The 144,179-nt window shown below is 33.9% G+C and overlaps 4 protein-coding genes, 1 long non-coding RNA gene and 1 other non-coding gene across 6 annotated transcripts; 2 read left to right on the top strand and 4 right to left on the bottom strand.

Annotated features, from left to right (window-relative positions):
- Nucleotides 1-8,550: 8,550 nt before the first annotated feature.
- Nucleotides 8,551-12,828, bottom strand: LOC115723061 (uncharacterized). The gene is made up of 3 exons (XR_009684334.1): nucleotides 12,432-12,828; nucleotides 12,213-12,259; nucleotides 8,551-12,004 (listed from the first exon to the last, which is right to left on the bottom strand). It is a non-coding gene; the product is annotated as an uncharacterized LOC115723061 (long non-coding RNA).
- Nucleotides 12,829-28,730: 15,902 nt separating this feature from the next.
- Nucleotides 28,731-28,837, top strand: LOC133031594 (small nucleolar RNA R71). The gene has a single exon (XR_009684698.1). It is a non-coding gene; the product is annotated as a small nucleolar RNA R71 (small nucleolar RNA).
- A 20,365-nt stretch (nucleotides 28,838-49,202) lies between these two features.
- On the bottom strand, nucleotides 49,203-50,237 carry LOC133031352 (uncharacterized). The gene has a single exon (XM_061104837.1). It carries the CDS (start codon nucleotides 50,133-50,135, stop codon nucleotides 49,203-49,205), a length of 933 nt encoding a protein of 310 aa, XP_060960820.1. The 5' UTR covers nucleotides 50,136-50,237.
- A 26,681-nt stretch (nucleotides 50,238-76,918) lies between these two features.
- Nucleotides 76,919-85,131, bottom strand: LOC115722772 (PHD finger protein At1g33420). The gene is made up of 6 exons (XM_030652081.2): nucleotides 84,763-85,131; nucleotides 83,332-83,739; nucleotides 80,096-80,222; nucleotides 79,201-79,416; nucleotides 78,239-78,856; nucleotides 76,919-78,035 (listed from the first exon to the last, which is right to left on the bottom strand). The coding sequence occupies exons 2-6, from the start codon at nucleotides 83,651-83,653 to the stop codon at nucleotides 77,198-77,200; spliced, it is 2,121 nt and encodes a 706-aa protein (XP_030507941.2). The 5' UTR covers nucleotides 83,654-83,739; nucleotides 84,763-85,131; the 3' UTR covers nucleotides 76,919-77,197.
- Nucleotides 85,132-112,180: 27,049 nt separating this feature from the next.
- LOC115723821 (uncharacterized) lies at nucleotides 112,181-115,408 on the top strand. Its single transcript, XM_030653290.2, has 3 exons — nucleotides 112,181-112,189; nucleotides 113,571-114,431; nucleotides 114,512-115,408. Exons 1-3 carry the CDS (start codon nucleotides 112,181-112,183, stop codon nucleotides 114,998-115,000), a joined length of 1,359 nt encoding a protein of 452 aa, XP_030509150.2. The 3' UTR covers nucleotides 115,001-115,408.
- A 1,197-nt stretch (nucleotides 115,409-116,605) lies between these two features.
- Nucleotides 116,606-117,418, bottom strand: LOC133031351 (uncharacterized). Its single transcript, XM_061104836.1, has one exon. The coding sequence runs from the start codon at nucleotides 117,416-117,418 to the stop codon at nucleotides 116,606-116,608; it is 813 nt and encodes a 270-aa protein (XP_060960819.1).
- Nucleotides 117,419-144,179: the final 26,761 nt, after the last annotated feature.

The raw sequence follows: 144,179 nt of genomic DNA, 5'->3' as shown, positions 1-144,179 counted from the left end.
GAGTACGATAGGGATGGCTCCATACGAACTGTTATACGGTAGGAAATGTAGATCTCCCATCCACTGGGATAAGACAGGGGAGAGAAAGTACTTAGGTCCGGAGTCAGTGCAGCGGACCAATGACGCAATAGAGAAGATAAAAGCTAGAATGCTTGCCTCACAGAGTAGACAAAAGTTATGCAGATCCGAAACGCAGAGATGTTGAGTTCCAAGTAGGGGACCATGTGTTTTTATGGGTATCTCCAATGAAGGGGATCAAACGTTTCGGGAAAAGAGGCAAGTTATGCCCTAGATTTACAGGACCTTTCGAGATTCTCGAGAAGATAGGTCAAGTGGCATACCGATTAGCGTTGCCTCCAGCTTTATCAGCAGTTCACAACGTATTCCATGTCTCGATGTTGAGAAAATACGTTTCGAGATCCTTCTCATATACTCGGTTATGAGAGCCTAGAGCTGACAGGATATGACTTACGAAGAACAGCCAGTGCAGATCCTGGAAAGAAAGGATAAAGTCCTTCGGAATAAGACCATAGCATTGGTCAAAGTTCTCTGGAGAAACAGCAAGGTGGAGGAAAACACCTGAGAACTAGAATCAGATATGAGAGCTCAATATCCAGAGTTATTCAGGTTAGATTTCGGGGACGAAATCCTTTTAAGGGGGGGATAGCTGTAAAGACCGCTTAGTTTAATTTAGAAATTAGCAGTTAATCATGTTTAATTATGTAATTATTTATAGCTATTTAAATAATTATTATACTGTTATTTTTGAATTCAGAGATGCATTTTTATGTCATTTAGCAGTTTTTATAATTTTGCATTTCCGGTGCCCGGTAACATGGAACTCGGTGTTTGGCTCACTAAAATCACAACTTAGTATGTTAGTAGTTTGGGATGGTTTATTAGACATTGGGAATGTCGGGAATGGCCGGGAATTTAGAATTTCCTAAAAATACCCCTTTAGTGTTATTTATGTGATTTTAGTGTGAAGAGGCAAAATGGTCATTTTGCCCCATTGTTAGTTTGTCTCTTTGTGACTTATTAATTGGATTTTATATGTTTAATAATGCTTTATGTTGGCTGAAATAAGTGGGTTAGGTGGCATTTCTCTCATTTTTCAAAACTTAGAAAAAATTGAAAATTTTCAAAAGGAAAACTCTCTCTTTTCCTCTATCTTTTTCGGCCATTTGAGGCAGCAAAAAAGTGGATTTTTGCTTGTGATTTTGGTGATTTTCAGCAAGTCTAGTGTGATCCTTGAAGAGGTATTTCTTGTCTAGTTTTTCTTCCTTTGTTTTCTTGAAATTTTGATGAAAAGATGAGTAATGCATGGATGATTTTTGATGATGTTGCTGCTGCTAGTTGTTGTTGTTGTTTCTATGTCTAAAATGTTGAATTAAATATGTTTAGTTAGGTTGAAATGCATGCTAGTTGTTCTTGCTTTAGTTGGTTAGTTTTCTTGTTAAAAAGCTATGGTTTTCAAGTGAAAATTGAGGTTTTGGTGGCTGTAGTGTTTGCATGAATTAGGGTTAGTTTTCTGCAGTGTTTTTATGCTTGTTTATGTAGTTCTAAGCTAGTTTTGAGGCTTGTAAGTGAGCTTTAGCCAAGTTTGAGTTTGAACTCAAAGCTTGGAGCTCACATGGTGATTTTCGTTTTTGTGCTTTCTGGGCTGTGTTGATGCTTTAGAATTGTTATTTGGGTCCTATAGAACAGGTCTGGAAGGTTTGAGGTTGTTTGGGTGTGATTTGGTTGAGTTATGAAATTTTGAAAATCTGCCTGCGAGGAACCAGAATTCCGGTTGTGCATCCGGAATTCCGGATGGGGTTCTAAAAATTCCCAGAATCGGAATTCCGGTTGGGCAACCGGTCTACCGGTTGGGGAAAATTCAGGAACCCTAGTTTTCCTCGATTTTATATTTTTTGGGGGTATTGCCATGCTTTTTATCGATAGGGAAACTTTTAGTTCCTAGTTTAAGTCCCCGGGAAGTGATTTAGCGTATCACTTATAGTGTTGTGATTTTTATGGTTTAGGAGCACATCCGCCGCACGAGATAGTTCCGGTCGGGTTGGACGCACACAGATTCAGAATCCAGGTAAGATTAGTATAACAATATGCATATGTAGATTAAATGTTTAGCGTGCATGTAAGAAGCCTGTTAGATTACATTAGATATGCATGTTGGCTTCGAACCATCCAACTGTGTTACGTCGGTACAGGCTGGAGTATGACCACGTAGGAGTATGGCCAGGTTCGGACTCATTAGTGACAACCGTATCACGTCGGTACGAGGCCGGAGTATGACAAGCAATGGCGGGTATGACCGGTTTGACTGGGGCCGATACTTAGGTTGGTGGTTAGTACTATTTGACGTATCACGTCGGTACGGCGAGAGTATGACCCGGCGGCGGAGTATGACCGGCTCGACCGATTAGTGATCTTGTAACACGTCGGTACGGTAGAGTATGACCACGGAGTATGTGGCTCGACCGATTGAGGCTGTTACTTGTCAATAGTACGCGTCCCACATGAACGTTCGAGAACTCGATGCAGTGTTGGACATGGCAGTTAGGGGGACTCAGTATCGTGTTGGACACGGCAGTTATGGTTATGGTCAGGGGTATGGGCGTCTGATCATGACCGGGATTTATGTATGAGTATTATTATGCTTTTCTTACTGAGTCTGTCGACTCACAGTGCTATGTTTATGTGTAGGTAAGGGCAAGGCTAGAGCTGATGGACGGGTGAGCAGGCCTATGAAGATTGTACATGTCGGGGCGGTTAGGCCTGGAGCGTACGATCATCGGGACAGCGAGGCTATTTTTGTAATTAGTCGCTAGGCGACAAGTATTTTGTATAATCAGTAAACTTTTATAAATTGTTTTGTAATCGGGATCCCGAGTCTTTTGTATAAATATTTTACAAGTTTAATTAAGAAGCAAAAATTTTAATTAATCACGTTTTCCATAAACCTCGTTGATTAGCAACGAGCTGCATAGCATGTTTAAAAATCACGTAATACGCTTATGCTAGTTAGGGTGTTACAGGTGAGGTGAGAATAATGAGTTAGACAATGAAAACACTCACCCAATTACCACTCAACCAAAATTACACTCCTCACATCCCCTTCATGACACAACAAACAAATATCTTAGAATAATAAGATGCTCAAAGGGTATATGGAGGAAATATTCGTATTTGGCTAGGCTTACATGTGGTAAAAAAAATAAAAGGATCAATTATGCTCAAAAAGGGTGACTAGGGATAAAATAATATCATGATTGGCTCAAAAGGCTCAAACGGTCCAAAAATAACCTAAATCATGTCTTTGGTTAAGCGTTGTCTAGGATTTTGCCTCAAGAGAGAATCAAACAAATTTTAAAACTTGTGAGATCACAAAATTATATATTTACACAAACTTTCACCAAATCACTCACAATTAAATAATCAAGGCATTTGTGCTCAAAATTGGACATATCTCAATCAAAATAAAACTAACACAAGAATTAATCACAAGCTCAAACAATATTTATATTTTTTTCAACAAGCTATGCACAATATCAATTAGGTATTAGAATGTGAAAAATCACCAAACCAAAGCACATATGCCTCAATTTTTTTTCAAACAAGAAAAATAAAATAAAAAGAAAAAATTTAGTTTCCCAAAACATGTTTAAGCACAGAATTCTTAAATATGTGTGAGCAAGTTTAAAAATAAATAAAGAAGAGTTAAAGAAGAACTCCCCTAGTCAACGATGTGCAAACTTGCTAGTGTCAACCTCCATAACTGTGCTCAATTCCACTTGACTTTATGCTTGCACCTACAAGAGAGAAGAAGAAAACAAAGAGAGAAAAAAACTACAATGCGATTGTCAAAGCCATTTAACATTGCATGTTTATTGAATTTAAAATAAAATAAAGATAAAGTTTAGAGAGCTTGGGTTGCCTCCCAAGAAGCGCTTAATTTAAAGTCATCAGCTTGACCTTTTGAGAAGCACTCATCAAAGAGCAGCTTCCGCCCATAGAGAGTGGCATATGCCCTCACAAATGGGTCTTTATCGTGGATGTCCTAAAGCTTAGCGAGATATGCAATTGAATAGCCCAAATGCTCAACTTGACTTAATTTCGATAAATACACATGATGGATGCCAAGGTACCATGCAAATTGTGGAGGAGATGGTGGTGGCCAAAAAGGATCTTCATAAACATAATATTCCATTACCATGAGCTCTTTGACTTGAGGAATGCAAAAATGCTCTTACTAAATTTTTTCAAAAACTGGGTAGTTTTGTTGTGAAAATGATACAGAATTATGAGCAACAATAAATGTTGACAAACTTAGAATGCTTGCTTCCTCATCTTTTTCTTCACTACTTTGGATTGAAGTGGGCTCTTGTAATTGCTGAAAATATTCCCCAAGTATCTCCAACTCATCACCACTCCTCAAAATGACATTTTCACTTTCTTCTTCCTCCCTTGAATTTTTCATATCACTACCCAAAGTTTCATAGGATTTATCACACAACTCATCGACCAAAAGCTCAATTTAGTTCTCCAATTTTCTCAAGGATGAAGCTTGGCTTTGAATTAAGGCATCATTTTCAGCCATGAACTCCATCATCAACACTTCAAGTGAGCTTGGTTGAACCATTTGATGAGGCTCTTCTTCTATGTTGAACTCTTGGATGGATTGGAAGTGTAATGGTGGTAGTGAATATGCCTTGATGTTTCAATCAACTTTTGCATGCTATTTATGTCCATAATACTTACCAAGAATGATTCAATCAATAAAGTGTGCAAATGCTTCCCACCAACACCTTCAATTTCTATAACAACTACCCTCGATCTTCAAGTTTAAAAAGTTTGCTTCCATAAGTTGACCTAGTGCACCCCTCTCCACTAATGTAGCTTAGCTTTACATCCTAGATCAAAAGGACTTTACTAGGCTTGTAATGTGAGGCTTAGGTTCGTGTTTGGTAAAAAAGGACATTTCTTAGGGTCATGACCCAATCACCTCAATTTATCAATAACTTTTCTTTTTCTCTCAAACTCTCATCCAAAATTTCATTCTCAACCCACAATGATTACTCCATCCAGCTCCAACTCTCTTGCTATATGTAAAATATATATTTTCAAACCAACTAGATAAAGAGAGAAAACACAACAATATTTTTCTTTGATTAGGGATGGTACACCCCAAACTTAGAGTTAAACTTGCCTTTTTCTTTCTCTATTTTATTTACTACTATTGTTATGCATATATGTATATATATATATATATTTTATTTTTCTAATTTTTTTTCTGTTTTTTTATAGTATATATATAGCAAAAGATGGACTCTTATCTTATGTAAATCAAAACTCTCACCACCTCGAACTCACGTCCCATCATCATCTCCAATGTAAACTTGTTTCACCACATTTTGCAAAGTTTTATCCTCACTTTCCTAACCCCATTAATGTTTGATTTGTCCTTGATAACTTAAGCAATTAGGTTTGGGTTGTGACGGATAAAATTTATGTGTGTGTGTGTGGGTATATTAACTTTGATGGGTGTTAAGAAAAATAGGCTATTAGCTCAAATAATGTGACTACTGATAAGTAAATATTCTTGGGTTAGCTTGAAAGGTTCAATCATCCAAAAATAGCCTAGATCATTTCTAAGTTGTAAAACTAGCTAGGATTTTGCCTCAAGGGGTACACCAACCAATTCTAGAAGCTTAAACTGTCTCAAAGTGTTATTCATTCTATAAATCCAAAGCATAGTGGGATAGCACAAGTACACATCTATTTGAAAGAATTGCTCCTAGATTAGCATTTGGACAAAATAACACTTGACATTTTCAACACACAAAAATCAAGACATATACAAATGGTGGGAAATGGATAATAATTTTTTTTTGTCATCGAGCAGTATGCTAAACCAAGTTGAAATGAACTCACTATCCTTCTCAGTTACAAGCTAACACAAAACAAAACAAACACGACAACATAACATGACTAACACGAATCTAACTACACAATGTTACTACACACACAACTAGGGACAACAATAAAAGTAAACTAATTTGAAAAATCGAGTTTTTGCAAATGTCAATAATATATATGAAAATATAAAACTGTATACGCCTACAAAAGCAGAATGTAATTCTATTACTGCAGAAACCCGTTTTGCAGTGTCAAAACAAAACAGACAGAATATAAAAATAATTGCAGAAAGTTAAATAACTTGACACAAGAGATTTGTACGTGGTATCCGTGTTCTCCCAAACACTCCTAGTCCACGGGGCCACACCCAGAGAATGAAATCAATTAATAAAGTATCATTAATTACAAAGACAATTGACTTAAACAAGTTTTGACTCCCTCTAAATTATTGCCACAATCTTTTGTAATGCACTTTATGAATCTGACTTCTGAAACACCTTCAAGCCCGAACTCCCTTTGTCTTTGAAGCGTGAGTGCTTACTTCCTCCTGAAGTAAGGCTTCAACAAGTCTTCTCACGAAGACCACTCTCTTGTTCAGTCAAGTCGTTCTAACAAACTCTAGGATAGAGTAAGAACTGATATAAGAAAAAACTAGAACCTAGATGAACTACTAGGTTCTCACATAACAAAGAAACTCTCCTCACAAATAAAAAAAATGCAAAAAATGAATAATGGAAGAGCTGATTTGAATGGCTGCCCCCTAGGTCCTATTTATAGAACATAGAAACCCTAGAGATAGCCAAAAGATCGAATCTACAGCTGTACAAAACTTTCCTAAGATAAACACGATCTGCAGCATCAGAATCGGGATCTGACGCAGCAAATCAGACCAGAAAAGGAAACTTGCCATAATCAGGTCCGATCTTCTAATAAGTCTTGATTTCTGCCATAAACAGTTTATATATTCTGATTGTATCAAGACACAATCGAATTTCAATACGAAAAAGACAATAATCAAAGTTTCCTTAAAAAACCAACTTTCCATAAGAGAATTGCTTCTCTTACAAGAAAAGATCAGCTATAAAATGCATCTTTCCTAACATAGAAAAGAGCAATAAAAACCAAATATACAAGGTAAGACAATCGGGTATGCATGCAAATCAATCTTACCATAAAAGAAAAAATATTTTGCCATCTAACTTGCCAAAAAAGGACTTTACAATCTCCCCCTTTGGCACTTTAGATGAACAAAATATTTTTTAACAAATAAGTACTTGAAAATTAAAGTTAGCAAGAGCAAATAACAACTCCCCCTGAGTAACACAATCGAAAACCAAAAATAACGAAATAACATGCTAACTTTTAATCCAAAAAGATCACAAGTACCAAACACAACTCCCCCTGGAAAAAGGGTCCAGAGTTGAAACAATCAAGCAGTTAAAAACAAATCATTACTCCCCATTTTTTGTTATCTAAGGACCAAAGACAAAAAGACATGAAAATATTGAAATATGTCCAACAAAAACATAAAAAAGAAAGAAGACTTATGCCCCATATAGCTTGATCAAAGAGGACAACTGGTTGGACATCTCTTGTTGAACCTCCTCCATGACAACAAGTCGATTGTTCACCAGTTGAACCTCATTCTTGACTTCCTGGACATCTGCAAGAGCAGAACTCGAATTTGCACCAGCAGCAGCAGCACAAGCTTTAGTACGCTTTGGAAAAGCAACATCAAAATATTCTGAGGGTTGGAAAATGGTTCCAGTCAGGGGAGGCTCAAGTGTTTCATGACATTGAGCCACATTTTTCTGAGAGGACAAAAATTTATAGATTAAATTAGGAACCACAAGCTTAAAAGTTCGCTTTTTACCTCTCTGAAATGAAACAATCTGGTCTAAGATTGAAGAAGCCAGATCAATAGATGCCCTCGAGGTGATTCAAAAAAGAAAGGATGCCAAATCTTGAGACACCACGGATTTTTTGGAATTTGGGAGCCAATTGCTAAGAGCAAACCTCATGAGTGATGCATAAGCATATGTGAGATTTGTAAATCAAAGACTCTCCCAAGATTTCCATTCAACCTGTGCACCAGTAAGTTTAGTGAGCATCAAATGGCAATCCATAAACATGATAGCATTAGGCACACCTTCGGGTAATTGCAAAGCCACCGCAATATCCTTGACGCGTAAAAGACAACCAATGTCCCCTAACATAGACTTTACCAAAGAACTCAGAATTCTCATCAAGCATGTCATTAGTCAAATTGGCATAAAATTCTTTGACAATATTTTCAATATACCCTTCAAAACCAGTGAGAGTATTTTTTCCATTGGTGGTATCGAACAAACTTAACAATACCAATTCCTTTCACTTTCAAACTTTCGGGTAGCATAAATATTCCAATCACGCTCATTATCACGAAAGTAAAATCGAGAATTGATAGCTTGATATGGAGAGATATTACTAGGAGAAGAATCCTTCATAGGCTGCTTGCCTTTGGCAACAGCAGATGCCTTGGTTGCTGAAGATGCACGAGGAGGTACTGGAGCAAATTTGGGCAAACTCGGGTTCAAGTTAAGTGTCCTCACTGTCACAGGAGGCTCTGATGTCTTCAGGGAGATCTTTATCAGAGGAGACCTCCATTGGTTCTTCTTCTTCAAAACTCAAAGAAACCAAAGGGGGATTCATCTTAAGCTTCTTGGCTGGAGCAGCTGGTTTGTCATGGCTTCGTTTTGTGCGAAGTTCCTTCTCGATAGATGCTTGTTGGGCACGAGTGTGAGTGGAAGGACCTGTAGGAGTTGATGCAGCAACTCCCTTCCCTGTTGCAGCAGGAGGCGATACAATAGTAGGTGGAGGAGATTTCTTCGAAGATGAAGACGATGAAGTCCAACATTCGTAGGGTCGCACAGATTTTCGAACCACTTGTTTAGGAATTCTTTTTGGCTTGGGCTTCACGGGCTGAGATTCATGCTGAGGAAGCGATGAATCTCCTGGGTTCGAAGTAGTTGCAGCAGCAGGCAGCAAGATTGGAGCAGCAGGAGGAGCATTCGAGGGGGCTTGTTCGGATTCCACCATTGTCCTTGGATGCCCTAGGTTCTTAGTCTTAGCCATGGATTTCTGAAAGAGGAATGAAAAACAAAGAGAAAGAATACAAGGAAATAGGAATCGGGTGGGTGGTGAGAAAAATAACACATAGAAATCGGTTTAAATAAACATGGGAGAGTTGAGCAAAAAGGAAACCAATTTCAAAATTTTGAGTAACCACCAGCCCACGAACACAAAAAGGAAACCGCCCACACTTTTTCAAAATTATTTTTTAACAAAACATAAAAGGAAACAAAAATTACAAAGATATTTTCCAAAAATAGCCAATCTAAGAAAATTCTTCAAGATTAAAGACGAAATACAATTGATATGATATCAAACTATTAAAGGAAACAAATCAAAAGAAACCAATTTTGAATAAATGTTGAAACTTTCCAAACAAAGCACAAAATTTTCTTAGCCCATGATTCAAGTCACCAACGCCTCCCTCTCTTATTTATTTTTTGAAAAACCAAAAAAATAATACAAAATAAAATTAAATATGTACAATAGATATAAGGTATTCTAAAGCAAGCAATTTAATCAAAATTCATCACAAATGACAAATATACATGTTATGCTTACAAAAGATAATAACTAATTAGTATCTCAAGAACAAGCCATACTTAGTAGATGTTGAGGAAAAAGATATGCATGTTACTAAAAAATTTGAACTATGATTTTAATTTATTTTAGTAGAGAAGACTTACAAACTTGTACACACTTGTCAGACATAAGTGTGTGCAGTGAAAATAGGATCATTGTCCTTGGCAAGATTTTTTATTTTCACGTTTTTCAATTTGATCCCACAACTGGATGCTATCACACCATACTGAAGGTAGCCCTTTTCTATGGTAGTGCATCCTCATCATAGTTGCTAATTACAATGTTCCAGCTTACTCAAAAGATGGCTTTCACACCTTAGTATGGGTAGCTCTATTCCAGCAAGGGGCCTAACAAGAACTGAAACAAAATACGCTCAAATCTGTATAAGAACATTATGTAATCCCAGACACATATAAGAAGTAACATGAAACTTTTTACTCAACCGCAAAAAGTATGATAAGAATGAGATCCTAACTAATTATAATCCAAAAGCATAAACATGACTTGTCAAATTAGAATGAAAGACGATTAGATGTAAGTAAAGAATAACTTAACAATATTGTACAAACAGAAAAATAAGAGAGATTAGACAATGCAAACTCCCAAAGATTTTCTGAGGGAGTCAAAGAGACTTGATTCTAGGGCCTTGGTGAAAACATCAGCTAAATATACTCTAAATTGTTATCAATCTAAGTTCCACAACATTTTGAATCACATCTTTCAAATATTGTGCAATTTCCTTCTCCCCATCTACAACATAAAAATATAGAAAATATCATTATCATTAAAATATTTAACATTATAGTTAGAAATATAAAATTAAATTACTTTCATCTCCAAACAACCAATCTCTTATACACAAAAGGGCTTGAACTGTATCAGGTTTAAGTGTACTTCGAAACTGGTCAAGCACTCTTCCACCAATACTGAATGCAGATTCTGAGGCCATTGTCGAGATAGGAATGCTCAAAATATCACGAGCCATCGCTGCAAGTTCTGAAGAACGATATTGATGTGTTTTCCAATAGCTCAAGATATCAAGCTCCTCATTCCTATCAATTCTTTCATCTTCTAAATAAAGTTGCACCTGTGTCTTTTGGACAAAATTTGAACGATTTCCATTTGGAAGACTATCAAACTCCTATAGAATAAAATAAATATACAAGTTATATATATAAAAAATAATAAAATAGCAGTAAATATAAAATAATACACACAAATAAAAATACAAACAATTTATTAGACCTGAAAAAATTTATTGTCAATCTCCTAGCATATGTCTCTCTTTTCTTTATTTCATTCATCTTGTTCTTGGCAGCCATTGAAGGGTTTGGGTCAATCTTACCCTTGTAATCATCATAAAGAGACAATAATTTTTCATATAAAGCTTTAAATTCCTTAGAATCTTCCCCATATGCCTCGATAGAGCGAAATTCTACAACTTCCAACTTGTATCGAGGATCTAAGATAGCTGCTATAGTCAAAATGGGACTAAAATCTGACCAATACTTTTGAAACTTAACCCATATTTTACTTGCCATACGCCTTAGATAGTCATCTTCACCTTCCAAAGTCTTTTTTAAAGTTATGTAGCAATTAATTATGTTTGTAAAGTACAAATTGGCTATTGGATACTTCGAGCCAAAAATAACAAGAGTTGCATCATAAAAAACTTTCAAAAACTTCCAAACTTTCTCAACTCTTTCCCATTCATCCTTAGATGGAAAATGTTTATAGTTTGAATCACTCAAAGCTAAATGTTGAAAGGCACGACGATAAACTAAAGAACTATCCAACATAAGGTAGGTAAAGTTCCACCTAGTAACAACATCTTGACACAATCCCCTTTTGCAAACACCACCCGTAAATACAAGCTTAACACATTCCAAAAACTTTTGCTTCCTTAGTTGTGATCCCTTAACATACTTAACACTATCACGAATCTTTTCTATTGATACATCAATATCCTTTAATCCATCTTGCACTACTAGATTAAGTATGTGAGCACAACACCTCAAATGAAAAAAGTCACCATTACATGGAAGTAAACATTTCAAATTCATCTAAGTTTGTAATGCATCAACAGAGACATCATTTGAAGATGAATTGTCTAAAGTAACTGAAAAAAAAATTTCCCCTCAATTCCCCATTCACTCAATAAGGAAAGAAATTTCTTAGACAATGCGATACAAGTGTGTGGAGGTGGCATAGAGCAAAAATTTAAACTTCTTTTTTATCAGGACCCTCAGGAAGCCTCTCAAAAAAGTTCCAAACTTTGGACTTCAATGCCTTCTTCTTCTCTTTCATAGTGGCATCAATAGCAGCTTTTGCAAGTTCTATATCTTCTTTATCTTTAATCTCAATGAGACCTTCATCTTCTTTAGTCTTCATCCTATACATGCAAATGTTACATAAATTTTATTATTTATCCCAACAAAAAACTCCTTCCAGCATAAACATAATTACAATCATTATATATATTATATAATAAAATACAAAATAGAAAGAACATAACTCATACTAAAAACTTAATATAATAGACACAAGATAACACTAATAGAAAACAGAATATACATATATAAAAAAATGAAGAAACAAACCTGAAAGTGAGAATGAGTAGTCGAATAGCAAGATTCAGTATATAAATCTGAGAAAAAAAATAACATGAAAAGAAAAGATCCATTGCCTCCATTAGTTTGTTCTTCACTTATTATTTATCCCAATACATAAGTTTTATAATAAATTATATATACTTTTTTGAAAATCTATGAACCAAAGAAATAAGTTTCATATTATATCTCAATATCTCATGCACTTACCTGTCGATTTAGCCCAAGAAGAAGTCAGATTTGGGAGACTAATTGAGACTTGAGAGAGGAAGAACTAGTATTGTTTAGTTTGTGGTTGCTAGGGTTTGGAAGAGAAGAGACAACATTATTATATATATACTTAGGGTTAATATTTTACTTGGGCTGTATAAATCAACAAAAGGGCCTTATATGATTAATCTAAAGCCCAAATACAATCATTTTCTCTTATTCTAAAACTGAAACGTGTGTGAGATACCATTTGTAATATTAAATATTATAATACTATTAGTATTAAATAGTATATATTTGTTTAATTATTTTAAATATATTTTTTAAAATATAAAAAAACGTGTCAAATTCGTGTTAAGTGAGTCGTGTCGTGTTTGACCCATTTTTTTCGTACCAGTCGTGTCGACCCGTTTTCAACCCGCACCTATTTTTCTCGATCCTAACCAGTAAAAAGTCGTGTCGTGTTCGTGTCGTGTATCCGTGTCGAAACCCATTTTGCCACCGCTACTTTCACCAAGAATTTTCTTTTTGAAAGTGTATCACGTAGTTCCACCACCCCATCGGGGTATACTTTCACCACCAAGAAAGATCCATCACACCTTGAATCAAGTAGTCCATGAGTAACCTTCTTTAAAGAGTTGGAAAAAATCACTTGTTGCCCAACTTCAAACATTTGAGACCAAATTTTTCTACTAAGCTTATTTTTCTTTCTCTTCTTTTTGGGTGGTTTTTTAGGGTCAAATGATGCTTTGTCTTTGCTTTATCGTGGCTCGTGATCCTTAGCAATTTCTTTAAGGAGAATCTTCTTTCTCACCTTCATACTATTTTTGAATTTGGACTCCTCAACCATGTTAGGATCCAAATCTCCAATTGTTAAGCATTAACCTATTGCATTCAGAACATGAATAGGATGAAAGACCATGAATGTGGCTTTCTCATCTTGAGCTCTCATGGTAAGCTCTCCTTTTTCAACATCTACCAAATTCCTCCTCGTAGCGAGAAATTGACCTCCCTAAAATAATTGGATATTCCTTATCTTCCTCATAGTCAAGAATAATGAAATCAGCTGGAAAAATGAACTTATCAACTTGTACCAAAACATCTTCAATTTTTCCATCTGGATGGGCCATAGAATGATTCGCTAATTGTAAAGTGACGGTGGTTGTCCTTGCTTCTCCAATTCCCAACTTCTTAAAAATAGACATGGGCATGAGATTAATACTAGCTCCCAAATCACAAATAGCTCTTCTAACATCTCGACCCCCAATAGAAATTAGAAATGTAAAGCTGCCCAGATCTTTCAATTTAGGTGGAATTTTATTCTTCAACATAGCACTACAGCCCTCTATCAAAGCAACAGTTTCAAACTTGCCAAGCCTCCTATTCTTTGTCAAAAATATCCTTCAAAAACTTTACAGAGGTTGGCATTTGCTCAAAAGCTTCCAATAATTGTATGTTGATGTGGAGCTGCCTTAGAACATTAAGAAATCTCCAGAATTGACCATTGTCTTACTACTTCTTGAATCGTTGAGGAAATGGTGGAGGTGGCTTTTGCAAAGGCTTTTCTGCAGCAGAATGCTGATCGGATGTTGTAACTACTAGGGGAATTTCAGCAACTAAAATTGCTGGTTTTTTTCGTTCCCTCTCTTTTTGGATTGAAGAGAGATCCTTGCTGCCCTTTGTTACTGCCACATTTGACTCCAAAATTTTTTTACTTCTCAAGGTTACCGCTTTGCAATGCTCTTTGCCATCTCTTCTTGGGTTTTCGGTGTCACTAGGCTAGGTGCCTTGTGGTCTATTCTTCAAATCATTAGCCAATTTCCCCAATTGAATTTCAAGATTCCGAAGAGAGGTTACTTGGCTCTGAATCACAACATCATTCTTAGGCATATAGTCTCTCATTAAGCTCTCCAAGGAACTTGTTTGAGAGCTTTGAGGTTAGTGTGGTTTTTGAGGTCTGGGTGGTTGAGAAAATCCCAGTGGAAATCGTTTTCCTTGTGCTTGTGCTCCACTTGAACTTGCTCCTTGACCTCCCCATAAAAAATTCAGATGATGCTTCCATGCTGGATTGTAGGAGTTTGAGTACGGATTGTTGTTGCGATTAAAATTTTGGTTACCCACATAGCAAACCAAAGCTAGATTTGAAGGGCAATTCTCGAAAGTGTGCCCATCACAACAATACACACAAGAAATTTTTTGCCCTTTGAATGGCAGCAGCTGGTTGTACACTTCCTCCCATATTCATGTTCTTTAAAATGTTGGTCATCGAGGCCATTTGAGCGGTTAGAGTGGTCAAAGCATCTACTTCAAGAACACCCGCTACTTTTCGGCTTGTAGGAGCTCTATTGATTGACCATTGATAGTTGTTGCTAGCTATCCTTTCCAAAATCTCAAAAGCTTCATTGTAAGACTTGGAAAGAATGGCTCCATTGGTTGAAGTCTCCAACACCATCTGAGAGGTTGCATTAAGATCATTATAAAATGTCTCAAGTTGGATACAATGAGGAATCCCATGGTGTGCACACTTCTTCAACAACTCCTTGAATTTTTCCCATTCTTCACTAGTGGTCTCATCTTCCAATTGTTGAAAAGACATGGTCTCACTTCAAAAATTTTCATTTCTTGTTGGAGGAAAATACTTTCTCAAGAATTTTTCAGTCAAATCGTTCCAAGTTGTCACTGAATCAGGATCAAGGGTATTGAGCCATGCTCTAGCTCGATCCTTCAAGGAAAATGGGAACAACTTCAACCTTAAATCCTCTTCACTTACTCCTTGTAGCTTGAAAGCGTCACTCACCTTCAAAAATGAGCAAATATGGAGGTGAGGATCTTCCGTTGGCAACCCACTAAATTGACCAACTGTTTGGAACATTTGAAACATGACGGGCTTGAGCTCAAAATGAGGTGCTTGGATTTTAGGTCTCACAATACCCGGATTAAGCTCGTTGAACATAGGGGTTGCATACTCTCTTATTGCTTGGGCTCTATCATCGGCTAAGGCAATAAGATTGGCCCCATTATGAGCACCCCCAACTTCAAACCCGTCGACCATATTGCAGCGTTCCTTTGTCTGAAAGTGCGTTCAATTTCAGGATCAATGTTGGGTTTTGTGCCCTAAATAAAACCCATTACAATCTGATTTGTTATCAATTTAAGAGATTTGAAGTGGTTTATGTTAACATGTATTTTTTAGGTTTATGGTTTAATATATATATTTAATATATGCACAAAATCAGTTAAGTCCAGAACATATATTTATTCACAATTACAGTATTGTCAACATAGTGGAATGTGATTGTGATTATATGATTCAAAAGACTAAGTCCCTGTTTCATCAGTGTTTTGGATTTACAGTGATGTGATGTCGCCCAATTAGTTACACTGCGGTCGCGGTAGTAAACGGGCTATATGTCGTATCCACAGGGAGGAAAAATACACTCAAAAGGACAGTTAGTAATTTTACGAGAATAAAATAAGAACCTTGAATGTGATGTGAGAATATTGAGAAAATGATTTTCAAAAATTAAACAAGTAATAAAAATGAGAAGTGATCAGAAAATGATTATGGAAGACACAAGCTTTGTACATGCAATTATATTTTCCTAATAAAATTGATTCCTTAACCTCAACTATAATTCTACACCATTAATTATAGTTGGAAAATGTGTAAAATTAAGCCCACTAGAAAAATATGTTCTCTAATTAAATTAATACTACTTCTAAAAATACTATCATATCATATAATTTAAATCGACAAAATACCACCGGCAGAATGCAGTAAAAATCATATAATATAATAAACACCCTAATAATTAATAGCCTAACTTACATAAGAAAAGCATGACTGAACTTATATAAAAGGTACTATTAAATTTAAAGTGCAATTTAGAAGAAGAGAAATTTAATATAATAAATATGGAAATGAAGAACAAAGAGAATCAATATATTAGAAAAATAAAAATTACATGAACTTACACTTGAGTCTTGCCAAAGAAATTAGCCTAGAAAAGGCATTGTCTTTACACCAAAATTAATAAAGTAAAATAAAGAAGAAGGAAAGAAAAAGATAAAATTTTGGTATAATAACACTACTAAAATCTGATGCCTTTTTCACTACATTTGATTCTCTATTTATAGAGAAACTAAGACCCCAAATCTGGTACAATTAGTGGGCAAATAAGTGGAGAAAATGGCTTCAAATTCGTAGTGAAGTGGAGCACATGAGCGTCAACTGGTAGTTATGATGGAGTAATTGATCTGTTATGGGTAAAGTCATGTGTGCAAGATAATAAATTCAGCTTAATGACATGGCTCTTGGACGTGGCAATATATAAAGCATGGCTGAAAGATGCTACTCTCACTTGGACTTGGAACTTCCCATATTAAAAGGAATGAAATGAAGGTGGCCTTGGCTCACAACGTGGGGGTGGTTTAGTGATTGGAGAGATAACTTTGACTTGGCTCTTGTTGGAGAGAATGATCCATATTTTTCTTTTTGGTCGAATATAACACGAAGCCCAATTTCTTGATTGAATAAGATTAGGCTGAGATGTTCACTCCAAATGGGCTCAATTTGTTGTACTCATTTTTATGACCGCCTTTTGCATTTCTATCACAAATTTGCACAAATCTTAAAATTAATAGAAAATTAGATTAAGTTAAATATTTTCAAGTTAGATAATTGTTTTATATTTAAACTCGTGAAAATAAATAATTTAACTCTAATTATTCACACAATTAAAAGTTTAAAATATACAAATTTGAGCATTAATCATGATGTGATAATCAGCCATGAAGTATACTTACACTTGGAGTAAGTGTTATGTTCTTTCCAGGACCTTGGTAAAGTATACTAGTTTCGAATGTATGGAGTATACATTGCACTGGACCGATATTGAACTTAGTCAAGATATTATAAACTTACCGTTGTATCTTTCCAAGTCAATATCACTAGTTGATCTTAGATTAAAAGAATCTAAATCCTGATATGCTTAGGCTCAATCTCAGGAGTGCTATTCATGTTCTTTGATTTATTAGTTAAGCCTACTTTTGGGTCAGGGTGATACGTATATTTTGGGAACATGATAGTATGACTGAGTGGGAGCGTTGAACATAAATATGGAATCTATAGCTTCTACTGGTGTATAGAAGTCAAGTGATGATTCCCTTCGAGCTTAGATAAATAGAAGTAAATGGATGAGCTCTTGTTTCAGTGACTATATCTTAGATCACTAAAACATAATTTACAGGTAGCTAAGTGTTTTAAGGGGCCAAATAAATTGAGGGGTGAAAACGGTAAATTTATCCCATCTCGATGTAAATCATCTATATAGAGGATCTTTGATCACATTAAAATTATAACGATGGTTAAATGGGATAGCATATCTATATCGTGGAACATATAGAATGCTCTATATAAGTCTGAGAGTGCAATTCTAAGTTCTAAGAGTGGATTCAACAAGGAATTAATAAGTTAGGGAATTTACTTGGTAAATTCGGTTCGACTTATTGGAAGCTCAGCAATATAGATCCATGGTTCCCATTCTAGTTGAGATCATACTGTTTGTAAGACTCAATAATTGATTTATGATTAATCAATTATAATTCTAAAGTTAGACTATGTCTAATTTGTGAATTTTTCACTAAACAGGGGTGAAATTGTAAAGAAAAGAGATTCTAGGTTTATTTACTAATTAAGAGACTCTATATGTCTAATTAATAATAATATTAAATGACAATATTATTTAATAATCTATTTTAGTTATTAAATAATTAGTTTTGGCATTTAAATGGTTAGAATTGGAAAATTGGCATTTTTGGGAAAATAGAAATAAAATTATGGAAAGGCAAAATCCAAGTGAGGCCCAATAACACCCATGGCCGGCCACTTGTTGTATGTGCATTTTTCAATTATTGTTTTCATTTTCTTAATGCCAAATTAATTACTAACCTAAACCTAGCAGTTATCTATAAATGGAAAGTGATGGCTCACACCAAATAAGGCAGTTAAGCAATTACTCAGTTGTACAGGAAACTGCCTCTTTCATTAAGTTGAGCTTTTCCTTTTCCCTATATATAGCCTCCCATCTCCTTCTTCTTGAATAAGAGAGATACAATTTCGAAATTCCTAGTGAAAGAGTAGTGCCCACACACAGCAAACAGTACCTCAATCATAGTCTAAAAGATTGTGAAGGATCAAATCCAAGAGAAGGACATTCGGGCTCAGATCTTGATTATACTCTGCAACAGAAAGGATTCAAGGGTTAGAGATCTGAGTGGAAGGAGACATATTCCATTTGCAACCAATGTAAGGTTTTCTTAACTTTATATGTGTTTTCTTTTTATCGTTTTAGAAGTTCACATTTAGGTTGTTAATCAACATACTTGTGAGTAGATCTAAGATCCTGGTAAAATAATTCCAACAATCAATAGGAGCAAGTTCAAAGTCTTCTTCTTGCTCGTTCATGCACTAGATTACACCTAAAATAGAAAAAAAAAATACGGCCTGACAAAGTGAGGTTAGAACCTCAAACCAGAAAATAAATTGCAAAATACTTAATAATACACAATTTTTAGTTTCAATCCCCAGCAACGACGCCAAAAACTTGTTGTGAAAATTATGTATACGCAATCAAACAAGTAATAAAGTGATAAGTAAGATCGTATCCACATGGATCGCAAACAAAATATAATGTAAATCCAACAAATTACAACTTAAAGCAAAAATAAAAATATGAGAATGGTTGAGCAATGATTCTAAATTAAAATGACTGTAATTATTTCAGTATTTTTGTAAATTTCCCAAATAATACCCTAAAAATAGAAGCCCAAATTATTTCCAATCCTTGCCCACTAGGTATTGTTTCCTCCTTCCACAACAACCAGCTGGCGTACTTTTAGTGGCTGGTACATAATTGATGATGTGGATAAGTTAAATTCATTTTTTTAAACTTCTTCCGTGTCACTGACCAAACTGCCTAGAATGCTATAGCATTATGGCAGCATTTCCTTCCAGTTTTCAACTTTTGTTCCAACTTTTCCTTTGCATCATTTTCTTTTTCGTAGCAAGTTGATTCTTCTTTTTCACAACAAACAAGCAACATTTAATTAAAAAACACAACTAAAATATCAATTTTTATATGACTTAAAAGTTAGCTTACTAAATAAAAAATAAAAATAAAACTAATTAAAATTAAGCAAACAAACATACTTTCACTACTCTTCTCACAATAATTTCAGTTTAAAGCATAAAAAATAACTCTATACCATAGAGTTACAATTGCCTTGGTATGTCTAGTTCATGTTCAAATGAAAATTTTGACCCATTTTCACTAAGACGGTCCTGAAAACTGAAACTCTAGTTGAGGATGTCAACTTGGGCGCTAGATGAAACCCTAGGTGCGCAGGTTAACTATCGGGGTTCATGTTCATGTAATTGTAGCTCTTGGGGTTTGAATTTGATTTCTCCATGTATTAATGGTATAGAATAATGAAAGATAGTGAGTTGGAAACGAGTTATTAAAGTCCAAACTTTCATCCTAGAGTTCTTAAAGTCAACTTGGGCATAGGGCTAGGGACCACTCCCATGCCGACTTACTATGGTTGGGGACTACTCAACTCCGAGATGTCATCTTTCTTGCCACATCTCAAACATTGATGTCCCTGCCATCAAGGCTACTTTTAGTGTAAATATTTCCCCCCAAGTCAACTTTACCCTTGTGTGAGGTTGACTTAATGAAGTGAACTGAGCCAGTTTCTTTCAAAACTACCAAGTGGGCATCAATTTTGACAATCTTGGACAATTTTTTTTGTTCAAGCATTCTCACTGATAGTAGGAGTTTGAATCCCCATTCACTATTGAAAAGTAGAATTCAAAATTCTAAGTATAAAAGGAGAAGAGAAAAGATAATCTTCTTTTCTTATCATTTACCTTTTTCTTTTCAACTTAAAATTTAGATGACTCCTCGAGTGATTTCCTTTGATTTGAGATACTGTGACATCATGCTAACATTTGAATGTCGACATTTACTCTAATCATTGGTTGTTGTCTTATCATTGACTCCCTTCTCACACTATGTGTTTATGTGAATATAGGTGTAGTCTTTGTCTTCTCTTAGGTTTCAGCCTCGAAGTTCTTTAGCATTCCCTCAGCTGGGTTTCAGTGAAGGTGGTCTTATTCATCTCCTTAATTTGATAGTAAAGCATAGGAGGCCTTCATCATCTCCTCAGCTTTACAATGGAGGAGGCCTTCATCATCCCCTTGGCTTTGTAGTAGAGGAGGTCTTCATCATCTCCACGACTTTGCAGTGGAGGAGGCCTTCATCATCCCATAGGTTTTGCAGCGTATGAGGCTTTCATCATCTCCTCGACTTTGCAATAGAGAAGGCTTTCATCATCTCCTCAGCTTTACAATAGAGGAGGTATTCTTGGCAACTATTGACAATGTGTTATAGCATTAGCTGGTCATTCTTTGGTCAATTGAGGATGTGACCAACTCTCACATTAATATACCAAAGATGGGAGTGATTTCTACCCCATCTCTGATGCACCTTAGAGTGTTGTAAGTGCAGTCTCCATTTTTTCCTTGGTCTTTAACCTTAGAGGTCTTCATCGTCCCTTCTATTGTATTCACAATGGACGAGGCCTTCTTCATCCCCTTAGATGTCTTGACAGCGAAGGGTGTCTTCCACTTCCACTTAAAGTTTGTTATCATAGTTGAGGAGGTCTTCCACTTCCCCTTGGTTGTTAGCATAGTCAATGAGGTCTTTCACTTCCCCTCGGCTATTAGCTCAGTTGAGGAGGTCTTCTTAGCAAATGTCAATGATGCAGCGTTGTAACATTTGCATGATACTCTTTGGTTTCCAAGCAGATGGTTCATACCAGCTATTGTCGAGAACTTCACAGTTAGGTGGTAGATAAGTAAGATGGCTCAGAGGTCGCTAGGTGTTGACCTTCCAAGGAGACATGGTTTCGATCACTATGAAGGTAGTCATTGTGATGTTTTTCCACGTGGTAGTTTCGAATGTGAGTGGTAATTTGATTTTACCACATGGAGTGATGTTGGCTCACCTAAAACCATACATGAGCTACTCGCATGGCTTTGGCTCACCTAACTGGTATGTTATTAACATCCTAAATATGAATTTCTAAAACGATATGAAATAAACACATATAAAGTATCAGGAACCTTACAGTGGTTGCAGCGGAATATAATGTCTCCTTCCACTCAGATCTCTAACCCTTGTATCCTTATTGTAGGCAAGTGGTATCACCAAGATAAGAGTCGAATATCCTTCTCTTTGGATTCTTCACAACCTTACACACTATGATTGAGTACCACTTGATGTGTGTGGGCACTCACTCTTTCACTATAGGCTTCATTTTTGAAGAGAGGAAGAGAGAGAGAGAGGTTTTGACTAGGTATAGGAAGAGAGGCTCAAAAATTTTACTGAAGGAATGAGATGCATCATCTTTTCCCTTTAGCCATCACTACCTATTTACAGGAAACCACTTAAGGTTAGGTTAGATTTAATTAGCATTAAAATAATAGAAAAATAAAGTGGCAAATTCCTTGTGAAGTGGTCGGCCATGGATTGTGGGGCCCACTTTGCAATTTTGCCATTTTTCTCATTTTTCATCTTATTTTCTCAAAAATGTCATTTTTCCATTTTAACCACTTAAATGCCAATTCTAATCATTTAATAACTAAAAATTAATTATTAAATAATATTGTCATTTAATATATTTATTAATTAGACTTATCAAAGTCTCTTAATTAACAAACAAACCCTAGAATCTCTTTTCTTCATAATTAAGCCCTTGCTTAGTGAAAATTCATGAACTAGACAGAGTCTAATTCAAGAATTATAATTAAGCAGATCAAGAATTTACCAAGTAAATTCACTGACTTATTAATACCTCGTTGCATCCACCATAGAACTAGGAATTGCACTCTCAGTTATATAGAACGCTCTATATGTTCCACGATATAGATACGCTATTAGTTATCCATTGTTATAATCCTAATAATCAATGATCCTCTATAGATGATTTATATTGTATAGGGATTAATTTACCGTTACACCCTTCAATGTATTTAATCCTTAAAATACTTAGCCACCTATAAATGATATTTTAGTGAACTAACATAATCACTGAAATGAGTACTCAACCATTTATCTCTGTTTATCCAAACTCGAAGGAGATCACCATTTCACTTCTATGTCCTGATAGAAGCTATAGATTCCATATCTATGACTAGCGCTCCCACACAATTACACTACCATGTTCCCAAAATGTACGTATCACCCTGACCAAAAAGTAGGCTTAACTAACAAATCAAAGAACATGTATAATACTCTTGAGATCGAAAAGAATTAATATCAAAATAATATTTAAAGGTCAACAATTCTAAAAAATTACACAAGTATCCAAACAAAATGTTAGTAACAAGCCAATAAGAATTATACTAAGTTACCTTAAATAAATCTAGAATTGTGAGTGTGTGCACCAAACTTGAACCTTCTTACCGCAAACCATAACACATAAATACTTTTGAAAAATATACCAAGTAAAAGTCTCAACTCCATTTGCCTCACAGGTATTGAAAATATTTATTCATGGCTAAGGATTTCACTCATGGAGTTGGAAATTGAAAAGTGAGCACTCGAAAAGGATAGATTAATTTAGGACAAACATTTGAATAAATATTGAAACGAAGATAGATTATGAATTATTTGGACAAACCACCATAAGAGTACCACAAACCAGCTTTTCGGGATTTTTAAACAAAAATAGACAATCTTTTACATTTATTCTAGGAGCCAAAACAAATAAAAAAATGAAATACTACAAACTTTTTTTTTCTTTTCTATTTTTTTTTTCAAACAAGAGGCAACATGTTAGACAAATGGATAGAAATGTTGCTCTTGCAATTTTTTTTTCTTTTTTTTTTTTTTTTTGCACATAAAGAAAATAATTACAAAAAGGCTCCTTAATAAGATTTGTCTATAAAAATTATCCCTTAAAGCAACATCCAATCAAACCCTAGTACCATGTCCAAAATAATTATAATCATTTTTAAGAATCAATAAAAATTCAAAAGCTATTTTCTCAAATCTCGCCACTCACAAAAACATAAACACTTAAACTTGGTAACTTTTCTAAGAAAATATGTGCTAACAACCATCTTTCCACAAAGTTTGGCATGTGCAATTTGTAACTCTAGAAAAATTCTAAGTAACAAAGATAGCAAAAATTGGCTTGAAAATAACATTTTACAAGAATAAATGAGTAATTTTTAAAAATTCTGACCATGAAAATATTAATATGACAAAAATTAAGAAACATGCTTGAATATGCTCACCACCCCCAACTAAAATAAGACAGTGTCCTCAATGTCTAAAGATATAAAAATTAAAAGAATAGGGAAAGAGAACACCTGGAGAGCAAGCAACCATGGATAGCAGCGATATTGATCCTCTAAAAACATAAAAACTGAAAGAAAAAAAAAATGATAACAAATAAAAAAATAAGATGACAAAGATAAAAGGAAAAAGAGAACAAACCTGTGTACAAGATCAGGAAAGCACTACTCAAGGCTGGTAAATCGGAGCCACGAGGATATCCTCGACAGGCTGGGGCACCCTCTCTATGTAGTGTTTCAGTCTTTGGCTATTCACTTTGAATTTTCTCCCATCGGTTGGGTCTTCGACCTCAACAACACCGTGGGGGAAAACAGTTTTTACAACATACGGCCCAGTCCACCGGGATCTCAGTTTCCCAGGGTGGATATGCAGGCGAGTGTCATAAAGATGCACTCGCTGATTTGGCTCAAATTTTTTCCTCAGGATCTGCTTGTCATGAGCCGCTTTTAATTTAGCCTTGTAGATCCTAGAGTTATCATAAGCATCATTCTGTAGCTCCTCAATTTCTGACAATTGAAGCTTACGATTAAGGCCCGCCGCTTTGAGATCAGAATTTAGGCTTTTTACAGCCCAGTATGCTTTATGTTCCAGTTCAACAGGGAGATGGTAGGCCTTGCCATAGACTAGTCTGTAAGGAGACATGCCTAGCTGAGTTTTGTAAGCAGTGCGGTAGGCCCAGAGAGCATCGAGAATTCGGGAGGACCAATCTTTGCGGTCAGGGTTAACCGTCTTTTCTAAAATTTGCTTAACTTCATGATTAGCTAGCTCAGCTTGGCCATTTGTCTGTGGGTGATAAGGCAATGCAACCTTGTGAAGTACACCATACTTTTGCATCAAATGCTCAAAAGAGTGGTTGCAGAAATGGGTGCCTTGATCACTGATGATAGCTCGTGGTGTGCCAAAACGAGATAACACATTTTCTTTTAAGAATTTCACAACAGTTGTGTTATCTGCATTTCGACATGGCACGGCTTCAACCCACTTGGAGACATAGTCTATGGCGAGGAGAATGTAAAGGTAACCAGAAGAAGGTGGGAACGGTCCCATAAAATCAATTCCCCAACAGTCGAATATTTCTATTACGAGCATTGGGTTCAATGGCATCATGTGTCGTCGGGATAGCGCACCTAGTTTCTGGCACTTTTCACAAGATCGACAGAAATTGTTAGTGTCTTTGAACAAAGTGGGCCAGTATAGACCACACTGTAAGATTTTTGCAGCAGTCTTTTTCATAGAAAAATGACCACCACATGCTTCGTTGTGGCAAAAGTTCAAGATACTAAAAATTTCATCATCTGGAATGCAACGTCTCATAATTTGGTCGGGGCAGTACTTGAAAAGATATGGATCATCCCAGTAAAAGTTACGGACCTCGACCAAAAATTTACGTTTATCCTGTGCATTCCAGGAAGCAGGAAGCTCACCAATCACTAAGTAATTAACAATATGAGCGTACCATGGTAACTTAGTGATGGTGTAGAGATGTTCATCAGGGAAGTCATCTCGGATAGCAGGGCCATCAGCGGAATCAGAAAACTCTAGACGAGATAGGTGGTCCGCTACCACATTTTCAACTCCTTTCTTATCCTTGATGGTCAAGTCAAATTCCTGTAACAGAAGGATCCACCTAATTAAGCGTGCCTTAGCATCCTTTTTGGGAAGGAGGTACTTAAGAGCAGAGTGGTCGGTGAAGACCGTGATAGGGGAACCGATCAGGTAGGAACGAAACTTGTCAAGTGCGAATACTACGGCAAGCAACTCTTTCTCAGTAGTAGAATAGTTCATTTGAGCACTATTAAGATTTCTACTTGCATAGTATACGACGAAGGGCTTCCCTTCCCTTCGTTGACCAAGGACGGCCCCTATAGCGTAATTGCTAGCATCACACATGATCTCGAATGGCAAGTTCCAATCAGGTGGTTGAATGATAGGGGCAGAAGTGAGTTTGGTGACAAGTGTTTGGAAGGATTCCTCACACTCGGGTGTCCAGTTAAACACCACGTCTTTTGCCAAGAGGTTCGACAAAGGTCGAGCTATCGTCGAAAAATTCTGGATGAACCTCCTATAGAATCCAGCATGCCCAAGAAAGGATCGAACATCCTTAACAGTCTTGGGGGCGGGCAGCTTTGATATGAGTTCAATCTTGGATTGATCAACCTCAATTCCTCGTTGTGAAACAATATGCCCCAAGACTATGCCAGATGGCACCATGAAATGACACTTCTCCCAGTTGAGTACCAAGCCTTTCTCTTTGCATCGTTTAAGCACAGCTTCCAAATTGAGAAGGCTTGATTCAAATGAATCACCAAAGACTGTCAAATCATCCATATATACTTCCATACAATTCTCGATCATATCACTAAAGATACTCATCATGCAGCGCTGGAAGGTGGCTGGGGCATTACACAGGCCAAATGGCATACGCCGAAAGGCATAGGTACCAAAAGGACAAGTGAATGTGGTCTTTTCCTGATCTTCTAAAGCAATTTTGATTTGGTAGTACCCTGAATAACCATCGAGAAAGCTGTAGAAAGGATGACCTGCCACACGTTCCAAGATTTGATCGATGAATGGAAGTGGGAAATGGTCTTTACAGGTGGCGGCATTTAATTTTCTATAATCAATGCACATGCGCCAACCTGTTGTGACCTTGGTAGGGATGAGTTCTCCCTTATCATTTGGTACCACTGTTACTCCCGATTTCTTGCGAACAACCTGAGTTGGGCTAACCCACTTATTGTCGGCAACAGGATAAAGTATCCCGTAATCCAGAAGCTTCAAGATTTCTGTCTTTACCACTTCCTTCATTGGTGGGTTTAATCTCCTTTGAGGATCACGTCGTGGTATGGCCCCGTCTTCCAATTTAATGTGATGGGAGCAAATCAAGGGACTAATCCCTTTAATGTCAGCTAACGTCCAACCAATTGCTCCTCTTTGCTCTGTGAGCACGTTGATAAGTTGTTGCTCTTGAGTTGCATTAAGGGTGGAGGATATGATGACAGGGAAAGTGTTGTTTGCTCCCAAGAAGACATGCTTAAGTTCCTTAGGAAGTTGAGCCAAGTTTGGTTGAGGAGCTTGTACAGTGGATGGTTTTGGTGTTTCCCTATCTTGAGGAAGTCCCTCGAAGATTGGATTCCAAAACATGGTTCTTTTGGTCGGTAATTGATTGATGACTTCAGGGTTGATTTCAGTATTACCCGACTCAGAAATCTCAGAAATTTCAAAGACGTCATTGAGATGAGTGGAAGTGTATTGTGCTTCTACCTCTTCTGAAATAAGTGTATCGATCAGAAATGATTGGAAACACTCATCGTTATCAGGTGGTTGTTTACCAATGTTGAAAACATTCACCTCTAGAGTCATGTTCCCAAAAGAGATTTTCATGAGACCATTCCTACAATTGATGAGTGCATTTGCTGTTGCGAGGAATGGTCGTCCGAGAATGATGGGAATTTTGGACTCTAAGTTGACTTCAGATTGAGTGTCCAAGATGAGAAAATCCACAGGGTAATAGAATTTATCAATTTGAATCAAGACATCTTCAACTATTCCCCGAGGTTTCTTAACTGATCGATCGGCTAATTGTAGCACCACAGATGTGGGCTTAAGTTCTCCTAGGCCTAGTTGCAAGTATATGGAATAAGGCATGAGATTTACACTTGCACCTAAGTCCAGGAGGGCTTGGCCAAATTCCTGTTCCCCTATTTGACATGAAATGGTGGGACAACCAGGATCTTTGTATTTAAGCGGTGTCTTGCAGTCGATCACCGCACTAGCTTGTTCTGCCAAGAATGCAGTTTTCTTGACATGGTGCTTCCTTTTGATAGTGCATAGATCCTTGATAACTTTGGCATAAGCCGGTACTTGCTTGATTACATGAAGTAATGGCAAATTAACCTTAACTTGTGTCAAAAAGTCAAGGATTTCACTATGACTTTCCAGTACCTTCCCAGTGGATTTCAAAGCCTGAGGAAAGGGCACCTTTACTGGAAGGTTCTGTGGCACATCAGCATCTGGAGCGGGCATTGGTACACTAGTGGTCTTAGGTAATGGTGATACCGTACTTTGACCACTTCGGGTAGTAATAGCATTAACCCCTTTGAGATTAGACTCTGAAGGAGCGGAGGTTTGTGCCATATGTTGCCCTTTGGGAGTGATTAGAGGCTGAGCGGGAAGCTTACCACGCTCTTGAATGACTGAAGAATCATTTAACTTTGTTATTTGAATCTTTATGTCCTTCAATTCCTCTATCACCTGAGTGAAATAAGTCCTGAACTCTAGTTGGGATTCTGCGAGAATTTTCATGGAACTCTCAAGAGAATTCTTTTGTTGATCAGGCCTCCATTGGCTCCCAGATGCTTGATTTTGACTTGTATCCTTCCAACTGAAATTGGGATGGTTACGCCAACCAGGATTGTATGTGTTGGAGTAGGCATTATAAGGCTTCTTGTAATCCCCTAAGGCATTACACTGTTCCTCATCTCCTCCCCTTAACATACTAAGACTAGGGCACTCTTGTGGTTGATGATCAGTCCCTCCACAAATGAAGCATGGTTCTTGCTTTTCAACTTTTGCAGCCATCTGGAGTGCTTTACCTTCTTGAGTTTTGAAAGTCTCAAATTGTTTTTTCAGAGCTTCAAGTTGAGCTTTCACACTGTCCTCCTCCTTCAATTGGTAGACTCCAGCTGTTTGTGGCTTGTCCGTAGGACTGGGCGCACTCCATGTGTATGATTTTTCAGAAATTTCTTCAAGATATTCCAAAGCTTCTTCGGGATCTTTCTGTAGGAAGTCGCCATTGCACATCATTTGTACGAATTGTCTTTTGTCGGCTGTGAGACCGTCGCAGAAATAGCTGACAAGACGCCAACTTTCGTATCCATGATGTGGGCACTGGCCCATCAAATCTTTAAACCTCTCCCAGACCTGATGAAACGTTTCATGGTCCTTTTGGGTGAAGGTAGAGATTTGCCTCTTAAGGCTGCTAGTCTTATGGGGTGGGAAAAATTTAGAGAAAAATGCTTTTGTCATTTCGTCCCAAGTCCCAATAGACCTTGGCCTTAAGGAATACAACCAGCTTTTGGCTTTATCCTTGAGTGAGAAAGGAAAGAACTTCAATCTCACCAAGTTAATGATGTCAGCTTGGTTGTTGAATGTGGCCACCACCTCTTCGAAGGCCTGAATATGCACATATGGACTCTCATTTTCCATACCATGAAAGGTTGGTAAAAGTTGAATCATGCCAGGTTTGAAATCGAAGTTGGGCATATTCATGGGATACATTATGCATGAAGGTGTGGCCGTACGCGTAGGATGTAGATAATCCTGTAGCGTTCTTGGTTGGATTTCCTGTTGTTGAGCCATCATTGGAAGTGCAGGAAGTATGGGTGATGGTGGTGAATGAGAACGAGTGGAAGAAGACGATTTAGGAGAGTTTTCTAAAATTTCAATTTGTTGTTTTACAAATCTCCCTAATTTGTCTCTATTTCGTGACATTCACTTTTTTTTTTTTTTGAGTGTGTGTATTTTCACTTGTTAAATAATGTAAATTACAACTATGTAATAATGCAAGGGTATTCACACAAGATATTCCCAGGCCGATTGGGAAGGTTGCCAAGGTACCGCTTCGTCCCACACTTTTACTAGAACTCCCCGGGGTTGCTAGAAAGTGTAGAGGGTACTCTATCACAAACCTTTAAAGCCAATCTTTCTTAGACAGAATGATCTCAGTTTGTACCACTTTTACCATTACACAATTGGGTTTACAATAAAAAGTTTATGAAAATATTTTATGCACAATTTTTTTTTTTTTAGCCTAAAGGATAAAAGTCTACAACTAACCTAAAATAAATAAAAAAATGGCTAATCCTAAAAAAAGTACACAAAATAAAATAATGTTAAGAAAAAAAAAACTAACACCCTAATATAGTAGCAAAATAATAAATACAACTAACAAATAAACTAAACAAAAAAGGACTTGCTTTTTTTTTTTTTTACTAAAAGAGTAAAGAATAATAATAATAATATATAATGATTTTTTTTTGAATCTATATATAACTTAAAAAAAAATTCTAAATTATATTATACTAACTAAAAAGTTTTTTTTTTCGATGTAAACAAATAAAGAGAGACAAAAAAAAATAAATAAATAAAACTACTATACTAACCTCTTGTAGCGCAGAAACCTCCCCGGCAACGGCGCCAAAAATTGATGTCGCCCAATTAGTTACACTGCGGTCGCGGTAGTAAACGGGCTATATGTCGTATCCACAGGGAGGAAAAATACACTCAAAAGGACAGTTAGTAATTTTACGAGAATAAAATAAGAACCTTGAATGTGATGTGAGAATATTGAGAAAATGATTTTCAAAAATTAAACAAGTAATAAAAATGAGAAGTGATCAGAAAATGATTATGGAAGACACAAGCTTTGTACATGCAATTATATTTTCATAATAAAATTGATTCCTTAACCTCAACTATAATTCTACACCATTAATTATAGTTGGAAAATGTGTATAATTAAGCCCACTAGAAAAATATGTTCTCTAATTAAATTAATACTACTTCTAAAAATACTATCATATCATATAATTTAAATCGACAAAATACCACCGGCAGAATGCAGTAAAAATCATATAATATAATAAACACCCTAATAATTAATAGCCTAACTTACATAAGAAAAGCATGACTGAACTTATATAAAAGGTACTATTAAATTTAAAGTGCAATTTAGAAGAAGAGAAATTTAATATAATAAATATGGAAATGAAGAACAAAGAGAATCAATATATTAGAAAAATAAAAATTACATGAACTTACACTTGAGTCTTGCCAAAGAAATTAGCCTAGAAAAGGCATTGTCTTTACACCAAAATTAATAAAGTAAAATAAAGAAGAAGGAAAGAAAAAGATAAAATTTTGGTATAATAACACTACTAAAATCTGATGCCTTTTTCACTACATTTGATTCTCTATTTATAGAGAAACTAAGACCCCAAATCTGGTACAATTAGTGGGCAAATAAGTGGAGAAAATGGCTTCAAATTCGTAGTGAAGTGGAGCACATGAGCGTCAACTGGTAGTTATGATGGAGTAATTGATCTGTTATGGGTAAAGTCATGTGTGCAAGATAATAAATTCAGCTTAATGACATGGCTCTTGGACGTGGCAATATATAAAGCATGGCTGAAAGATGCTACTCTCACTTGGACTTGGAACTTCCCATATTAAAAGGAATGAAATGAAGGTGGCCTTGGCTCACAACGTGAGGTGGTTTAGTGATTGGAGAGATAACTTTGACTTGCCTCTTGTTGGAGAGAATGATCCATATTTTTCTTTTTGGTCGAATATAACACGAAGCCCAATTTCTTGATTGAATAAGATTAGGCTGAGATGTTGACTCCAAATGGGCTCAATTTGTTGTACTCATTTTTATGACCGCCTTTTGCATTTCTATCACAAATTTGCACAAATCTTAAAATTAATAGAAAATTAGATTAAGTTAAATATTTTCAAGTTAGATAATTGTTTTATATTTAAACTCGTGAAAATAAATAATTTAACTCTAATTATTCACACAATTAAAAGTTTAAAATATACAAATTTGAGCATTAATCATGATGTGATAATCAGCCATGAAGTATACTTACACTTGGAGTAAGTGTTATGTTCTTTCCAGGACCTTGGTAAAGTATACTAGTTTCGAATGTATGGAGTATACATTGGACTGGACCGATATTGAACTTAGTCAAGATATTATAAACTTACCGTTGTATCTTTCCAAGTCAATATCACTAGTTGATCTTAGATTAAAAGAATCTAAATCCTGATATGCTTAGGCTCAATCTCAGGAGTGCTATTCATGTTCTTTGATTTATTAGTTAAGCCTACTTTTGGGTCAGGGTGATACGTATATTTTGGGAACATGATAGTATGACTGAGTGGGAGCGTTGAACATAAATATGGAATCTATAGCTTCTACTGGTGTATAGAAGTCAAGTGATGATTCCCTTCGAGCTTAGATAAATAGAAGTAAATGGATGAGCTCTTGTTTCAGTGACTATATCTTAGATCACTAAAACATCATTTACAGGTAGCTAAGTGTTTTAAGGGGCCAAATAAATTGAGGGGTGAAAACGGTAAATTTATCCCATCTCGATGTAAATCATCTATATAGAGGATCTTTGATCACATTAAAATTATAACGATGGTTAAATGGGATAGCATATCTATATCGTGGAACATATAGAATGCTCTATATAAGTCTGAGAGTGCAATTCTAAGTTCTAAGAGTGGATTCAACAAGGAATTAATAAGTTAGGGAATTTACTTGGTAAATTCGGTTCGACTTATTGGAAGCTCAGCAATATAGATCCATGGTTCCCATTCTAGTTGAGATCATACTGTTTGTAAGACTCAATAATTGATTTATGATTAATCAATTATAATTCTAAAGTTAGACTATGTCTAATTTGTGAATTTTTCACTAAACAGGGGTGAAATTGTAAAGAAAAGAGATTCTAGGTTTATTTACTAATTAAGAGACTCTATATGTCTAATTAATAATTATATTAAATGACAATATTATTTAATAATCTATTTTAGTTATTAAATAATTAGTTTTGGCATTTAAATGGTTAGAATTGGAAAATTGGCATTTTTGGGAAAATAGAAATAAAATTATGGAAACTGCAAAATCCAAGTGAGGCCCAATAACACCCATGGCCGGCCACTTGTTGTATGTGCATTTTTCAATTATTGTTTTCATTTTTTTAATGCCAAATTAATTACTAACCTAAACCTAGCAGTTATCTATAAATGGAAAGTGATGGCTCACACCAAATAAGGCAGTTAAGCAATTACTCAGTTGTACAGGAAACTGCCTCTTTCATTAAGTTGAGCTTTTCCTTTTCCCTATATATAGCCTCCCATCTCCTTCTTCTTGAATAAGAGAGATACAATTTCGAAATTCCTAGTGAAAGAGTAGTGCCCACACACAGCAAACAGTACCTCAATCATAGTCTAAAAGATTGTGAAGGATCAAATCCAAGAGAAGGACATTCGGGCTCAGATCTTGATTATACTCTGCAACAGAAAGGATTCAAGGGTTAGAGATCTGAGTGGAAGGAGACATATTATTCCGCTGCAACCAATGTAAGGTTTTCTTAACTTTATATGTGTTTTCTTTTTATCGTTTTAGAAGTTCACATTTAGGTTGTTAATCAACATACTTGTGAGTAGATCTAAGATCCTGGTAAAATAATTCCAACAATCAATAGGAGCAAGTTCAAAGTCTTCTTCTTGCTCGTTCATGCACTAGATTACACCTAAAATAGAAAAAAAAAATACAGCACAACAAAGTGAGGTTAGAACCTCAAACCAGAAAATAAATTGCAAAATACTTAATAATACACAATTTTTAGTTTCAATCCCCAGCAACGACGCCAAAAACTTGTTGTGAAAATTATGTATACGCAATCAAACAAGTAATAAAGTGATAAGTAAGATCGTATCCACATGGATCGCAAACAAAATATGATGTAAAGCCAACAAATTACAACTTAAAGCAAAAATAAAAATATGAGAATGGTTGAGCAATGATTCTAAATTAAAATGACTGTAATTATTTCAGTATTTTTGTAAATTTCCCAAATAATACCCTAAAAATAGAAGCCCAAATTATTTCCAATCTTGGCCCACTAGGTATTGTTTCCTCCTTCCACAACAACCAGCTGGCGTACTTTGAGTGGCTGGTACATAATTGATGATGTGGATAAGTTAAATTCATTTTTTTAAACTTCTTCCGTGTCACTGACCAAACTGCCTAGAATGCTATAGCATTCTGGCAGCATTTCCTTCCAGTTTTCAACTTGTTCCAACTTTTCCTTTGCATCATTTTCTTTTTCGTAGCAAGTTGATTCTTCTTTTTCACAACAAACAAGCAACATTTAATTAAAAAACACAACTAAAATATTAATTTTTATATGACTTAAAAGTTAGCTTACTAAATAAAAAATAAAAATAAAACTAATTAAAATTAAGCAAACAAACATACTTTCACTACTCTTCTCACAATAATTTCAGTTTAAAGCATAAAAAATAACTCTATACCATAGAGTTACAATTGCCTTGGTATGTCTAGTTCATGTTCAAATGAAAATTTTGACCCATTTTCACTAAGACGGTCCTGAAAACTGAAACTCTAGTTGAGGATGTCAACTTGGGCGCTAGATGAAACCCTAGGTGCGCAGGTTAACTATCGGGGTTCATGTTCATGCAATTGTAGCTCTTGGGGTCTGAATTTGAATGTATTAATGGTATAGAATAATGAAAGATAGTGAGTTGGAAACGAGTTATTAAAGTCCAAACTTTCATCCTAGAGTTCTTAAAGTCAACTTGGGCATATGGCTAGGGACCACTCCCATGCCGACTTCCTATGGTTGGGGACTACTCAACTCCGAGATGTCATCTTTCTTGCCACATCTCAAACATTGATGTCCCTGCCATCAAGGCTACTTTTAGTGTAAATATTTCCCCCCAAGTCAACTTTACCCTTGTGGGAGGTTGACTTAATGAAGTGAACTGAGCTTGTTTCTTTCAAAACTACCAAGTGGGCATCAATTTTGACAATCTTGGACAATTTTTTTTTGTTCAAGCATTCTCACTGATAGTAGGAGTTTGAATTCCCGTTCACTATTGAAAAGTAGAATTCAAAATTCTAAGTATAAAAGGAGAAGAGAAAAGATAATCTTCTTTTCTTATCATTTACCTTTTTCTTTTCAACTTAAAATTTAGATGACTCCTCGAGTGATTTCCTTTGATTTGAGATACTGTGACATCATGCTAACATTTGAATGTCAACATTTACTCTAATCATTGGTTGTTGTCTTATCATTGACTCCCTTCTCACACTATGTGTTTATGTGAATATAGGTGTAGTCTTTGTCTTCTCTTAGGTTTCAGCCTCGAAGTTCTTTAGCATTCCCTCAGCTGGGTTTCAGTGAAGGTGGTCTTATTCATCTCCTTAATTTGATAGTAAAGCATAGGAGGCCTTCATCATCTCCTCAGCTTTACAATGGAGGAGGCCTTCATCATCCCCTTGGCTTTGTAGTAGAGGAGGTCTTCATCATCTCCACGACTTTGCAGTGGAGGAGGCCTTCATCATCCCATAGGCTTTGCAGCGTAGGAGGCTTTCATCATCTCCTCGACTTTGCAATAGAGAAGGCTTTCATCATCTCCTCAGCTTTACAATAGAGGAGGTATTCTTGGCAACTATTGACAATGTGTTATAGCATTAGGTTGTCATTCTTTGGTCAATTGAGGATGTGACCAACTCTCACATTAATATACCAAAGATGGGAGTGATTTCTACCCCATCTCTGATGCACCTTAGAGTGTTGTAAGTGCAGTCTCCATTTTTTCCTTGGTCTTTAACCTTAGAGGTCTTCATCGTCCCTTCTATTGTATTCACAATGGACGAGGCCTTCTTCATCCCCTTAGATGTCTTGACAGCGAAGGGTGTCTTCCACTTCCACTTAGCTGTTATCATAGTTGAGGAGGTCTTCCACTTCCCCTTGGTTGTTAGCATAGTCAATGAGGTCTTTCACTTCCCCTCGGCTATTAGCTCAGTCGAGGAGGTCTTCTTAGCAAATGTCAATGATCTGTTGTAACATTTGCATGATACTCTTTGGTTTCCAAGCAGATGGTTCATACCAGCTATTGTCGAGAACTTCACAGTTAGGTGGTAGATAAGTAAGATGGCTCAGAGGTCGCTAGGTGTTGACCTTCCAAGGAGACATGGTTTCGATCACTATGAAGGTAGTCATTGTGATGTTTTTCCACGTGGTAGTTTCGAATGTGAGTGGTAATTTGATTTTACCACATGGAGTGATGTTGGCTCACCTAAAACCATACATGAGCTACTCGCATGGCTTTGGCTCACCTAACTGGTATGTTATTAACATCCTAAATATGAATTTCTAAAACGATATGAAATAAACACATATAAAGTATCAGGAACCTTACAGTGGTTGCAGCGGAATATAATGTCTCCTTCCACTCAGATCTCTAACCCTTGTATCCTTATTGTAGCTGAGTATCACCAAGATAAGAGTCTGAATATCCTTCTCTTGAAACTGGATTCTTCACAACCTTACACACTATGATTGAGTACCACTTGATGTGTGTGGGCACTCACTCTTTCACTATAGGCTTCATTTTTGAAGAGAGGAAGAGAGAGAGAGAGGTTTTGACTAGGTATAGGAAGAGAGGCTCAAAAATTTTACTGAAGGAATGAGATGCATCATCTTTTCCCTTTAGCCATCACTACCTATTTACAGGAAACCACTTAAGGTTAGGTTAGATTTAATTAGCATTAAAATAATAGAAAAATAAAGTGGCAAAACCCTTGTGAAGTGGTCGGCCATGGATTGTGGGGCCCACTTTGCAATTTTGCCATTTTTCTCATTTTTCATCTTATTTTCTCAAAAATGTCATTTTTCCATTTTAACCACTTAAATGCCAATTCTAATCATTTAATAACTAAAAATTAATTATTAAATAATATTGTCATTTAATATATTTATTAATTAGACTTATCAAAGTCTCTTAATTAACAAACAAACCCTAGAATCTCTTTTCTTCATAATTAAGCCCTTGCTTAGTGAAAATTCATAAACTAGACATAGTCTAATTCAAGAATTATAATTAAGCAGATCAAGAATTTACCAAGTAAATTCACTGACTTATTAATACCTCGTTGCATCCACCATAGAACTAGGAATTGCACTCTCAGTTATATAGAACGCTCTATATGTTCCACGATATAGATACGCTATTAGTTATCCATTGTTATAATCCTAATAATCAATGATCCTCTATAGATGATTTATATTGTATAGGGATTAATTTACCGTTACACCCTTCAATGTATTTAATCCTTAAAATACTTAGCCACCTATAAATGATATTTCAGTGAACTAACATAATCACTGAAATGAGTACTCAACCATTTATCTCTGTTTATCCAAACTCGAAGGAGATCACCATTTCACTTCTATGTCCTGATAGAAGCTATAGATTCCATATCTATGACTAGCGCTCCCACACAATTACACTACCATGTTCCCAAAATGTACGTATCACCCTGACCAAAAAGTAGGCTTAACTAACAAATCAAAGAACATGTATAATACTCTTGAGATCGAACCTAACCATGACAGGATTAAGATCATTTGATCTAGGATCAACTAGGTGATATTGAATTAAATAGATATTACGGTAAATTTATCATATCTGATTCAAGTTCAATATCGGTCCCTTCCGATGCATACTCCATACATCCAACCCAAGCCTTACTTTAACCAATGCCCTGGAAAAGACATAGCACTTATCCATTGTGTTATTAATCACACAATCTTACTTACTTTCCACTGTGCTGACGACACAATAAACAAGAACATAAATGTGATAAAGGTTTGGATGAATTTATAAAACAAATAAACATATAAATGATAACATGAACCAAATGACACATTAAATATGTGATGAAAATAATTTTGTCTCTTTATTGATATTAAATGATAGAGATTACATTGAAATAGAGTTTTATTTAGGGCATAAAGCCCAACAAACTCCCACTTGCACTAATATAAAACAATCAGTACATTTCAGTTAATCCTAGATTCTGACGGTTCTTTTCAAATGCAGTTCCTGCCAAAACTTTGGTGAATGGATTAGCTAGGTTGTCCTCTGTGTCCACTTTCTCCATCAGTACATCCCCTCTTGCCACATACTCTCTGATGATATGGTATTTCCTTTATATGTGTTTGCTTCTCTTGTGGCTTCGAGGCTCTTTATTGTGGGCTATGGCTCCAGTGTTTTCACAAAGCAAAACCAGTGGTTTTTCCATTCCAAGAACAACACCAAGTCTTGTGAAGAACTTTCTAAGCCAGACAAAATCTTTAGTAGCCTCTGCAGCAGCTATGTATTCTGCCTCCATGGTAGAGTCTGAAATTGCGGTTTGCTTAGCACTTTTCCAAACCACTGCTCCACCCCCAAGAGTAAACACCATCCCAGATGTAAATTTCCTGTCATCAAGACATGCCTAGAAATCTAAATTGGTATAGCCTACGGGATTTAAAGCACCACCCTTGTAGACTAACACGAATTTCCTTGTACTTTTCAAGTACTTCAAGATATGCTTAGCACATTCCAATGTTCCTGTCTTGGATTCGTCTGATACCTGCTCACAATTCCTGCTGCATAACAGATGTCAGGTCTAGTGCATAACATTTCATACATTAGACTCCCAACTACTGAAGCATAAGGAACCCTTCTCATGTCCTCCATCTCTTGAGGATCAGTGGGACACTGTTCCTTAGATAGACGGACACTAAATCTAGAAGGCATGTGTGCCCCTTTGGTGTTTGTCATTGAGAATCTCTCTAAAACCTTATCTATGTAAATTTTTTGAGAGAGAGCAAGGGATCTGTTCTTTCGGTTTCTGATAATCTGAATACCAAGAACATAGGCAGCTTCACCCAAATCTTTCATTTTGAATTGAGTGTCAAGCCATTCCTTGATGTCAGTAATTTTCTTGATATTGTTGCCAATAATCAAAATGTCATCAACATAAAGGACCAGGAAGACTATCACTTGGTTCTCCTTGAGTTGGTAAACACAATGTTCATCTTCATTTTGAAGAAAGTCGTAGGTCTTGATGATTTCATCAAACCTTTTGTTCCAGGAGCGAGAAGCTTGCTTAAGTCCATAAATGAACCTACTGAGTTTGCAAACTTTCTTTTCTTGCCCTGGAAGAACATAGCCTTCTAGTTGCTCCATATAGATGGTCTCTTCAAGAATTCCGTTAAGGAAAGTTGCCTTGACATCCATTTGCCAGATTTCATAATCGAAAGCGGCTGCTATGGAGAGAAGAATTTGGATGGATTTGAGCATGGCAACCGGACTAAAAGTTTCCTCATAGTCCACGCCTTCTCTTTGGGTGTAACCCTTGGCGACCAGTCTAGCTTTAAAAGTTTTGACTTCGCCTCCAGCTCCTCTTTTCTTCTTGTAGACCCACTTACATCCGACTGGACGATAGTCATCGGGTGCGTCTACATATTCCCGGACTTTGTTCTTTTTCATGGAATCCATTTCTAAATCCATGTCGCCTGACCATTGTTTCTATTCGGGACTTGCCATTGCCTGCTTATAGGTTAATGGGTCGTCATCAATACCGTCACCAACAACCATATTGATTTCACCATCCAAGCCATAACGAGATGGTATAGTAGAAACCCTTCCACTACGACAAGGACCGGTGACCTTCTGAACAGGAACTTTAGTGGTAGCTCTCTCAATTGTAACATCAGGTGTTGTTTCAACTGAGGTAGTCGGATTATCCTCAACTTGAATAGAAGAGGATGGAACATCAGAAGGTGTTATACCTGAAAGCATTTCTTCTAACACAACTTTACTTTTCGGCTAGAAGTCTTTAATATAGTCATCTTTAAGGAAGGTAGCATTTGTAGAGACAAACACTTTGTTATCCTTGTAACTATAAAATAGTCCACCCCTAGTCTCTTTAGAATTTCCGACAAACATGCAAACTTCAGTTCGCGATTCCAATTTGCCTTCTTTCTTTCTTAAGGCATGAGCAGGGCACCCCCAAATCATATAATGGTGTAAACTAGGTGTACGACCATTCCATAGTTCGACGGGTGTCTTAGGAACTGCTTTAGATGGAACAACATTTAGAATGTCGTTTGCCATCTGTATAGCATATCCCCAGAAGGACGTAGACAGAGTTGAATAACTCAGCATAGACCTAACCATTTCTAAAAGAGTGTGATTTCTTCTCTCTGCTACTCCATTTTGCTGTGGAGTGCTAGGGGCAGTATATTGAGATTCAATTCCAATTTAAATTAAATGATCTTTGAACTGCATATCCATATACTCTCCACCCCTATCAGTTTGCAAGATCTTTAATGTCTTACCTAATTGGTTTAGAGCCAAAGCCTGAAACTCCTGAAACTTTTCAAACGTTTCAAATTTCTTTTGCATTAGGTAAATGAAACTATATCTAGAGAAATCTTCAATAAAAGTGACGAAATACTCAACCACCTGAGGCTTTGACATTCAGTGGTCCACAAACATCTGAATGTACTAAACCAAGGGGTTGTTTGGCACGCTCTCCCTTTTCAGAGAAAGAACGTTTTGTCATCTTTCCTTCTAGGCAAGATTCACATACATGCAATTCACCCAAGACGACATTTTTCAATGGACCGTCTTTGGTTAACCTATGGAGTCTATCATAGCCTATGTGACCTAAACGTAAATTCCATAGATAAGTTTGATCATCATTATCAATCTCTTTTCTTTTAAGGTTTCTAGGTTTAGCAATATTGAAAAGTTCATTGTTAAGTGCGATTCGTATATCCGGTCTTAAAATATAAAGCCATTGTTCCATGTGAGCAACACATAATTGAAATCCATTACGAGAAATTGAGCAAACAGAACTCGAAAAATTCAATTTATAAAATTGTGTCTGTAAACATGAAACACTAATCAAGTTTCTACTAAAATTAGGAATAAACAAAACATTGTCTAAAACTAAAAATTTCTTCTGAAACTTGAGGCGGGCTCTTCCTTTGGCTTGGACCGATACTAACTCGCCATTTTCAACTTTGAGCTTCAACTCCTCTGGGTTAAGATAATCCCAAGTTTCAAGCAGTTGCAATGAAGAACAAACATAGTTAGTAGATCCAGAAGGATTTGTCATTCTTTAAAACACATGATTCAAAAATAAAAGCATTACCTTCATTCGAATTGTTTAGAAGTCTGGGACATCGTTCTTCCTGATGTCCCTTCTCATTACAATTTGAACATTGAAGAGTACTACTATCAATTGTACTTGAAGAAGCAGCATTTTTAGAAGCTTCATTTTTAATTCTTTTTCTCTGACAAAAGTTTGCAAAACTGGGGGGCGGCACTGCAATCAAAATCCGTTCATGAGCTCGCAATTCTGCTTCTAGCTTATCCATGTTGGAAGAGTTAAAATTGTTGTTCATATAAGATACAACAAATCCATTGTACTCTGGAGGAAGACTATTAAGTATGAATTGAACCCACTGTTCTTTTGATAATTCAATTCCAAGCAAGTTTGCTTTTTGGAACTTCAGATTCATCATCAATAGGTGTGAGTTAATGCAACTACCAGGGTGCATTTTCACACTATAGAGTTCATTTGCAAAGGCATTGACTAGGAGTGGTCCGGGTGTGGGTTATTCATTTTGGCACTACAAATATCAATAAACAGAAGTCAATCATTTGGTTCAACAAATTCATACAAAAATTCAGAAAATAACAAGTATAACAAATATGTTTATAAAAATACCAAAAAAGAAACATATTTTTATTTTCCAAGGTTTTCAACAAACTGATACAGTGTCTCGTTTAGGTGAGAGTCAAAGCATCATCCATTGAATAGAGTAGTCAACTCATCTAAAATGATAAACATTCTAGCAACCTTTTATTCGATCGAAAAGAGAATCCGACGTTGTCCCGTTTAGGCGAGAGTCAAGGTCATTCCTATTTCATGAGCCCCCACCATTGTTTCATACTTTTGTAAGTCTTACTAATAGTCGCCACCATTAGGGTGATCCATACTAAAAATAAAATACTTACAAATAATACTTATCTTTCGAGTTTCTACGGCGTTAAATTGCTAATGAACGTTCCTCCATTAGGGAGGATTACTCACTAAAACAAGAACTATGTAGAACCAACAATGGAGATCGAACGTCTCTTGATTAAAGCTCATTATTTAAAAGAAAATGTATTTTTATTTAATCATTTATTTTATTTATATTTTAATAATAAAAATTATAAATTAAAGTTGGTCCGAAAAAAAATTGAAAAAATATTTCCAACTTTAATTAAATTTTTAATATTTAATTTTCAAAAATTATATATTACTATATAAAATTCTAAATTAAATAAATAAATTAAAATATAATAAAATAAGATTTAAAAATTATCTAACTTAAGTTGTTCTAAAATAACTAAATTTTCAACTTAAATTATTTTCAAACAAAAAAAAATAATTAAATAACAAATTAAGTTGTAACCACCTAATTTGAAAAATATTCCATTTTAAGTTGATCCAAAATTAACAAACTTTCAACTTAAAAAAATATTCCAAGAATCTTTCAATAACTAATTCCTAGAATTCCTTAACTTAATTTTGAATTTCAAAAATATTCAAATTCAAGTTTATAAAAAAAATTAGTTATAAATAACTAATTTACAACTTAAATATGAATATTTAATGAAATATTAAAGTTAAGCTTCAGAAGAATCTAATTAGTTAAATTCTATATTTAATTAAATACAAGAAAAATACATATAGTTTATCTTGAATTAATTTCATTAAACTAAGTGTGTTTTTCTTAAATTAATTTCAAAATATTCAAATGAAAAATTAATTTCATATATTTCGAAAATAATTATGTTGCTAATCAATTTTATTAGGTTAAACTAATTTAATTAACCTAGTACAGTCATTCAAATCAGGCAAATGGGCCTTCATAGTGGGGTTGTTCATGTGAGGGAGAGTTGGGTTCAGTATGTCGTACCCACTTCTTAGGCCCCCTAACTTTCACACAAGGCCCAAAAGAGAGGAATTTAACCTTAAAATGAACAACTGTTATTAATTGAATAGGCCCAAATACTAATTGGATCATGGTACGACATTTTATTTAGCAACCTAGTCCATTTGAATTACAAAAATTAAATGGGCTACCTATATGCATCTAAGCCCAAAGCAAACATATAGGCTCACATGTAACACCCCGATTTCCCGAGATGTCACATAGGATAGTCCGTATAAAACAATTTAATAAGATAAAAACAAACAAATACTTCTTTATTGAAAAATATTCAAGCATGAGATCTCATTGTTTAAAACAAAATTCTTTTAGTACTGTAAACTTAAATAAGAACTAGTTAAGTCAAAATAATAGTTCCAAAATGTTTAGCAGTTAAAAAAAAACATTAAAAGCAAAATACTGTGCCAGCCCCCTAACATGCGGTCCACGCCTCGAGCTCTTCATTCTCACTGCTTAGCCTTACCCTTACCTGCACACAGAGTACCCGTGAGCTAACGCCCAGTAAGAAGAGCTATGTAGGACATAACCCTCCTAACTAGTTACTTGACATAATTTGCTCTTTAACATTAATCAACAGTAATTCACATTCCATAAATATATCCACAACGCATGTTGTTCTCACATGCACCAATCATGTCTCATATCGCACATTATACTCACATACGATAATCAACTATACACTCATGTTGATCAGACATGAGGTAAACTGCCCTGCCTTGTGTTATTCTCACACTTGGCATCCAACAGGGTAATTAATTACCATAAGTTGTACTCACCCATGATAATGTTATAACCTGCAAGTGTTATGCTCACACAAGCAGCAAGACCCTAATATTATTCTCATGCTAATGATGCTCAAAAAAATATAAGGAAATCACAACACTATCAAATTAAATAACAACCAACCCAAGTTGTATGCATAACATACACTCTGTGTACAGATGTCCACTCTTCTTACCTCAGTTGCTAAGACCACACTTGCTACCTCGAGCACCTCAACGAATTTCCTTGTTGAGAACAAGATCCTAGACATTCATTAACACAACAATACACTCAAAATACATTCAAGTATGAATTTCTAAACTCATACAGAAACTTACGTAAAAATACGTAACACATAGGTCCATTTCACTTGCATGACACACCATACATAAGCATTTATTATTTTGATTCACCCAAACATATTGCATGGACTCAAACAAACATTCTTAACTTAAAACATGAATTCATACAACACATTTTTACGTAAAATTTACTAAAATACTATTTATTCTTATTAAAGTCCAAATAAATAGTTAATTAATCACCAATAATTATAATAAATACCTACAGCAACCAATAAATAATAAAACCTATTCCATTTGATATCATAGGCAGTAAATGGTATTACAAAAATACATTTTACTATTTTAACAACACTTATCTATTTTTCATAATTAACTTAAGCATTAATTAAGTAAATTCATGAAAAATACCAAACTTGATTAAAATCCGAATCTAACTCTTCTAATACACTTTATAATCTGTAATAGGTCATAAATAATTTTCTTTGAATTTTCTAAGCAACCTAAGTATTTTTCATAATTAAAATAAGAAATAAAATCAATAATTCATGAAAAATACATAATCGCCTAAAAATTCAATCTACCAATTTTATAACCGTTTATATATCATAGTCCATCATATAAAATAAATCTAGATTTTTCTGAGCAACCTAAGTATTTTTCATAATTAATTTGATAAATAACACAAATAATTCATGAAAAATACAAAATTAACCGAAATTCGAATCTACCAATTTTGCAATAGTTTATATCTCATAACTAATCATATAAAATATATTTAGATTTTTTTGAGTAATCTAAGTATTTTTCATATTTAATTTAACAAACAAACCAAATAATTCATAATAAATCAAATAATTGCAAGAAAATTATCAAACTTCATAGTAGGCCTAAGAACACCTAGCACAAGTCAAGAACTGAAAGAAAATCGAAAAATAACCTCCAGAAACCCCTGAACGGAGTGTCGCCGGAGTTCTCGTCGGTTTCGTCGCCGGTAAAGTGTAACTTTGTCTCCGACTGCTCTTGAAGCGTCCTTTCGATTGGGGAAGCTCTCCACAATGCTCAGGACCTCAAAACGATCAAGAAAAGTGGTCCAAGAAGGCAGATCGGGGTTGTCTTCTTCGTTGGCGGTGCACCGTCTTTAATGGAGTCCAAAATTTTGGATTTTCGTTTTGGACGTTAAAGCTCCGTTTTCTTACGTCAAAAACAATCCTTAGGGTCCCATGCACTCAAATATAACCTCCCTTGACCCAAGAACAAGCTTAAACACGTTCGAATTCGAGTCCGTAACTAAGCCGCACCTTTGAAGCTTCAAAAATGGCGAATCTGAAAACGACGACTTTCGCCCCTTATACCACGTTAAAAAGCTTCCTTAGGTCGTATACAAGTGATCCCAAACCCCCACGTTCACCCAGGTTTCACTCCGCTTGAAGAAACGAAAATTTTTGGTATCGTATACGCCGTATACGTGCTCTCTCTCTCTCTCTCTCGTTGGTTCTCTGTTTTGGGTGTACGAAAATAGAGTTTAAAACCTAATTTCTATCGTGTTTAAACCCAAGCAAAATATCGCATTGAACCGAAGTGGAGCGATTCCCATTCCACAAAATTTGGCATTCGGTTCGTTCCGTTCGTGTATATATCGTAACAGTTAATAATAATAATCATAATAATAATAATAATAATAATAATAATAATAATAATAATAATAATAATAATAATATGTTAATAATAATAATAATAATAATAATAATAATAATAATAATAATAATAATAATAATATACCCATATAACAATATCCAGACATATGTATCTATTAGGCATTATGCACATGCCAATAAAATCAAATATTATATCATCATAAAAATAATCCCATACATATTTAAATATGTAAAATAAAAAAAATACTCTCAGCTAAATAAAATTACAGAAATACCCTTTCGGAGTTACCGGATATTACAATTATCCCCCTCTAAAAGAAAATTTCGTCCCGAAATTTTACTCAAATAATTCTGGATATTGTTCTCGCATATCAGACTCTAGCTCCCATGTAGCTTCCTCAACCACGCTGTTCCTCCATAGGACTTTCACCAAGGCAATTGTCTTATTCCTCAAAATTCTATCTTTTTGATCAAGAATCTTTACCGGACGTTCATTGTAGGACAAATCTTCCTGCAAACCCAGTGTTTCATAGCTCAAAACATGTGATGGGTCTGACACATATTTCCGGAGTTGAGATACATGAAATACATTGTGCACCCCAGATAATGATGGCGGTAAAGCTATTCTATAAGCTACACTGCCCACTCTATCCAATATCTGAAATGGACCAACATATCTGGGACTTAGTTTCCCTCTCTTGCCAAATCTCTTCACCGAGAGTCCTTTTCGTGGTGTCACTCGAAGAAACACATGATCACCCACTTCGAACTCAATGTCCCTCCGCTTCAGGTCTGCGTAAGATTTCTATCTGCTCTGAGCTGTGATCATTCTAGCCCTGATCTTCTGAATAGCTTCGTTGGTGTGCTGAACTGCATCTGGCCCTAGGAGTTTGTTCTCTCCCAACTCATCCCAATGCAGTGGAGACCTGCATTTTCTTCCATACAACATCTCATAGGGTGCTACCCCGATAGTAGACTGATAGCTGTTGTTGTAAGAAAATTCAATCAAAGGCAGGTATTTGCTCCATGATCCTTGGAAATCTATCACACATGCCCTCAACATATCTTCCAAGATCTGATTTGTTCTCTCAGTCTGACCATCTGTCTCTGGATGATATGCAGTACTGAACTTCAATCGAGTTCCCATTGCTCTCTGTAAGCTTTCCCAAAAAGACGAAGTGAACCGAGCATCTCGATCACAAACAATAGAATACGGTGCCCCATGTAATCTCACAATCTCATTCACATAAAGTTCAGCAAAATGGTCCATGGAGTAAGTCATGCGTCTTGGTAGAAAATGGGCGATTTTGTATACCTATCGACGACTACCCAAATGGCGTCATGCTGCTTTGTAGTCTTAGGTAACCCAGTCACAAAATCCATGGAAATCTCTTCCCACTTCCATTCAGGGAGCTTCAGTGGTTGTAACAATCCCGCTGGTCTTTGATGCTCTGCTTTAACTTGTTGACATGTTAAGCATTTGGCCACAAATTCAACTACATCCTTTTTCATACCAGGCCACCAATACAATGCTTTTAGGTCATGGTACATTTTAGTGGTCCCGGGATGAACTGAATAAGGTGTAGTATGAGCTTCTACCAATATCCCCTTCTTGAGCTCATCATTATCGGGCACACAAATTCGTCCCTTGAACCGAATTAATCCCGTGTCTGATATTTCATAATCTTTGGCGTTACTATTCAAAATTTCTTGCTTTAGTTCACTGAGCTTTTGATCTGTCGTCTGCCCCTCCTTAATTCTTTCTAACAAAGTGGATTGAAGTGTGACCTTTGCAAGTTGCCCTGTAATAAACTCTATACCAGCTCGTTCCATGTCTTCCACTAATTCCCTTGATACTCCTTGTAAAGTGGAAACTAGTCCGGGACCTCTACGGCTGAGTGCATCCGCTACCACATTGGCTTTACCGGGATGGTACATTATCTCGCAGTCGTAGTCTTTGACTAGCTCCAACCATCTCCTCTGCCTCATGTTTAACTCTCTCTGGGTGAAAAAGTACTTTAAACTCTTATGATCGGTGTAGATTTCACATTTCACTCCATAGAGATAATGACGCCAGATTTTTAGTGCAAAAACCACTGCGGCTAACTCTAGGTCATGTGTCGGGTATCTCTGTTCGTATTCTTTTAATTGCCTTGAAGCGTAAGCAATTACCTTCCCTTCTTGCATTAGAACACAACCCAACCCTTGTTTAGATGCATCACAATATACCGCAAATTGTCCCTCTTCTGTTGGTAAACTGAGGATTGGTGCTGAGATAAGTCTATTCTTCAACTCTTGGAAGCTTTGCTCACACTTGTCTGACCAGGAAAATTTTAGATTCTTCCTAGTTAATTCTGTTAAGGGTGTGGCTATCTTTGAGAACCCCTCAACAAACCTTCTATAATAGCCTGCTAAACCCAAAAAGCTTCGAACCTCTGAGGCGGTCTTTGGTCTAGGCCATTCTTTCACTGCAGCAACCTTGGCAGGATCTACTTTTATTCCCCCGTTAGTGACAATGTGGCCCAAAAATGCAACCTCGGACAACCAGAACTCACATTTTTTGTACTTGGCATACAATTGATGTTCTCTCAGTCGCTGCAAGGTCAAGCGTAAGTGCTCCTCATGTTCCTCCTCTGTCTTAGAATAAATCAGTATATCATCTATGAATACAATGACAAACTGATCCAGATATTCCTTGAAGACTCGGTTCATGAGGTCCATAAAAGCTGCTGGGGCATTTGTAAGTCCAAATGACATCACCATGAACTCATAATGCCCGTATCTCGTTCTGAAGGCTGTCTTCGGTATATCTTCATTTTTGATTCTTAGCTGATGATACCCTGAACGAAGATCAATCTTAGAAAATACCTTTTTCCCTTGAAGCTGGTCAAACAAGTCGTCAATCCTCGGTAATGGGTACCGATTCTTTATAGTCACCTTGTTCAGTTCTCGGTAATCTATGCACATTCTCATAGTACCGTCTTTCTTTTTAACAAATAGAACTGGTGCGCCCCACGGAGAGTAGCTAGGTCTGATAAACCCTAACTTAAGCAATTCTTCCAACTGTATTTTGAGTTCTTTCAATTCAGATGGTGCCATCCTATATGGTGCACGGGAAACTGGTGCTGTTCCGGGCACTAATTCTATCACAAATTCGATTTCTCTGTGTGGTGGTAACCCGGGTAACTCCTCTGGAAATACATCAAGAAACTCAGCAACTACCCGTGTTTCCTCCGGCTTTCTTTCAATTTTCTTGGTGTCATCAACCACATTAACTAGATACCCTAAGCACCCACGCTGCAATAGTTGCCCAGCCTTCATTGCCGAAATAATAGGGGTGCGAGGTTTCTTTCCTACCCCTCTGAACTCGAAAGTCTCTCCATCTTCTGGTGTGAAAACAACTTTCTTTTGCTTGCAGTCAATTGATGCTCCATATTTGGTAAGAAAATCCATGCCCAAGATTACATCAAAATCAAATAAATCTAATACAATCAGGTCTACAAATAATTCTCTACCATCTATCCTGACAGGTATACCCCTAAGCCAACTTCTAGAGATTACAACCTCCCCAGATGGTAACATGGTCCCAAACCCCACAGTAAATAATTCACTCGGTGCATTTATATGATTTACAATTGTGCTAGCAATAAAGGAATGAGTTGCACCAGAATCAAACAAAACTTTACAAGTGGTGTTGGCCATAGGAATCTGACCTGATACAACCGAAGGACTGGCCTCGCCACGCTTGAGTGATGGCAAAAACTCTGGCTGGAACATACTTGTCATCTTTCTTGGGTTCTGCTCTGTTCCCAGTCTGTCCCCGCAGTGGGAAATTGCGTTTGATGTGTCCTTCTTTTCCACATTTGTAGCATGCTTTTGCGTGACACTCGCCGAGATGACGTTTCGTACATTTAGGGCATTCTGGAATGTTTCGCCCACTGCTGCCATTAAATCATTGGTCGTTATCACTTTTGTACCTCTTGTCTTGACTTGGCTGCCCGGACTGGTCCTGTCCTCGTTTCTTGTGGTCATTAGAATTGGCTCCACCTTTCTTCGATTCTCTCCTGGCAGCATTTTCCTTCCAAATTTTGTTTTCACTCCGCTCAGCCGTAAGAGCCATTTCGACAACTTGAGCATAACTGAATTGACCCCTTGACACAATTTCCACATCTCGAGCAACCATTGGTTTCAGGCCTTCCACAAATCGATGTGCTCGCACTCTATCAGTAGGCACCAGATCTGGAGCAAATTTCGCCAATCTATCAAATTTTTGTGCATACTCAGTCACAGTAAGACTCCCTTGGACTAACCCAGTAAATTCATCGACCTTTGCTGCTAGAACTGCTGAGTTATAATACTTCTCATTAAAGACCCTTTTGAAATCGTCCCAGTTCATGGTATCTACATCCTTTGTTTGTTCCACCACCTCCCACCAGATACGAGCATCTTTCCTCAGCATGTAAGATGCACACTTCACTCGGTCATTCCCATCCACCCTTAGCATCTGCAAAATGCTTTCTATGCGACTTATCCACTCCTCAGCCACTACCGGGTCTATGCCTCCCTCAAACTCAGGTGGGTGTTGTTTTCGAAATCTCTCTGCTAACAACTCATGTCTAGCCTCTGTAGCAGGATATACCACTGCAGCTGGTGAGTCTCTATTTTCTGCATCTTGCCTTATTTGGACTGGCGGCTCCGGTTGACGTCTCAGCTGACGAAGTTCTTCATCCTGCCTATGAATGATTCCTTCCAGTGCGGCAATGCGCTCTTCCCATCCCTGTGGTGCTTGAGGTGGTTCATTGATCCCTCCATCATCTCGGCTTTGGCCTTGGCCTCGACCTCGACCTCGACCTCGACCCACTCTAACTGACCTTCTAGGAGGCATTTCTAAACTCCTGAACCACACAAACCAATACACATCAAGATCATTTTGATCATCAATTTTACATGAAAATAATGTTACCCTCTCGCATGCAGAAATTTAAGGCAACTTAATTATAAGTAATAACCACTTACAAGATGCTGAGTCGAGCTCGTCTCATGGCGGTGAACTTTACATGTTAGGGCTAACCACATTCTTTAGGACCGTATTGCTCTGATACCATATTGTAACACCCCGATTTCCCAAGATGTCACATAGGATAGTCCGTATAAAACAATTTAATAAGATAAAAACAAACAAATACTTCTTTATTGAAAAATATTCAAGCATGAGATCTCATTGTTTAAAACAAAATTCTTTTAGTACTGTAAACTTAAATAAGAACTAGTTAAGTCAAAATAATAGTTCCAAAATGTTTAGCAGTTAAAAAAAACATTAAAAGCAAAATACTGTGCCAGCCCCCTAACATGCGGTCCACGCCTCGAGCTCTTCATTCTCACTGCTTAGCCTTACCCTTACCTGCACACAGAGTACCCGTGAGCTAACGCCCAGTAAGAAGAGCTATGTAGGACATAACCCTCCTAACTAGTTACTTGACATAATTTGCTCTTTAACATTAATCAACAGTAATTCACATTCCATAAATATATCCACAACGCATGTTGTTCTCACATGCACCAATCATGTCTCATATCGCACATTATACTCACATACGATAATCAACTATACACTCATGTTGATCAGACATGAGGTAAACTGCCCTGCCTTGTGTTATTCTCACACTTGGCATCCAACAGGGTAATTAATTACCATAAGTTGTACTCACCCATGATAATGTTATAACCTGCAAGTGTTATGCTCACACAAGCAGCAAGACACTAATATTATTCTCATGCTAATGATGCTCAAAAAAATATAAGGAAATCACAACACTATCAAATTAAATAACAACCAACCCAAGTTGTATGCATAACATACACTCTGTGTACAGATGTCCACTCTTCTTACCTCAGTTGCTAAGACCACACTTGCTACCTCGAGCACCTCAACGAATTTCCTTGTTGAGAACAAGATCCTAGACATTCATTAACACAACAATACACTCAAAATACATTCAAGTATGAATCTCTAAACTCATACAGAAACTTACGTAAAAATACGTAACACATAGGTCCATTTCACTTGCATGACACACCATACATAAGCATTTATTATTTTGATTCACCCAAACATATTGCATGGACTCAAACAAACATTCTTAACGTAAAACATGAATTCATACAACATATTTTTACGTAAAATTTACTAAAATACTATTTATTCTTATTAAAGTCCAAATAAATAGTTAATTAATCACCAATAATTATAATAAATACCTACAGCAACCAATAAATAATAAAACCTAATCCATTTTATATCATAGGCAGTAAATGGTATTACAAAAATACATTTTACTATTTTAACAACACTTATCTATTTTTCATAATTAACTTAAGCATTAATTAAGTAAATTCATGAAAAATACCAAAATTGATTAAAACCCAAATCTAACTCTTCTAATACACTTTAAAATCTGTAATAGGTCATAAATAATTTTCTTTGAATTTTCTAAGCAACCTAGGTATTTTTCATAATTAAAATAAGAAATAACATCAATAATTCATGAAAAATACATAATCGCCTGAAAATTCAATCTACCAATTTTATAACCGTTTATATATCATAGTCCATCATATAAAATAAATCTAGATTTTTCTGAGCAACCTAAGTATTTTTCATAATTAATTTAATAAATAACACAAATAATTCATGAAAAATACAAAATTAACCGAAATTTGAATCTACCAATTTTGCAATAGTTTATATCTCATAACTAATCATATAAAATATATTTAGATTTTTCTGAGTAATCTAAATATTTTTCATATTTAATTTAACAAACAAACCAAATAATTCATAATAAATCAAATAATTGCAAGAAAATTATCAAACTTCATAGTAGGCCTAAGAACACCTAGCACAAGTCAAGAACTGAAAGAAAATCGAAAAATAACCTCCAGAAACCACTGAACGGAGTGTCGCTGGAGTTCTCGTCGGCTTCGTCGCCGGTAAAGTGTAACTTTGTCTCCGACTGCTCTTGAAGCGCCCTTTCGATTGGGGAAGCTCTCCACAATTCTCAGGACCTCAAAACGATCAAGAAAAGTGGTCCGAGAAGGAAGATCGGGGTTGTCTTCTTCGTTGGCGGTGTACCGTCTTTAATGGAGTCCAAAATTTTGGATTTTCGTTTTGGACGTTAAAGCTCCGTTTTCTTACGTCAAAAACAATCCTTAGGGTCCCATGCACTCAAATATAACCTCCCTTGACCCAAGAACAAGCTTAAACACGTTCGAATCCGAGTCCGTAACTAAGCCGCACCTTTGAAGCTTCAAAAATGGCGAATCTGAAAACGACGACTTTCGCCCCTTATACCACGTTAAAAAGCTTCCTTAGGTCGTATACAAGTGATCCCAAACCCCCACCTTCACCCAGGTTTAACTCCGCTTGAAGAAACGAAAATTTTCGGTATCGTATACGCCGTATACGTGCTCTCTCTCTCTCTCGTTGGTTCTCTGTTTTGGGTGTACGAAAATAGAGTTTAAAACCTAATTTCTATCGTGTTTAAACCCAAGCAAAATATCGCATTGAACCGAAGTGGAGCGATTCCCATTCCACAAAATTTGGCATTCGGTTCGTTCCGTTCGTGTATATATCGTAACAGTTAATAATAATAATCATAATAATAATAATAATAATAATAATAATAATAATAATAATAATAATAATAATAATAATAATAATAATAATAATAATAATAATAATAATAATAATAATAATATTATGTTAATAATAATAATAATAATAATAATAATAATAATAATAATAATAATAATATACCCATATAACAATATCCAGACATATGTATCTATTAGGCATTATGCACATGCCAATAAAATCAAATATTATATCATCATAAAAATAATCCCATACATATTTAAATATGTAAAATAAAAAAAAATACTCTCAGCTAAATAAAATTACAAAAATACCCTTTCGGAGTTAGCGGATATTACATCACACAGGCACACAGATTTAGATGAATCCTATCATGTTACTAGGTTATACACAGATAAAAGAAGAATGTAAAATTTACCTGTTACAAATTATTTGTTTGACCTATTGACAATTGAACCATGGGTTAAAATCAGATTATTGGATCTGTCAATAAGTTAATCATGGCAATTTAGATCAAACAATAATATGTTTTATAAAACTTGTTTTGATAATCAATCAATATAAAACACATAAACATGAAACAAGTTGGATAGTTGGGTATAGATTTATTTAATTTTAAATTAATTAATTATTTAATAATTTCAAAAATAAAATAAATAATTAAATTATTTTTTTTCAGAATATAAATAAATAAAATTTAAAATTAAACCTATAAATTTGAAAAATTAGGTTTCAACTAACCTAAGTATCTTTTTAAAAAAAATGCTAACAACTTTTGAAATTTCATGTTATTTTTAAAAAATAAAATATTCAATAAAATAAAATGATAATTTAATATCATTTTTCTGATTTTACAATTTAATTCAAATAAAAAAAATAGCAAAATTTAAAAGTTAGCAAAATATTCTATTTCAATTTAAAATTTCATGATTAAAATAATCTTATTTTAAAATTCAAATAAGGTCAATTAATTAAAAAAAAAAGTAAATATCTGACCTTAAATTTAAAAATAAGATAAAATAATCAAATTTTAAAAAATAAGATAATTAATTAAGCCAAAAAATTAGATTTTTACCTATTTTCAAGCTTCAAATTTCACTAATATCTTATATTAATTTAAAAAATACTAATGAATTTAATTCTGATAATTAGATTTGAAATATGAAAATAAAAAATTAAATACAAAATTACACAAAAAATTCGAAATTAATTCCATGAAAAAGCAAGAAAAAAAGAAGAAAATTGAAAAAATTGTAAATGGTACGTATGGTATGCACTGCATACCATCCGCGCGCGCAACCCAGGGTGCACAGGCGAGAAACCTCGGCCACTGAGGCTGCCAGCAGCCTCGTCCACGCGCAGCCAGGATTTCAGATAAATTCCGAGGCTTAAGACCGAGAAATCTCAAACAGCTTCGTGTCTGAGGCGCGCGTGACCGAGTTATCACTCGGATCCGCGCGCATATGGGGTGACACCACCCCTACCTTTTTTTCAAAACTTCAAAAAATCATAACTAATTCAAATTAAATCGAAATCAAGTTCTGAAAAAAAGTGAATTGCTTAATTTTTCCCAAACTATCCGAAAATAAATAATTCCAAAACGAAAATTCAAATATTTTTCATAAAATTTTGCAAACATCAATCATGTTAGAAAATTAATAATATACCCAAGATCTATTTGTATATAACATAGAACACAATAGTAATATATAATAATTAGGTATGTGTACCTGATTGATCCATAGCAATTATCTCTGTTTGATCCACAGCAGTTACTCCAATTTGATAGTGCAATACTATCAACTAAGTCTTCCTCCCTAGATCTCTAAATCAGAAGCAGTTTATTTATCTGATTATCAAAAGGTATACAATTGTGATGAGACAATATGTATTTATAGAGTTAGGGAGGGGACTTAGCTACAAAACCCTAGTTGGGCTGGGCCTGCTCATCAAAGGCTTCAGTCAACTAGAAAAGCCCACACTTCTGCTTCACCTAGACTTTATACACAGATGCTAAGCCCATTAACAATTGATCACCAACAACATGGGCTAACACAGCAAAGAACTATCCAATCAACCCAAGTTTTGATAAAACCAATAAAAGTTAATGTAAGCCCAAATAAAAAGTCTAACATTCTCCCACTTGGGCTACATTAATTTTAATACATATATATTATATATCAAAATAATTTTGTTTGAAAACGACTCATGGGTTGAACAACAGGAAAACATTTGTGGCCACTTTAAAAAATGATAGTTCTCTGATAGCATCTCAACATACCGGTCCAATTTAACCTTTGATAATGAACTATGACAGTCATATTGTTTTTAAATCAACAAAAGACATTCATAATCACAAATACCAAAGTATTAAATCGACATGGTCAATAAGTCTAGTAGTGTGGTAAGGAATTATGTTCAACATGTGATCAATTCAAAATAACATAATATTCTTATCAGTCCTCAATTTCACTGATACCGTGATGCTTAATAAATAAGCCAGTGAAATTAACCATACACTACTTAATAAATAAGTAAGTGTCACTAAACATGCTTAAAAATTAAGCCAACAAAATATCATTGTCATTAAGCAAATATACTTAAAATACAATGATCACAACAAGATATGAACTACATGCTTTCAATTCAATTATTCTCGAGAATATAACAAAGCCTAACTGAAAGCATAAACATCCAATAATCAAAAAAGTATTGGCCCACAAAGTAGTTCATAACATCAACAAGTAAATTACATATAAATGTAATCTCAAAAGATAAAGCAAGAAACTCCCACTAATCCAAAGGAGCAAAAGATTATAAAATGTCCATATCAAAAACATGTTTATCAAACAATATGACACTTAATCCTTTGGTTAGAGGATCTGCAAACAACAACTTGGTCTTTCAATATTCTATCACAATGTCTCCTTTCTTAACCAAGTCTTTAATAGTGAGATACTTTATTTCCTTATATTTGGAAGCACTACTAATCTCATTATTCTTTGAAAAGAAAACAACAATATTATTATCACAATAGATTAGTATAGGAGAGGAAATAGGATCAACTAGTCGTATCTCTAAACTCAAATTCTTTAACCATAAAGCTTGCAAAGATGCCTCATAACATACGACAAACTCAACATATATAGTAGATGATGTGATTAAAGTCTATTTAACGCTTTTTCAAGAAATAGCAGCACCAACAAAAGTGAATATATAGCCAGAAGTTGACTTTAAATCATCTACACAACCACCAAATTTAAATGTGAATAACTAACAACTTGAAAATTGTGGACATGCTTATACACAAGCATAAAACTCTTCGTTCTTTGCAAATATCTCAAAACTTTCTTGGCTGCAACCCAACGATCATGGCCAGGATCAGATAAATATCTCCCAAGAACATCGACCATGAAAGCAATGCCAGGTCTAGTGCAAACCTAAGCATACATCAAACTCCCTACTACATTTGCATATGGGATATTCTTCATTGCTTCTCTTTTTAAGTCGTTCTTGGGACAATTTTTCTTAGTAAATTTGTCCCTTTCCAGAATAAGAACGAATCAGCTTTACACAAATCCATGTTGAACCTTTTGAGCACACGATTAATGTAAGCTTCTTGAAGAACTTTTCGATTTCTATCACGATGGATCTCAATCCCCAAAACATAAGATCCCTCTCCAAGATCTTTCATATCAAAATTGGTAGACAGAAAACTTTTGGTCTCATTTAGTAATGACAAATCACTGCTGGCAAGTAAAATACCATCTACATAAAGAACAAGAAAAAATATGATGACTCCCACTGATCTTCATATAAATACACTAGTCAAACTTGTTCTCGATGAAACCCAACAGTGTCACAACCTTATCAAACTTCAAGTACCACTGGTGAGATGCCTGTTTGAGACCATAAATGGATCATTTCAATTTGCAAACCAAATTGCCATTTCCATTTTCCTCGAAGCCTTCAGGTTGAGACATAAAAAAAAATTGCTCACTCAATTCTCTATTCAGATCGAACAACAGTTTTAACAATCATTTGATGTAACTCTGAATCAAAATACGCAACTAAGGCCATAATAATTCTGAATGAATCTTTACTGGAAACAGGTGAGAAAGTTTCAGTGTAATCAATACCTTCTCTTTGAGTAAAGCCTTTAGCCACTAAAAGCGCTTTAAACCTTTCAATTTGTCCCCTTTTTATCCCTTTTAGCCTTTAAAATCCACTTACAACCTATTGGTTTGAAACCATCAGGTAATAGAGCTAACTTCCACATATACATTATGTTTGTCCATGAACTTAATCTCATCATCCATAGCTTCTATCCATTTTGAAGAATGTGGACAATTGGGTGCTTCACTATAAGTAAGAGGTTCCACAAAATGACCAAGATCACATTCACCTTCTCCAAGGTAAATAAATTTATCATCACACCTTATTGACATCTTTTGTCTTTGAGATCTCCATATAGGAGGTACTTCTGGAATAACCTCTATTTGTTGACCACCATTTTGAATGACATATTCCACAATTAGAATTTCTTCAATAACAGGATCTTCATTAACAACAAAACCTTCTTCAATAATAGGTTCCTCATCAATAATAGGACCCTTGTCATCTTAGATATTAGGAGCAATATATTCATCAGCAATGGGAGTGTTATCAACTAGAGTAAGAATAAGACTGCTATTATTATCATCTCTTGAAAAAGACATAGGAATAAAATTTCTTTTAGATGACTCTCCCATTTCAAGAGATGGTGAAGTAATATTTTCAGCAACATCAAATTCCAGAAATTTAGCAGTCTGAGATTCAACAATTCGTGTACCACGAGTAGGACAGTAAAAGCGATATCCTTTTGAGCGCATTGGATAACCAATGAAATAACAACAATTTGTTCTCGAATCTAACTTTTCAAATTAGGATCATAAATCCGTACTTCAGCTAGAAAACCCCATACATGAAGATGATTTAGACTAGGCTTCCTCTCAATCCACAACTCAAAAGGATTTTGGAAACAGATTTACTAGGAACACGATTTAAAATATAAGTTGCAGTCATGAGTGCTTCACCCCATAAAAACTCTAGAAGATTTGTTCTACATATCATGTTTCTGATCATATCCATGAGAGTGCGATTTCTCCTTTCAGCAACGCCATTTTTCTCAGTGAACCTGACTTCGTGTATTGAGAAACTACACAATTTTCTGGAAAATATTCAGCAAAAGGCCTCATGTGTTGTTTAGATTCTATATAACAACCAGAATATTCTCCTCCGCGATTAAAATGAAAAAATTTTATGACTCTTCCCAATAATTTCTCAAGAACATTTCGAAAGATTTTGACTTTATCAAAAGCGTTGGATTGTCTTTAATCAGGTAGGTGAGGCCATAAGAAGAGAAAAAAAAAACATCGATAAAAGTTATAAAATAGTTGTTTCTGCACAACGTGGTGAAATAAGGTCCACTGATGTCAGTGTGGATAATTTCCAATAAAGATTGACTGCGGTTTGCAGTCTTCTTTCTTGTTTTAGTCAATTTTCCACGAGTACAATCAACACAAGTATCCCAACCAGAAACATCAACAGGAGGAAGAATTTTAGCTAGAAGTAATCGATCAACTCTTTCTTTAGAAATATGACCCGATCTATCGTGCCATAATAATAAGGATGTTATCTTAATATAAGATTTCTTACCCACAATATTCACAACATTGAAAAAGGAAGCTAAGGAAGTCAATGATAATTTGAAAAGAATATCAGAGTAAAAACAGTTTGTATAATGTCAACACTATAATTGGCAAAACGAAAAGAAAATCATTGTTTAACTAAAAGCGGAAGCGAAACTAAATTACTTTAAAAGTAGGAATCAAGAAAGTACTGTTCAAAACAATCTGAACACTAAACTGTAATTCAAGAATAAGTGTGCCAATATAGATAACATCAACTCCAACATAAGTACTACTTTAAGCTTTGACTCTCTCTCACTTATCTTCTGAGATCCCTTAGCCCCTGGTTGTGGTTGCTTCTTTTCATATTTTCTTTTTCCTTTGTTGGGCTTGAGTTGAGAAACAAAGTGAGAAGACTCATTCTTCTCATTTTGTTAGCTTGCTTTTCTTAACTATGTACTGAGAAATAAGGTTACTAACACTCCATATTTTACTATAAGTGTTTAGGTTGTCTTGGTATAGCTATAAGAAGTAGGAAGTTCATGAAGAACTTGAAGAATGGTGTAAAAGTCAGGAAGAGGAATATTATAATCTTTCAACTTGTACTGAACATTAATAATTTTTAAAATAAAACCTCGCACTCCTTTGATTTATCATACTGAATGGTTGTCATTGCATTCATAAGATGTCCAACTACAGCGATTTCACTAGTGTGAAATAGTTTTTCTTTGCTTTGAAATATTCATTAGCATTTGTGGTGTTTGGCAAACCACCAAAAGATGTTCAGGAATCAAACGTTTCATAGCAATGAGAGTAAGATGATTTGAATTTTTCCATTGTGCATGAAGAATTTTTGGGCAACAATTCTAATATAAGTAAGATCAGCAGATTTTTCTTCTCGAAGGCATAAGTCCAAATCTATTATGCCTAAAGTAATTTTCACATCTTATTTCCATATCTTAAAGTTGGAAGCATTTAAAATATGGATGGAAGTATTATTGTTGTTCACAGAAAAGGAGACTGAAAAATTCAAAAAAATTAAAACTTGATTAAGCAATATGAGCAATGCATTAGAAAATATTGTAGAGTCAACTGGTCATTATAAACTCCCCTTTGGGGTGAGAATATAACACACACATGATCTACCTTCATGAAGTTAACAACAAAGAAAAAATACATATCATTTAAGCATTTATTACCTTTGGGCAAATAAATTTCTTAAAAAATATGTATTAATTCAAGCAAAAAATAATAATAAATTTATATATTTAAATTATTACCTTTGGGCAAATAATTAAAATATATACATTTAATATTAACTCACTTCATGGAATGTGAACTAATATATGTAAATACTACCTTTGGACAAGTAATTACACATATAGTCAACTAAAAGATATAATATTTTCTTCAACATGTGAAATTTGGTGATAAAACAATCATTGAAAATTAATAATTTTCAACTAAATTTCCAAAAGAGATATATTAATTGCTTTTATTATATTGATAATCAAAAAATAAAGTGTCCACCATAACACATTATTTTTGTATCAAACAATCAAGTTTTATAGCTTTAGAACAACAAATAATGGAAATATGTTAAAGAAAGAATATTGGTGGAGATTACATAGTCAAGATAAATCAAATAAGAGAGTCACTATATCTTATGGAACGAAAAGAAACCCAAAAAAAATTCTATGATTTACGGATTTTGAAAAATCATCAAAAATTATTTTTAATAATTTTTTAACTGCATAATTATCATTAAAATAATAATAATTATTAAAAGGCGTCAAAAAATTAATTAAAAATCACCAAAAAATCAGAAATCAAATTCTAATAATGCTGAAAAAAAAAAAAAGAATCGTCGAAAACGGAGTCACGAAACTACCTCACTCTCTCTCACTCTCCGGCAGCCGCAAGTGGGCTTCGTCCCAGCAGGTTGTCTTCAACCTCCAGCAACTTCCATGGCTGAAAAAATGGGTTTTGTGCGACCCGGTTCAGACCCGGTCGGGACCGAATTCCGGCCAAAAAAGTGACGAAATGGACGGGAAAAATAGGGATTTTGATTGGTTTACAATTTCTAATAGATCTATGGTATTAATTTCATGCAACAACACATAAACTTAAGTAGATCTAAATTAAAACTAATCCAAAAACTAAAGAAGCAAAGTAACCCGAAAATTTGATCCAATTCGGAAATTAAACTTTTAGAAACATTTTAAATCAACGATTGATGAGATATGCACAATTAATTTCAGATTATAATCAATATAATTAAAAAACACAAAATTAATTTCATAAAGAAAATATATAAACCCTAAAAGTTTAATCTTAAAATTCTCCTAAATCACTCAATAATTTTATGCAAATAATATATCAAAAGAAAGAGAATTTAATGAGGAATAAAACCCCTAAACTTTTAAGATTGAAAAACAAAAAATTCAACATAAAATAATAACGAAATTAATATGTAATTGAAGAAAATTAACATATACATAGTTATACAAATTATAGGTTCTAAATCATATACAATTGGCTCTGATACCACATGTTAGAAAATTAATAATATACCCAAGATCTATTTGTATATAACATAGAACACAATAGTAATATATAATAATTAGGTATGTGTACCTGATTGATCCATAGCAATTATCTCTGTTTGATCCATAGCAGTTACTATAATTTGATAGTGCAATACTATCAACTAAGTCTTCCTCCCTAGATCTCTAAATCAGAAGCAGTTTATTTATCTGATTATCAAAAGGTATACAATTGTGATGAGACAATATGTATTTATAGAGTTAGGGAGGGAACTTAGCTACAAAACCCTAGTTGGGCTGGGCCTGCTCATCAAAGGCTTCAGTCAACTAGAAAAGCCCACACTTATGCTTCACCTAGACTTTATACACAGATGCTAAGCCCATTAACAATTGATCACCAACAACATGGGCTAACACAGTAAAGAACTATCCAATCAACCCAAGTTTTAATAAAACCAATAAAAGTTAATGTAAGCCCAAATAAAAAGTCTAACATTCTCCCACTTGGGCTACATTAATTTTAATACATATATATTATATATCAAAATAATTTTGTTTAAAAACGACTCATAGGTTGAACAACAGGAAAACAAATCAATCATCAAATAACACACAGATCAACATGAAACCATCCAAACCACACATAAATCGTTTTAAGTCCAAATTTCTTGAAAGTAAATCAATTACCATGGCTCTTAGGCCAGTTGTTGGATTTATTTTACCAGGATCTAGATTTACTAATTGGTATGTTATTAACATCCTAAATATGAACTTCTAAAACAATATGAAATAAACACACATAAAGTATCAGGAACCTTACACAGCGGAATATAATGTCTCCTTCCACTAAGATTTTAACCCTTGTATTATTTTTGTAGCAGAGTATCACCAAGATCTGAGTCTGAATCTCCTTTTCTTGAAACAGGATTCTTCACAGCCTTACACACTATGATTGAGTACCACTTGATGTGTGTGGGCACTCACTGTTTCACTATAGGCTTCGGTTTTGAAGAGAGGAAGAGAGAGAGAGAGAGGTTTTGGCTAGGTATAGGAAGAGAGGCTCAAAAATTTTACTGAAGGAATGAGATGCATTATCTTTTCCCTTTAGCCAACACTACCTATTTACAGGAAACCACTTAGGGTTAGGTTAGATTTAATTAGCATTAAAATAATAGAAAAATAAAGTGGCAAAACCCTTGTGAAATGGTTGGCCATGGATTGTGGGCCCCACTTTCCAATTTTTCCATTTTTCTCATTTTTCATCTTATTTTTTCAAAAATGCCATTTTTCCAATTTAACCACTTAAATGCCAATTCTAATCATTTAATAACTAAAAATTAATTATTAAATATTATTATCATTTAATATATTTATTAATTAGACTTATAAAAGTCTCTTAATTAACAAACAAACCCTAGAATCTCTTTTCTTCACAATTAAGCCCTTGCTTATTGAAAATTCATAAACTAGACATAGTCTAATTTAAGAATTATTATTGATTAATTAAAATCAATTAACTGAGTCTTACAAGTAGTCTTTTCTCAACTAGTATGGGGACCATGGGCCTATATATCTGAGCTTCCAATAAGAAGATCTAGAATTTACCAAGTAAATTCACTGACTTATTAATTCCTCGTTGCATCCACCATAGAACTTGGAATTGCACTCTCAGTTATATAGAACGCTCTATATGTTCTACGATATAGATACACTATTAGTTATCCATTGTTATAATCCTAATAATCAATGATCCTCTATAGATAATTTACATTGTATAGGGATTAAATTACCGTTACACCCTTCAATGTATTTTATCCTTAAAACACTTAGCCACCTATAAATGATATTTCAGTGAACTAACATAATCACTGAAATGAGTACTCAACCGTTTATCAGTGTTTAGCCAAGCTCGAAGGATATCATCGTTTCACTTCTAAATACCTATAGAAGTTATAGATTCCATATCTATGTTAGCGCTCCCACTCAATTATACTATCATGTTCCCAAAATGTACGTATCACCCTGACAAAAAAGTAGGCTTAACTAACAAATCAAAAAACCTGTATAATACTCTTGAGATCGAACCTAACCATGTCAGGATTAAGATCATTTGATCTAGGATCAACTAGGTCATATTGAATTGAATAGATATTACGGTAAATTTATCATATCTGATTCAAGTTCAATATCGATCCCTTCTGATGCATACTCCATACATCCAACCCAAACTTTACTTTAACCAATGCCCTGGAAAAGTAATAACACTTATCCAAGGTGCAAGTAAACTATGTTTTAAATTATCATATCAGTTTAACCTAGTGTACTGATAAATCTAGGAATATATATTTAATCACACAATCTTGATTTCTTTCCACTGTGTTGACGACACAATAAGCAAGAACATAAATGTGATAAGAGTTTGGATGAATTTATAAATCAAATAAACATATAAATGATAACATGAACCAAATGACACATTAAATAAGTGATGAAAATACTTCTGTCTCTTTATTGACATTTAAATGATAGAGATTACATTGAAATAGAGTTTTATTTAGGGCATAAAGCCCAACATATTAACCATCACCTTATCACCATGATGTTTGAAATTTTGTTGACATTGTCTGAGCTTGGCTGCTCTTGCCCCCTAACATTGATCTCATAGTAACTGGGGTGAAAAACTTTGATGTTTGCATATTGAAGCTATCTATTGTGAGTGAGATAGACTACTATTGAGGTGTAGTGGGTACTGCTTGTGTGCTTGGTGCTCAACAATAAGTTCACTTTATGGTCATAAGTGAGATGAATAACTGTCAAAGAGTAGTGCGGAAAAACATGCTAAATCTTCTGTATAGGGGCCAAATCATAGGTTATTTGAAGAGCCTAGTTTAATGATTTCAACTCATTGAACCTTGTTAAAGGTTTATAAAAAAAACTCCAAGGGAGGAAAAAGAGAAAAGATAGATTGGATTAAACCCTAATCCGTGCTAAGTACAACGTCCCATAATTAGGAGGAGTTTAGCCACTGAAAGAATACCACAACTGGGGCAACGTCCCAATCCCAGAATTAATAAGAAAATCTCTTCTGGATGCAGCGTCCTGCTTCCAGAGAGGTTTCTGTAATTGATGATACTTTTCTTTTCTTTTTTATTTTTATGATCCAAGAAAGAACACTTGCACTAGCACTTTAGATTTATAACAGAGGTCGTTATATTCTTGTGTGACCCAAAGCACTTATATCATAACAGTGCTTAACTCTGACGTACAAATAGTTTGTATGTGTAGTTGTTCAACTTAATGAACTTACAGAGCTCGCACTAGCACTTTAGGATTAAGAAACTCAGTTACTAGGGATAACATTAACATTTCATTAAACCATAGAAATACTAACTGAGGTGTGCAAAATTCTTAAATGATACTACAACCCCTGGTTCCCGTATACCAGGGTAGAATCTGGCTTCCATATACCAAAGTGTATGTGACATACATGGATCTCGTGTACCATTATTTTCTATGCATGCTCATGTAACATGCATAGGTCCCGTAAAATATGTCTTATTTGTCCCCGAGTGATCGAAGAAATACCTTCATTGGTCACTTGCCACACCAAATCTTGTTGTGCTTTCTTGATCATGGGTCTCATTGAGTTGTTACATGTGTGAGCACTCATCCATTTATTCAAAGATTTGTGAGTTGGTAGTGTTTAACTCACTAAAGAAATAATCGTAGTTACCTCAAGACCAACTCTACAAGCTTTGTTCTGTGCTTGAGAACATCGTCAGGTCTGTGAGCTACAAATGATTAATACCAATGAAGTACCAACAAGCATTACTCAACACTTTTATTCATTATATATTAAATTCAATTACATCATCGTGAGCTAAGTTAAAAGAAAAAGAAGTAGTAGTTGCAGAATTTTGTTTTTCATCAAAGCTTAGCTGAAGTGATCCCCATTACACTAATGCCATGTTAGAATAATAGTGTAGGGGCCATACCTTGGATATGGATCTCCTAAAGATAAATTTTTTGCATCTTGTTGGTTTAGGAGGCGATTGATTCACTTGCACAAGGTAAAGTGAATCTCACTGTGAAGCGAACTGTCTAGGGGACAATTGCTTTATTGATAATATCATCTCAGGTGCTCTCTGTTCCAGTACCTTGGTACCAGCACTAGATTCAAGTGGTAGTCATAGCAAACTCCAACATGTTTGTCCCATATTCTAATGCTTCTGTGGTGATATAAGGCCCTTCCTCTCTCATTGGGAGTCTTCAGTGCTGCTTTCTCGGTCAATATCTTCAGGATACTCATATGACACATCTTCACTGTTGCTAGCCTATCCTGATCATTGTTGGAAACAGAGAGAGAATCTTTGTCACTATCTCTACTCTTGAGTTGTTTCGAGAAGTAGGGGAGATTCTTTATCACTTTTTTCTTGCTCGAGATCTTCTTGAGAAATAGCAGGGGACTCGTCACCACTATCTCCCTGCTCAAGTCCAGTCTATTTCAATAGAGGCATAAGGTGTTGATTCTTCTTCACTTTCCTGGTCAATGTCTGTTTGAGACTCAAGAGATAAATAAGTAGTGTAATCAGTTGCCCCTGGTTGAGCAACTTCTCTGACCTTCTTGATGGGTTCTTTGAGCTTGATGAAATCGTCATCTCTGTCTAGAAAGTCTTGAATGGTGTACACTAATTTGAGCTTCAAGTATTTCTAGAATGGACTCATTACTGTTAGTCTAGCTGTCATTGCCATGACCTTGGCATCTTCACTGAATATCTTCATCTGTGCAGTTGCTTCTAAGAATTATTCTGAGTAATCCTTTAGAGGTTTGTCTTCTTGTTGCTTGATGTAGACCAAATCATTGGGCTCGATTGGTCTGTGCCTTGATGGGGAGAATTGGTCATAGAACACTTATTTGAGCGTCTCCCAGGAATTGATATATCCTAGGGAAAGCTTCAGATACCACTACTGTGTTGTTTCTAATAGCGTGGCTAGAAAGAATCGACAATAAGAATCGTCTCGAATTCCTTGCAGGTCAGTTTGTACTTTGAAGTTGTGTATGTGAGAGAGAGGGTCTTCTTTGCCACTGTATGGATGCCATACTAGATTTCTGAACTTTGAGGAGATCTGTAAAGCCTTGATTCGATCTGAGAGAGGAGAAAACTGATCTCGATTGAAACCATGCTCAGTTGGCTTCAGAATAGTGATACCCTTTCCCAAAGCGACAAGGGTGTCAAATTTGGCCTTACACATTGTGTATGCGTGATCCTTGTAAGTTTCCCACAAACACAGCTGGGTTGGCACTATTAGGCTCAAACACTACCATCTTCCATTTACAATCAATTGTTGTCCCATACTTAGATAAAAAATCCATTCCCAGAATTATATCAAAATCAGATAGTTGTAATTCAATCAGGTTAGTGGTTAGTTCACAACCGTCAATCTAAAAATATAAGGATCTAATCCACCTAGTGGAGATCATTAGTTCCTTAAATGGTAATAGGTTTCTGAATCCCGAAGTATAAACATCAGGAGGTTTAAGAAAACTTTCTATCACTCTACTTGACACATAAGAGTGTGGTGCTCCAAAATCAAATAACATTGTATAGAGAAAGCCATTAATAATTAACTAACCTATCACAACAGATGGACTAGCATTAGCGCTAGCCTGAGTTACCGTGAACAAGCATCCTATATTCTGATTGTTGCTTTTCTTCGGTTCCTCTTTATTAGCATGAGGACAGTCCCTGATAAAGTGGCCCACCATACCACACTGGAAGCATGTTTTTGTTCGGCACTCACCTTGATGGTTCTTCTTATATTTTGGACACTCTAGGTAAGATTTGAATGGATCACCACGGCCTTGACGGCTGCCTTTACTTCCCTAAAACCTCTTGTTTGGTCTGGATGATCTGAATGTCTTAGTTTTTCTCTTCTAATCAAAATTACAACCACCAGTCCCCTTACTAAAATTACCACCAGCACTTGGAATTGATGTCGTACCGGCATCCTTAGTAGTATGCTTCTTAATTTGTTGTTCAGCCTCTTTGGCAGTCAGTGCTCTCTCTACCACTTTCTTATACAAAGTGTCGTGATTAGTGGTAATCTTCAAGTCCCGACTGATCGTGGCATCCAACCCATTAATATAATCGGTTTTCAGGTGAAATTTGTTGGTACCAAATCATTGGCAAACTTATACAAGCGATCAAACTCCAGTGTATATTCAGCCACTAACTTATCACCTTAAACTAGTTTCACAAAATCCTCCATCTGTACTGAGGTCTCGAGACTGACCTACTAAATCCCACCAGGTGCGGGCATGCTCTTGAAACATAAAAGCAGCACAATTTACTCGCTCAGTTCCTACTACCCCCATATTATCCAGGAGACGAGTAATAATACTCATCCATTGTTCCGCCTTTATAATATCAATACAACCCAAGAATGTTGAAGCTTATAACTTAACAAACAGCTCAAACACTGAATCTTGGTGTGGTTGTAGGGCCAATCTAGGGTTGGCTACCACGGGAGCAAGAACTAGAGGAATCCCTTGCTCTACCGGAGCTTCCTGAATTAGCTTCCTAATTCAGCACATTCTTCTTAACAAAGTATAATACTTCGTATTTTAGTAAACATTTGCTGCTAGTCGACAGGAAGATTAGCATCATTCACCCCTCAGTATTCTTAGAATTATACAGAGGAGCCGGCGGTGATGGTGGATTGGTTGGGTTATCACCCTACTCTACAAACTCACCCTGTGATCTAGTTGGTTTTTCAAGGTTCATTCTTTCAAATAATCCCAAAATCAACAATCTAAGTGAGTCAAGCACTAATTCCACACTTACACACTTCATGCCAAAACCCTAACTAACACTCACAATTCTCTTTCCCAAACATAACAATTATTATCGACATTTAACTATCATGATTTTCATTATAAATGTCTTCTAGATGCTCGTATGCTGCCTATTATTTAAAACAATAAATATTGTATCACATAAGCAGTTAAATATTTACTCTCAACACTTACTGCACCACGAGTCGAGCTTGCGTTTGACGATGATTGTACATGTTCAGCTGATCTTCAAGAAATTTAAAAACCTTGCTACTTTGATACTAAATTGTAATGACCTACTCACATGAACACCACGTGTCATGATTATAATCTACTAATCCCGTTAATCGGGGTCCATAAATCTAGTAATTTAAAATAAATGTAAAGCTTGGTTAAATAAATAACTTTTAATAAACATCAACATTATACTATAAACCAAAATAACTTAAAATTTCATATTCGGTATCCCGTAAAAATTTGTTTTCAAAATATTACAAGTTATTTCGTACAAACCGACCTAAGCAGCAAAATAAAATTTCTATACAATTTTTGTTTGACCCAACCCTCATGGTCTAGCTTGGCCGAAATATGTACAAGTCATCTTCAAAGTCCTTTATCTCATGGTTGACCAGACACTGCTTTACCTTTGCCTACACAATAGAGCACCCGTGAGCCAAGGCCCAGCAAGACAGAAAACGATACAATATGATAATTATAATAATAATTACACTTCAAATAGTACGCCATTGCGTATATATAAACTCTGCCACTGCACTTCATTACATTATTCAATATAATAATGTCACTACTATAATTGTTTATGTAGCATAGACTTACGTCTTACGCTCACACGTCTTTTTACATTTAAGGCCTTACTAGGGTTTTTCTCAGTTAAAATTACTGAGTCTAACCTGGTTATGCCTTACCCGCATAACACTACACAGATATTCATTTAACAAATTATTGCATAATTATAACAATACGTACTTAGGGTAATAATCCTAGGTCACAATCTAATAACAATCGAATATCATATAACTGCGCTACCACGCTATACTCTATGTGCTTAGTTTACCGGTTGGACCCTCTGTTTTGTTAATTGATAAAATAGATCCTGTATTTTCTAAAATAGTAAAAATAGGATCCTGAGCTTAATTTTAAACAACTTTTTTTCTTAGTAAAACCAACTTGAAGACAATTCCTAACACGAATAGACATAGAAAATATAAACAGTTTTGTCATAACACCTTTTAATCAGATTATTATTAAATTTTATTTTGACAAAAAAATCAGTTCAGGGTCCTATTTGTGCTATTTTGGAAAATACATGGTCCATTTTATCATTTAACAAAACAGAAAATCTAAGTGGTAACTTTTGCAAAATACAGAATCCAAAATAGTATTTACCCGATTAAAAAATATCTAAATATATAACAATATATGTTCCTTCTTTTATAGATTTTTATTTATTAAAAATAATTAACTAATAAAATAATTATCAAAAAAATGAAAAAAAAAATAGTATCTTCTAGAATTTTTAAACTGCTATATGCCTTATATTTTATATTATGCCAAAAGAATTTTACCTTCTTTAATTATTATTTTTCTTAAAAAAAAATTCTCTTAAAAATAATTGTGAATTTTACCAAGAATGACATTATAGTCATTAGCCACGCATACTAGGGTCAGTTTGGCACGATTATGTTGTGGGGAAAAGTAACTGTAGCTGTGCTGTGAAAAAATCAGTTACTGCAAACCTATAGAAAAAAACTGAATAGAGTGGTAAATTATATATTTTAAAGTGTTGTGATTTGTTAAAATTCTATTATAAATAATAATGTTATAATCTAGTCCATTATAATAACAAATATATAAAATATGATGTTATATAAATTTTTATTTTTATATACTTTTAATTATTTTCTCCTAAAAATATAAATTTATATGTATTTTAAATAAGAGGTTTTTTTATTTTTAAACTTCAAAACTGCTTTTTTTTTTTTTTTTTTTTGTATTCTTACGAAATTCTATATAGAAACCTCATAGCAACTAACGGAACAACTTAAATTGCCACCAAAATCCACATAGCAACATACATAGAAACTACCGAAGAAACCACTGTTAGAGATGGAAATTTATACCATGGGGATAGGTAACCGCAGGGACCCGCCCTTAATGGGGTGGGAATTTTCCGTCTTGGTGGTTAATGGGGCGGTGGTGGGGGACAATTTAAATACCCGAAGCGGGGATGGGGCGGGGGCGGGGATAATACTATCCGCACTATATCTGACCCGAGATAGATATATATATAATTTCCTTTTTTATTCTTAACATATATATATAGTATATGTATATATATATGATTAATAATCAAAATTATTTCGATTATCATCCATTATCAAAATTACATATCATATGCTTAAATTATGTAAATCTAATGACGATAATAAACTGATGATCATTGTGAATTACATGTGTAAAGATATTTTCTTCTCGATTCTTAATTTCATCTTTGTTTACTTTTTAATTTGTTAGGAGGCTTGAGAGGTATCAGACTATGTTCCTATACTTGGGTTATGATTTTTTTTTTTCAAACTTTGAGACATATTTAGTTTTTATTTTTTATTAGGTTATGTTTTTTTTAGGTAGGTTTATCTTTTATCTTCTATGAATTATGAATGCATAATAAATATTTGTGAGAATATTAATTGGTTTAATTTATTTTTTTTAATTATTTTAAATTAATTTTTTTTTTCATTTTACCTTAATGGATACCCGATGGGTATTCCCCTACCCCGAATTCGTTGGTTATTAAACGGGGATGGAGCGGGGATGGGAGTATAAATAGGTAGCGGGGATGGGGGTGGGGATTGCATTCCCCGTACATTAACCGTCCAATTTCCATCTCTAACCACCGTAGCAACCCAACCATAAATTTGAAGAAAAAAAAGTTAGAAAAAATAGTATTTAAGATAATTTCCTTAAAATAATTATAGTATTTTTAAATTCTATTTTTATCACATGTAAGCGAAATCAAAAAATTAAATAAATAAAAAAACTCCAAATTATATGAAATGTTAATATTAAAAATATAAAATATTTTCAAGTTAAAAAAAATAAAAAATTTAAATATTATTTATTTATTTTTTAAAAAAAATTAATATATAATAAATGTTATAAATATTATTAATTATGTGGATGTCCAAATCTTTTATTTATTACCATTAATTGTAATCAACATTCATCTTTTTCTTAGTTTCCCTTTTTCTTAGTTTCTTAATATCTCACTCTTGTATTTGTATAAATAGGGGTTCACCCCATTGGAATAAACAACTCAGAAATTCTCATTCACTTTCTCTTTCTCTCTTCATCTTCTTCTTCTTTCTTCTCATCTACTTTATATTATATTATATTATTTTATAACACGTTATTAGCACGAGTCTCTGCCCAAGCTTCAAGCATGAGTCTCTGCCTAAGACCCAATGTAAGTATTTTGTTAAAGTTCTTGAATTGTTTCAAAGTCAAGATACACTAAATATATATTTATATATACTCATCTGACTGAAACAATTTCAAGAATCATTTGGTTTCCTTTTTCTTTTTATCTATATATCTATATATTATATATGTATGTATATGTTTTTATATATTTATTATTAATTTCATATATATATATATTATGTTCTTATCATTCATAATATTTACAATATATGTGTGCCTATGATATGATAGAGAAAATCTATATAAATTATACATATATCCAAAAGATTATGTATTATCGATAAAATATTGCATATATCCTAAAGATTATGCATTATCGATAAAATATTTCATATATCCTAAAGATTATGCATCATCGATAAAATATTGCATATATCCTGAAGATTATGCATCATCGATAAAAAATTGTATCTATCCTGAAGATTATGCATCCTCGATAAAATATTGCATATATTCTGATGATTATGCGTCCTCAATAAAATCTTGCATATATCCTGAAGATTATGCAAACGTAATATTCATTATATAGTTGATGGATATATAATGAAAGAGATGAATACATATTTATATATATGTTCTTGTATTCTTTGAGGACAATGAAAAGTAATCTAATATCGATATAGATTTTGTCAAACATTTCCTGAAGTAAATATTTTATATTTGTCAAAAAAAAAATGATTGTATTTATGTGAATACAACTAATGAATCATTAAAAATGATTATTATTGATGCAATTTTATAGTGGGTTTTGAATATCCAAAAAGAATGTTAAGAAAATTGCATTGAAACATCAAAGTATAAGAATAACAATGAGCATGACTAATGTTATTTAAATACATGAGGCATGTATTTATTGTTCATCATTCCCTCTAGAGAATGATACGAATTGAAGTCAATTACTTTTAAAGATTCCTCGTATTAGTCATGTTATTATACATTGTTATTACTTGCAATGTTGGAAATTATTGAATCTGACATATATTTAAGATTAAATTTTGCATACATCTTGGAGACTATGCAAAAATTGCATTCATATATTCTTTGAAATATCGTAAAAGAAATTGTTGAATAATTTCTTATATTTTTATGGATGAACAAGTAATAAATTTTTAAGAAATTTATAATAATGTTCTACTTGTTCAACGTCATTCCCCGAAGTGAATGTAATGATTTTAAATCATCAATGACATTATTTACTACTCAATTATTTCTAGAAAAAAGTGGAAACAACCAAAAGATGAGATACCACACACAATCAAAGTGCATGAAATCTATTTATCATGTGTGGAATTGAATAATAGTGGTCGCGTACCTGTAGTACGGACACAGTTATAATCAAGATAAAAGTATACTTGATTATTTAATAGAATGTGAATTGTACAAACTTATTGTACATTTAGAATATTTAAATATCATTACCTAAAGAGAATGAATAGGCATGAAATTCTATTTCAAAGAATATAGATTTCACATATATTGGTAATGTCATAAGCAAATTAATATATACATATTTTATTATTTTTTAAAATCAATAGTTTCAAACTATTGTTGGTACATGATATGTAAATATATAGTTACTATATAATTCAGTTTGCATATTCCCAAAAGTGGATATATAATTTGCTAATATTTGTTAGTGATCCAATATAATCAAAGTGATAAAGAATCACAAAATGATTAGTTGAAAAGCTTCCTGAAGAAGTCTTACATACAATTGCTACCTTGAGTAGTAAAATGTCTTTGTATGTACCTAGATGTGTAACTTTTATCTAGTTATGAAAGTGATAATAAATAACTTATTATATGTACTTGTTGTACATTTAAATATATAATATATCAAGTCATGATAATTAGACTGATGAATAGTCTATTAATAAATTAGACGACTTGTTAAAAAGATATCAGGAAAAATGAATGATATGTTATGGTTATATCTATTTGACCATTACAATAACATGATGAAGTTGTCATGTATCTTTTAAATTATACACATCATTGAATTGATGATAGTGATTCCTGAAGAGTGTATATGTTTTGGAGAATAATATAATTATATTATGTGTATATAAAAATGAAACTTGTAATGATTATGTTGTAATGAATTTACATTACATTTTGAAAGTTTCATTGAAATACAAATTATAGTGAACCTGAAGTTCATGAATTGAATTATTTTGACATGATCAATCATATGCAATAAATTGTCAAAGAATTTGACTAAATTTTGTTGAAGAACTAGAAGATTCTTCTCATTGTTAATTTATAAGGCTCAAAAGAAGAATGTGCATATATTTGCACATAGAAAATATTTAAATTATATTTCCTTAACAATCTTGAGCTATTGTTAGATTTTTATTGCATAGTTTCTTATCGATGTGATAAGATTATATAATCATGCATTTACAAAATGTGTAAATTTATGTATTTCTAATTATACACGTATGACTCATTCTTAGAAATGAATTAAGTTCATAAGGATTGAACCTGAAGTTCAATGTCATATAGTATATATGAGTTTAAACAAATATTGATTCATTGTGATATACTGAAATCCCTACAGGTACATTAATATTATTAGATATCACAATTTTTAAAAATTCTCTCGATCAGGGGGAGAGAAGCAGTTGGGATCGATGATAATTTTTAAAAAATGATCCTTGCACAAAGTATATAAGAACAATACAGTTCAAAATGATATATACCAACTGCAAATCAATATTATTCAAAGTTGAGATAGAATGAGTTGAAAACGCCTGAAGCATAAATGAACAATGTAGAAATTATTAATAAATGTTCATTTGATTTGCCCTGAAGTTGTTAAATCTAGAGGTACTCATGGAGATACCTTATTGTTATAAAGTATTAAAATGATAACCGTGATGAAAACGGTACTCGAAAAGACTCCCAAGAGAAGTTAGACATAACACATTTGATCATAATTGAATCCCTGAAGTGATTCTATATAGGTACCTATAAATGATAAACATATTTGAAAAATATGTAATTTAAAGAGATCTCTATAAGTTATGTCAATATGGGAGGAAATTATCATTTATTGAAATTTTTGTCGACAATAAATATTGAATGTTTGCATATGCAATAAACTAACATGAGATAGCAAGGATCATGGTATTAGATTTGTCGAGAATCATCGACATACATTTTGATTTTTGGCCAAAATATTATGACGCAATCCAAGCAAATTTACTCACATAAAGTGAAGTAAGACCTGTAGGGTGTGAAAATAAATATTTCTAATGAGAAATTTGCATATATGTATTTGTACATAATGAATTGTTGTACAAAATTTGCATAGACATGAGATTGATTGAAGTAAGGCTTAAATATTGAGAAAATATAATCATAATTTGATTATAGCCTGGAATATATTTTATAAGGATTTATAAGCGTCACATAAATGTTGCAACAAAAGGTTATTTATTTGGAGCTCCTAATATAGTGAGAATTTGAAATAAGCCTTATCTAAAAATTCTAGAAGAATTTAATACATGTCTTAAGTGATATAAATTCAAAGTTGCGCGCACTATATGACAAAGATCTTTGTATGAAATAAAGACATGTAAGTAAATTATTATTTAAAAAATACCTATGGTTGTCTATGCAATATAAGTACGTAAATTATACGTTGTGATAGACTCTTGAAGAGTTTTTGATTAATTGAAGAACAAACTTTTATTTCTTTTGTATTTCGAGAAATATTAATGTATAAAGTTTGTTCATTAGTATTGAAGTCCTGAAGTACTTCATATGTATCAAGAATTATAGATATATGATCATTTGATATGGAAATTAAGATCATAAAACAAGATGGTATAAATATATGGTCTTGGAGTACCATCATTGTCACAAATAAAAATTTATAGTACCATTAATGTGTTATGTTCATATCTACTTGAAATTTTAAATTTTCGTATGAACAAAGTTGTGTACACACATGAATGATATAATTAGTTGGATAAAGACTAATGTTCCACGAACCCCTTATCTATAATTTAGAAGTCCATACATACTCTGGAAGAGTTATAGAAAATATATGATCAAAGATTATATATGGTGATATTTTAAAAGTGATAACAATAATCTTATGAGATATATTATCACCAAAAGAATTATGGATCATATGTGCATGAGGGGGAGACATATTCATGTTGCACTCTTTTTCCCTTAGTTCAGGTTTTGTCCCAATGGGTTTTCCTGGCAAGGTTTTTAACGAGGCAACTTGCAAATAATTATGAATATGAAATATATATTGTACTCTTTTTTCCTTAACTTAGATTTTGTCCCACTGGGTTTTTCTGGCAAGATTTTTAACGAGACAACTATAAATCATGTTAACATACTTGCATTTTATGAAGCAAGTAGAAAATGTGTGTGAGTGAGATCATTGACATAGCATATTCGGGAAACATATGGATTGCACTCAATAAAGAAGTATCAACCCAAGCAATTCTCTATGGATAATATTGCTTGCATCGCTCAACTAAAAGGATGGTACATTGAAGGAGATAGAGTTAGAACACATTTCACGAAATTCTTCTTTATACGCTTCAAGAAAATACATATTGGTGTTCAACATATTTAATCAAGTGTCAATCTTGTAAACTTATTCACAAAGTTATTACCAACATCAACATTTGAGAAGACGGTAAATAAGATCGAAATTCGTCGATTAGAAGATCTCCACAAATGCTTAAATGAGGGGGAGTTAGTTTACACTATACTCTTTTTCCTTTGATCAAGTTTTCAACAAGATTTTTAATAGTGTTATAAATATTATTAATTATGTGGATGTCCAAATCTTTTATTTATTACCATTAATTGTAATCAACATTCATTTTTTTCTTAGTTTCCCTTTTTCTTAGTTTCTTAATATCTCACTCTTGTATTTGTATAAATAGGGGTTCACCCCATTGGAATAAACAACTCAGAAATTCTCATTCACTTTCTCTTTCTCTCTTCATCTTCTTCTTCTTTCTTCTCATCTACTTTATATTATATTATATTATTTTATAACAATAAATAAGTAAATATATTTTTAGTCCAAATAAATTTATTAGCCTTCATTTAAAAAATTAGATTGTATTTGTAAACTTTAATTTTTAGCTATTTTCGTAAGTTTTTTTCTAAAAACTTACAAAACATTTTTTCAAAAAAAACTTTCCATTTCCTAAAAACTGTGCCAAAGACCTTTAGTACATTACAAAAGCCTATATAACTCACTTAAGCTAGTTGGCAATAATTTAATGACCTTGAACAACTCTAAATTATAGATGTATAATCTCAAATTTTATAATTAGAATGGAAATATTTTACAAGAAAAATAATTAACAGCAGAACCATATAAGTACTGTATCATAGTTCTGTCTGGGGTGTAGGAAAATTCTAATAATAATAATAATAATAATAATAATAATAAAAAGTTGATTTAATTAGACAAGAGGCTTCTAAAATAAAGACATAGCCATTCAAGTTAGTTTCTGTACTTTTCTTTTGTTTGTTACATCTAACTCCGTAGGAAACTATACAAAAGGAGAATAAAAAATTGCAAGGACAAATACCATTTTCCAAAAGGAAGAGTCAAATTGTTCCATCCTTGTTGGAGCCTGTTTGTTATGTACAAGTCTGGTCATTTTTCAGGCCAAATGGAATACCCTATTCCACTCTTCTATGCCAAAACTGAAAAAACTAGCCTAAATGTAAATCAAATGACGATCTTATTAGTCAAAGTGTAACATCAGCAGTCATATTCTTACCCAGACAGCCATTACTGCCAACATTAGTAGTTACTGCCTCATCCTTACAAGGGGCCCCAGTTTTCCCGGTTGAAATGGAGCTTTTGCATCTGTAACATACAAATCTTAGAGGGACCAACTCCGAGTCAAGAATGCCAGAACATCGAGTGTGTTGCCACACACTACAAACATCACATGCCAGCATTCTCTCCCCATCATCATCTTTTGCCCCACAGCTGCACTCTACAGTCCACCTCTCCACCCCCCTCTCCATCCTATACCTACTTAAGCCATGTTTCACATGACATCTCCCTCTCAAGCGAACAAATCCGGTTGAACCCAATAAGTACTTAATCTGGGTGGAATCATCAACACCACCATAGTCAGGTAACTCATTGGCATGAAATCCTTTAAACATAATATATACATCTTGGAAAGCTTTTGACGCTTCAAACTTGACATCCGACACAGTAGCATTTTGGGAGAGGATTACAAGTTCAGGAGGCGGTTTTGTAATCATTTCATCAATCTCATCCACAAGTTCAACTAAGCATACAATACGTGTCAACCCATTATTGATATTTGTAGATATCATTTCAGGCTCATAGTTCTTCACAAACTGCTTGCAGTCAAGGAGCTTTTCAGCTGAACTAACTGCAAGATCCCTTGTTACCTGAGGTACATAGCTTATCATAGTTCGAGGGTGGAGCATGCATTCATACAAGTACCTTAAGTCACGCAGGAGACTTTCTTCAGATGATCTGTTTGAAATGGAAGACTCTGTGAAAGTATTGTTTCCTTGGGAAGAAACACCTTGAGCCTCCAATCTGATAAGATAGAAATCACAGCTTATTACATTCCTGAGCTTTTAGAAATCCATTGCCCAGCCAAATTAAAATAGAATATAGAGGAAATAGAGACATTATAATATAAATAACATCACAACATATTTCTTGTAGGACATGAAACAACCCAAAACATAACAATACTATGATAAAGCTTGATGTATTAAAAGCTTATCAGAGCTTACCGGAACTCAAAATTTCCAGTATCAGGATTCGGTCGTGCATTAACAACCATTCCATTAGGTGTCATTTTCCCGCCAAGTTCCTTGAGGCAGTAATCAAGCAGTTCTGGAGGAGCCACCTTACATACAGCACCCTTAAGGGATCGTATACTGACCCAATTGGCCCCAGAAACTGCACGCAGCACTCTAAGCATGGCAGCTTCAACTCGCTCAATATCACTTCTGGTCCATGAATACAAGGTTCTTGAGGTGCCAGCTTGGGGCTTCTTGAGGGCAGTATCATCAGCCCTTGAGGTACTCTTGTGAGCATCATGTATCAGTTTCAGTACAAAACAAAAGAGGTCTCTAACATTCACAAGCTCATGTTCCGAACAAGACTGGTAGTATGAGATAAGGTCTGGGAGATGAGAGTCAAGTTTCTGTCCCTGAGAGAGAAAAATGGACAGGGGTAGGGAAGATAGGCTTTCAACAGACGTTTTATATGCATCCAGGGAGAGGGCAAAGCTACCAGCACCAAATTCATAACCCCAGTCACCATACCAAGGACGGCCTTTGGTTATGGAATGCAGCAGCCGATACTCCAACCCGTACTTCTTGGACACATCCATCACACTAACTTTCCTATTGGCAGGTAAAAAAGAAAATCAAGTCAAGAGTAATCAAAACATTATATAAATAAAGCCGAAAGCATCAGTTATTGCATACTATATACATATAACATATATAATTATATTGGGTCAAGGAGTAGAAATAGATACATGACACGTTAATGAATAAATAACACAATGTGAAATATATCCACCAATGAAATGCCTACAGAGTAGAAATATATAGATGAATGAGTGATCATGGAGACATGAAACGATCAATTAAGAAATTCTCATATACACACAATTGTCAAAACCTTGATTTAAAAACTAAGCATGTTTCACAATAAGAAGCTATTACTAACCAATAGAGCTAACCTGGCTCCAAGGGTCTTACAAAGCCGATCCCAGAAGTTCATGATGTGGCATCCTGAGAGAATCCTTGATCCTCCTTCCCTCCCATTGACCCTAAGAAGGTGTCCATAACCATTGGAATGAATTACACCATGCAAAAGATGAGTAGTATTCTCTAACTGGCTGTACACCCAGTCTTCCACATCATCTGTACTTGTTTCAAGGTTGCATGACTTACACCTGAGAAACAGTGATACATAAGCACATAATCTAATGCAATGGTGATAACTCTACAACTGATTTAGCACAAGCCCATAACAAAAACATAACTAAAAATATAATTTTTTTTTAAAGGTAAAAAAGAACAAAAAAGGGTCAACAAATAGAACACAACCCAAACATATAGTACACTAATATATGTATTCATACACACATAATATCATGGCTCAAAACATAACTGAAAATAAAATAAAAGCATATAAATTTTAAAAAGCAAAGCAGTAAATAAAGGAGAATAAGAAAGAGTAGAAATGGAACATATCCCTTGAATACACAAATGCATACATGCATCCATAAACACATGCATCTGTTTGTGTCTGTTTGAGCACAAGCTTACAGAGCACATACCATTAATTTTCTATAAGAGAGCAAAATGGAAGATATAATAAATGGATAGCAATGCAGAGATCTGAATCAAAACATAGCATCAGAGTAATATAAAAGGGGTGAATGTATGTAGTAAAGAATATAAGGTCCATCAAAGTAATATAAAAGGGGTGAATGCATATGTAGTAAAGAAAATAAGGTCCATCACAGTAATATAAAAGAGGTGAATGCATATGGAGTAAAGAAAATAAGGTCCATCACAGTAATTTAAAAGGGGTCAATGCATATGGAGTAAAGAAAATAAGGTCCTCACTTGGATTCTGACAAATGCAGGACATCTCCACAGAACATACAGGGTTTGTGATAGCCACCAATGGAATTACCATCGGCCTTGATAATAAAATGGTACCGTTTCGTACAGACTGGATGGCCACTCCATCCTAAATGTTTCAAAAGAAATATAGCTTATCAGAATTCTTGAGATTCCTCAATGTTATCCTAGCCACAAATAACTTAAAACGATTGCCAGAAATTGTAATCGTTTTGTTCCGTGTCATGACCTAATTTCACTGTATTCAAAAATTACCTAACTTCACAACTATCAATCTTCACTTGTACTTTTATTTAAAAAAAAAATATACATATACCTCGACTCCAACAATCTTTTCTGTATAGGAAAATGTATTTTATTTTTCTTTATCTTAGGACAAGGAAAAGCCAAAATGAACAAATATATTTTAATCACAATGAGAACCTGAATAGTTCTAATAGGCAATAAAATTATAATTTAGACCAATCAAGTACAAGTGGACTCACTTGCAAAGAAAACATAAGAGTTCTCTTGAGATAAAAGTGCAAATAAGAGAATTAATGAAGATTATAACTATACGAGTGAAAAAAGAAAGTGGCATAATAATAATAATAATAAAAAGAAGATAAAGGTTAAAATATTTATAGTTTCTTCAACAATTTTGTATAATAGCCCTATTTCAGCCATTAATCCTAAACAATAAGGTAAAGATGTGGTCAATATTTAAGTCTGTATAAAGAGTGGGAAAGATTGAGAGAATTTTCAAAAAGTATGAAAAAGAAGCTGACTCCATCTAATATGACAAACAACATAGAAAAAAGGTATCAAGCAAGAAGAAAAAGAGTGCAGGAGTTACATATACTTTACAAAATGACATAAATTGTAAGTAGCAGGTACAAAGAAAAAGCTAATTCTAAATGAGACTATGTATAGGAGTATACAAGTACTGGTTGCTCCACAAAATGAAGTCAAAATGAAATGCAGATTCAGAGTATTTAGACTCCAGTGGAGTAATAATAGCTACTTATAAATAGAAGGTTTTTCAGTAGCCTTGAGAGTTATAATAGCTGTAATACTATCACGTAATAAGCACTTGGAAGAATAACACAATGGAGAGCATGTTCAGTAAATATCAATCCATCGAGTCGGTTTTAAAAAAAGAAAAGATGCGGAAGCAACTAAGATTTTACTGTTTATTATCTATGGGTAATGGCCCTAACAACATTAGCCTATGGTAGTCGTTATAGTATGAATTTTCTGATGTAGAGGGTGAGAATGAGATCTGAAACATTCCCCAATTTTTTTTTGTTGAAGCATCCCCTGTTTATCAATTCAGTCTTATTTGTTTTTTATTATTTATTTTTAACAAAACACATGGATACCTGGCCCACCCAAACTAAAATTCCTTACACCCCAACGCCAAGTCTTTGGAGACAATAAAGACTTATTTGACCATGAAATATCTGCCATAGTCATACTCCCTCAAGACCTTTCCTGCCAGTAACCGCTAAGGTTAGTTAAGGCAGTTTTTAGGCCCAAGAAAAGTGAATCACAAGGTACAACTTAACCCTTTATAAAACAAACACTAAACCTCTGTCTAGGATCCTTGAGACACTTATTTATTACTAAGGTATTTATGCGGCAGCTCTAGATAAAATTCATGAGGCCTCCAAACAATCTTATAAGCTTCATTTAGATCCTTACAAATCATAAAGCTTCAAACTCTTCAAACAAAAGACCCATCAAATTTATAAAATTAAAAGTTTTTATCTCCGATCTAAGTTTTTAATTAAATGGTTTCAGAGAAGGAAGATATTTAAAAATTTCATATTACCATTGTGGCAAAATGATTTGGAAAAAATTGGTTGATGAAGCTACACACAAGTTTTTAACTTTTCCGGGAAGGAAGCAAGAAATTTCACAGGTACAATGAGCAAATGAGACCTTATTTTTTCCTATAGAAAGGATTTTTCTATGCAATGTGGTCTATCTTTTACATGTGCTGTTTAATAAGAATCAACACAGAAGTGATCATTTGGAAATTAATATTATTATAAGAAACAGTGTAGTTACGATTTGTAAATTACGCCAACTGATGTTTGCCCCAAACCTCTTACACGCAGCAATACAAACGCAAGAAAAAGAACAAGGTTACCAATAATTTCCTTTTAGGAATAACAAGTACTGTTTTTATTGAGAACAAGGTTAACTAGAGAATGGAGAAATTTGATGTAATTTCCTTTTAGGAATAACAAGTACTGTTTTTATTGAGTCCGGTTTTGTTTTCGTGTGGGTTTTAGTATTTTTTATGCTAAGACTCTTGTAACCAAGGTTTTCCTCCGTCACAAGTGAGGGATTTCAATAGGGGCCAGTCTAAGACAATGGCCTCTGTCTCTTTTTCAAAAAAAAACAAGGTTAACCAATAATTAAATGTGTTCCTTGTGAAGCTGACCTAACAAGTTTTTCTCAGGGTTTACATGAGTTCATCTATTAAATATTGAATCTTGAATTTTGATTTGGGACCAGATTTCCAGAATTTTATAAGTAGAAAAAGGCCTGCACTTCAAAAGGCAACAAATGGTTGGGATTCTTTAATAATTGATACTAGTATATTCCATATTATGAACTAAATCTAAATTTGTTTTTTATACAAGGGGCTTGGATAAGAATGATATCAAAATGAGTTAAGAGTAGCAAAATAACTTGCTAAAGATAAAAGATGGAATACAAATAGCATAAATATATAGATATTAAACTAGATGAATCATATGCACATAACTCAAGTGAAAATGCAAATACCAGTAAGCAAATATGATAAACCATAAGTTAATTAGAGCAAAAGTGAGTCATTTTGCTAGAATAACTCATAAAAACATCATGTTGCTCGAGAATTCCACTATTACAGACCATTTAATATAATTTCTCTAAATATAAAAAAGATGAAATTCTTGTGAAACAACAAACTTTTAGTTTTTAAAATAATAAAGTTAAATCTCAATACTATACCAATCAGCACTAATAGTTTTATCTCAAGATATTTAACTAATTCTAAATAAATAAAAGATGAAGGGAAAAAGTCTAAATAACTACGAAATTTTGCTTGACAAGTTCTGAACTAGCATTAATCATTTGATGACGAACTAAGAATCATGACAATAATCAAATTTATAGAATTGAGATTATTCAAACTTATAGATAGAAAGAAAGACAAGAGATTTCAACTAAGCGAGTCAACTCACCAACAACTCGGCACTGGTCACAATAGGTGGATCTGGATATGGCAACATCCTCCTCAACAATGTCTAGGCAAATCAGTGCTGAGAGCGAATCAAGGCCACTCATCACATTCCCAACCCTAAATAAGATTTGCCATGTCATTAGGTGGGGGAAGAGCGACGATGGAATTGGCAACATTGCATGCTTTGAGAGGAATGCCCTGATGTTTGTCCTAAAGGATCCATTGGTAGAGCCATATACTGGTGATGGAAAGGTGAGGAAGTCATAGAGATCTGCCGTGACTCGGCTCTTCATTCGTTTAAGAGGACGGGTATTCACGACCATGACGAAAACACAAGATATAGATGTCCTAGCAATGTCCCTATCGAATCTCAGATGGGAAACAATACACGGTACTTCTTCAACCTATCCTGTAATTGCAAGCAACTTCAGATGCAATCAAAGTAAACTAACTCCTAAAACACAAGATGTAATAGAAATTGGTATCCCAACAAAGGACAATATAATCCTTCGTAAATGCAATACCCGTCATAAGAAGTGATATGAATTTATTACTACAAAGTGTCTACCACAAGTAATAACATTAGCAATTTAGAATTCATAACACGAGTCACAGTAAAAGTTGTCTTCAAATTTACCCACCTTAACCCTATACACTTACTCCGAAACATAAGGGTCCATGAGATTTTTATTTTATTTTATTTTATGTTCTTTTATCCTCATGCTTTTGAGCCTTCACAAGGGACAAAAGGTTTTCTTCTATTCTAAGAAACATATGCTTTTCCACACCCATTGCCATATAACTCAAAGTAAGCACAAATACAGTTTAATAATAAGTAAAAGAAAATAACCATCATGATATTTGAACTTCCACCGATATAGGATATTTATACAACATAGAGCCAAATAATACCCAGATAGAAAATATCTAGTGTGAGGAATTTATCAGATCAATATAAGTGCAGAGTATACCTTAAAATGAAAAATGCTCTTTCTTTCATCCCACTAGTATTTTCAGAAAAGAAAAAAAAAATCATTTATTTTACCACTCATTTTAGTCCTGTCCACTAATGAGCTAACCCAGACAGATGTTCAGACAATCATACCCTCTTAGCACTGCTTCTTCCACCTCCGAAGAGTGCAATAATGTGATCTAATAATGGATGAATGTAAATGTTGATAGAATAACGATCAAATGTAAGGTACATTCGCACATGGATCTGTTTCACTTCCTATTTTTTCTCATTAATTAAAAAATAAAACGACGTTTCTAAGTCAGATACACGAACATTTAACGGGCATCCACTTTGTGACAACCAAACGCAACTACTAAAAACCCAATCACCACCATTATTGAATCACAATCGTCAAGACCTAATAAACTAGCACAGAAAAAATAAATAAATAAGTAGGGGGCAAACAAAAAGCCTTACCTTCTGGTCTGAAATGATGTTGACCTGATGCGAGGGATCAAAGAACGGTGAAGGAAAAACTCGGAAATCAGCAACTGAGATGCATGTGTAGAAAGGAATTTCTCAGAAATCTTTAACACAGCAAAGAAGATCGAGAGTGTTGAAACCCTAAAAACTGAGAAAAGTATTAAAGGGAAAGTGGAGAAAAGAAAGGAGGATAAATATGGAAGTTTCCAGATCTGCCTATTTTAGTGGACGAAAAACAGAAAAGAAAGATCGAGAAGGAAGGAAGGAAATAGAGTAGTTCTTTTGGCTATTCAAGGAAATTGCCGCTTGAGTCTTAACTTAACAGACAAGAATGGAGGAGATGACAGCTCACAGAAGTTGGGCTTAGATGCAAATAAAGAAACCGCTTGGGGACTATTATATCAAAATACCGGAATTAAAGACGTTAATGAAGAAATATTAAATAATCTTTACCCAAAAAAATAAAAGCTATTTAATATTTTGGCATCCAAATATTTATAATGGGTAAATTTGTTGGATAAATAATTTTGTTAAAAAAATAAAAAGAATCTGCATTAATAAAACAAATTACAAAGGATTTGAATAATCAAGTCTCATGGCTTGATTAACATATGAGGGTATAACTCAATCCATATGGCACTAGCTTTGAAAGACAAAGTATAATTGACTAAATTGTGATCTACAATATTAGCCTCCCTATATACAAAGTACAACCCACCCACTTGACTATGAGCTAACAGCCTTCTAATATGGAGAATCAATCCATCTTCCTCATCGCAAGCTTCTTCCGTGTGCTTGATAAGGTTAATGGCTTGCTGACAATTTGATTCCACAGTGAACTTTGGATGCCCTATCTGAATCCCAATCTCTAAGCCAGAACGAATAGCATATAATTTCCCAGTAACCGGTCGCAACTCTTGCTCTTCGATAGTGGTTGTTGCATACTGTACAAAACCATGCTCATCTCTCACCGCAATTCCTATGCCAGATCGTCCCCTGCCTTTAACAACCCCGACATCAACATTGATTTTACATTCATGTTGTCTCGGTGGCTGTCAATGTGCTGCATGTCGTGGCTCATTAGATTGTTTTCTTTTTCCATTCTCGGTTTGAAAGTCTACCTAAAATTTCTCACACCAGCCAAGTAAATTATCAACCCATGGCCTTTTTCCTCCATATTTTGTGTAGTTTCTAATCGACCATAAATGCCATGTAATGATCAGAAACAACTCAAACTCTCCCGATTTCCATCTTCTTGCTATCTGTTGGAGAAAGGCTTGAATATCTCTTTGTAAATGAGCCTGAATATCAGCCCAAAGCCCACACTTCTTCCAAACTTCTTTATGTTTTGGACAGTTCCGTAAAGCATGTTGGATATTTTCGGTTTGACTGCCCGAGTAATTCTCACAATTTGGATCCACATTCATACCCTGTTTAGATAAAACATAATTAGTAGGAAGCCAACCATGACATATTTTCCAAACAAAGTATTTTACCTTAGGTGGTATTTTGTGTTTCCACATAAATTTCCACCAACTTTCCATAGGTTACATTGCCCATTTGCTAACTTTAAATCAATAACCAATAACATAAAGCTAGTTCGGAAGACTTAGTTTATCATAGAATTGGAAACTAATTGGTCTTGGCAGCCATGGATCTTCAAGAACTCGAATAGAATTTCCATTTCCAACTCGCCATCGATATCCTTTGAGAAGAAGCTTCTTCCCCCACACTAAACTACGCCACACAAAAGACCCATTAGCGCCACACTTTGCTTCCAAAATGCTTTTATATGGGAAGTAGCTAGCTTTAAGAACCCGACTACACAAAGATGAAGGATTTTGAATACACCTCCTTATTTGTTTTGCAAGAAGTGCTTGATTAAAAAGACCCATATGTCTAAACCCCACACCACCTTTCTCCTTTAATTTGCATAGGTATGCCCATTTATACTAGTGTATCTTTTGATCTTTATCAGATGATCTCCACCAGAATCTTGCTGCCATTTTGATGTAAGCTATTAACAAGGCTCTTAGATAACTTGTACATACTCATGGTATGTATCGGCATAACTTGAATAATGGCCTTGATTAGCACTTCTTTACCAACGACTGAAAATAGCAACCTCTTCCACCCTCTAACTTTATTCTAAACCTTGTTTTTAATCTCATCAAACAACTCTTCTTTCTGTCTCCCTACAATAGTTGGTAAACCAAAATACTTCCCATGACTCGCAACCACTCTCACATCTAACATTTCAGCAATTCTGAGTCTCAACAAATTGTTGGAAATTATTTTACCAGGATCTTAGATCTACTCACAAGTATGTTGATTAACACCCTAAATATGAACTTTCTAAAACGATGAAATAAACACATATAAAGTTTAGTAAACCTTACATTGGGTGCAGCGGAATAATATGACTCCTTCCGTTCAGATCTCTAACCCTTGTATCCTTTATGTCGCATAGTATTATCAAGATCTGAACCTGGATCTCTTTCTCCGATTCTTTAGTGCTGAAACTCCTTCTTGCTGAAAGTCTTTCTTCACGATCTTCCTCACTATGATTGAGGTATCACTAGCTGTGTGTGGGCACTACTCTAATCACTAAGTATTTCGAAATCTTAAGGAAGAAGAGAGAGAGAGAGAGAGAGAGAGAGAGAGAGTGGGCGGCCAGGCATAGAGAGAGAAGGCTCAGGTTTCTCTGAATGAAAAGTGTAATTTTCCTGAAGCCTTCACTATATATTTATAGCATTCCACTAGGGTTAGGTTTGAATTATTTGGCATTAAAATAATGAAAATATCAGAAGATAATTCCTATAAAAGTGGTCGGCCATGGCAGTATGGATTTGGGCCTCACTTTTTGCAATTTTGTAGTTTTATCACTTTTGTATCTGATTTTCTCAAAACTCCCAATTTTCTAATTCAACCATTTAAATGCCAATTCTAACTATTTAATAACTATAAATAATTATTAAATAATATTGTCATTTATCATATTTATTAATTGAACCATACAAAGTATCATAATTAACAAATATGCCCCTAAAACTCTTTCTTTACAATTTCGCCCTTACTTAGTGAAAAATTCACAAATAGACATAGTCTAATTTGAGAATTATAATTGATTAATCAAAACCAATTATATGAGTCTTACAAGTAATATTATCTCAACTAGTGGGGGGACCATGGGTCTATATAACCGAGCTTCCAATAAGCAGATCAAGAATTTATTACTTAAATTCACTGACTTATTAATTCTTCGTTGAATCCACGCATAGAACTTAGAATTGCACTCTCAGTATATAGAATGCTCTATATGTTCCACCATATAGACACATCATTAGTTATCCATTGTTATAATCCTAATTTGATCAATGATCCTCTATATGAATGATCTACACTGTAAAGGGATTAGATTAACGTTACACCCTACTATGTGTTTTATCCTTAAAACACTTGAGCCCGTATAAATGATATTTCAGCTTATGTGAAATGAGTACTCCACCATTTATTTTCGTTTGGTCAAGCTCGAAGGAGATCATCCTTTACTTACTATTCGCCAGATAGAAGCTATAGATTTCATGTTTATGTTAGCGCTCCCACTCAATTGCACTACCGTGTTCCCAAAATGTACGTATCACCCTGACCTAAAAGTAGGCTTAACTAACAAATCAAAGAACACGAATAGCCTTTCAAGATTGAGCCTAATCATAACAGGATTAAGATCATTTGGTCTAGGATCAACTTGGCGATATTTACTTGAATAGATTTTACAGTAAGTTTAATTAAATCTAAGTCAAAGTTCAATATCGGTCCCTTCCGATGCATACTCCATGCATCCGACCTGAGCTTTACTTTAACCAATGTTCAGGAAAAAACATAGTATTTCTCCAAATACAAGTAAACTCTTGTTGTAGATTATCATATTAGTAAAACCCTGTGTCTGATAAATCTAGGAAACTTTATTCACATAGGCATGTTTACTTTCCAATGTGATGACAGCACAATAAACATGATCAAGTATGTGAAAAGGGTTTAAGATGAATTTATAAATCAAATAGACAAGCAATTGATGAAGTGAACCAAAACATACACAAATGAATGAAAAATACTTCTGTTTCTTTATTGATGTTGAATAAAATAGATTACATTGAAATGGAGTTTTCTTTCTTGATGTTGGAAATTATTTTACCAGGATCTTAGATCTACTCACAAGTATGTTTATTAACATCCTAAATAAGAACTTTCTAAAACGATAAATTAAACACATATAAAGTTTAAGAAACCTTACATTGGGTGCAGCGGAATTAAATGACTCCTTCCGTTCAGATCTCTAACCCTTGAATCCTTTCTGCAGCAGAGTATTATCAAGATCTGAACCTGGATCTCTTTATCTGAATCCTTGATGCTGAAACTCCTTTGCTGATGATCTTTCTTCACGATCTTCCTCACTATGATTGAGGTATTGCTTGATGTGTGTGGGCACTACTCTAATCACTAAGGTAGATTCGAAATCTGAAGGAAGAATAGAGAGAGAGAGTGGTGGCTAGAGAAGAGAGAGAAGGCTCAGGTTTTTCTGATTCAGAAAGTGTATTATTTTCCTGAAGCCTTCACTATTTATTTATAGCATTCCACTAGGGTTAGGTTTGAATTATTTAGCATTAAAATAATGAAAATATCAACTTAAAAAGCCTACAAAGGTGGCCGGCCATGGCTTAGTGGATTGGGCCTTGCTTTTTGCAATTTTGCAATTTTGCAATTTTAACACCTTTTGTATCTGATTTTCTCAAAAATGCCAATTTCCTAATTCAACCATTTAAATGCCAATTCTAACTATTTAATAACTATAAATAATTATTAAATAATATTGTCATTTATCATATTTATTAATTGAACCATACAAAGTATCATAATTAACAGATATGCCCCTATTAACTCTTTCTTTACAATTTCGCCCTTACTTAGTGAAAATTTCACAAATAGACATAGTCTAATTTGTGAATTATAATTGATTAATCAAAACCAATTACATGAGTCTTACAAACAATATTATCTCAACTAGTGGGGGGACCATGGGTCTATATAACCGAGCTTCCAATAAGTAGATCAAGAATTTAGCACTAAAATTCACTAACTTATTAATTCTTCGTTGAATCCACGCATAGAACTTAGAATTGCACTCTCAGTATATAGAATGCTCTATATGTTCCACCATATAGACACATCATTAGTTATCCATTGTTATAATCCTAATTTGATCAATGATCCTCTATATGAATGATCTACACTGTAAAAGGATTAGATTCCCGTAACACCCTACTATGTATTTTATTCTTAAAACACTTGACCCCGTATAAATGATATTTCAGCTTATGTGAAATGAGATCTCCACCATTTATTTTCGTTTGGTCAAGCTCGAAGGAGATCATCCTTTGCTTACTATTCGCTAGATAAAAGCTATAGATTCCATGTTTATGCTAGCGCTCCCACTCAATTGCACTACCGTGTTCCCAAAATGTACGTATCACCCTGACCTAAAAGTAGGCTTAACTAACAAATCAAAGAACACGAATAGCCTTTCAAGATTGAGCCTAATCATAACAGGATTAAGATCATTTGGTCTAGGATCAACTTGGCGATATTGACTTGAATAGATTTTACAGTAAGTTTAATTAAATATAAGTCAAAGTTCAATATCGGTCCCTTCCGATGCATACTCCATGCATCCGACCTGAGCTTTACTTTAACCAATGTTCAGGAAAGAACATAGTATTTCTCCAAATACAAGTAAACTCTTGTTGTAGATTATCATATTAGTAAAACCCTGTGTCTGATAAATCTAGGAAACTTTATTCACATAGTCATGTTTACTTTCCAATGTGATGACAGCACAATAAACATGATCAAGTATGTGAAAAGGGTTTAAGATGAATTTATAAATCAAATAGACAAGCAATTGATGAAGTGAACCAAAACATACACAAATGAATGAAAAATACTTCTGTTTCTTTATTGATGTTGAATAAAATAGATTACATTGAAATGGAGTTTTATTTAGGGCATAAAACCTAACAAACTCCCACTTGCACTAATATAAAACTAATTAGTACATACCATTTAATCCTAAATTCTGACGGTGCTTTTCAAAGGCTGTCACGGCCAAGACTTTGGTAAATGGATCAGCTAGGTTGTCCTCTTTGTCAACTTTCTCAACTAGTACATCCCTTCTTGCCACGTATTCTCTGATAATGTGATACTGCCTTTCAATGTGTTTGCTTCTCTTGTGGCTTCGAGGTTCTTTGTTGTTTGCTATTGCTCCATTGTTATCACAGAGTAGTACCAGAGGCTTTTCCATTCCAGGAACAACTCCTATGCTGGTGAAGAACTTTCTTAGCCAGACAAGTTCTTTGGCAGCTTCGGCTGCTGCTATGTATTCAGCTTCCATAGTTGAGTCCGATATCGCGGTTTGTTTAGCACTTCTCCAAACCACTGCTCCACCCCCAAGAGTAAACACCATCCCAGATGTAGATTTCCTGTCTTCAAGACTTGCCTGGAAATCTGAATCAGTGTAGCCTATGGGATTTAAAGCACCACCCTTGTAGACTAACACAAGATTCCTTGTACTCTTTAAGTATTTTAAAATATACTTAACTGCATTCCAATGTTCTTGTCCTGGATTAGACTGATACCTGCTCACGATTCCAACAGCATAACAGATGTCAGGTCTAGTGCATAACATTGCATACATTAGACTTCCAACTGCAGAGGCATAAGGAATTTTCGCCATGTCCTCTATCTCTTGAGGATCAGTCGGAGACTGTTCCTTAGATAGACGAATACCATATCTAGTAGGCATGTTTGCCCCATTGGTGTTGCTCATGGAGAATCTCTCTAAGACTTTGTCTATGTAGGTTGTTTGAGAGAGAGCAAGAGATCTGTTCTTCCGGTTTCTGATAATCTGAATACCAAGAACATAGGCTGCTTCACCCAAATCTTTCATATCAAATTGAGTGTTGTGCCATTCCTTGATGTGAGTCATTTTCTTGACATTGTTTCCAATGATCAAAATGTCATCAACATAAAGGACCAGGAATAATACTACTTGGTCTTCCTTGAGTTGGTAAACACAAGGTTCATCTTCATTCTGAAGAAAGTCGTAGGTCTTGATGATTTCATCAAACCTTTTGTTCCATGAGCGAGAAGCTTGCTTGAGTCCATAGATAGACCTGTTTAACTTGCAAACTTTCTTTTCCTGCCCAGGAAGAACATAACCTTCTGGTTGCTCCATATAGATGGTTTCTTCAAGTACCCCATTAAGGAAGGCAGTCTTGACATCCATTTTCCAGATTTCATAATCGAAAGCAGCAGCTATGGAGAGAAGAATTCGGATGGATTTGAGCATGGCAACAGGACTAAAAGTTTCCTCATAGTCCACACCTTCTCTTTGGGTATAACCCTTGGCTACAAGTCTAGCTTTAAAAGTTTCGACTTCGCCTCCAGCTCCTCTTTTCTTCTTGTAAACCCACTTGCATCCTATCGGATGATAGTCGTCAGGTGCGTCTACATATTCCCAGACTTTGTTCTTTTTCATGGAATCCATTTCTGAATCCATGCCGGCTGACCATCGTTTCCGTTGCGGACTAGCCATTGCCTGTTTATAGGTTAATGGATTGTCATCAATACCGTCACCTACGACCATATTGATTTCACCATCCAAGCCATAACGAGCAGGTTTTGTTGAAACCCTCCCACTACGACGAGGTACGGTTGTCTTCTGAACAGAAACTTTAGTAGTAGATTTCTCAGTTTGTTCAACTGAGGGAGTGGGATTGTCTTCTTCACGAGTGGAAGAGGACGGAACATTGGAAGGACTTATATCTGATAGCAATTCCTCTAGAACAACTTTACTTTTCGGTTTGTAGTCTTTAATATAGTTCTCTTCAAGGAAAGTAGCATTTGTAGAAACAAACACTTTGTTATCCTTGTGACTATAAAATAGTCCACCCCTAGTCTCTTTAGAATTTCCGACAAACATGCATACTTCGGTACGTGATTCAAGTTTGCCTTCTTTCTTTCTTAAGACATGAGCAGGGCACCCCCAAATTCTGTAATGGCGTAAACTAGGTGTTCGACCATTCCAAAGTTTGACGGGTGTCTTAGGGACTGCTTTAGATGGAACAACATTTAGAATGTCATTCGCCATCTGTATAGCATATCCCCAGAAGGACGTAGACAGAGTTGAATAACTCAGCATAGACCTAACCATTTCCAAAAGAGTGCGATTTCTTCTTTCTGCAACTCCATTTTGTTGTGGAGTGGCTGGGGCAGTGTATTGGGATTCAATTCCAAGTTCAATTAAATGATCTTTGAACTGCATATCCATATATTCTCCACCCCTATCAGTTCGCAAGATCTTTAATGATTTACCTAATTGGTTTTGGGCCAAAGCATGAAACTCCTGAAACTTTTCAAACATTTCAGATTTCTTTTGCATTAGGTAAAGAAAACTATATCTAGAGAAATCGTCAATGAAAGTGACAAAATACTCATAACCACCTCGGGCTTTGACATTCAAAGGTCCGCAGACATCGGAATGCACTAACCCTAGAGGGATTTTGGCATGCTCTCCCTTTGCAGAGAAAGAACGTTTAGTCATTTTTCCTTCTAGGCAGGACTCGCATACTGGCAGTTCACCTAAGACGACATTTTTCAATGGACCGCCTTTGGTGAGCCTATTGAGTCTATCAAAGCCTATATGACCTAAACGTAAATGCCATAGATAAGTTTGATCATCATTATCAATCTCTTTTCTTTTTAGGTTTCTAGGTCTAGCTACACTGAAAAGTTCACTATTTAGTGAGATTTGAGTACTCGGTCTTAAAACATAAAGCCCTTGTTCCATTATAGCAACACATATTTGAAATCCATTACGAGAAATTGAACAATTTGTACTCGAAAAATTCAATATATAAGATTGTGTTTGCAAACATGAGACACTAATCAAGTTTCTACTAAAGTTTGGAATAAATAAAACATTTTCTAAAATTAAAAATCTTTGTTGAAACTTGATGCGGGCTTTTCCTCTAGCTTTGACCAGATACTAATTCGCCATTGCCAACTTTAAGCCGTAACTCTCCCGGGAAGCGAGATTTTCCCAAGTTTCAAGCAACTGCAGTGAAGAACATACATGGTTAGTAGACCCAGAATCAACAATCCAGATGGATTTGTCGTTCTCTAAAACACATGATTCAAAGACAAAAGCATTACCTTCGTTTGAATTGTTTAGAAGCCTGGGACATCGTTGTTCATGATGACCCTTTCCATTACAATTCGAACATAGAAGATTATGTCTGATAATTGTACTTGAAGAAGCAGTTGCTAGATCCTTCATACCTAGTCCTTTTCCTTCGATTATTGATTGCAAACCCGGGGGGACCCATTGCAATCAAGTTCCGTTCATGGGCTCGTAATTCCGCCGAGCTTGTCCATGCTCGGAGGAGTTAGAATTGTTGATCATGTAAGAGATAACAAATTCATTATACTCCGGAGGAAGACTATTAAGGATAAGTTGGACCCATTGTTCTCTTGATAAGTCAATTCCTAGTAGATTTGCCTTTTGGAACTTCAGATTCATCATCAACAGGTGCGAGTTAATGCAACTACCAGGATGCATTTTCACACTATAGAGTTCTTTTGCTAAGATAGTAACTAAGAGGGGATCAGGGTGAGGGTTATTCATAATGACACTACAACACATCAATAAAACAGAAGTAAGGTTTTGGCTCATAAATTCATACACAATTTAGAAAATAACAAGTAATGACATATGTTATAGAAATACTAAATCTAACATAGTTTATTTTCCAAGGTATTTCAACAAACTGATACAGTGTCCCGTTTAGGCGAGAGTCAAAGCATCATCCATTGAATAGAGTTGTCAGCTCATCTAAAATGATAACCATTCTAGCAACCTTTTATTCGATCAAGATTGGAATTCAGCGTTGTCCCGTTTAGGCGAGAGTCAAGGCAATTCTATCTTATGAGCTTCCACCATTGTTTCATAACTTGCAAGTCAAGTATGGTCGCCACCATTAGGGTGATCTATACCATACAAAACACTTACAAACTACTTATCATGCGAGGTTAAACGGTGCGAAATTGCTAATGAACGTTCCTCCATTAGGGAGGATTACTCACTAAAACAAACGCGGTGTAAAACCCACAATGGAGATCGAATGTCTCTTGATTAAAAGCTCATTATTAAAAAATATTATATGTATTTTGTATAATCATTTTAATTCGATATTATAATAATGAAAAATTACAAACTAAAGTTGGTTTAAATAAAAAAAATCAACTTTAATTAATTTTCAATAATTATTTAAATTTGAAAAATAAATTCAAATAAATATCGAACAAGTTCCATAATATAATAATGAAAAATTACAAATCAAAGTTGGTTTAAATGAAAAATCAACTTTAATTAATTTTCAATTATTAATTAATTTCGAAAAATAAATTCGAATAATAAATGGAACAAATTTGAAAATATCTTGTTTAAGTTGTTTTTAGAAGAATCTAAAAAAATCAACTTAAATATCTTTCAAATCAGATTTAATTAAATTTAAAATTAAGTTATAACTACTTAATTTGAAGATATTCCATTTTAAGTTAATATTCGAAAAGATATTAACTTAAAAAATATCTAAAGAATCTTAATAACCAATACCTAAAATTTCTCAACTTAATTTTGAAATTTTAAATTCAAAAGATATTCAAATTTAAGTTGGTTAGTTGTAAATAACTAAATATCAACTTAAATAGGAATATTTAATGAAAAATTTAAATTAAGCTTCAGAAAGAATCTAGATGGTTATAATTCTATATTTAATTAAATACAAGAAAATACATATAGTTTAGCTTAGAATATAAAATTCTTTAAACTATGATTTTCTAAATTAATTTCAAAATAAATGAAATTAATTATGTTGCTAATCAATTTTAATTAGGTTAAACTAGTGTAATTAACCTAGTACAGTCATTCAAATCAGGCAAATGGGCCTTCACAATTGGGGTGGTTCATGTGAGGGGGGGCTGGGTTCAGTATGTCGTACCCACTTCTATGGCTCCCAACTCTCACACAAGGCCCAAAAGAGAGGAATTTAACCTTAATAAGAACAACTGTTATTAATTGAATAGGCCCAAAAACTAAATGGGCCTAAATAAATTCTATCAAGAACTATGATAATTTATTTTAGCAACAACAACCTATATGCATCTATAATAAAATTAAACACATAGGCTCACACAGGCACACTTTGGATGGGTCCTATCATGTTGCTAGGTCATACACAGATGAAAGAAGATTGTAAATATACTTGTTACAAATTATTTACTTGACCAAGGGAGCCATCAGATCATTAGATCTGGCAAAAAGTAACCATGGCTATTTGCAATCAAGTAATAATAGGATTTGAAAACTTACACACAAGCTAAAATACATACTCCTGCAACAAGGTTAGCTGGATAGTTGGATGTAGGATTTATTTAATTTTAAATTAAATTATTAATTTTGAAATAATTAATTAAATAAAAAATAATTTTCGAAAATTAAAAAAAAAATTTGAATAATTCGAAATTTAAAAAAAAAATTAAATTTAAAATTAAACCTACAATTTTGAAAAATTAGGTTTCAACTAACCTAAATATCATTTCAAAATTTGCTAACTACTTTTAAATTTTAAATGTTATTTTATAAATAAAAATTAAATAAAAGATTAGAAAAGATAAATGAATATCTTTTTCAAATTTTAAATGTAATTTAAATAAATAAAATAACAAAATTTAAAAAATTAGCAAAATATCTTATATCATTTAAAAATTATATGATTATAATTATCTTATTTTAAATTTAAAATAAGATAAGATATAATCAAATTTTAAAATAAGATAGATATTTAAGCAAGAAGATAGATACTAATTCTATTCAAATTCATATTACACTAATATCTTGAATTAAATTTAAAAAATATTAAATTAATTCAAAATGATAATTAGAATTGAATTAGGAATAGTAATAGTATAAATATAGAACTACACAAAAAATCGGACGTTAATTCCATGAAAAAGTATGAAAAATCGAAGAAAAACGAAAAAATTGTGAGCTGTACGGACAGTTTTCGCGATCGCAGGAAAATTTCAAAGATGTACTCGATTTTTCAAATCTTCAAAAAATCATAACTAATTCAAATAAAATCGAAATTGAGTTCTGTAAAAGGCTAACTTGCTTAATTTTTTCCATACTATCCAATAAAAATAATGGCAGAAATAGAATCGCAATTATTTTTCATGAAAATTTACAAACATCAATCAATCATCAAATAACACTCAATACAACATGATACCATCCAAAAACATACAAACAATCGTTTTAAAGTCCAAATTTCTTGCAAGTAAATCAATTACTCTGATACCAGTTGTTGGAAATTATTTTACCAGGATCTTAGATCTACTCACAAGTATGTTTATTAACATCCTAAATAAGAACTTTCTAAACGATAAATTAAACACATATAAAGTTTAAGAAACCTTACATTGGGTGCAGCGGAATTAAATGACTCCTTCCGTTCAGATCTCTAACCCTTGAATCCTTTCTGTAGCAGAGTATTATCAAGATCTGAACCTGGATCTCTTTCTCTGAATCCTTGATGCTGAATCTCCTTTGCTGATGATCTTTCTTCACGATCTTCCTCACTATGATTGAGGTATTGCTTGATGTGTGTGGGCACTACTCGAATCACTAAGGTAGGTTCGAAATATGAAGGAAGAATAGAGAGAGAGAGAGTGGCGGCTAGAGAAGAGAGAGAAGGCTCAGGTTTTTCTGATTCAGAAAGTGTGTTATTTTCCTGAAGCCTTCACTATCTATTTATAGCATTCCACTAGGGTTAGGTTTGAATTATTTGGCATTAAAATAATGAAAATATCAACTTAAAAAGCCTACAAAGGTGGTCGGGCATGGCTTAGTGGACTGGGCCTTGCTTTTTGCAATTTTGCAATTTTAACACCTTTTATATCTGATTTTCTCAAAAATGCCAATTTCTTAATTCAACCATTTAAATGCCAATTCTAACTATTTAATAACTATAAATAATTATTAAATAATATTGTCATTTATCATATTTATTAATTGAACCATACAAAGTATCCTAATTAACAAATATGCCCTTATTAACTCTTTCTTTACAATTTCGCCCTTACTTAGTGAAAATTTCACAAATAGACATAGTCTAATTTGTGAATTATAATTGATTAATCAAAACCAATTACATGAGTCTTACAAACAATATTATCTCAACTAGTGGGGGGACCATGGGTCTATATAACCGAGCTTCCAATAAGTAGATCAAGAATTTAGCACTAAAATTCACTAACTTATTAATTCTTCGTTGAATCCACGCATAGAACTTAGAATTGCACTCTCAGTATATAGAATGCTCTATATGTTCCACCATATAGATACATCATTAGTTATCCATTGTTATAATCCTAATTTGATCAATGATCCTCTATATGAATGATCTACACTGTAAAGGGATTAGATTACTGTAACACCCTACTATGTATTTTCTCCTTAAAACGCTTGACCCCGTATAAATGATATTTCAGCTTATGTGAAATGAGATCTCCACCATTTATTTTCGTTTGGTCAAGCTCGAAGGAGATCATCCTTTGCTTACTATTCGCCAGATAGAAGCTATAGATTCCATGTTTATGCTAGCGCTCCCACTCAATTGTACTACCGTGTTCCCAAAATGTACGTATCACCCTGACCTAAAAGTAGGCTTAACTAACAAATCAAAGAACACGAATAGCCTTTCAAGATTGAGCCTAATCATAACAGGATTAAGATCATTTGATCTAGGATCAACTTGGCGATATTGACTTGAATAGATTTTACGGTAAGTTTAATTAAATCTAAGTCAAAGTTCAATATCGGTCCCTTCCGATGCATACTCCATGCATCCAACCTGAGCTTTACTTTAACCAATGTTCTGGAAAGAACATAGTATTTCTCCAAATACAAGTAAACTCATGTTGTAGATTATCATATCAGTAAAACCCTCTGTCTGATAAATCTAGGAAACTTTATTCACATAGTCAATTTTTACTTTCCAATGTGATGATAGCACAATAAACATGATCAAGTATGTGAAAAGGGTTTAAGATGAATTTATAAATCAAATAGACAAGCAATTGATAAAGTGAACCAAAACATGCACAAATGAATGAAAAATACTTATGTTTCTTTATTGATGTTGAATAAAATACATTACATTTAAATGGAGTTTTATTTAGGGCATAAAACCTAACATTATTTAGGGCATAAAACCCAACAAACTCCCACTTGCACTAATATAAAACTAATCAGTACATATCAATTAATCCTAAATTCTGACGGTGCTTTTCAAATGCAGTCACGGCCAAGACTTTGGTGAATGGATCAGCTAAGTTATCTTCTGTGTCAACTTTCTCAACTAGTACATCCCCTCTTGCCACATATTCTTTGATGATGTGATACTTCCTTTCAATGTGTTTGCTTCTCTTGTGGCTTCGAGGTTCCTTACTGTTAGCTATCGCTCCATTATTATCACAAGTAGGACCAAAGACCTTTCCATTCCAGGTACGACACTGATACTGGTGAAGAACTTTCTTAGCCAGACAAGTTCTTTAGCAGCTTCTGCTGCAGCTATGTATTCGGCTTTCATCGTGGAGTCCGATATCGCGGTTTGTTTTGCACTTCTCCAAACCACTGCTCCACCCCCAAGAGTAAACACCATCCCAGATGTAGATTTCCTATCTTCAAGACTTTTCTGGAAATCTGAATCAGTATATACTTAACTGCATTCCAATGTTGTTGTCCTGGATTTGACTGATACCTGCTCACGATTCCAACTGCATAGCAGATGTTAGGTCTAGTGCATAACATTGCATACATTAGACTTCCAACTGCAGAAGCATAAGGAATTTTCGCCATGTCCTCTATCTCTTGAGGATCAGTCGGAGACTGTTCCTTAGATAGACGGATACCATATCTAGAAGGCATGTTTGCCCCATTGGTGTTGTTCATGGAGAATCTCTCTAAAACTTTGTCAATGTAGGTTGTTTGAAAAGAGCAAGTGATCTGTTCTTTCGGTTTCTGATAATCTGAATACCAAGAACATAGGCTGCTTCACCCAAATCTTGCATATCGAATTGAGTGTTGAGCTATTCCTTGATGTGAGTCATTTTCTTGATATTGTTTCCAATAATAAAAATGTCATCAACATAAAGGACCAGGAATACTACTACTTGGTCTTCCTTGAGTTAGTAAACACAAGGTTCATCTTCATTCTGAAGAAAACTGTAGGTCTTGATGATTTCATCAAACCTTTTGTTCCATGAGCGAGAAGCTTGCTTAAGTCCATAGATAGACCTATTTAGTTTGCAAACTTTCTTTTCCTGCCCAAGAAGAACATAGCCTTCTGGTTGCTCCATATAGATGGTTTCTTCAAGTACCCCATTAAGGAAGGCAGTCTTGACATTCATTTGCTAGATTTCATAATCGAAAGCAACATCTATGGAGAGAAGAATTTGGATGGATTTGAGCATGGCAACAGGACTAAAAGTTTCCTCATAGTCCACGCCTTCTCTTTGGGTATAACCCTTGGCTACAAGTCTAGCTTTAAAAGTTTCGACTTCGCCTCCAGCTCCTCTTTTCTTCTTGTAAACCCACTTGCATGCTATCGGATGATAGTCATCAGGTGCGTCTACATATTCCCAGACTTTGTTCTTTTTCATGGAATTCATTTCTGAATCCTTGCCGGCTGACCATCGTTTCCGTTGCGGACTAGCCATTGCCTGTTTATAGGTTAATGGGTCGTCTTCAATACCGTCACCAACGACCATATTGATTTCACCATCCAAGCCATTACGAGCTGGTTTTGTTGAAACCCTCCCACTACGACGAGGAGCGGTGATCTTCTCAACAGGAACTTTAGCAGTAGTTCTCTCAGTTGGTTCGACTGAGGGAGTGGGCTTGTCCTCTTCACGAGTGGAAGAGGACGGAACATTGGAAGGAGTTATATTTGAAAGCATTTCCTCCAACACTACTTTACTTTGTGATTTGAAATTCTTAATATAGTCATCTTCAAGGAAAGTGGCGTTTGTGGAAACAAACACTTTATCATCCTTGCGACTATAAAATAGTCCACCCCTAGTCTCTTTAGAATTACTGACAAACATGCAAACTTCAGTTCGTGACTCAAGTTTGTCGTCTTTCTTTCTTAAGACATGAGCAGGGCACCCCCAGATTCTGTAATGGCGTAAACTAGGTGTACGACCAATTCATAGTTCTAAAGGTGTCTTAGGGATTGATAATTTAGATGGAACAACATTTAAAATGTCGGTTGCCATCTGAAATGCATATCCTCAGAAGGACGTAGGTAGAGTTGAAAAACTAAGCATGGACCTAACCATTTCCAAAAGCGTGCGATTCCGTCTTTCTGCAACTCCATTTTGCTGTGGAGTGCTAGGGGCGGTTAATTGGGATTCAATTCCAAGTTCAATTAAATGATCTTTGAACTGCATATCCATATACTCTCCACCCCTATCAGTTCGCAAGATCTTTAATGTTTTACCTAATTGGTTTTGAGCCAATGCGTGAAATTCCAGAAACTTTGCAAATGTTTCAGATTTCTTATGCATAAGGTAAATATGTCCATATCTAGAGTAATCGTCAATAAAAGTGACAAAGTACTCATAACCACCTCGGGCTTTTACATTCAAAGGTCCGCAGACATCGGAATGCACTAACCCTAGGGGTTGTTTGGCACGCTCTCCCTTTGCAGAGAAAGAACGTTTAGTCATTTTTCCTTCCCGGCAGGACTCGCATACTGGCAATTCACCTAAGACGACATTTTTCAATGGACCGTCTTTGGTTAGCCTATTGAGTCTATCAAAGCCTATATGACCTAAACGTAAATGCCATAGATATGTTTCATTATCATCAACGATCTTTTGCTTTTTGTGGTTTCTAGGTTTAGCTACTTTAAAAAGTTCGTTATGTAGGGCAAATGGTGTTTCTGGTCTAAGAACATAAAGCCCCTGTTACATGGATACAACACAAATCTGAATGTCATTTCGAGAAATGGTAGAACCAGAACTCAAAAAATCTAATTTGTATTGTTGCAATTGTAAGCATGAAACAGAAACCAAGTTTCTACTGAAATTTGGAATGTATAAGACATTGTCTAATTCCAAAATTCTATTTTGAAACTTGAGTTTGGCTTTTCCTCTAGCTCTAACCGAAACCATTTCGCCATTACCAACCTTAAGTTTCAACTCTCCAGATTTCAAATAATTTTGATTCTCAAGCAATTGCAATGAACAACTTACATGGTTTGTAGACCCAGAATCAAGAATCCAAATGGATTTATCATTCTCTAACACACATGATTCGAAGACTAAGGCATCACTTCTTATTCGTTTGTTAATAGTTGTTCTTGCTGGTTTATTTTGTTGTGAAGTATAACTTGAGGAAGTGGAATCACTTTCTCTTATCTTCTCAACTAAGCTTGAAGTAGTAGGATTTATGGAGTTATGAACTATTTGCTCTTTAGAGTGAACAATTCCCAGCTTATCTGCTTTTTGGAATTTAATGTCCATCATGAGCATATGTGAAGTATTACTCTGACAAGGAGTTTATAACTTCAAGTTCAATTGCTAAGATATTAACTAGGAGTGGAATGGAATGAGGGTTATTGGCACTACAACACATCAATAAAACAGAAGTAAGGTTATGGTTCAAATTCATACACAAGTTCAGAAAATAACAAATAATCACATATGTTATAAAAATACTAAATCTAACATAGTTTATTTTCCAAAGTTTCCAACATAATGAAATACAGTGTCCCGGTAGGCAAGAGTCAAAGATAACACTAGTTGAATAGAGTAGTCAGCTCATCTAAAATAAAACATTTTAGCAACCTTTAATTCGATCAAAATGAGAATGCAACGTTGTCCCGGTAGGCGAGAGTCAAGGTTATTCTCATTTTATGAGCTTCCACCATTGTTTCATGTTTTATGAGTTTATCTCTAAGTAGTCACCGTAGGGGAGAGTCTAATAGAGACGAAAACTCACAAAACACTTATCAAATGAAATCTTACGGTGTTAAAAGTTTTCAACGAATAACCATCCATAGGGGGACGAAGTCTAGCGTCTCGAGGTTATATTGAAAAAATTTAACTTTTGTAAGACCAACAATGGAGATCGAATATCTTTTTGATTAAAGCTCATTATTTAAAAAATATATGTATTTTATTTAATCATCAGTTCCATATTATAATAATGAAAAATTACAAATTAAAGTTGGTTTAAATAAAAAATCAACTTTAATTAAATTTCAATTATTATTTAAATTCGAAAAATAAATTCGAATAAAAATGGAACAAGTTCCATATTATAATAATGAAAAATTACAAATTAAAGTTGGTTTAAATAAAAAATCAACTTTAGTTAAATTTCATTTATTATTTAAATTTGAAAAATAAATTCGAATATAATGGAACAAATTTGAAAAAATCTTGTTTAAGTTGTTTTTAGAAGAATCTAAAAAATCAACTTAAACATCTTTCAAATTAGATTTAATTAAATTAAATTTAAGTTGTAACCACTTAATTTGAAAATATTCCATTTTAAGTTAATATTTGAAAAAATATCAGCTTAAAAAATATCTATAGAATCTTAATAACCAATGCCTAAAATTCCTCAACTTAATTTTAAAATTTTAAATCCAAAAGATATTCAGATTTAAGCTGGTTGGTTATAGATAACTAAATATCAACTTAAATAGGAATATTTAATAAAAAATTTAAATTAAGCTTCAGAAAGAATCTAGATGGTTACAATTCTATATTTAATTAAATACAAGAAAATACATATAGTTTATCTTAGAATATAAAATTATTTAAACTATTGTTTTCTTAAATTAATTTCAAAATAAATGAAATTAATTATGTTGCTAATAAATTTTATTAGGTTAAACTAATTTAATTAACCTAGTACAGTTATTCAAATCAGACAAATGGGCCTTCACAATTGGGGTGGTTCATGTGAGGGGGTGCTGGGTTCAGTATGTCGTACCCAATTCTATGGCTCCCAACTCTCATAAAGGCCCAAAAGAGAGGAATTTAACCTTAAAATGAACAACTGTATTAATTGAATAGGCCCAAAACTAAATGGGCCCAAATAAAATCTATAAAGAACTATGATATTTTATTTAGCAACAACAACCTATATGCATCTATAATAAAATTAAACACATAGGCTCACACAGGCACACAATTTGGATGGATCCTATCATATTGCTAGGTCATACACAGATGAAAGAAGATTGTAAATATACATGTTACAAATTATTTACTTGACCAAGGGAGCCATGAGTTAAAATCAGATCATTGGATCTGTCAACAAGTTAACCATGGCTATTTGCAATCAAGCAATAATAGGTTTCAAAAAACTTACAAACAAGCTAAAAAACACATACTCCTGCAACAAGGTTAGCTCGATAGTTGGATGTAGGATTTATTTAATTTTCAATAAATAATTTCGAAAAATTAATTAAATAAAAAAAATTTATTTTCGAAAAATAATAAAATAAATAAAGATTAAATATTTTCGAAATTAATAAAATAATATTTAAAATTAAACCTACAATTTTAAAAAATTAGGTTTCAACTAACCTAAATATCATTTCAAAATTTGCTAACTACTTTTAAAATTTAATGTTATTTTATAAATAAAAATTAAATAAAAATTAAAAAAGATAAATAAATATCTTTTTCAGATTTTATGATTTAATTTAAATAAATAAAATAACAAAATTTAAAAGTTAGCAAAATATCTTACATCTATTTAAAATTAGATGATTATAGTTATCTTATTTTAAATTTAAATAAGGTCAAATTATTTAAAAAATATTTAATTTTAAAAAAATTTAATATCTGACCTTAAATTTAAAAATAAGATAAGATATAATCAAATTTAAAAATAAGATAGATAATTAAGCAAAAAGATAGATATTTACTATTTTCAAATTCAAATTACACTAATATCATGAATTAAATTAAAAAAAATATTAATTAATTTAATTATGATATTTAGAATTGAAATAGGAATAGTAAATGTCTAAATACAAAACTACACAAAAAATTGGAAGTTAAATCCATGAAATAGCATGAAAAATCAAAGAAAAACGAAAAAAATTGCGAGTTGTACGGACAGTATGCCAAGCATACTGTCCGCGCGCGCATTAGAGAGTGCATGGGCGAGGGATGCTGGCGCAGGAGGCTGCATGCAGCCTATTCCGCGCCCGGACGCTAGGAATTCAGACAAAATCTTTGTTCGCGCGCGTGCTGTCCGAGGGACAAGCCTTGTGCGCGCGCGCGTGTGTAGTTGCACGACTCTGATATTTTTCGAAACTTCAAAAAATCATAACTAATTCAAATTAAATCGAAATTGAGTTCTGTAAAAAAGTAAATTGCTTAATTTTATCCATACTATCCAATAAAAAATAATTCCAGAAATAGATATTCAATTATTTTTTACGAAAATTCACAAACATCAATCAATCATCAAACAACACTTAAAACAACATGATACCATCCAAAACATCAAACAATCGTTTTAAGTCCAAATTTCTTGCAAGAAAATCAATTACCATGGCTCTGAGGCAAGTTGTTGGAAATTATTTTACCAGGATCTTAGATCTACTCACAAGTATGTTGATTAACAACCTAAATATGAACTTTCTAAAACGATGAAATAAACACATTAAAGTTTAGTAAATCTTACATTGGGTGCAGAAAAATAATATGACTCCTTCCGTTAAGATCTCTAACCCTTGTATCCTTTCTGTCGCAGAGTATTATTAAGATTTGAACCTGGATCTCTTTCTCTGATTCTTTAGTGCTGAAACTCCTTCTTGCTGAAAGTCTTTCTTCACGATCTTCCTCACTATGATTGAGGTATCACTTGCTGTGTGTGGGCACTACTCTAATCACTAAGTATTTCGAAATCTTAAGGAAGAAGAGAGAGAGAGAGTGGGGGGCCAGACATAGAGAGAGAAGGCTCAGGTTTTTCTGAATTAAAAGTGTAATTTTCCTGAAGCCTTCACTATCTATTTATAGCATTCCACTAGGGTTAGGTTTGAATTATTTGGCATTAAAAGAATGAAAATATCAGAGGATAATTTCTATAAAAGTGGCCGGCCATGGCAGTATGGATTTGGGCCTCACTTTTTGCAATTTTGCAGTTTTATCACTTTTGTATCTGATTTTCTCAAAACTGAAAATTTTCTAATTCAACCATTCAAATGCCAATTCTAACTATTTAATAACTATAAATAATTATTAAATAATATTGTCATTTATCATATTTATTAATTGAACCATACAAAGTATCATAATTAACAAATATGCCCCTATTAACTCTTTCTTTACAATTTCGCCCTTACTTAGTGAAAAATTCACAAATAGACATAGTCTAATTTGAGAATTATAATTGATTAATCAAAACCAATTATATGAGTCTTACAAGTAATATTATCTCAACTAGTGGGGGGACCATGGGTCTATATAACCGAGCTTCCAATAAGTAGATCAAGAATTTATTACTTAAATTCACTGACTTATTAATTCTTCGTTGAATCCACGCATAGAACTTAGAATTGCACTCTCAGTATATAGAATGCTCTATATGTTCCACCATATAGACACATCATTAGTTATCCATTGTTATAATCCTAATTTGATCTATGATCCTCTATATGAATGATCTACACTGTAAAGGGATTAGATTACCGTTACACCCTACTATGTATTTTATCCTTAAAACACTTGACCCCATATAAATGATATTTCAGCTTATGTGAAATGAGTACTCCACCATTTATTTTCGTTTGGTCAAGCTCGAAGGAGATCATCCTTTACTTACTATTCGACAGATAGAAGCTATGGATGTTAGGTTTTATGCCCTAAATAAAACTCCATTTCAATGTAATCTATTTTATTCAACATCAATAAAGAAACAGAAGTATTTTTCATTCATTTGTGTATGTTTTGGTTCACTTTGTCAATTGCTTGTCTATTTGATTTATAAATTCAACTTAAACCCTTTTCACATACTTGATCATGTTTATTGTGCTGTCATCACATTGGAAAGTAAACATGACTATGTGAATAAAGTTTCCTAGGTTTATCAGACACAGGGTTTTACTGATATGATAATCTACAATAAGAGTTTACTTGCATTTGGAGAAATGCTATGTTCTTTCCAGAACATTGGTTAAAGTAAAGCTCAGGTTGGATGGATGGAGTATGTATCAGAAGGGACCGATATTGAACTTTGACTTAGATTTAATTAAACTTACCGTAAAATCTATTCAAGTCAATATCACCAAGTTGATCCTAGATCAAATGTTCTTAATCCTGTTATGATTAGGCTCAATCTTGAAAGGCTATTCGTGTTCTTTGATTTGTTAGTTAAGCCTACTTTTAGGTCAGGGTGATACGTACATTTTGGGAACACGGTAGTGCAATTGAGTGGGAGCGCTAGCATAAACATGGAATCTATAGCTTCTATCTGGCGAATAGTAAGCAAAGGATGATCTCCTTCGAGCTTGACCAAACGAAAATAAATGGTGGAGTACTCATTTCACATAAGCTGAAATATCATTTATACGGGGTCAAGTGTTTTAAGGATAAAATACATAGTAGGGTGTTACGGTAATCTAATCCCTTTACAGTGTAGATCATTCATATAGAGGATCATTGATCCAATTAGGATTATAACAATGAATAACTAATGATGTGTCTATATGGTGGAACATATAGAGCATTCTATATACTGAGAGTGCAATTCTAAGTTCTATGCGTGGATTCAACGAAGAATTAATAAGTTAGTGAATTTTAGTGCTAAATTCTTGATCTACTTATTGGAAGCTCGGTTATATAGACCCATGGTCCCCGCAGTAGTTGAGATAATATTGTTTGTAAGGCTCATGTAATTGGTTTTGATTAATCAATTATAATTCACAAATTAGACTATGTCTATTTGTGAAATTTTCACTAAGTAAGGGCGAAATTGTAAAGAAAGAGTTAATAGGGGCATATTTGTTAATTATGATACTTTGTCTGGCTCAATTAATAAATATGATAAATGACAATATTATTTAATAATTATTTATAGTTATTAAATAGTTAGAATTGGCATTTAAATGGTTGAATTAGGAAATTGGCATTTTTGAGAAAATCAGATACAAAAGTGTTAAAATTGCAAAATTACAAAAAGCAAGGCCCAAATCCACCAAGCCATGGCCGACCACTTTTGTAGGCTTTTTAAGCTGATATTTTCATTATTTTAATGCCAAATAATTCAAACCTAACGCTAGTGGAATGCTATAGATAGATAGTGAAGGTTTCAGGAAAATTACACTTCTGAATCAGAAAAACCTGAGCCTTCTCTCTCTTCCTTGGCCGCCACTCTCTCTCTCTTCTTCCTTCATATTTTGAACTTACCCTAGTGATTAGAGTAGTGCCCACACACAACAAGCAATACCTCATTCATAGTGAGGAAGATCGTGAAGAAAGATCATCAGCAAAGGAGATTCAGCATCAAGGATTCAGAGAAAGAGATCCAGGTTCAGATCTTGATAATACTCTGCGACAGAAAGGATGCAAGGGTTAGAGATCTAAACGGAAGGAGTCATTTAATTCCGCTGCACCCAATGTAAGGTTTCTTAAACTTTATATGTGTTTAATTTATCGTTTTAGAAAGTTCTTATTTAGGATGTTAATAAACATACTTGTGAGTAGATCTAAGATCCTTGTAAAATAAATTCCAAAAGCTGGCCTCAGAGCCATGGTAATTGATTTACTTGCAAGAAATTTGGACTTTAAAACGATTGTTTGTTTGTTTTTGGATGCTATCATGTTGTCTTGAGTGTTATTTGATGATTGATTGGTGTTTATGAATTATCGTTAAAAATAATTGAATATCTATTTCTATAATTATTTTTATTGGATAGTATGGAAAAAATTAAGCAAGTTACTTTTTTACAGAACTCAATTTCGATTTAATTTGAATTAGTTATGATATTTTGAAGATTCGAAAAAAAACGGAGTTGTGCTGAAATTTTCCTGCGATCGCGAAAAATGTCCGTACAGCTCACAATTTTTTTGTTTTTCTTCGTTTTTCATGGAATTAACTTCCAATTTTTTGTGTAGTTCTGTATTTATACTATTACTATTCCTAATTCAATTCTAATTATCATTTTGAATTAATTTAATATTTTTTAAATTTAATTCAAGATATTAGTGTAATTTGAATTTGAAAATAGTTAGTATCCATCTTTTTTGCTTAATAATCTATTATATTTTAAAATTTGATTCTATCTTATCTTATTTTTAAATTTAAGGTCAGATTTAGAATATTTTAAATTAATTTTTTTTTTAATAATTTGACCTTATTTAAATTTAAAATAAGATAACTATAATCATGTAATTTTAAAAAGGTGTAAAATATTTTGCTAACTTTTAAATTTTGTTATTTTATTTATTTAAATTACATTTAAAATCTGAAAAGATATTCATTTATCTTTTTTAATTTTTTATTTAATTTTTATTTATAAAATAACATTTAATTTTTAAAAGTAGTTAGAAAATTTTGAAATGATATTTAGGTTGGTTAAAACCTAATTTTTCAAAATTGTAGGTTTAATTTTAAATTTTTTTTAAATTTCGAATTTTCAAATTTTTTTTAATTTTCGAAAATTATTTTTTTATTTAATTAATTATTTTCGAAATTAATTATTTAATTTAAAATTAAATAAATCCTACATCCAACTATCCAACTAACCTTGTTGCAGGAGTATGTGTTTTAGCTTGTGTGTAAGTTTTCAAAACCTATTATTACTTGATTGCAAATAACCATGATTACTTTTTGCCAGATCTAATGATCTGATGGCTGTTGGGTTTTATGCCCTAAATAAAACTCATTTCAATATAATCAGATTTACTTATTAATATAGATCAGAAATAACATTTAATGTTGCATGGTTCACATGATTTATTTCATGATTATATGTACATAATGTATAAATTCATCTGAAACCCTTTTCACATACTTGATCCTGTTTATTGTGCCGTCAACACATTGGAAAGTAAACATGACTATGTGAATAAAGTTTCCTAGATTTATCAGACATAGGGTTTTACTGATATGATAATCTACAACAGAGTTTACTTGCATTTGGAGAAGTGCTATGTTCTTTCCAGAGCATTGGTTAAAGTAAAGCTCAGGTTGGATGCATGGATTATGCATCGGAAGGGACCGATATTGAACTTTGACTTAGATTTATTAAACTTACCGTAATATCTATTCAAGTCAATATCGCCTAGTTGATCCTAGATCAAATGTTCTTAACCCTGTTATGATTAGGCTCAATCTTGAAAGGCTATTCGTGTTCTTTGATTTGTTAGTTAAGCCTACTTTTAGGTTAGGGTGATACGTACATTTTGGGAACACGGTAGTGCAATTGAGTGGGAGCGCTAGCATAAACATGGAATCTATAGCTTCTATCTAGCGAATAGTAAGCAAAGGATGATCTCCTTCGAGCTTGACCAAACGAACATAAATGGTGGAGTACTCATTTCACATAAGCTGAAATATCATTTATACGGGGTCAAGTGTTTTAAGGATAAAATACATTGTAGGGTGTAAGGTAATTTAATCCCTTTACAGTGTAGATCATTCATATAGAGGATCATTGATCACATTAAGATTATAACAATGGATAACTAATGATGTGTCTATATGGTGGAACATATAGAGCATTCTATATACTGAGAGTGCAATTCTAAGTTCTATGCGTGGATTCAACGAAGAATGAATAAGTTAGTGAATTTTAGTGCTAAATTCTTGATCTACTTATTGGAAGCTCGGTTATATAGACCCATAATATTGCTTGTAAGACTCATGTAATTGGTTTTGATTAATCAATTATAATTCTCAAATTAGACTATGTCTATTTGTGAATTTTTCACTAAGTAAGGGTGAAATTGTAAAGAAAGAGTTTTAGGGGCATATTTGTTAATTATGATACTTTGTATGGTTCAATTAATAAATATGATAAATGACAATATTATTTAATAATTATTTATAGTTATTAAATAGTTAGAATTGGCATTTAAATGGTTGAATTAGAAAATTGGCGTTTTTGAGAAAATCAGATGCAGAAAAGGTAAAACTGCAAAATTGCAAAAAGTGAGGCCCAAATCCACTAGTATAGGGCCAGCCACTTTTGTAGGAAATTTAAACTGATATTTTCATTATTTTAATGCCAAATAATTCAAACCTAACCCTAGTGGAATGCTATAAATAGATAGTGAAGGCTTCAGGAAAATTACACTTAAAATTTTCTACTTTTCCTTCAGAGAAAAACCTGAGCCTTCTCTCTCCCTATCTTTGGCTGAACCCACTCTCTCTCTCTCTCTCTCTCTCTCTCTCTTCCTCTTGAATTTCGAAATCTTAGTGATTAGAGTAGTGCCCACACACAGCAAGTGATACCTCAATCATAGTGAGGAAGATCGTGAAGAAAGACTTTCAGCAAAAGGAGTTTCAGCATCAAAGATTCAGAGAAAGAGATCCAGGTTCAGATATTGATAATGCTCTGCTACAGAAAGGAATCAAGGGCTAGATATCTGAACGGAAGGAGTCATTATATTCGGCTGCACCCAATGTAAGGTTTCCTAAACTTTATATGTGTTTAATTTCATCGTTTTAGAAAGTTCATATTTAGGGTGTTAATAAACATACTTGTGAGTAGATCTAAGATCCTGGTAAAATAATTTCCAACAATGGCTCCCTTGGTCAAGTTAATAATTTGTTAGAGGTATATTTACAATGTTCTTTCATCTGTGTATGACCTAGCAACATGATATGACCCATCCAAAGTGTGCCTGTGTGAGCCTATGTGTTTAATTTCATTGGGAAATTTGAATTAATATACTTACTATTACCTATAATTTTTTTCCTAAATGCAAAGTTATTAAAATTGGCCATGTATGACCATTTTTCCAATTTTCCTAAACTACCCCCCTCATTTGAAAGAATCAGCCTCTCTCTTCCTCTTTCTTCATCTCTCTCAGCCGAACCCCCTTTCAAAAAATGCAGCCATCTCAGCCACGGAACCCCAACGAACCAACGCTCAACCCCGACCCCGACCCCGAGCACTCCGTCGTCGAACTGAACCCCGGCCGAATGCTCAACCCCGACCAACTCTGAACCCCGACCGAACGCTCAACCCCGACCATGTCAAAGGTATGTGGTTTTTTTTTTTGTTTTTTAGAAAGGGTTTAAAGATTTATTTTGTTTGGAATTGTTTGTGAAATATTATTGGTTAGATTTAAGAATTTTGTTGTGATAATGGTTATCGGATTCGTGAAAATGGACTGTGAAAATGGTGAAAATGGGATGGATTCGGATTTGGGGAAGATGATCGGATCGATGTTCGGTCCGATGGTCCGATGGGTCCTTTGGCTCGGGTCCGATGGGTCGATTATAGGGGTCCGATGGCTGGGTGGGGTTTGTTAGAGGACGGTTTGGACCGATGGGTCCGATGGTCCTTTGGCTCGGGTCCGATGGGTCGATTATAGGGGGTCCGATGCTGGTGTGGGAGTGTGTTACACAGAAAGGTTTGGACCGATGGGTCCGATTGGACCGATGGGTCCGATGGGTACCCTATCGGGCCAATCGGACCCATCGGTCCCGATTGTTTTTTTTTTCGTTTTTTTTTAATATTAATGATTTAGTTATTGTGTTATGTATTATTTTATTTGTATTGATTTATTAAGTATTGTTTAATTAATTATTGTTTTATTATTAATAATTAATTATTGTATTTTGTTTTATTATTAATTAATTATTGTATTATTTTTTATTTTTTTTTATTGATTATTGTTTTTTATTAATTAATGTTTTATTATTAATTATTGTATTAATTTGTATTGTTTTATGAATTATTATTTTTTTTTACTAATTATTAATTATTAATTATTAATTTTTATTATTTATTAATTATTGTTTTATTATTAATTATTAATTTTTGTATTAATTTTTATTGTTTTATTAATTATTGTATTTTATTAATTATTAATTATTGTTTCATTATTATTTATTAATTATTGTTCATTGTTAGTTATTAATTAATGTATTATTTTTTATTTTCTTTATTAATTATAAATTATTGTATTATATTTTATTGTCTTATTAATTTTATTATTTATTGATTATTGTTTTATTATTAATGATTAATTATTGTATTATTTTTTATTGTTTTATTAATTATTAATTATTGTTATATTATTGTTTTTTTTATTGTTTTATTAATTATTGTTTTATTATTAATTATTGTATTATTTTTTATTGTTTTAATAATTTGTAGTTATTGTTTTATTGTTTTATTAATAATTAATTATTGTTTTATTAATTATTAATTATTTTTTTATCTTTTATTGTTTTATTACTTATGATTTATTGTTTTAAATTATTAATTATTTTTTTTAATTTTTATTGTTTTATTGATTATTGTTTAATTATTAATTATTAATTATGAATTATTGTTTTATTTTTTATTGTTTTATTCATTATTGGTTATGGTTTTATTATTAATTATTTATCGTTGTTGTTTTTTTTTTTTCAGGGAACTGCACATCTTATAATTCCAGTGTCGGACCATTACACTGGCCGTGTCACATGGCGCGGGGGTAGTTACTACTACCTGAAGATTAAGGATAAATTTGAAGAATTCAACCTATTGGACAGGGTGAGGGAATCCCCTTTCAAAAAAAATTTCGAGAGAGCGCCCATACAATTTTCTGGAGCATTTTTTCATCAGTTGATGCTTCACAAAATAAAATCTGACAAGCCGGACGAGGTGCATTTCTATGTGGGAAGGAAGAGATGCAGATTTGGGAGGGTGGAGTTCGGCTTGGTCACCGGGTTAAACTTGTTGCCCGGCCCTACTGAGGAAGACATCAAACAAAATGGAAGCTCTGACCGGTTGATTCTGGAATATTTCAACGGTAGTGCTTCGATCACCTTCGGCCAACTGTGCAGAGTTTTTGAGAGCTGCACAGAAGCTGATGATGTCTACAAGTTGGGGATGGCCTTGTTTGTTATGGGCGTCCTCACTGGTAAGGAGGAGAAGACTGTCGTTCCTCCTTTTGTGATAAGAATGGTTGATAACCTTCCATTCTTCTACGAGTACCCCTGGGGAAAGATTTCTTACACCAAGCTGATGGAAACTTGTAACAAGGATTACTTGGATGTGAAGAATAAGATGTTGAAAAAGATTGAGAAGGGAGTCACTCAGAAGGAGGCAAAATACTCAGCCTACGGCTATGCTGCAGCGTTGCAGTATTGGGCATACGAGGCCATATTACAGCTGGGCAACGAGTATGCAGTGAGGAGGTCGCATCGCTTTCCGAGAATGGTCAACTGGGAGAGTAAGCCGAACACTACACTCGGGAAGGATGAAGTGACCAGATTATTTACTAAAAATGTAAGTTTGTTACGCTTTATATATGTTGAATTCATGTTAATTTCCATATATTATATTAATATATTTGTTATATTTTTCAGTTGACAGTGTACTCCATGTTATGTCCTCGGCCGAACGAGATTGAGTTTGTGAGTTACATAACCGGGGGTCAGCCTCCGTTATTTGTTGACTTGGAGGAACTTGTGTTGGGTGAGGATGGGCAACCAACACAGGATGCTTTGCGAAGCCAGGCCGAAAGCTTGCCTCCACATTGGAAGAACGAGCGGAGGCAGCCCGAATATTTAAAGACTCTACACCACCTCCACCGTCTCCTCCACGTGCACCGCCTGCAGTTCCAGATGGGTCTGGTGTTGACCCATCTCCAGCTTCAGTTCCTGATGGGTCTGGTGTTGACCCATCTGCATCTTCAGTTCCAGATCAGTGTGGTGTTGACCCACTTGCAGCGTCACAGGGTCCTCTTGTTCCCCCGTCAGCTTCTATTCCCAGCACCTCGGAGGCTCGCGATCCAGTATACCCTGCCATTTTGGCAAGGTTGGAGACTGTGGAGAGGGGGCAGGCCGCTCTGCTAAGAGGACAAACATCGATTATGGATCAGTTGAAGACCATAATGACGCTCTTGCAAGATCCTGGAAGGCCGGCAGCAGATTCACAGCCACAGCCACAGCCACAACCGGAAGAGGAGGCTCGGACACCGGAAGATGACTTCATTCTCCCAAATGATTACCAACCGGATGATGATGACATGTTCTGTACACCTGAGAAGACGAATATCACCAGCATTGGGGATACTCAGGATTCTGAGGTGCAGGTGTTAGAGACAGCTCCAGAAGTCATGGAGAACCGGAGGAAGAGAAGGCGGCCTAGGTGGTTCGCTGAGTACACTGAAATGAAGAAGAAGGCTAGGGCTACTTTGACACTCGTGAATGCGGACCCACTTAGAGTGGTTGATCGGAAGCTGCTCAAGACTTTTCATAATTGGGTACTCGGCCAGATTGGGAACAATTACCCGAGAGAGTGCTTCACCGGTCGATACCATTCGTCTTGGTTCCTCGAACTGCATACTCTGAAGTTTTGGCTTGGGAACGATGTAAGTTTTTAAGACTTTTTTACTGCTTTTGCTTTTAAAGACTTTATCTAACTCTTTTTTATTTAATCTCTGACATATTTAATTTTCATGTTTTAGCATTTAAATGCGGCATTCCATTTGATGAGGAGGGGCCAACACTTTTAACCCGAGGCCTACCCAAATAGATGTGTCATCATGCCGTGTATTTTCCCAGCAGGAGTTATTGCTCGGTGGGAAGCTGCGGGTGATGAGCAAGCTAACTATCAGTGGGACGAGAGCATATTAGATTTAGTTCGAGGGGATGAAAGTCAATTCTTGGCCAGTTGGAAGAACAAGGAGAGAATATATATGGCCCTCTACTTCGATGGAGCAAATCATTGGGTGGCACTAGAGGTAGATCTGGATCATTGGTTGTTGAACATATTTGACTCGAGCCTCGGATCGATTTCCCCGAACGAATTGAAGCGTCACCTGGCAATGTGGGAAAAATTACTACCAAATTTGCTTCTTTAACGAGCTGGCCTATTCGAGACTCATGACATGATCCTCGTGCCTCAACTTACCGCCTCAGAGAGCCAGGTCAGAAATTTCACTTCAAAAGTCATGGATCGGGCCGTTGTTCCACAGACAAAGACAAGGTAACTTAATTACAATTGATTTTTTTGTTATTTAACTTGAATTTAATTTGCATACTTTTATTTATTTACTTTTTATTGTCTCATACAATGCAGAATCGCGGGATGTACGTGATAGAGCACATCGAGCATAGTATGCTGGAGACTACGTTTGATAATGTGCACGATGAGAATATGAAGAAATTTAGAGAGCGGTGGTGTGTAGATTTGTTTTACCAGAATTTAGCATGAACAAATGTGTTTTTTATTTGGTATTTATTAAGATAACAATGTAACTAGTTTTTTTTATTGGTATGTTTATGTTTTTTAAGAGTTCATACACATTTTACGCCTTTCTTTCATGCAACAAATTATAATAATTATGTAAACATAAAATATCACAAATTCGAATATTTAAAATAGTCCAACATTAATTCAATAACAATACATAATAGTCCAACACATCACGATACAAATAAACTAAAATAACATTTTTAACCTCGGTAGTTGCAAGTGCTTCTGTTGTGCCCCTTGGCACCGCACTTGCTACAATTTCGTGATTTGATAATCCTTTCACCGTTACAAGCAGTTCGGTTGTTCTTAATTCTTCCAACCTTTTGCTTCTTGGGTCGCCCTATTGGTTGCTTCTCAACAGGCACTCCAACTGTCATGTTCTTGATGTCATCAGGCAATTCCCAATCATCCTCGTCACCAACTGGCATAATTGTTCCTTCATATGTCCTCCTCCAATATTCAGTCATGTAATATGGCGAGCATAGTGTGTACGCGCTAATACTTCGCTCCTGAGATGCAGCACATGCACGAGGACAAGGAAACTTCATGCACTGGAACAAGCCGCAAGTGCAAGTATGTTTCTGCAAGTCCACTACGCCACAGGTCATAACTGTTCCTCCAGGGTGAACCTGCAACGTGTAAGGCCCGCATGAGTCAACGTTCAAATACCGACCTTTTTCAAAATGCAATGTCAAGTCCTCCTCCATTTCTGGTGCTAGGGGTTTCGTCCACTTGTTAGCTTTTTCTTTTCGTGAAGCAAACCACTTCTGGACTTTGGACCTCAGGAATGCTACAACAGTAGTAATTGGGAAGCCTCTTGCATCCTTAGTTGTGTTGTTGAAGCTCTCAGCCCAGTTGCTCGTCATTACATTGTAACGTACCCCTGGAAAGTACGACCGGACCCATTTTTCAAATCCAATTTCCTCAAGATATTGTGCAACCGCTGGATTCATGGCCCGAATGTTCTCAAATTCTCTGTGAAACTCTGATCTTGAATACGTGTAGGCACACATGTAAATGTGATTCGTGAAGACGTCAGTCTTGAACTTGTGGTTGACGTTCATAATAATGTGGTGGTAGCATGCACCGTGGTGTGCATCAGGGAACACGATATCCAAAGCACGAACAATGCTTTGATGCCTATCCGAAACAAAAGCTAAGTTATCAACATCACCAATCGTTTCTTTCAATTTTCTCATAAAATAGGTCCAGGAATTGTGGTTTTCACTGTCAACTATAGCAAAAGCTATCGGAAAGATATGACTCCCTGCATCCAAAGCCACTGCACACAACATTTACCCACCATACCTAGTCTTCAAGAAAGACCCATCAACGCATACAACAGGTCGACAAAACCTAAACCCCCGAATAGAAGGACCCAGAGAGAAGAAACAATACTTGAAGCGACCATCTTCTACCACAAAATCCGTGATGGTACCTGAATTCCGCAACTGTAGCATGTGCAAGTAACTAGGTAATTTCGAGTACGAATCTTCAGGTGTACCCCGAGCTAGGTGTAGTGCCTTCTCTCTGCACCTCCATGCCTTTTCGTAACTCATTTGGATCCCGTAATCCTTGTGCATACTTTTTCTTATATCAGAGGGCAACTGATCCGAGCTGTCAGTTGCGAACTTATCCTCAATTAGATGGGCAACTATTACAGGTGATGCTTGACGATTATCTTATCCTCGAAGATCAAGGGAACATGTATGTACATTATGAAATGTACTCACCTCAAACATGTTAGAAAGTACGTTCTTCTTCGCTCTTAATCTCCACCCACAATCTGTATCCTTACATGTGACGTACTAAATATCAGTACCGGACTTCCTAACGTAGTAGTCAAACCCTTTCTTCATTGCATATAGGCCAACAACCATCTTTAAATGCTCTATGTCTCTAAAAAACTTTCCCACATGTAACTCCCCGCCTGGTGTGCCATCCGTAGATATATAATGACTATGATCCTCGATGTCTTCTCTTGTATACATTTTCTCCTTGAATTTACCGTAACTTGTCGAAGAAGAAAATGGATCGCTCCATCCAGTCACATTGGTACCTTGAGCATCAGTAGGACCACTAATATCATTGGTCTCTCTACCATTATTAGGACCTGTACTGTCAGTAGTTCCTCTAGCATGACTGGTTTCGCCTGGACGACTACTACTAGTACCAGGTGTTTGGCAATTTTCTCTACGGGGCATTCTTTTCCGTGTCGGTGGCCTCGGTGGTATTTGGTACGATAGTGGAGTCAAGTTCAAAGGTACAGCAGCAGGGTCCTCTGTACCTTGGTCGTCTCTTACGCCATCATTGCCCTCAACATAACATTCAGGGTCTGGACCATTAAAAAACCATCGATGAACGACATTTGTGCTACAATATCAGCACTCGGCATGATATTGTTTAATTCAGGTAATACATCTGCAACCAACACCTCTGGATTTGTTTCTGGAACAAAACTCCCAACCTCGCTACGGTTATCCTTAACAGAACTTGGTGTGGGACTAGGATCGACGCAAACATTCTTCTTTAACAAAGTCACAAACAAAGGAGTAAATTCATCTGGCTTCTTCGCAAGTGTAGATAAAAAGTACCTTGCACGCTTATCATTTCCAATAACTTCAGGGCGATACTCAAAGCCTTTCTTGTACTTGTAATGTACTTCCAATTTCAAGTCATACTCCACTTTGTCGACATCCAGTTCTTCGTACAAAACATCAACCAAACCTGAGTAGCTTAGGTTCGGATCAATGTCAAATGTCAAATTGTCGCCCCGTTTATAAACCCAATCTTTACCATCAAACTCCCAAACACCATTATACATAACACACACATTAACAGTTGAACCTGTCACATACATTTAAAAAAACACAGTTATAATTTACAACAAAAATCTCACCGAAAAAAATCTTAATTAATCATTAATAACAAAATAATAATAATTAATTGATAATAAAATAATAATTCATAATAATTCATAATTCATAATAAATTAATAATTAATAATTCATAATAAAAAAATAATTAATTATTAAAAAATAATTATTAATTGATAATAAAATATAATTAATAATTATTACTCAAACCATAAAAAATATAACAATAATTAATAATAATTCATAATTGATAGTTAATAAAATAAATAAAAAAAACAAATTAATTCTTAAAACATTAACTAAAATAATAATTAATAACTAATAATTATTAATAAAAAAATATTAATAACACAAATAATAAATCAATATAAAATAAATTAAAAAAAAAATCCCGTAGGGTCCGATTGGTCCGACCATCGGACCCCACCGATCGGACCTTATATTAAAAAATTTAAAATAAAAATAAAAAAATTCAAAAAAAATTGGGTCCTATGGGGTCCGATGGTCCGACCATCGGACCCATATGGGGACCATCGGACCCGGGTTCCAAAAAATTATAAAAATTAAAAAAAAAATAAAAACCATCGGACCCGATGGGGGTCCGAACATCGGACCCAGTGATGGACCATCGGACCATCGGGTCTTCGCCCCTGCCAACAAAATTTTCCCACATCGGGCCACCCATCGGGCCAACATCGAACACCATCGGGCCCGACGAAAAAAAATGCAGAAAAACAACAAAATTCCAGTTTTCACATGCAGCAAAAATTATAACAGAAAAAATAGCAAAATAACAGCAACAAGCCACAGATCAATCATCAAACACAACATTCTTAATTAAATATGACAACAACAAACAAGATTTTTTTTTAAAAAAAAATTAAATACTTACCCATTGATGGAGCTTGTATGTGTTCTATGTGTTCTAGCTTCTAATGTGGTGGATTAGTGTGGTGGCTTGTAGTGTGGAAGGTTGTAGCTTTTAGTGATGAGTGAAGAGAAGAAAAAAAATTTTGGTGGTTGTGGAAGCTTTCGGGTGGGGAATTCTTGTTTGTTGAATTGATGAGAAAAAGGGTTGGAGTGGGTAGATGTAGGTGAGGAGGGTATTATGGTGAAAATACAAAAAGTGTCACATATAACTAATTATGCATAGTATTAGTTTAGGGGACCAATTTATGAGTTTATTAAGCATGGAAATTCAAATTTCCCATTTCATTATAGATGCATATAGGTTAATGTTGCTAAATAAATTATCACAGTTCTTGATAGATTTTATTTAGGCCCATTTAGTTTTGGGCTTATTCAATTAATAACAGTTGTTCATTTTAAGGTTAAATTCCTCTCTTTTGGGCTTTGTGTGAGAGTTGGGAGCCATAGAAGTGGGTACGACATACTGAACCCAGCACCCCCTCACATGAACCACCCCAATTGTGAAGGCCCATTTGCCTGATTTGAATGACTGTACTAGGTCAATTACACTAGTTTAACCTAATTAAAATTGATTAGCAACATAATTAATTTCATTTATTTTGAAATTAATTTAAGAAAACCATAGTTTAAAGAATTTTATATTCTAAGCTAAACTATATGTATTTTCTTGTATTTAATTAAATATAGAATTATAACCATCTAGATTCTTTCTGAAGCTTAATTTAAATTTTTCATTAAATATTCCTACTTAAGTTGATATTTAGTTATCTACAACTAACCAACTTAAATCTGAATATCTTTTGGATTTAAAATTTCAAAATTAAGTTGAGGAATTTTAGGCATTGGTTATTAAGATTGTTTAGATATTTTTTAAGTTAATATCTTTTCGAATATTAACTTAAAATGGAATATTTTAGATATTTTTTAGGTTAATATCTTTTCGAATATTAACTTAAAATGAAATATCTTCAAATTAAGTGGTTACAACTTAATTTTAATTTAATTAAATCTGATTTGAAAGATATTTAAGTTGGTTTTTTAGATTCTTCTAAAATAACTTGAACAAATATTTTCAAATTTGTTCCATTTAAATATTCTAATTTAAATAATAATTGAAAATTAATTAAAGTTGATTTTTTATTTAAACCAACTTTGATTTGTAATTTTTCATTATTATATTATGGAACTTGTTCGATATTTATTCGAATTTATTTTTCGAATTAAATAATAAATGAAAATTAATTGAAGTTAATTTTTTATTTAAACCAACTTTAATTTGTAATTTTTCATTATTATAATATCGAATATTATGATTATACAAAATACATATATATATTTTTTTAAATAATGAGCTTTTAATCAAAAGATATTCGATCTCCATTGTTGGTCTTACAATAGTTAAACTTTTTCAATATAACCTCGAGACGTTAGACTTCGTCCCCCTATGGATGGTTATTCGTTGAACACTTTTAACACCGTAAGATTTCAGTTGATAAGTGTTTTGTGAGTTTTCGTCTCTATTTAGACTCTCCCCTACGGTGACTACTTAGAGCTAAACTCATAAAACATGAAACAATGGTGGAAGCTCATAAAATGAGAATAACCTTGACTCTCGCCTACCGGGACAACGTTGGATTCTCATTTTGATCGAATAAAAGGTTGCTAAAATGTTTAATTTTAGATGAGCTGATAACTCTATTCAACTAATGTTATCTTTGACTCTCGCCTACCGGGACACTGTATTTCATTATGTTGGAAACCTTAGAAAATAAACTATGTTAAATTTAGTATTTCTATAACATATATCATTACTTGTTATTTTCTGAACTTGTGTATGAATTTTGAACCAAAACCTTACTTCTGTTTTATTGATGTGTTGTAGTGTCTATAATCCCCTTCCCATTCCACTCCTAGTTAATATCTTAGCAATTGAACTTAAAGTTATAAACTCCTTGTCAGAGTAATACTTCACATATGCTCATGATGGACTTTAAATTCCAGAAAGCAGGTAAGCTGGGAATTGTTCACTCTGAAGAGCAAATAGTTCATAACTCCATAAATCCTACTACTTCAAGCTTAGTTGGAAGATAAGAGAAAGTGATTCCACTTCCTCAAGTTATACTTCACAACAAAATGAACTAGCAAGAACAACAATTAACAAACGAATAAGCAGTAATGCTTTAGTCTTCGAATCATGTATGTTAGAGAATGATAAATCCATTTGGATTCTTGATTCTGGGTCTACAAACCATGTAAGTTGTTCATTGCAATTGCTTGAGAATTGGAATTATTTGAAATCCGGAGAGTTGAAACTCAAAGTTGGTAATGGCGAAATGGTTTCGGTTAGAGCTAGAGGAAAAGCCAAACTCAAGTTTCAAAACAGAATTTTGGAATTAGACAATGTCTTATACATTCCAAATTTCAGTAGAAACTTGGTTTCGGTTTCATGCTTACAATTGCAACAATACAAATTAGATTTTTCGAGTTCTGGCTCTACCATTTCTCGAAATGACATTCAGATTTGTGTTGCATCCATGGAACAGGGGCTTTATGTTCTTAGACCAGAAACACCATTTGCCCTACATAACGAACTGTTTAAAGTAGCTAAACCTAGAAACCACAAAAAGCAAAAGATCGTTGATGATAATGAAACATATCTATGGCATTTACGTTTGGGTCACATTGGCTTTGACAGACTAAACAGGCTAACCAAAGACGGTCCATTGAAAAATGTCGTCTTAGGTGAATTACCTGTTTGCTAATCTTGCCTAGATGGAAAGATGACCAAACGTTCTTTCTCTGCAAAGGGAGAGCGTGCCAAACAACCCCTAGGGTTAGTGCATTCCGATGTCTGCGGACCTTTGAATGTCAAAGCCCGAGGTGGTTATGAGTACTTTGTCACTTTCATTGACGATTACTCTAGATATGGACATATTTACCTTATGCATAAGAAATCTGAAATATTTGCAAAGTTTCAAGAATTTCATGCTTTGGCCCAAAACCAATTAGGTAAATCATTAAAGATCTTGCGAACTGATAGGGGTGGAGAATATATGGATATGCAGTTCAAAGATCATTTAATTGAACTTGGAATTGAATCCCAATTAACCGCCCCTAGCACTCCACAGCAAAATGGAGTTGCAGAAAGACGGAATCACATGCTTTTGGAAATGGTTAGGTCCATGCTTAGTTTTTCAACTCTACCTACGTCCTTCTAGGGATATGCAATTCAGATGGCAACCGATATTTTAAATGTTGTTCCATCTAAATCAATCCCTAAGACACCTTTAGAACTCTGGATTGGTCGTACACCTAGTTTACGCCATTACAGAATCTGGGGGTGCCCTGCTCATGTCTTAAGAAAGAAAGACGGCAAACTTGAGTCACGAACTGAAGTTTGCATGTTTGTCGGTAATTCTAAAGAGACTAGGGGTGGACTTATAGTCGCAAGGATGATAAAGTGTTTGTTTCTACAAACGCCACTTTCCTTGAAGATGAATATATTAAGAATTTCAAATCACAAAGTAAAGTAGTGTTGGAGGAAATGCTTTCAGATATAAGTCCTTCCAATGTTCCGTCCTCTTCCACTCGTGAAGAAGACAATCCCACTCCCTCAGTTGAACCAACTGAGAAATCTACTACTAAAGTTTCTGTTCAGAAGATCACCGTACCTCGTCGTAGTGGGAGGGTTTCAACAAAACCTGCTCGTTATGGCTTGGATGGTGAAATCAATATGGTCGTAGGTGACGGTATTGAAGATGATCCATTAACCTATAAACAGGCAATGGCTAGTCCGCAACGGAAACGATGGTCAGCCGGCATGGATTCAGAAATGGATTCCATGAAAAAGAACAAAGTCTGGGAATATGTAGACGCACTTGACGACTATCATCCGATAGGATGCAAGTGGGTTTACAAGAAGAAAAGAGTAGCTGGAGGCGAAGTCGAAACTTTTAAAGCTAGACTTGTAGCCAAGGGTTATACCCAAAGAGAAGGCGTGGACTATGAGGAAACTTTTAGTCCTGTTGCCATGCTCAAATCCATCCGAATTCTTCTCTCCATAGCTGCTGCTTTCGATTATGAAATCTGGAAAATGGATGTCAAGACTGCCTCCTTAATGGGGTACTTGAAGAAACCATCTATATGGAGCAACCTGAAGGTTATGTTCTTCCTGGGCAGGAAAAGAAAGTTTGCAAATTAAAAAGGTCTATCTATGGACTTAAGCAAGCTTCTCATGGAACAAAAGGTTTGATGAAATCATCAAGACCTACGACTTTCTTCAGAATGAAGATGAACCTTGTGTTTACCAACTCAAGGAAGACCAAATAGTAGTATTCCTGGTCCTTTATGTTGATGACATTTTGATCATTGGAAACAATGTCAAGAAAATGACTCACATCAAGGAATGTCTCAACACTCAATTCGATATGAAAGATTTGGGTGAAGCAGCCTATGTTCTTGGTATTCAGATTATCGGAAACCAGAAGAACAGATCACTTGCTCTCTCTCAAACGACTTACATAGACAAAGTCTTAGAGAGATTCTCCATGAACAATACCAATGGGGCAAACATGCCTTCTAGATATGGTATTCGTCTATCTAAGGAACAGTCTCCGACTAATCCTCAAGAGATAGAGGACATGGCAAAAATTCCCTATGCCTCTGCAGCTGAAAGTCTAATGTATGCAATGTTATGCACTAGACCTGACATCTGTTATGCTGTTGGAATCGTGAGCAGGTATCAGTCTAATCCAGGACATGAACATTGGAATGTAGTTAAGTATATTCTGAAATACTTGAAGAGTACAAGGAATCTTGTGTTAGTCTACAAGGGTGGTGCTTTAAATCCCATAGGCTACACTGATTCAGATTTCCAAGCAAGTCTTGAAGACAGGAAATCTACATCTGCGATGGTGTTTACTCTTGGGGGGTGGAGCAGTGGTTTGGAGAAGTGCTAAACAAACCGCTATATCGGACTCAACTATGGAAGCTGAATACATAGCTGCAGCCGAAGCTGCTAAAGAACTTGTCTGTCTAAGAAAGTTCTTCACCAGTATAGCTGTCGTACCTGGAATGGAAAAGCCTCTGGTCTTACTTTGTGATAACAATGGAGCAATAGAAAACAGTAAAGAACCTCGAAGCCACAAGAGAAGCAAACACATTGAAAGGAAGTATCACATTATCAGAGAATACGTGGCAAGAGGGGATGTACTAGTTGAGAAAGTTGACACAGAGGACAACTTAGCTGATCCATTTACAAAAGTCCTGGCCGTGACAGCCTTTGAAAAGCACCGTGAGAATTTAGGATTAATTGATATGTACGAATTAGTTTTATATTAGTGCAAGTCTGAGTTTGTTAGGTTTTATGCCCTAAATAAAACTCCATTTCAATGTAATCTATTTTATTCAACATCAATAAAGAAACAGAAGTATTTTTCATTCATTTGTGTATGTTTTGGTTCACTATGTCAATTGCTAGTCTATTTGATTTATAAATTCATCTTAAACCCTTTTCACATACTTGATCATGTTTATTGTGCTGTCATCACATTGGAAAGTAAACATGACTATGTGAATAAAGTTTCCTAGATTTATCAGACACAGGGTTTTACTGATATGATAATCTACAACAAGAGTTTACTTGCATTTGGAGAAATGCTATGTTCTTTCCAGAACATTGGTTAAAGTAAAGCTTAGGTTAGATGGATGGAGTATGCATCGGAAGGGACCGATATTGAACTTTGACTTAGATTTAATTAAACTTACCGTAAAATCTATTCAAGTCAATATCGCCAAGTTGATCCTAGATCAAATGTTCTTAATCCTGTTATGATTAGGCTCAATCTTGAAAGGCTATTCGTGTTCTTTGATTTGTTAGTTAAGCCTACTTTTAGGTCAGGGTGATACGTACATTTTGGTGATACGTACATTTTGGGAACACGGTAGTGCATTTGAGTGGGAGCGCTAGCATAAACATGGAATCTATAGCTTCTATCTGGCGAATAGTAAGCAAAGGATGATCTCCTTCGAGCTTGACCAAACGAACAAAAATGGTGGAGTACTCATTTCACATAAGCTGAAATATCATTTATACGGGGTCAAGTGTTTTAAGGATAAAATACATAGTAGGGTGTTACGGTAATCTAATCCCTTTACAGTGTAGATCATTCATATAGAGGATCATTGATCAAATTAGGATTATAACAATGGATAACTAATGATGTGTCTATATGGTGGAACATATAGAGCATTCTATATACTGAGAGTGCAATTCTAAGTTCTATGCGTGGATTCAACGAAGAATTAATAAGTTAGTGAATTTTAGTGCTAAATTCTTGATCTACTTATTGGAAGCTCGGTTATATAGACCCATGGTCCCCGCAGTAGTTGAGATAAAATTGTTTGTAAGGCTCATGTAATTGGTGTGATTAATCAATTATAATTCACAAATTAGACTATGTCTATTTGTGAAATTTTCACTAAGTAAGGGCGAAATTGTAAAGAAAGAGTTAATAGGGGCATATTTGTTAATTATGATACTTTGTCTAGTTCAATTAATAAATATGATAAATGACAATATTATTTAAAAATTATTTATAGTTATTAAATAGTTAGAATTGGCATTTAAATGGTTGAATTAGGAAATTGGCATTTTTGAGAAAATCAGATACAAAAGTGTTAAAATTGCAAAATTGCAAAAAGCAAGGCCCAAATCCACCAAGCCATGGCCGGCCACTTTTGTAGGCTTTTTAAGCTGATATTTTCATTATTTTAATGCCAAATAATTCAAACCTAACCCTAGTGGAATGCTATAAATAGATAGTGAAGGCTTCAAGAAAATTACACTTCTGAATCAGAAAAACCTGAGCCTTCTCTCTCTTCCTTGGCCGCCACTCTCTCTCTCTTCTTCCTTCATATTTCGAACTTACCCTAGTGATTAGTGTAGTTCCCACACACAGCAAGCAATACCTCAATCATAGTGAGGAAGATCGTGAAGAAAGATCATCAGCAAAGGAGATTCAGCATCAAGGATTCAGAGAAAGAGATCTAGGTTCAGATCTTGATAATACTTTGCGACAGAAAGGATACAAGGGTTAGAGATCTGAACGGAAGGAGTCATTTAATTCTGGTGCACCCAATGTAAGGTTTCTTAAACTTTATATGTGTTTAATTTATCGTTTTAGAAAGTTCTTATTTAGGATGTTAATAAACATACTTGTGAGTAGATCTAAGATCCTGGTAAAATAAATTCCAACAATAGATTCCATGTTTATGTTAGCGCTCCCACTCAATTGCACTACCGTGTTCCCAAAATGTACGTATCACCCTGACCTAAAAGTAGGCTTAACTAACAAATCAAAGAACACGAATAGCCTCTCGAGATTGAGCCTAATCATAACAGGATTAAGATTATTTGATCTAGGATCAACTAGGCGATATTGACTTGAATAGATATTACTGTAAGTTTGATAAATCTAAGTCAAAGTTCAATATCAGTCCCTTCCGATGCATACTCCATGCATCCAACCTGAGCTTTACTTTAACCAATGTTCTGGAAAGAACATAGCATTTCTCCAAATGCAAGTAAACTCTTGTTGTAGATTATCATATCAGTAAAACCCTGTGTCTAATAAATCTAGGAAACTTTATTCACATAGTCATGTTTACTTTCCAATATGTTGACAACACAATAAACAGGATCAAGTATGTGAAAAGGGTTTCAGATGAATTTATAAATCAAATAGACAAGCAATTGATAAGGTGAACCAAAACATACACAAATGAATGAAAAATACTTCTGTTTCTTTATTGATGTTGAATAAAATAGATTACACATATGAAACTCTTTTCACATACTTGATCCTGTTTATTGTGTTGTCAACATATTGGAAAGTAAACATGACTATGTGAATAAAGTTTCCTAGATTTATCAGACATAGGGTTTTACTGATATGATAATCTACAACAGAGTTTACTTGCATTTGGAGAAATGTTATGTTCTTTCCAGAGCATTGGTTAAAGTAAAGCTCAGGTTGGGTGCATGGAGTATGCATCGGAAGGGACCGATATTGAACTTTGACTTAGATTTATTAAACTTACCGATCTATTCAAGTCAATATCGCCTAGTTAATCCTAGATCAAATGATCTTATTCCTGTTATGATTAGGCTCAATCTCAAGAGGCTATTCGTGTTCTTTGATTTGTTAGTTAAGCCTACTTTTGGGTCAGGGTGATACGTACATTTTGGGAACACGGTAGTGCAATTGAGTGGGAGTGCTAACATAAACATGGAATCTATAGCTTCTATCTGGCGAATAGTAAGTAAAGGATGATCTCCTTCGAGCTTCACCAAACGAAAAATAAATGGTGGAGTACTCATTTCACATTAGCTGAAATATCATTTATACGGGGTTAAGTATTTTAAGGATAATATACATTGTAGGGTGTAACGGTAATCTAATCCCTTTACAGTGTAGATCATTCATATAGAGGATCATTGATCAAATTAGGATTATAACAATGGATAAATAATGATGTGTCTATATGGTGGAACATATAGATCATTCTATATACTGAGAGTGCAATTCTAAGTTCTATGCGTGGATTCAACGAAGAATTAATAAGTCAGTGAATTTAGGTTATAAATTCTTGATCTGCTTATTGGAAGCTCGGTTATATAGACCCATGGTCCCCCCACTAGTTGAGATAATATTGCTTGTAAGACTCATATAATTAGTTTTGATTAATAAATTATAATTCTCAAATTAGACTATGTCTATTTGTGAATTTTTCACTAAGTAAGGGCGAAATTGTAAAGAAAGAGTTTTAGGGGCATATTTGTTAATTATGATACTTTGTATGGTTCAATTAATAAATATGATAAATGACAATATTATTTAATAATTATTTATTCGCATTTAAATGGTTGAATTAGAAAATTGGCGTTTTTGAGAAAATTAGATGGAGAATTGATAAAATTGCAAAATTGCAAAAAGTGAGGTCCAAATCCATATTGTATAGGGCCGGCCACTTTTATAGGATTTATCATCTGATATTTTCATTATTTTAATGCCAAATAATTCAAACCTAACCCTGGAATGCTATAAATAGATAGTGAAGGCTTCAGGAAAATTACACTTTTACTTCTGATTTCCTTCAGAGAATAACCTGAGCCTTCTCTCTCTATACCTAGCCGCCACCTTCTTCTCTTTCTTCCCTCTTCAATTTCGAAATTACTTAGTGTTAGAGTAGTGGCCACACACAGCAAGTGATACCTCAATCATAGTGAGGAAGATCGTGAAGAAAGACATTCAACAAGAAGGAGTTTCAGCACTAAAGAAGGAGTGAAAGAGATCCAGGTTCAGATATTGATAATGCTCTGCTACAGAAAGGAATCAAGGGCTAGATATCTGAATGGAAGGAGTCATTATATTCCGCTGCACCCAATGTAAGGTTTCTCATACTTTATATGTGTTTATTTCATAATCGTTTTAGGGTGTTAATCAACATACTTGTGAGTAGATCTAAGATCCTTGTCAAATAATTTCCAACATCTCCTTCCACTCAGATCTCTAACCCTTGATTCCTGTCTGTAGCAGAGTATAATCAAGATCTGAGCCCGAATGTCCTTCAGTTGGATGTGATCTTTCATAGTCTTCCAAACTATGATTGAGGTACTGAGTGATGTGTGTGGGCACTTCTCTCTCACAAGGATTTCGAAATTTCTCTCTTCTTTTCTCTCTTATTTTCGTGGGTTATCAAGCATGCAAGAGAAGAGAACAAGGGCTGCTATATATAGGGAAAAGGGAGAGCACAACTTTCCAAATAAGCAGTTTCCTCTTTTACTTTGTAATTGATTAACTGCCTTATTTAGTGTGATCCACTACTTTCCTATTTTTGCTAGGCTTTGATTAGCAATTACATGGCAATTAAAATTGAAAATAATAAATGGAAAACATGCAAAGGGGTGGCCGACCATGGTGTGTTATGGACCTCACTTGGATTTTGCAGTTTCCTCAATTTTATTTCTATTTTTCCAAAAATGCCATTTTTCTAATTCTAATCATTTAAATGCCAAAACTAATTATTTAATAACTAAAATAGATTATTAAATACTATTGTCATTTAAAATAATTATTAATTAGACATGCAAAGTCTCTCAATTAATAATTAAACCTAGAAACTCTTTTATTTACAATTTCATCCTTAAACTGTGAGAATTCACAAATTAGACATAGTCTAACTTTTAGAATTATAATTGATTAATCATAAATCAATTATAGAGTCTTACAAACAAGATGCCTCAACTAGAATGGGGACCGTGGATCTATATGCTGAGCTTCCAATAAGTTGAACCGATTTACCAAGTAAATCCCTAACTTATTAATTCCTTGTTGAATCCACTCTTAGAACTTGGAATTGCACTCTCAGACTTATATAGAGCATATTATATGTTTCACGATATCAATATGTTATCTCATTTAACCATTGTTATAATCTTAATGTGATTAAAAGATCCTCTATATAGATGATTTACATCGAGATGGGACCAATTTACCGTTTACACCCCTCAATGTATTTTGCCCCTTAAAACACTTAGTTACCTGTAAATGATGTTTTAGTGATCTAATATTTAGTCACTGAAACAAGAGCTCATCCATTTACTTCTATTTAACTAAGCTCGAAGGGAATCATCACTTGACTTCTATACACCAGTAGAAGCTATAGATTCCATATTTATGTTCAGCACTCCCACTCAGTTATGCTATCATGTTCCCAAAATATACGTATCACCCTGACCCAAAAGTAGGCTTAGCTAATAAATCAAAGAGCATGAATAGCACTCCTGAGATTGAGCATAAGCATATCAGGATTTAGATTCTCTTAATCTAAGATCAACTTCTGATATTGACTTGGAAAGATACAACGACAAGTTTATAATATCTTATCTAAGTTCAATATCGTTCCAGTCCAATGTATACTCCATACATTCGAAACTAGTATACTTTACCAATAACCTGGAAAGAACATAACACTTACTCCAAGTGTAAGTATACTTTACCGCTGATTATCACATCAGTGTAAATCCAAAACACTGATGAACAGGGACTAAGTCTTTTGAATCATATAATCACAATCACATTCCACTGTATTGACAATACTGTAATTGTGAATGAATATATGTTCTGGATTTAACTGATTTTGTGCATATATCAAATACGTATATTAAACCATAAACATGTTGTTGGAATTTATTTTACCACGATCTTAGATCTACTCACAAGTATGTTGTTTAAACACCCTAAATATGAACTTTCTAAGACGATAAATTAAACACATATAAAGTTAAGAAAACCTTACATTGATGCAGCGGAATTAATGTCTCCTTCCACTCAGATCTCTAACCCTCGAATCCTTTCTGTAGCAGAGTATAATCAAGATCTGAGCCCGAATGTCCTTCTTCTTCAAGTTTGATCCTTCACAGTCTTCCAATCTATGATTGTGTTACTGCTTGCTGTGTGTGGGCACTCACTCTTTCACTAGGGTCACGAAATTGATGAAGGGAAAAGAGAGGGATGATTTCGGCCAGGTATAGAAAGTGGGGAAGGCTCAGTTTTTCTGAAGAGAGAAATTTCTGTCAGATTACTAATGAAAGCATGTATTGTGACTGAGCCATCACTTTCTATTTATAGGCAACTACTAGGTTTAGGTTAAGAATTATTTGGCATTAAAATAATGAAAATATTAATTTGAAATCCCACATTAAGTGGCCGGCCATGGTGTTGTATTGGGCCCCACTTGATTTTGCAGTTTTATCAAATTTTATCTCTATTTTCTCAAAAACGCCAATTTTCCAATTCTAACCTTTTAAATGCCAAAACTAATTATTTAATAACTAAAATAGATTATTAAATAATATTGTCATTTAATTTAATTATTAATTAGACATATAAAGTCCATTAATAAATAAATAAACCTAGAATCTCTTTTCTTTACAATTTCACCCCTGCTTAGTGAAAATTCATAAAATTAGACATAGTCTAACTTTAGAATTATAATTGACCAATCACGAATCAATTAATGAGTCTTACAAGCAGAATGTTCTCAACTAGAATGGGGACCATGGATCTATATGCTGAGCTTCCAATAAGTGACCAAATTTACCAAGTAAATTCCTACTTATTAATTCTTCGTTGAATCCACTCTTAGAACTTAGAATTGCACTCTCAGACTTATATAGAGCATATTGTATGTTCCACGATATCAATATACTATCTCATTTAACCATTGTTATAATCTTATTGTGATTTAAAGATCCTCTATATAGATGATCTACATCGAGATGGGATTTTTTTACCGTTCTCACCCCTCAATGTATTTTGCCCCTTAAAACACTTAGCTACCTGTAAATGGTGTTTAGTGATCTAATAATTAGTCAGTTAAACAAGAGCTCATCCATTTACTTCTATTTGCTAAGCTCGAAGGGAATCATCACTTGACTTTTATACACCAGTAGAAGCTATAGATTCCATATTTATGTTTAGCACTCCCACTCAATCATACTATCATGTTCCCAAAATATACGTATCACCCTGACCTGAAAGTAGGCTTAACTAATAAATCAAAGAACATGAATAGCACTCCTGAGTTGAGCCTAAGCATATCAGGATTTAGATTCTTTTAATCTTAAGATCAACTACTGATATTGACTTGGAAAGATATGCATAACGGTAAGTTTGTAATATCTTAACTTAGTTGCAATATCAGTCCAGTCCAATGTATACTCCATACATTCGAAACTAGTATACTTTACTAATGTCCTGGAAAGAACATAACACTTACTCCAAGTGTAAGTATACATCATCGCTGATTATCACATTAGTGTAAATCCAATAACACTGATGAAACAGGGACCAAGTCTTTTGATTCATATGATCACAATCACATTCCACTGTGTTGACGATACTGTAATTGTGAATAAACATATGATCTGGATTTAATCGATTTTTGTGTGTATGAATGTAATAAACATATCAAACATATTAAACCATTAGCATGTAAAATTCATGCAAACATCAATCACTTCAAATTTCTTATATTGATAACTAATCAGATTGTAAAGAGTTTTATTTAGGGCATAAAACCCAACAAACTCCCACTTGCACTAATATAAAACAAACTGTGCAAATAGGTCAATCTGATGTCTTGATCTTCAGATCAAGTGTAGTATATTTGAATCCACCCAAACTTCTGGAAACTAGTTCATAAATACTCTTATGAAACATTCTTTACTATATGCTTTACTCATCAAGGGATACTGAAATCTTTACTGTTTTAAAAGTACATCTGAATTAACAGAAGACATATCTCTCATATTTTAAAATATGTAATTGAGATAATACAGCGTAGACTTTTCTTACGTGATATAACTTTCTTGGATTTCGAATACACAAAGTTATAATTCTTCTCTGGTAGAGCTTGAATTATTATTCAATAATTCCTCCACCCCCAAAGTAAGCACCATCTCAAGAATTTCGAAATTAGATGGTGAGATACAAAGACAACTGATACACAGTTCCTTAATATCTAACATATAGATCACTTTCATAAATCTTTCTTGAATATCTTCTAATGTTCCCTATTTGATTACATCTCAGATAGCTCCCACTCAATAGTAGATGTCTGGTTGAATAATACTTTTAACCTCTGATTGTTTGGAGAGTTACCTAGTTGTGACTTTTGTATTAGTCTAAAACTTTAAGTTCAGAGTAAGTCATCAACATAGCAGACTAGTATTTGAAGTGAAAAATACATGCCAGAGTTAAAGTAATCAAAATTTTAAGATACCATCAAATTTTATGAGGATTAAGAATTCTATGTTCAAGTCATTCGAATGGACTGAACTAGAGTTCTTTATCTTATTCTCATAATTCTGATAAGCTATACCTATCCATGTGAATGGTTAGATTTGCTTTTCAGTAGTATTCTTAAGTACCTATCACAATTATCAACCTAATGAAGATGGGTATAGAACTTTAAAATTCTCCCACTCAATTAAGGTAGTGTGGAACTTTAACAAAGAACTTTCAAAGGTATCAAACTTTTACTTACAACAGTAAAAACGAAATGGAACATACAATCAAGATCAAGAATTTATATTGACAATAGCTGACTCATTATATTACTTCCATGTTTAAACAAGATATGTGTTTCATAGGGAATTGTGGAATAGACTCCACCCCTAAGAATATACATATAGGGTACTTGTGGATAACCTCCACCCCTAAGTATATAGAGATTATGATCCACCTCTAAAGGTTGTAAAGATCATGATTCTCTAAGTGTGATAGAGTTTATGTGGAGTTGAATACTATCCAGAGTTCATTAGATATAAAAGATCGTTGAACTGCATAGTTTTCTTAACTTTTCTCCACCCCTATCAGATCATAAGATCCTTTTATTAAACAAATTCTTAATAATTGTATTAGAATGAACAATTATTAATAAACATAGAAATAGTTTCTAGTGTTTATTTAATATAACTCGATGAAGAGTTGTAAATATTATAGAATTTGCATCAATAATAAAAACACTTACACATATAAACATACAAATATAATGTTGTAATTGTTGATGAAGATAAAATAAATGAAGCTCAATCTCATAATTTGCAATGGTGATTTCGAAAAAAAATACTTTATTAATAAAAAAAATATTGCAACAATATGAGAAAAACAGGGATAAATATCCCTAACTAAAATTTGAAATCTAAATTGTCTTTAAACTAAAACAATTAATTCAAAAATAAATTGAAGAGCTTCATCTTCATCTGGACGATTTCACCCTTGGTCCAGCTTTCTGATCCAACTCAATTGAGTTCAAGTAGCTTGGCCTATAAGAAGAAGAAAACAAATAAACAAAGTTAGTCCAGAATCATAAATCCAAGTGGATAATAATTCACTAAAATCTTAAAGTTTATAAATGGAAATACCTTGTTTCTTTGCAAGAAGTTTAGGACACTGGGGTTTCCAATGACCTTTCTCATTGCAGTAGAAACACTTTCCTTTAAGTGTAGCATCACCAGAAGGAACAACCTTTTTATTCTTCATGGCTTTAGTTCGCTTCTTGGTGTTGTTCCACTTCCTCTTCGATTTGGGCGTTGAAGCAGAGGCAACATTTGCATCAGGTTTCATCGTCCCATTACCATTCCCAGGATTATGAGGTTTACTCCCTTTCTTCTTGGGTCCTCCAATCAAATTTTCATAAGTTTGAAGGTCATTGACTAATTCATGAAAGTCAATTTCCTTCTTAGTCATGACATAATTTGAAGTGTATGGTAGAAATGCTGGAGTTAGGCTATTCAAGATAAGACTTACTTGAGTAGCACTATCTATTTTAGCACCATGATCCTGGGCTTCTTGGAAATAACTTGACATGAGGAGAACATGGTCACGCACGTTTTGATGAGGTTCCATCCGTGCATTAATGTACTTCTTAGTCGCGTCAAAGCGTGACTGAAGTGATGCCTTACCGAATAGCTCATTTAACTTCGTCATAACTTCAGCAACCTTCTCAGTTTTAGAAAACCGAGTTTTGAGGGTGTCAACCATGCTAGAAAGCATAAAGTATAGAGCTTTGTCATTTGCTTTCTGCCAACGCTCATACTTTTTTTTCACAGCTTTGGAAGCATTGTCCCCAGGCACTTCAGGTGACGGATCAGTTAAAACAAACAAGGCGCTTTCTCCTATGAGAGCAATATTAATGTTCTCATTCCACTTATTAAAGTTAGATCCATTCAGCTTGTTTTCAGTCAACAGTGATAACATGGGATTCATTTTGATAATACAGGATACTACAATATAATAGAAATCAACAAATAGAAATTAATAATGGTTTATCACAAAATCAATTCAGAAATTATAAGCACATAGCAAGTAGGAATGATATGAGAAAATACTTAAAAAATTCAATCCTAAATAATTTCCAAGGTTTTTCAACAAACTGATATCAGTGTCCCATTTAGGCGAGAGTCAAAGTTACCATCCATTGAATAGAGTTGTCAGCTCATCTAAAATGTTAAACATTCTAGCAACCTTTTATTCGATCAAGATTGGAATCCAGCGTTGTCCCGTTTAGGCGAGAGTCAAGGCTATTCTATCTTATGAGCTTCTACCATTGTTTCGCAATTTGCAAGTCAAATATGGTCGCCACCATTAGGGTGATCTATACCATATAAAACACTTACAAACCACTTATCATGCGAGATTAAACGGTGCGAAATTGCTAATGAACGTTCCTCCATTAGGGAGGATTACTCACTAAAACAAACGCGGTGTAAAACCCACAATGGAGATCGAATATCTTAATAATAATGAAGCTCATTCTTTAAAATGTATTTTTTTTTATTATTCTAATAAATAAATTCTTTAAATCCGAAATTTAGAATTGAAATTCAAAAATAAGAATTTAATATAATATTTATAAAATTATACTTAGATGGTGATTGAAATAAAATTAATTATTTCCATCTTAGTAATAATCTTAAATATAAATATTAAGGAAATTAATTTAAGTTGAATTAAATTAAATAATTAGCAACTTAAAAATTTCCTTTGAGAATATATTTATTGAATTCAAAAATTTAAAGGATATAAAAAATACAATTTTCGAAAATAATAAAATAGAAAAGAAATACTTCAAGCAAAAAATATCACCTATCTAGATTTTATTTTGACTAGTTAATACAATTTCTAATAATATATATATATTTTAAATTCATTTATTTTAAATTAATCAATTAAATGAAAAAATCATTGATTGAAGTTGGCCCAAGAATTAATTAAAATAAATAATTAATTTACAACTCAATCTATTTTTCAAAATAAAAAATTCGAAAAATATTGCATAATTAAAATGCAATTTTCGAAATTGATTAAGAAAATAAAGAAAAATATATATTGAAAATTATTTAAATTTAAGTTGAAAAATTAAATTTCAACCTAAAAATAATTTTCTATTTAATTAAGTGTCATGAAAAATCAATAAATATTTAAGTATCATGATGAAAATCAACTTAGATATTTAGATTTTTCAAGTTAATTAAATGTATTAAATTCAAGAAATAAATAATTAAGTGTAGAGAAGGCTTAATCATTAATTTCTATTTAATACTAGGAAAAATATACTTAATAAAATTGTACCAAAATTAATTATTTAAATAATTAATTTCACAAAGTATAATATTTTCCTATTTAAATATTAGAAATAATAAGTAGTCTAGAAATTACTATCTAGAAAATATCTTATTTGACTAAGTATCTTTTCAAAAATTTGAAAAATATCTAATTTAAGTTAGATAGAAAAAATCTAAAACTTAAATAATTTCAAATTTAGATTTAATTAAATATAAAAAATTAAGTTGTAACCACTTAATTTGAAGATATCTTTTTAAGTTAATATTCGAAAAGATATTAACCTAAAAAATATCTAAAATATTACATTTTAAGTTAATATTCAAAAAGATATTAACTTAAAAAATATCTTAAGAATCTTTAATAACTAATGCCTAGGATTCCTCAACTTGATTTAAAATTTAAATCAAATATTCAAATTTAAGTTAGATAAGAAAAATCAGTTGATACAACTAATTTATAACTTAAATAGGAATATTTAATTAAATAAGCTCCAGAAATAGTTTGTCTAGAAATAATATCTAAAACTAAAAGTGTTTTTATTAAAATTAACTTTAAAATATTAAAATGAAAATAAATTTTCATATATTTTAAAAGTTAATTATGTTGCTAATTCAATTTTATTAGGTCAAACTAATATAATTAACCTAGTACAGTTATTCAAATCAGGCAAATGGGCCTTCACAATTGGGGTAGTTCATGTGAGGGGGTGCTGGGTTCAGTATGTCGTACCCACTTCTATGGCTCCCAACTCTCACACAAGGCCCAAAAGAGAGGAATTTAACCTTAAAATAAATAACTGTTATTAATTGAATAGGTCCAATAACTAGATGGACCTAAATAAAATCTATCATGGTGTGACATTTTATTTAGCAACAACCTATATGCATCTATATAATAAAATAAACACATAGGCTCACACAGGTACACACTTGGATGGATCCTATCATGTTGCTAGGTCATACACAGATGAAAGAAGATTGTAAAATATACTTGTTACAAATTATTAACTTGACCAAGGGAGCCATCAGATCATTAGATCTGGCAAAAAGTAACCATGACTATTTGCAATCAAGTAATAATAGGTTTTAAAAACTTACACACAAGCTAAAACCACATACTCCTGCAACAAGGTTAGCTGAATAGTTGGAAGTAGAATTTATTTAATTTTAAATAAATAATTTCGAAAAATAAATAATTAAATAATTAAATAAAAAAAAATTAATTTAATTTTTGAAAAATAAATAAAAAAAAATAAATATTTATTTCGAAAATAAAAAATTTAAATTTCGAGATTATTTAAAAAATATTTAAAATTAACTAAATTTTGAAAAATTAGGTTTCAACCAACCTAAATATCATTTCAAAATTTGCTAACTACTTTAAAAATTTAAATGTTATTTTATAAATAAAAATTAGAAAAGATAAATTAAAAATCTTTTTCAGATTTTAAATTTAATTTAAATATATAAAATAACAAAATTTAAGAGTTAGCAAAATATCTTACATCTATTTAAAATTACATGATTATAGTTATCTTATTTTAAATTTAAATAAGGTCAAATTATTTAAAAAAGATTTAATTTAAAAAATATATATAAAATCTGACCTTAAATTTAAAAATAAGAGAAGATATAATTAAATTTAAAAATAAGATAGATAATTAAGCAATAAGATAGATATTTACTAATTTCAAAATTCAAATTACACTAATATCTTGAATTAAATTTAAAAAATATTAAATTAATTCAGAATGATAATTAGAATTGAATTAGGAATAGTAAATATATAAATACAAAACTATTCAAAAAATCAGAAGTTAATTCCATGAAAAAGCATGAAAAATCGAAGAAAAACGAAAAAATTTTGAGTTGTACGGACAGTTTTCGCGATCGCAGGAAAATTTCAGCACAATTCCGATTTTGTCGAATCTTCAAAAAATCATAACTAATTCAAATTAAATCGAAATTGAGTTCTGTAAAAAAGTAACTTGCTTAATTTTTTCCATACTATCCAATAAAAATAATTCTAGAAACAGAATCGCAATTATTTTTTACGAAAATTTACAAACATCAATCAATCATCAAATAACACTCAATACAACATGATGCCATCCAAAAACAAACAAACAATCGTTTTAAAGTCCAAATTTCATGTAAGTAAATCAATTACCATGGCTCTGAGGCCAGATGTTGGAAATTATTTTACCAGAATCTCAGATCTACTCACAAGTATGTTGTTTAAACACCCTAAATATGAACTTTCTAAAACGGTAAATTAAACACATATAAAGTTAAGAAAACCTTACATTGATGCAGCGGAATTAATGTCTCCTTCCACTCAGATCTCTAACCCTCGAATCCTTTCTGTAGCAGAGTATAATCAAGATCTGAGCCCGAATGTCCTTCTTCTTCAAGTTTGATCCTTCACAGTCTTCCAATCTATGATTGAGTTACTGCTTGCTGTGTGTGGGCACTCACTCTTTCACTAGGGTCACGAAATTGATGAAGGGAAAAGAGAGGGATGATTTCGACCAGGTATAGAAAGTAGGGAAGGCTCAATTTTTCTGAAGAGAGAAATTTCTGTCAGATTACTAATGAAAGCATGTGAAAGCATGTATTGTGACTGAGCCATCACTTTCTATTTATAGGCAACTACTAGGTTTAGGTTAAGAATTATTTGGCATTAAAATAATGAAAATATTAATTTGAAATCCCACATTAAGTGGCCGGCCATGGTGTTGTATTGGGCCCCACTTGATTTTGCAGTTTTATCAAATTTTATCTCTATTTTCTCAAAAACGCCAATTTTCCAATTCTAACCTTTTAAATGCCAAAACTAATTATTTAATAACTAAAATAGATTATTAAATAATATTATCATTTAATTTAATTATTAATTAGACATATAAAGTCCATTAATAAATAAATAAACCTAGAATCTCTTTTCTTTACAATTTCACCCCTTCTTAGTGAAAATTCATAAAATTAGACATAGTCTAACTTTAGAATTATAATTGACCAATCACGAATCAATTAATGAGTCTTACAAGCAGAATGTTCTCAACTAGAATGGGGACCATGGATCTATATGCTGAGCTTCCAATAAGTGAACCAAATTTACCAAGTAAATTCCTACTTATTAATTCTTCGTTGAATCCACTCTTAGAACTTAGAATTGCACTCTCAGACTTATATAGAGCATATTGTATGTTCCATGATATCAATATACTATCTCATTTAACCATTGTTATAATCTTATTGTGATTTAAAGATCCTCTATATAGATGATCTACATCGAGATGGGATTTCTTTACCGTTCTCACCCCTCAATGTATTTTGCCCCTTAAAACTCTTAGCTACCTGTAAATGGTGTTTAGTGATCTAATAATTAGTCAGTTAAACAAGAGCTCATCCATTTACTTCTATTTGCTAAGCTCGAAGGGAATCATCACTTGACTTTATACACCAGTAGAAGCTATAGATTCCATATTTATGTTCAGCACTCCCACTCAATCATACTATCATGTTCCCAAAATATACGTATCACCCTGACCCAAAAGTAGGCTTAACTAATAAATCAAAGAACATGAATAACACTCCTGAGTTGAGCCTAAGCATATCAGGATTTAGATTCTTTTAATCTTAAGATCAACTACTGATATTGACTTGGAAAGATATGTATAACGGTAAGTTTGTAATATCTTAACTTAGTTGCAATATCGGTCCAGTCCAATGTATACTCCATACATTGGAAACTAGTATACTTTACTAATGTCCTGGAAAGAACATAACACTTACTCCAAGTGTAAGTATACATCATCGCTGATTATCACATTAGTGTAAATCCAATAACACTGATGAAACAGGATCCAAGTCTTTTGATTCATATGATCACAATCACATTCCACTGTGTTGACGATACTGTAATTGTGAATAAACATATGATCTTGATTTAACTGATTTTGTGTGTATGAATGTAATAAACATATCAAACCATTAGCATGTAAAATTCATGCAAACATCAATCACTTCAAATTTCTTATATTGATAACTAATCAGATTGTAAAGAGTTTTATTTAGGGCATAAAACCCAACACATGTAACATACATGCAAACATAAATCACTTCAAAATTCTAAATTGATGACTAACCAGATTGTAATGGGTTTTATTTAGGGCACAAAACCCAACAAACTCCCACTTGCACTAACATAAAACAAGTTGTGCATTACAATCAATCTTTTGCCTTGATCCTCTGATCAAGTGTAGTATATTTGAATCCATCCATATTTCTGGAACCATGCTCATGAAACTTATGAAACCTCCTTAACTATATGCTTTACTCATCAAGGGATACTAAAATCCTTACTGCCCATTAAGTACATATGAAGAAACAGAAGACATATCTCTCAAATTTTAAAATTTGGAATTGAGATAATGTAGTGTAGAATTTTCTTCAGTAAAATAACTTTCTGGTAATTTCGAATTTACAAAGTTATATCTTCTCTGATGAAGCTTGAATTATTATAGATGGGTTTTTACACTCTTCTACAATAATTCCTCCACCCCCAGAGTAACCACCATCTTAAATTCTTTATGAGTTGGTGTGGATATTAAGATCATTAATACATAGTTCCTTAATATCTAACATATAGGTCACTTTCATAAATATTTCTTGATTGTCCCCTAATATTCCCCATTTGATTACATCTCAGATGGCTCCCACTCAATAGTAGATGTCTAGTTAAATAATACTTTTAACCTCCTATTATTGTTTTGAGGGATATCTCGTTGTTACTTATTATCTTAATCTGAAACTGTAAGTTTCTTTAAGACTACATCAACAACATATCAATCTAGTATTTGAAGTGTAAAATACTTGCTAGAGATTAAGCAATCAAATTAAGATACCATAAAATGTTATGAGGATTAGAAATCTTGAGAGTCATTCGAATAGACTATGCAAGAATTCTTCTATCTTATTCTCATAATTCTGATAAGTTATTTCTATCCATGTGAATGGTTAGATTTGTTTTATCAGAGGTGTTCTTAAGTTCTTATCACAAATATCAACCAAACGAAGATGGGTAAAGAATTTTAATATTCTCCCACTCAACTAAGGTAATGTGATACATTATCAAAGAACTTTATTGGTATCAATAATTATTACAACAGTAAATCTAAACTGGAACATATAATCAAGATCAATGATTTATTCTGATAATAGCTAATTTATTATATTATTTCCATGTTTAAAATTATGTGTCACAAAGAGTATTGTGGAAAAAAGTCCACCCCTAAGTATATAGAGATTATGATCCACCCCTAAAGGTTGTAAAGATCATGATTCCCTAAGTGTGATAGAGTGAATGTGGAGTTGAATATAATCCAGAGTTCATTAGATATAAAAGATCGTTGAACTGCATATTATTCTTAACTTTTCTCCACCCCTATCAGATCAGAAGATCTTTTTATTAAACAAATTCTCAATAATTGTTCTAGAATTAACAATTATTCATAAACATAGAAATAATTTCTAGTGTTTATGTAGTAATAACTCTGTAAGGAGTTTAAATAACTATAGAATTTGTATCAATAATAAAAACACATACAGATACAAACATAATAAATATAACAATTGGTAATAGATTTATAAGATAAAGTACTGAAGCTCAACTCATAGATTGCAATTTATTTGTAAAAGAAACAAACAGGGAATAAAATCCCAAACTTGAAATCCAAATTGTTTGAAAAATTAAACAATTAATTCAAAAAAAAATTAAGTGAGCTTCTTCTTTATCATAGACGACCTCCATCCACCATCCAGCTTTCAGATCCAACTCGCTATGACAGCATCCGAGTTTAAGAAGCTTGAGCTATAAGAAGAATAAAAAACAAGGTTAGTAGTCTAGAATTAATAATCCAAATAGATAATAATTCACTAAAACACATCAGTTTATAAAGAAATACCTTGTTTCTTTGCAAAAAGCTTAGGACATTGGGATTTCCAATGACCTTTCTCATTGCAGTAGAAACATTTTCCTTTTGGTGTATCACCAGAAGCTCCAGCCTTTTTGTTCTTAGCTGCTTTCGCAGCTTGAGCTTGCTTCTTGGCATTTTTTCACTTCTTCTTACGATTGGATTTGGAAGTAGAAGCAACGTGAGCCTCAGGATTACTCGTCCTATTACCATTTCCAGAATTCTGAGGTTTATTCCCTCTTTTCTTGGGATCTCCAATCAAATTTTCATATGTCTGAAGGTCGTTGACTAAAGTATGAAAGTCTTGTTCCTTCTTATTCATGACATAATTTGATGTGTAGGGCAGAAAATCTGGAGTCAGACTATTCAAGATGAGACTCACTTGAGTAGTCTGATCCATTTCAGCACCATGATTCTGGGCTTCCTGGAAATAACTAGCCATCTGGAGAAGGTGATCACACACATTTTGATGGGGTTCCATCCGTGCGTTGATGAATTTCTTAGTCGCGTCAAATCAAGACTGGATAGATGCCATACCGAATAGCTCAGTAAACTGCGTCATGATTTCTGCAGCCGTGACAGTGTTAGCAAATCTTGTTTTCAAGGTGTCAACTATGCTGGAAAGCATGAAGTATCGAGCTTTATTGTTAGCATTCTGCAAACGCTTGAACTTCTCTTTAACAACTTTGGTTGCATTGTCACCTGGCTGCTCAGGGGACGGCTCAGTCAACACAAACAGGGCACTTTCACCTATGAGAGCAATATTAATGTTCTCTCTCCATTTTGGGAAGTTAGC

This window comes from Cannabis sativa, chromosome 9 (genome assembly GCF_029168945.1).
Source record: "Cannabis sativa cultivar Pink pepper isolate KNU-18-1 chromosome 9, ASM2916894v1, whole genome shotgun sequence".
NCBI lineage: Eukaryota > Viridiplantae > Streptophyta > Magnoliopsida > Rosales > Cannabaceae > Cannabis > Cannabis sativa.
The sequence above is the reverse complement of the archived record's forward strand: the minus strand, read 5'-3'. Positions and strand labels throughout refer to the sequence as shown.

What these genes read in the sequence shown, in the direction of transcription:
- LOC133031351 (XM_061104836.1), bottom strand. Translation starts at nt 117,418, where the DNA reads ATGTGTGCCTACACGTATTCAAGATCAGAGTTTCACAGAGAATTTGAG.
- LOC115722772 (XM_030652081.2), bottom strand. Translation starts at nt 83,653, where the DNA reads ATGGTCGTGAATACCCGTCCTCTTAAACGAATGAAGAGCCGAGTCACG. An exon ending in CTGCATTTGTCAGAATCCAA is followed by an intron (nt 79,417 to 80,095) that starts GTGAGGACCTTA and finishes ACTGTTTCTCAG; the next exon opens with GTGTAAGTCATGCAACCTTG. An exon ending in ACTGGAAATTTTGAGTTCCG is followed by an intron (nt 78,036 to 78,238) that starts GTAAGCTCTGAT and finishes CTATCTTATCAG; the next exon opens with ATTGGAGGCTCAAGGTGTTT.
- LOC115723821 (XM_030653290.2), top strand. An exon ending in CCAGATTATTTACTAAAAAT is followed by an intron (nt 114,432 to 114,511) that starts GTAAGTTTGTTA and finishes TATATTTTTCAG; the next exon opens with TTGACAGTGTACTCCATGTT.
- LOC133031352 (XM_061104837.1), bottom strand. Translation starts at nt 50,135, where the DNA reads ATGCCTCCTAGAAGGTCAGTTAGAGTGGGTCGAGGTCGAGGTCGAGGT.